This window comes from Zalophus californianus, chromosome 10 (assembly GCF_009762305.2).
Source record: "Zalophus californianus isolate mZalCal1 chromosome 10, mZalCal1.pri.v2, whole genome shotgun sequence".
Lineage (NCBI taxonomy): Eukaryota > Metazoa > Chordata > Mammalia > Carnivora > Otariidae > Zalophus > Zalophus californianus.
In genome coordinates this window covers 104,143,706-104,265,601 of record NC_045604.1, presented here as the reverse complement: position 1 = coordinate 104,265,601, position 121,896 = coordinate 104,143,706, and the positions used below count along the sequence as shown (strand labels likewise).

Sequence of the window (121,896 nt, the reverse complement as noted above, 5' to 3'; positions counted from 1 at the left end):
ATAACCTACTATCACTGATGACTCATCACGACAGTATGTGTTTCCTACTCACCACCTGTCATCTCCAATTACAGGACAATCTTGAATAGGAGGTTACTTTGATGGAAATTGACCAAGACTATCAATAGGGCTTTAAATGTGCACTTTTGTGGTTTAAGTATTGTGTTCTATTTTTGATGACTGATGAAAATAGGCTATATACCACCATTGAAAATATATTCCCGGCTTTTTATTTTGGAAAACTGCAAACTCACAGAAGTTGAGATAGCAATACTAAAATGTTAATGCTGCCTTCACAACCCACAGAGTTTTAATCAAAAACACGCGGCGGCCTCTGCGCTAGGTTAATATCCAGATACCTTCTCCATGCTGACAAGTGAAGCAGCCTCGACATCAGTGAGAGGAGCGAGCGGTGTCCTCAGGAAGTCTGTGACGACTTTTTTGTAGGGCTTCACTCGTCTCATTAGACACTCACGGCCCTATAAGGCCCCCAGAACAGGATTTATTCCCATTTTACAGAGGAGGAAACAAACTCAGACGCCCAGTGATCTATCTGCTCAAGGTCTCAAGTCAGTTAAGTGACCCAGCCAAACCTGAAGCCAAAGACTTCTGACTTCAGTAACTCAACATACTACGGTCACTTGCCTCCCGGATACACAGTGAGAGGAAAGCCAGAGCCAAACAGATATGCAAAGAAGTGTTTTAGCCTCATTCTTCTGACAACCTGAAAGCAACTGTTCACCGGGACCCACGTGCATAGCGTTATTAACCAGAAGTCTGTTATCAAGAGCATAAAACCACAATGGAAATTGAGTGGGACGATGCACACAGAGGGTACCAAAATGTCTGCTAACTGCCCCCCCGATTTGACTTCAGTATTTATTGAGTGCTTACTCTGTCCCTGGTATTGTGCTTGGGAATACAGAGCAAATAAGACAAAGATTCTGCCCTTGTGGAACTCACATTTCTGTAGCTTAATGAACAATCCAGAAGCTGCCAATGAGAGATTGGTGAGCGGCATCTGGCCCACGTTAGTGTTCTGTTTGGTCCACCCAGTGTTTAATTTCTGTTTTTATAATAAATCACCAACTTCTAGCTTCTCTCAAACAAGCAACTTCTGCTGGATTCCTGAATAACAAGTAGCAGCCACCCCTACCCCTCACCCCGGACACCTGCCCTCTAGAGATCACTTCAGTTTCCCATTTTCCACCGTCTTACACCCAGGCCACTGTGGCCCCATGCACGCATTTGCATTTTCCCCTTGACATCCATAAGCGTTTCAGCCGAAACCCCTGGAGCAAACATGTATCCAAACAAGATGATTTCAGATAGCATTAGGTAACTACAAAATAAATAAAGTAAGCTAATGTGACAAGTGTGGTATGATTGGTGGAAAGGGCTACTTCAGACTGGGTGGTCAGGGAGGGTCTCTTTGAAGTGTAATTGAAAGGGAGACCTGAATAAACGACAAGCACAAGTCGGCCAACAGAAAAGAAAACGGCTTCCAAGCAGAGGGAAAGGCACAGCACAGCTTCTGCCTGAGGCGGGACAGAACTTGGCTTGGTCAAATCTGTAACAGCAAGGCTGGGGTGGTTGGGAGAGTGGTAACGAGATCACAGAGGAAGGAAGAAGCCAGATTACACAGGACCTTGTGGGCCATGATGAGAATTTTGGATTTTATTCCAAGTGCGATGGGAAGCCTCTGGAAGGTTTTTGCTTGGGAACAATGTGATCTGGTTTACATTTTCAAAAATCCCTCTGCTATGTGGAGAGCGACTTAACGAGGCGAGAGAGGAAGCAGGGGGATCAGCGAGGAAGCTACCTTATCACAGTCCAGTAGGTGACAGTGGCTCGGACCAGGATGGTAACAGAAAAGATGGAGAGAAGCAGATTCAGGATATAATCTGGAGTCTAACCAAATGAATTTTCTGATGGAGTGGATGGCAGGAGTAGGAGCAGGCTGGAGGGATTAATGAAAAAGGGAATCATTAGGGGTAACTTCAAGGTTGTGCCTTGTTCAAACACTTAGGAGTTGGGGATGTTTAGGGGAGGCCCCGATTTTAGGGAGAGAGACAGCAAGAATGTGATTTCAGAGGAATACATTTTGCCAAGATTCAAGTCTCCCTGGATCCTCACTTCCCTTCTCCCACATCAAAGCAGTCTCAAATCCAAAACATTTGAACTTCGAAATGCCATCTCTTACCAACTCCACCCCTTCAACTTCATATCCATTGCCCACGTCCTGATTCAATCCTCTCTCTTGCCTTGACTTTTACAGCAGCCGTCTATGGCTATGAATTACCTAGCAAAAAGCACTTAACAGCCACATGTCCCTCTCGCCCACTACCCATCTTTGATTGGCAGCGATCATGTCTTGTTCATATTTATCTCCAGTGCCTAGTGCTGCGCTGGGCACAGAGCAGGCACTGAAATATCTGACCAACCGAAAAGAGATCGCCTCAAAGAGGATATAACCTTGAGGACAGGAGTCCAATCTTGGAATGCTATGACTCCTCTACCCAACTGAAAGCAGAGCCAGATACAACATGTATGATCAAGTTCCAGAAACTTCGCCTTCCCAAGGGACGTGTTTCTTTCCTTTTCATTTAGTTTCAAACTACACTGAGTCCCACTTTTACCCGGTAGTTAGTTAATAAGTGAGATTGGCTGACAGACAACATATATTACTACTCTTTTCCACTTTTCTTCCAAATCTAGGGACTTTATACGTGCATACCTTCACAATACCTTTGTAATAAATAGATCAAGAGAAAATCATTCTCCATTTTACAAATAAAAAAACTGAGGCACAGAATGGAATCCCTTAATTCCTTTTCGATGGAGTTAGGAGCTTCACCTGGATTAAGACTAGCCCTTCCCTGACACCCCACCACAGTTCTGTCACCGGATGGTATCCCAGGCTCCCAACCCTGCCAAGACTGCTGGTTAGTACTCAGGTGTCCCCTAGGTTTTGCCTCCACAATTACAAACTCCGTTGGGTACAGGGTGTGTTGCCACAAGGTCAAGGCCATGTCCTCTCTCTCTTCAATTTACTCTTTCCCTCCGTGCCTGGTGAAGACAGATTCCATCCCTTGGGCCCAGGAGAAAGAGAAGCACCTTGGTTATTAGACTGGGAGGTCAAGTAAGGCCAGGAGTCACAACCGGCAAGAAGAGAGAGAGAGAGATCAAAGTAGGCAAGAACAGTTTCAATGGGGAAAAGGGAAAGAGGAGCCACCACTGAGAAAATCAGAATACTCCTTTCAAAAGGATTCCAGCTGGGGAGTACCTGGGAAGAAAAGTGGCAGCCGTGGTGGCAGCAGCATGCCAGACCCTTCCTGCCAGACCCTCCCAGAGTCATTTCTTCAAGGCACCCAGGCTTCTCAGCGCCTCCTGGGCCTGGGTCAGCTGCTGCTGCAGCCTCTGCCGGGTGCTCTCGTTGGAGGCCCGCTTCAGGAGGCCCTGCATTTCCTCCACCACTGCCCGGTGGCCAGGGGTGTTGTGGAAAAGCCGCACTGCCCGGTCCCCACAGGAGGCCAGAAGCCGACCGGTGATGTCAAAGGACAAGTCAGCGATACACTCCCCATGGACCTGCTCAAAGCACTCTTCCTTCTCACCCCGCCGGGTGTTGTAGAGATGAATACTGCTGCCACTGGCCAAGGCCAAGGCCTGGGCGTCAGGGGAGAGCGCCAGGCGGCACGGCATGGTGCTCGCCTCTTCAAAGCAGCCTGTCCTCAGCACGTAGGGATCCTGCTGCTTCTTGTATTCCACATCTGTGTCCCACAGTTTCCACGTACCATCCTTGGAGACCGAGGCCATCCTGCAGCATGGAAAATCACGGCTCTAGCCTCAACACACCCTGGGCGGGGAGGGCACTGGGACGGCGTGAGGGGCTCCAGCTAGGAAGCCAACTGCACTGCCGGGCCTACTTCCTGCCGAAGGCCAGGCACTCTACCCACTTCAGAGCTGCTACAGAGATAGGCAAAAGGGCCTTGGTTGCCAAGAGGGGCTGAGAGCCACCATAAGCCATCAGAGGATGCACTCACCTGCGGGAGTCATTGGAGAAAGCGAAGAAGTGGACGGCTGCAGAGTGCCCCTTCAGTTCGAAGGCTCGCACAACCTCCTGGAAGTCGCTTTTTTTCCCAAAGCAGACTTCCCAAACTTTTACATCTGGGGTGAAGCCACACGAGGCCACAAACCTGCCACACAACCAGGTTCCTTTTCAACTTAATTTTAAGGGCATCTCATTTCCGCCAACCCACTAAACCTCATTCCTGAGAAAGTTAATAATCGTACGTGTAAATAACGCTGTGCCTTTTAAAACCACTCTTATACAGAGGACCTCAGTTCATCCTCATGACAATACTATGAGATACATAATACGCCCACCCCAGCCGTTTAAAAACTATAGATGAAGAGAGACTAAGGACTTGGATCTAGGCGTCCTGATTCCACATTGTATGCTCTTTCCACTATTTGAAGCTGGCTCTCTGCTCTGTCCCTGGTCACAACTTCTGCCCATCCCAGATGCCAAGCCCCTCCTTCCTCACCTGCTACAGGGGGAGATAGCAGCATGGGTATTGTTCATCTGGTTGGTGTTGATGGTAGACAGCACACGACCTTTCAGATTCCAGATGAGGATAGTCGTGTCACTGGAAGCAGTCATGATGAACTTCCCTGAGAGGGGAGGGGAGGGTGACATGAACTGAGGTCAATAATCTGACCAAGTGTCATTCTCTAAGGAGACACTTACAATGGCCTCTGCTGCCTCAAATATCCATGCTCCCCTCCTAAGCCGAGGGTCCCCACAGATAAGGATTTTGCTCAAGACTGCGGCTCTTACCTGCCTCCCTTGGGGACCTGCTGTGGCTCTGGGACTCCAGGGGAGCCCAGAGCCAGAGCCCCTTTGTCACACTAGGGCTAGCATAACTCTCAGGCAGCATTAACTCATTCAGCAAATAACTGGTGCTACTTCTTCTAGTCTTAGGGTAAGCTCCACCCTCTGAATGCCTCTTACCTGTGTCCGCAATGCCAATGTTGATGATGGGTGCCTTATGCTTTTTAGGAAAGTCCTCTGGGTTGGCTGTGAAGGTATAGCCCCCATCCTCTCGCTTGGTCATCTTGAAGACACGAAGGGTGTCTCCATTGGCCAGCCAGACGATGAAGGCTCTAGAGACAGGTAGCAGACAAGGTACTCGTTCGTTTGAAAGCCTATGCGTGCCAGTTCCTATGCTAGGCTCTGAGGAAAATCATGGTCTTCCTTCATGCCCCAGTCCAGCCCTGCAACTTAACCCCTTGGTTCAAAACCTCTTAATACACTTCAGAAGATATGACTCTCATAGCTTTGGCTCCTCCTCTGTCTCTATAGAGTTTAGAAAACCATTATAATAGCTTCCAAGATGAATCTGGAGCCAGACTTTGTTTGGTACTTCCCAAGTAGGAACACATCTTCCCCTCTCTGCTTCCCTGCTGTGCAAAATGCAGAGACCTCCAGGGAGCCCCCAGGCAGTGCTCAAGCTGTCCAGATAGTCTTTCTGCCACCCCCACGGAGATCCAGGGACCCCCCCCTCGCTATTCCAAGTCAGGTATGGGAAGGACATAAGCCTGGGGTTGGGCTTCTGCAGGCAAAGCTGAGTCCCACCTGCAGTCAGGGCTGAAGCGCACCAGGGTGGCATGGTCCAGCTCCACATTGGCTCTCATGCTGCGATGTTCCCGCTGCAGGAAGTCCTTGGTACTCCAGATGCGGACGGTGCGATCATCTGCACAGGTGGCCAGGTACTTGCCATTGCTGCTAAAGTCCATGCAAGATATGTTCCCACTGTGGCTCTAAGGGAAGGGTTGCAGGAAGTGTGAACAGGGACCCCTTGGGCAGATGGGGTCTGTTGCCTGGATTAACGGCAAGCTGCTGATGGGGTGTGATGAGGAGGGTTAGGAAGAGGCATCCCCACTGATTCTGGTCAGAGGCAGAAGAGTCTGTCATGTGCACAGAATACTAAAAAGGAAAGTCTGCGGGGGGCTGGGGGGTGAGTCTCTGTATATGTGTGCTGAGTATGGGTACCCATGTACCTTCAGTGCCCCAGCCAGGAGGCGGTGAGTGAAGTTGTGCTGTTGAGGCTTCTCCTTGCGATTTCGTTGATGCTGTTTCTGCTTCTTGGATCTCAAGGACTTGTCAAGTGGCAATCCATTTGCTTTTTGGCCTATGAGGAGGGGCCGTGTCATCTACCCATTCACTCACTAAGCATTTCTGACCATCTATGATTGGCCAGGCATTGAGCAGAGCAGCAAGAGAGGACCAGATAGGGTCCCAAGCTCGAGAAGAGACAGTGATGTGGGCAAAAACAGGGGCTTTGGAATCAGACTGGGTTTGGATTGTGTCTCTCTACCACTGAGTGATCTTGAGGAGACTGCTTGCTGTTAGTCCATACAGCACCTCAATGCAAACTAGAAAAGGCGTCGGCGCAGCTCAGTGGGTACACAGCACAGCCAGCCAAGTGCAGGGTGTTGGCCAGACATCCCTAGGTAGGGAAGAACGTACACAACCAATTCTGGTGGCCCTGGCCTTGGGCAAGTTACTTCATTGCTCTGGGCCTTGGTTTCCTTAAAGAGAAGCTATGATTACCCAACACAAGCATTAAAGGCTCAGAAGACTCCCAGAGAGAACTCAGGGATGAGAGGTATGTAGTCAACACCTGTTGAGCACCAACCCTGTGCCGGGAATGGTGCCAGTCACTTTTGCATAAAATAGCTGTTTTCATTGAGAATCAGGCCAGGTGCAAAGCTGGCATGTGTTAGATTACTGCAGATGCCCCTCAATTCCTACAGGAAATAAACTCCTGAGGCCCATGTACAGAGACCACCACAATCTGCCCTCTCCAACCTTGTCCCGACAGCGCTCTCCAACCCCTCACATCAGAGTCCCATCAAATGCCCTTTGAGAACTGCCTGCTTTCATGCACGTTGCCTTTGCCAGCGGAGCTTCTTCCTCCCTCCTTGGCCAAACTGACACATCCATCCTTCAAGACCCCACGCCACGTGTTTCCTGCTCAGTGAAGATTTCCTTGACCACCCCCCCCAAAATAAAGCAGGGCTGACCACTCCCGGCCTTGGGTTTCCGGTTGCTAGTACCGGCCTCCTCCCTGAAACCCATTACACTCTATTTTTCACTTACATTTTCGGATGTTCTTCTCCCTTACGCGACAGCGTGCTCCCTAAAGGAAAAATCCACCCCACCCCCCACCTATTGAGAACCAGGGGGAGTGCTTACAAATGCGTGTCCGTCTCCCCTCACCCCTCCCCGCTTTCCTAAAATAACGAGCAAGTAGCGCGCTCGAGAGTTTGCAAGCGCTCTCGCAGCAACCCCAGGGAGACGCGGAGGCTGAGCGGGACAGCTCCTTGGCCTCGGCCACCGAGAAAGCGGCAGCGCGGGACCCAGCTTGTAACTACGGGCGCGACCAGCACGGCGAGCCGGAACCTCGTCTCCGGAAGCGAAGTTCATTTCACAGAAGGAGAAACTGAGGCCCCGGGGTCCGCGGCACCCCTGCCGGCCCAAACCGCACGTCGGACCACGGGGAGGCCGGGAGCGAGGTCTCCGCGGGTCGTCCCTACCCTCCCCGTGCCCGCTCCACTAACCGGCGGACCGGCTGCACGTCTCCTCCTCCGCGCGCAGCCACCCCCGCGCTACCGCCGCCGTCGCCATCAGGGCCAGCAGCCCGAGCAACAGCGACAGGCCCATCAGCTCCGGCATCTGCGGCAGCTCCATATCGGCAGGGCGCTGCCACCTCAGCCTCCGACTACGCGGGCGCCGGCACGCCTCCGCGGGGCCGCGCACGCACGCGGGGCGGGGTCTGGCCGTTGGCGCGCCCCAAGGGGCGGGATCTGGCCGTTGGGCACCCTGGGGGCGGGGCCTGACCGTTGGGGCGTCCTGGGGGGCGGGGCTTGGCCGTTGGCGCGTCTCGCGGGGCGGGGCCTGATCGTTGGAGCGTTCCGAGGGGCGGAGCTCGGCTCTTCCTGTGTTTGGCTGCGAAGCTCGAGGACAAGGTCTGCAGCCTCTGCCGAGTTCTCCTCTTGAGTAATTTACTGATGATCGTTTATTAAAGGCGCTGTTCCAGCCAACTCCACAGTGGATCCTTTCGAGGAGGCAAGGCGGGGATGAGACCGTCTGGATGGACCAGTGTGTGCCAAGATCAAAGACAGAAGGAAAATCAGGAGGCGGTTGCTAGGATCCAAGAGGGAGGTGATAAGGGCTTAGACTTAGGGGTGGCCTGGAGAGTGGAGAGGAACTTGAAAAGATTTTTAACGAGATATTTTTATTTTGAAATTATAGATTCACAAGGGGTTTGGGAAAACCAACAGGAAGGTTCCCCGTACCTTCACCCGGTTTCCTCCAGTGGTAACATCTCACGTAGCAATAGTGCGATATCAAAACCGGGAAATTGGCATTGATACGGTCTATGGAGATAATTGATAGGGTTTGAAATAGACCTGCTTGGCTGGAAAGGGAATGTGCTCGGAAGAGGGAGCAGTGCCCCGTGGGCCTCCCAGCCCTGCAAAGCAGAGTGAATTGAAATACCAGGGTCAAGGGATTCCAGATTCAAAGGTTTCCATGCTCACCAGGAAACCTCTCCTGAGAGTGCAGGCCCTCGGGCCTTTAGAATGACCCTCTAAAGAGAAGGGCCGCTGCAGAGACCAGGTGAGACAGATCACCCATAAGCTCGGTTGAGGACATAGATCCAGTCAGGGAGCAGATAGAGTGTGGCCTCATTTCCTTCCCTTTTGTTCTTGGGGGGAGGGGGGTTGGCATTGACTCAGCTGTGGGCAGTGGGGTAGGGACGGCTGGGAGGGGGTGTCCAGAACATCCTGGGTCTTTTCCTCCTTAATTTGCTATTTAGAACTGTAGGACCAGCCATGAACCACTATATCACCTAGAGACAAAGCTATACTTTTTTTTTTTTTTTTAGTTTATTTAAGCAATCTCTACACCCAACGTGGGGCTCAAACTCACGACCCTAAGATCAAGAGTCAAATGCTCCTCTGACTGAGCCAGCCAGGTGTCCCGACAAAGCTGTACTTTTAAGAACTTCATTCACTGAGCATTTTGCATGTGACATTTATTGATCCGGGAGCTTTGTATTTAATTTAATCTCCCATTCCCATCCCACAGATTAGGAAACTGATGCTCTAGGAGGTGCTCATTAATTGACTTTCCAGATCACACAGGAGAAGAGTGAACGTGGCAACACATGCAGGTCTGTCTGCGACTCCAATCTTTTGATGTGGGTGACAAGGAGAAGAAAGAGTAGGGCTCTGTGGACAGCTCAGTCAAGGCTACAGAATTCTTCCACATCAGGAGTTTAGTTGATTTTTCTACCGGCCTCTAAGGCCAGTGATGCTATGAAATTAAACAAATGAAAAAAAAATTAGGCTCAGGTCAAGTGACTCACCCAAGGTCAACAAGGAAGCAAGAGATACAACTCGTTGGGGTGGGTGGTAAACTGGGGTCCACTACACTCCAGGACCCATGCTCCTCCCACCTCCTCACTCGGTGGTGATAAGGCCTGGCTCTTACCCTCAAGTGTCACAGTTAGAAGCCAAGGTTAGCTTGTGGAAGGACAACCAATGACACAAAGCAGGATTTGGGAAAGCTGGGCAGACCAGGGAAGGAGCTCTACTGATGGGTTTTCAGGGGCAGTGAGACTTGGCTGTATGGGCCGCGGCCCAGCATCAGTAAATGTAAATTCTTAGACTCCATCCCAGACCTGTTGACTCAGAAACCTGGAGGTTGGGTCCCCCGGCAATCTGTATTTTAAAAAGTCCCGCTAGCTAAGTGATTCTGATGCATAGTACGGTTTAAGATCCACCAATTTAGGGGTGCCTGGGTGGCTCAGTCGTTAAGCGTCTGCCCTCAGTTCAGGTCACAATCCCGGGGTTCTGGGATCGAGCCCCGCATCGATCAGGGAGCCTGCTCCACGGGAAGCCTGTTTCTCCCTCTGTCTGCTGCTCCCCCTGCTTGTGCGCTCTCTCTTTCTCACTGTCAAATAAAATCTTTAAAAAAAAAAAATGATGAGTTCTGTTTTGGTTCTTTCGAGGTAAAGGGAGCTGTGAAACATCCAGAAGGGAGGGGTTAGGGTGGCAGTTGGATATGTGCTTTTGTAGCTCCAGGGGCAAAGCAGGGCAGATACAGAAGAGTGGCTCCTCGGCAGAGAGGCCAAAGGGAATGCTGTTACCCGGGGCTTGCCACAAAGTGAGAAGGAAGTGGGCCAGGAAGGGCCAGGCGGAAGAAGAGGCTCCCACAGCAGGCCCTGGGAAGGCACTGTCAGGGAGGAGGGAGAGCCTTGAGAGAATTCTGGATTCATGAAGAAAGGGTGGTTCTAGAATGAGGTCCAAGCTGGGGCGCCTGGGTGGCTCAGTCGGTTAGGCATCTGCCTTCGGCTCAGGTCATGATGCCAGGGTCCTGGGACTGAGCCCCTAGCCAGGCTCCCTGCTCAGTGGGGGGTGGGGGGGAGGGGTCTGCTGCTCCCTCTCCTGCTGTCCCTCCGCTCTTGCTCTCTCTCTCAGAAAAAAATCTTAAAAAAAAAATGAGATCCGGGGCACCTGGGTGGCTCAGAAGGTTAAGCGTCTGCCTTCGGCTCAGGTCATGATCCCAGGGTCCTGGGATCGAGCCCCACATCGGGCTCCTGGCTCAGCAGGGAGCCTGCTTCTCCCTCTGCCTCTCTCCCTGCTCATGCTCTCTCTCTCTCTCTCTCTCTCTCTGTATCTCTGTGTCTCAAATGAATAAAAAAAAAAATCTTAAAAAAAAAATGAGATCCAAGGGTCCAGGGGAAGGCAGGAAGAGCACTGCAAACTTGGATTTGGCAATGAGGGAGTCAAGTGACCTTAGTAACAGCGAATCAGTGTAGGGGTGAGGCTGGGGTGGAAGTGGGGAGGAGGAGACCAAAGACGGGGTGAGTGGGAGGGGAGGAGAGAGGGAGAGCAAGTGTAGATAGCCCTCTCAAGGGAAAGTAGCATCTAGTGGGGGGACACAGGGTCAAGGGGGGTCTAGGGGATGTCTTATGGGGACTTTCCTGGGAGGGTGTGTGTGGGGAAAAACAGCACAGCACACCGTTCGGATTTTACCTCTCAGCCACTTCAAACCTTTGTCTGCAGCAACCGATAGCCCTCCAGGCCTGGGTGCACCTGTTCCCTGCACCGTAGGGAGAGCTGGGTAAAAGCAGAGACTAGAGTCAGACAGTAACCAAGCAGCCCTGGGCTAGTTAACCTCTCCGTGCCTCAACTTTTCATCTGTGAAATGGGGATTATAAATAATTACGCTAACTTTTTTTTTTAATATTTTATTTATTTGATGGATAGCACAAGCAGGCAGAGAGGCAGGCAGAGGGAGACGGAGAGGCAGGCTCTCCACGGAGCAGGGAGCCCGATGTGGGGCTCGATCCCAGGACCCTGGGATCATGACCTGAGCTGAAGGCAGACGCTTAACCGACTGAGCCACTCAGGTGCCCCGTGATGACACTTATATAGTGCTATAAGCCAGTCACTGTTGTAAGTACTTTATATATATTTACCCTGAAATCCTCACAACCGGCCCTTAGAGGTGGATGTTAATATATAATAAGTGAGTTCACATACATACATAAAGTGCTTAAAATAGTGCTTGGCACAGAGTAAACATTAGATGAGTGTGTAGTTAGTATTGTTATCTGCGTTGTGATTCCACACAAATGAGGGGAAGTCAGTGGCCACGGAAGCATCTGCAGAAGTCCTGAGATGTGAGAGGCTTGACTCAGCCCAATGAGGAGAGGGATCCAGCAGCGAACAGAATCCCCAGCACCAAGACCATCGCCTGGTCCCCGGCGGGCCCTCAGAAAAGATTTGTTCAATGGCTCAATAAAAGAATCAATGAAATACTGGGGCCACTCACCCCAATTCCCCATCTGAAGTAATAGTTCCTTCTAAGACATCCCGACCAAGTGGCCACCCCCCTCCCGCTTGCACATCTCGCCTAATGGGGAGGTCACCACCCCCAGTGGCAGCCTGTTCTCCTTCTGGATGGTTCCAATGGAGGGCCCTGTCCCTTCTACTCCTTGGCTCGGCTCTGCCCTCTTCCAGCTTGGAAGATGGTAAGCCTTTCTGAACCTTTTCCTGGCCATGGAGAGAGGAATTCCAGGACGAGTGTCTGTCCTCTCTGACCAGGATGATAGCAACAGCTTAAAACTTGCTTCTATCCTTGCCCTCCTGTGGCCTATTCTCGGCTCGGCACCCGGAGGGATCCTGTTAAGAACTTAACATCTGACCTTGTCCCACCACTACTCAAAACCTTCCAGTGGCTTCCAGCTCAGAGGAAAAGCTAAGGTCCTTTCAAGGCCACCTCCCACGGCCAACTGGCTCTCTTTCCATCCCAGAGTGAGACACACTGACAGTCCCCAACAGTTTTTGGTTTTATTGGCAAGAATTCTTTACAAAATCCACACACACGCATCCACACGCACACAAGATGCCTGCCCCTGGTTTGGCCACCCCTCTGCCCTGCTCTCTCCTGGGATCAGACCTTCCTGGCCTCACCCAGGGATGCCATCCTGCAGCACCCCACCCCACATGGACGACCAGCGAAGGAGCAGAGAGTGGGAACCTCCTTTTCTGCCTGTGTCCTACCCGGGGGAGGCAGGAAGCAGGTGGGGGAGGCAAGAAAACAGGATCATCCCCCTTCCTCCTCCAAGCTCCCTGAGTTGCCAGCTTCAGCTCCAAGTGGCACAGCTGCTAAGTTAGCCTTGGGATCATCATCTGGTTGAAGCTTCTCCAGCCCCATTTTGCAGACTGGAAAATGGAGGTCCCAACAGTGAACACGAGTCCCCCAGGTCACAGTGTTCGTCACTGGTGGGGCAGCGACTAGAACGTAGCTCTTTCTGGCTTTCAGGAGGTGGAAGAGATTTGGGCCCTGCTAGACCCTCAGGCAAGGGGACAGCCAGGGCCTGGGGCAGGAAGGGAGTGCCCAGAAGTTGTCCCTGGAGCCCACGCCCAGGGAAAGCAGCCCCGGGGCCGCTGAGTGAGCTGCAGTGTCTGGCCAGCACTATAAAGGTTTGCCAAGGGTGCCCTCTGTGACCGCCCGTGTGGCCTGCTCAGGTATACAGCCTGGATCTGTCAGGATACTGGTAGATGTGCTCAGCTGGCGGAGAGAGTTCAAGACAGCTGGGGAAAGAGAATGAGAGAATGAGAATGAGAGAGAGAGAGAGAGAGAGAGAGAGAGAGAGGCAGAGATACCTCCTGGGGTCTAAGCCCTTCCTCCGGCTGCTGAAGATGAAGGGATGAGGGAGAGACACTAGCTGGCAGGACCGTCAGCCCTTCTCAGGACTCTGTCTGCAGGTGTCCTGGAGGCCCGAGGACCATCCAAGGTGCGTGGTGGGATGGACAAAACTTTAGGCTATTCTGAAGGCAGGCTGGACCTGCGGTCTGAGCAGAGTGGACCTTCCTGGACGTTCCTGGACATTCTGGCGGGCAGGGGGGCGGCTCACGTACTTGGCCGGAGAGCGGGCAGGGAGCAGTACTGGTCCAGCCAAGCCAGGGAGGTCTGGCGGAGGCTCTGCAAGCTTGCAGTGGACACCATCCCGTTGAAGGACTCGAACAGAGGCCGAATGAGGACGCTGAACTGGGCCCAGGTCAAGGAGCAGGACTGTTGATCAGCCAGTACCCTCACCCAGCTCATGTGTAGCCCCGACATCTGGCCTAAACCCGGGGAAGGTCCTGGCCACGGTGGCACCTTGGACTTGGAGGTCTCCCACTGCAGCCACCCTCCCATCCTGCCACGGCCTGTCCGGCTCCTCTATGCCATCTTCTGGGCTGCGCTATCCCCTGTCCAGCTCAGCCAAGAGCTTGACCAGGTAAGGGAGTGAGAGACTCCACGTCTTCTTCAGGAGCCACCCGGCTCACGCCACTCAGACGTGAGGTTCTCCCAAACTCCCCTTGGGACATTCTGTGGGCAGGGCTGTGGTCCCCTCACTCAGGGGCTCCTCCCTCAGTTTCCCTCTGCTCCCAGCGAATCACTGGGCACTCCTGCTGGCCTGGAAGGAGGGGGCAGAACCTATGTCCCTTCCCCTGGGCACAGCTCAGAGCCCCTGCCTGGCCTGTCGGGCACAGCGGGGTCTGGCCGCCGCGCTCCCCCCACCCCCACCCGCCACCGGCCGAGGGAGGATACCACCCAGAACTTCCAGTTGTGCAGCGTCCGGGTACGGACATAGTTGTCAAACATGTCTCGCATCTGGTCGAAACGCTGGTGTGTGATGGGCACCCCAGTAGCGGGCAGCTGTTGCTGGCACAGGCTGGGGGCAGGGGGCCGGTCAGGGCTGGGGAGTCGCGCGGCATGCCCCCTGGCCCCAGCGCCCGCAAGCCCCCCGCCTACTTAATGGCAGCGTTGAGCTCCTCGATCTGGTCCCGTAGCTGCTGGGCCTCCTCCTGCAAGGCCGCACGCTCCTGCTGCAGCATGGCGATGTACTCGGCTGTCTTCTGCAGCGTGGTTGCTTTGCTCACCTGCAGGCACCACCAGGGTGGGCTCAGGTGCTGGAGGTGGCCCCACTCTGGGGCCCACTGAGGCACTGGGTGGGAGGAGGAAACTGGGTGTCCAGAGGGTCCTGGGATTTGGTCTTGGGCGGAGTGGGGGGGGGTGCGGGTGGGCCGACGAAGGAGCCCTGCGGTTCTGGGGGTGCCGGCCTGGGCTGGGGGCTCACCTTGAGGCTGGGCTGGGCACTGAGTGTGCTCACCAGCCCGTGCAGGGTGTCAAACCCCAGCTTGATGTTGAAGCGCCGCTTCTGCTCTGCAGAGATGTGGGTGATGCGCCGGTTCTCAGTCTTGGGGGGCAGACAGTGGGGTGAGCCTAGGAAGGAGCATGGAAGGGCCTAGGGGTAGCAAACAGATCTCGGGGTGAGGGAAACGTGCCACCTTGTTGTTGTCTGGACGGCCCCGGCTTAGGATGGGTTGAGGGGGAGAGACGCAGACACTCAGAATCCCCGGGCCCCGCATGGAGCTGAGCTCCCCAGACAGCCGCCGCTCACCACCTGTGGCAGGGACAGACAGACCCACAGACAGACCGACACAGGGGAGAGGGCCCCATTGCCCTATCCCTCTCATCCTGGCCTCAGATGTAGTCCCCCCTTCTTCCTTCCCCTCTACCCCCTGGAGTCTCCCAAGCCCTGCAAGCCTCTTTACCGCTGTGCGCTGGGGGCGAGAGCCGCTCCACTTTGGGGACAATCAGGGGCCTGGGAGGGGCCAGTGTGGCCGGGCCTGGAGGTGGCCGGGGCGGTGTGGGGGCCGGGGTCGGGGGTAGAAAGGTGCAGGGGAATTCAGGGGCCGTCTCCTGCTGGGGTGGAGAAGGGCGGAGAGTTGGGGTGAAGCCCTGGGTCCTCCCCTCACCTCCCAGTGCCCGCCATCTTACCGGGGACCCTGAGGGCCGGAGGAGGGTGCTGGACACAAGTGCTGGTTCCAGGGTCTGCTCGGGCTTCGCTGTGCACGGGCAGAAGTGTGAGGGCCACCGGGGCCAGCCTCAACCCCGTCATCTCCAAAGACCCCCTCCCTCCCCTCCAAAAAAAGCCCACTCCCCTTTTGGGTTCAGGGCCCTTGTCCCTAATTCCTCCCCACTTCTCCATCCTCCCCCCAGCTGAGCCTGAGCCCGCCCCTTAAACCTTCACCCTCTGCTCCCATAGGCTCCCCACTTCCATATTTGGTCCCCACCTTCCCCTCGGGGGACCCGGTTCTCCCCATCTCACCTGCTGTGAGCAGCTGTGTGAGGCAGGGGTTGCTGCCCCCAGCAGTGACAGTGGGGTTGGCAGTGGCAGGGGCCAAGGTCGGGGGGCTGGGCTTCCGCCCTCTAGGGGATGGGGTGGGGGGCCTGCCTCTGGGCCGCATGCCTTGGGGCACTGTGAAGTGGGGCCCAAATGAGGGCTCCAGATACCCTGAGGGCAGAAGGTCTATGGGGAAGGGGCCAGGGGCCGGGCCTGGACCCGGCTGTGGGGTGGGTGGGAAGGCAGTAGGAGCAGGCAGTGGGGATACTCCTGGGCCCAGGGGGACAGTGGAGAAGGGGAATCTGGGAGAGAAGAGAGGCTCTTCCTGCAGCAAAGCAGGGGGAGGAGCCATGGGGGGGTAGGTGGGTGGGGGACAGGGCTCTAGGCCAGGCCCCTTGGCAAGGGCCGGGTATTGGAGGAGGGGTGGGGGCACTGGCGGAGGTGGGAGCTTGGGCTTGGGGTCTTCAGGAAGGAGGAAATCAGAGTTCAGGAAGGCACTGGAGTCCAGGGGGCCAGGGCAGCTGCTCCGGGCCTGGTTGGGGGACAGACAGAGCAGGGGAGAAAGCTGGTCTTGGCAGCCACCCCGGCAGCCTCTTGCCCTGGCTGAGCTCTGGACTGGGCACTGGGAGAGACAGGAGAAATGATCCCTGCTGTCCCTACCCGCCCCCCCCACACACACACCAAGGGAAACTGCAGTCTAATGAGGGGAGGGATTGGAACACATGTATGCACAAATTAGGAGTGAGAAAGAGTATCAATCTTCCTGCCCGTCTTTTCATTTGCCAGATAATTATTCCATCCAGCCATCAATCCACCCACTAACCCATCCGTCCATTTGTCCTCTCACCTGTGAGCTAACTCATCTACCCATCTCTCCACCAGCCCACCAGTTATTAGCCCGTTCACCAATCTGTCTGACTGTCTCTACTTCATTCATCCATCAACCCATCCATAGTCCTCTACTTATCCACCTTCTGTTCACTGACCAGCCACTTCTTCAGCCACCGGCCTATTCATTGACCCACCGAACTATCCATCTACAAATCCATCTACAGCCCATCCATCCAACCGACCACTCACCTACCCATATGGACACCAACCCATGTAAGCATCCACCTTCAACTACAACCCATCTATCCATTCAACAACACACCCATCCATCTACACACTCACTCACTGGCTCACTAGCTCAGTCACTGGGCAACCATTTACCCAGTGCTGCTCATGTGCTTGAACTGTGCTAGGTAAGCCTGAGCAAGGCTTAGTTAGCTCTTTCAGCGAGGAGCTCGCTGTCTAGTTGAAGAGACCTCTCAACAATGAACTACAAGAGTGCCTGAACAGTCTGACGACAGAAGGAAAAGGCGTCTGACAGAGCAGCAGGGAGGCGACCTCCGAATTGAGCCTGCGGGTTCCTGATCCAAAATGGAAGCTTCACCGTGTCCGAAACACTCGCACTGAGCTTTCTGTCTCTGTGTGCTCCTTTGTGCTTCTCCCATCTGGCTTGCCCTCTACCAGTCTCTTCTTCTGTCCAAACCCAACCCATTCACTAAGCCCAGAACCTCCCCTCTTCCAGGAAGCCTTCCATAAGCAACCCAGTCCTCGGTGGTGTCCTGCTTCCATGCCCTCCTCTCTCCGCTGCCCCCCCGCCGCGCCCCCCCCCCCCCGCCCCGCTGCCCTCAGCTTCCCCTCTATAACTGCCTGGTCCTGGTTCTGCTTCACGGGGGTTCTGCTTCATGGGGTCCTTCCTCCTGAGCTGAACTGCTCCCTCTCAGAGGGCAGAGATGGGGTCTCTCTCCCCCTTCAGTCCCTCTCATTCGACCAAGCACAGGACTGGGCACTCGGGAAGTACCCTAGCTCGCGGACAGGGGCAGGTGAGCTAGGCATGGCTGAGTGGGGTGGGGGTGGGAGCTCACCTGCAGGCGGTTATGCCCTGAGAGGTGGGTCAAGCCCGACGAGGCAGGGGGCACCTCTGAGCCCAAGATCCCACTGCTGAAGAAAGGGTCAGCCATGGGGCCAAAGCTGGGGGGCTCCGGGAAGTGTGAGGGCGTGGGCGTCGGTGGGGGGCGGTAGCTGGTGAAGAAATCTGTAATTCAGACATATAAGGCGGTGGCAGTTAGGGATAAGGCCAGGCGTGGCTGGAAGCAGGGGGAGGAGAGTGGGCCTCGTGCCCTGGCCCCAGGCTGGGCTGGCCTGGCTGGCAATGAGATCGGGGGGAGGCGGGGCGGGGGGGCTTCTACAGGAGATTGTGAAATTGGGAGAGTTTCTGTCTCACTCAGGGGAAGCAGCAACAGAGGTTCGGGTGGGATGGGCCTGCACGCTGGACAGCAGAGGCTGGGTCGGGGTGTGAGTAGAACCCCGGGAAAGAGTCCTCCCACGAGCCTCACACTGGGCTCACGGGGTCCCCTTCCCCATCCCAGGCCCAGGCCCTCCCCGCTCCCCCTCCCGTTACCAACTCTGCTGGGGCCACAGAAAGGGGCAGGGTAATAGAGAGTGCCAGCCAGGGAAAGGGGTGGGGTGCACGGGGCCGAGGTCTGGGATAGGGAAGAGCCCCAGGGAGATGGGAGTTCAAGGGATGAGCTAGAGGTGAGATGGGTCAGGAGGTCAGTGGGTCTGGGACAAGTTGGTTTGTTGGAAGGTCAAGTGGGGCCTCAAAAGCAGAGCCCGGGAGTGGGGTGAAGGACTAAGGGGGTCATAGCAGGGGTCAGAGGGTGGGCTCAGAGTGGGGACAGGAGCGGAGGCAGGGCTGGAAAGCCTCGAAGAACTGGCCGGGAGGGGGCAGCCAGATTGTCTGAGGTGCAGGTTGTGTAAGCCCCAGGCTATTCTGGTTTTGGGAAGCAGCTGCCTGTGCCCTAACCACATCCCGGGCCTGGGCGCCACCCGCCCACCCGCTCCCTTCCGGGCACCTTTCTCTGACCCTGACCAGCCTTTGCTCTGAACCAGCTCCCAGGGCCTCCTGGTCTGGCCCGACCCAGCCCCACAAGGCCCATCCAAGGCCCTGGCTCCCCAGCCAGGGGAGCTGGTCAGGCCTCTCTCCCAAAGGCCACCTTGAAGGAGGCCCCGGGAGTGGGACAGATAAGCCCACACCCAACCCGGAGCCTGATGGGGTTAAACTTTGTATGTGCATCTTATGTGAGTCTGGCGCCCATGTGTCGCTGGAAGGCTGTCGCTCTGTGGGTGTCAGCGTGGGGTCTCATGCAGGATCCATCTCTGCTGTGTGTGTCCCCATGTCTGTAGCTCTGTCTGAGTCCGTGTGTGCCTGCCTTGATGTGAGGCCCTCTGCAGGCGCATGTCGGCTCTGTGCCCGGGTGTGTGCGCGTGCGTGTGCGTGTGCATGCGTGTGCGTGTGAGCTTGCACGCGTGTGTGAGCTTGCATGCGCTCATGTGGTTAAAGTCCCTTTAACCGAGGGACTGGGTGGCAGAGGGTGAGTAGTCACTGATCCTCTATCCCCCCAGCCCCCAGAGACCGTGGGCCTCATCACCAGGCCCCTTGAGGCCTAGGCTCTAGAACCATCCACGTAGGGGGCCTGTTCCCCGCTCACTGCTGCTGCCTCCTCCCCAGCGCTCTGCAGGGCTCATGTGGCACCGAGCCCAGTCACCACCATCCCCCTGCCATAGTTTGCCCTCAACTGTCCCTTCCCCCTTGAGAGCCGGCCACCCACGGAGCCCTAGTCCCCCCCAGCTTCTGTCCCCCCATTGATCTATATCCCCTCCCTGAGACCCTCTCCTACTCCAAGCCCCCTCCCCTTCCTTGAACACTCCTCCCCAAGCCCCGGCCTCCTCACTGGGTTTCCTCTCAAGTGAGGAGCTCTGGGGGACAATCGAGGCAGTAGCCGTGGTGGCCTTGGTGCTCCTGGCCCTCCGTGTGTGTGCAGCGCCAAGGGGGCCACACTAGCCAACTTCTCTGCATCACCCACATCCCCTACCTTTGGTTGCCCATGCTCACCGCCCCCCAGCAGCCACCCCGGATTGAGAGAAGTGGCTTCCTAGCCCCAGTTTGGCCGAGTCCGGGCAAGAGGCGGTTTCCTACCTGTGGCGGGAGTACGTGTGCCCAGACAGGACCGCTGCCCTCCCAGACTGGTCTGCTCCCTGGGCTCTGCCATCACCACTTCTGCCCCCACGGCCCCCACCCTGCCCAGGGCTGAGGCAGGGGTGGGGGTGGTTCCTCATTCCCTAGTGCCCGCCCCACCTCTTGACTGACAGGCCCAGGACCCTGTGCAGAAGAAGTGGAGGGGTCATGGGAACTAAGCCTTTATCCCAGAAACCCCCTTCCTACCCCCTGGGCCTGGGCTGAGACAGGCCAAGCCTCTATGGCTACCTGACCCCTAGCAGGGCTCCAGAGTCCCCTGTTTGTATGATTGTCGGGGACAGTTTCCAGGATCTAAGATAAGTAAAGGAAGCAATGTCGGGCAGAGTCTATTGTGAAAACAAAAAGACATTTGTCCACAGGTGCTCATGCAGACATGGGTATCTCCGAGAGGACACAAGAAACCAGTGACCTAGCAGCCCTGGGGTCAGGGAGAGGGAGGCACAGAAACACATTACTAAAAAAAAAAGCTTTACAAGATATAATTCCTGAGATTTTCTTAAAAACAACTAAGGAAGGAGAAGTGGGGGAGGCCTCCATGAAACCAGACCGGTCAAGGGTTGATACATACTGAAGTCGGTGATGGTTACAGGAGGGTTCAGTGAACCACTCTCTCTCTATGTTTGGAATGTTCTTTTTTATTTATTTGAAGATTTTATTTGTTTATTTATTTGAGAGAGAGAGAGAGCGCGCGCACAAGTGGGGGGAGGGGCAGAGGGAGAGGGAGAAGCAGACTCTCTGCGCTGAGCAGGGAGCCCCATGCGGGGCTCCATCCAGGACCCCGGGATCATGACCTGAGCCCAACGCAGATGCTTAACCGACTGAGCCACCCAGGCACCCCTGGACTGTTCTTTACTAGTTTTTTAAAGGAAATTATGTAAATAATAAACGAGCCCAGACAAATCAAAGTCCCTTTCTCTCCTGAGATTCCCAACATCCCCTACTTTCCTGGGAGCTGGCAGAGCCTGTAGCATCCATGCCCCTGGGCCCCGGCGCCTGCCCAGGTGCCCAGTCTGGCCCTGCTCTCACCTGAGGCCACGTCAACTGCATCCCAAGTCCGGACAAAGGGAGACCAGGAAGGGCCCTCAGAAATCACTTAGACCATCCGTCCTCCCGGAGGGGCCTGGAACCGGCCTGAGGGCCGGTGGTCATCCGGGGACTTTCCTCATACTGGCCTGGCCCACAACCCCACCCAGCAAGGGGCGCTGCCTCACCTGAGATCTCCATGAAGTCGTCCAGGCTGGGCTGCAGGGGCGTCAGGTCCGGCTGGATCATGTCAGCATTGCCCACGTAGGCTGGAGGGGGCAGGGGTGCCGTCAGGAGCGGCAGGCGGGGTGGAGTGGGGGCCGCCCATCCCCTGGCCACCCTCCCTTGGCCGCCCGGATTCTCGCAGGCCTCCCTTTCCAGGTGCAGGCGCTTACCGTCCTCAGGGGGCAGCTGCAGGGGCGCGGAGCTGGGCTGCGTCATGGTGAAGAGCGTGTCGGAGATGTCGGACAAAAAGCAATCGAGGTCCAGCAGCTGCCGCCCGCTGGGCTCCTCCTCCGGGCCCCCGAGCAGCACGGGCACCACGCTCGAGAAGAGCTGCTCGCACCATCGCTCTGGTGGGTGCCAACCCCCTTCCGCCTAGGGAGACAGAGCCTTCAGCAGCCACGAGAGGGACACAGGGGCCCCCCACTGCCCCTTGCCCTTCCGTATGGCCCGCGCCTGGGGGATGAGGTGGTCAGCAGGTCGGGAGCCTCCGTGTGCACGGCCCTCCTCACCTCTCTCTGGAGGACCCAGTTTGCTGCCTGGAAGGCCTATGGCCGCCCCAATTGGCCTCTGACAACTGCCCCCAGCAGAGAGAGCTGGATGGCCTGCTGAACAGATAAGGGTCCCCTTCCTGCCCCCTATACTTTTTTCTTGCCCGGAACCCCAGTTCTTGGGGACTTCTGTTCCCCCCATGCCTCCCACCACTTGCTGGGCTAACCAGAAGGCTTGGGGTCTTCCCACCACTGCGCTCAAAGGCTCCCCCTCCTCCGGGGAGACGGGCTCGATCAACTAGAGGACGGCGGCCACACCCACTGCCTTCGTGACCCACCGTCGCCGGGCCACCGCCTTACCCACCTAGAGGGAAGCTGTCAGTTCTCTGGGACCTGGGAGCACCCACCTGCTTTGGGGTCAGGAGGTCCCCTTCCCTGCTGGATTTACGGAGCTGCAGGAACACACAGAGGTGGACACTGGATCGCTTGTCCCTCTTCCGTCAGTGCCCGCCAAGGCCTCCCTTACTCACAAGCTCCCCCGGACGAAAGGGCTCCCCATTTCCCCTCAGGAGCTCCTCCGCGCTGGGAGGTAAGGAGGCGGCGAGGAGACTCTGGGCCACACGGTGGCGCTGTCAGCCCGGATCTTAATGGGAGGCGGGGTCGGGGCGGGGGTTCGAGGGGAGTCCCGCCCGGGCTCTTCCAAGAGAGGCAGTGGTCCGCAGCCCCCCGGAGCCCCCTCCCTCCCACCACTGACCCGTTTCTTGTAGTAGATGCGCCACTTGTGGTACTCGCGCATCACCACCTCAATGCGCCGCTTCCAGTAATTGCCCTCCAGGACCACGGCCTGGGGAGGGCCAGGAGGGGGCTCAGTGAGAGAGCTGGCACTGACCCCCCACCCCTCACCCAATCCGCACCTGGGCCAGCCCCTCCTGCCCCGCGCCGGGAGAGAGACCCGACGGAGGGGCCGGGCTCGGCAGGGAGGCAGGCAGGCCAGGAGGTCCCGCGGCTCAGCTACCTCTGGTCTCCGGTGCTCATCAGCCTCAGGCCCCTGCAGGGGGGTCACGAAGCCACACACGGGGCTCTTCCTCCGCTCCACATCTGAGAGAAGGGGGCCAGGTCAGGGGGGTACCCGGCATCTTCACCTCCCACCCCAAGGGGCCCGGGACTCAAGCGCCACACTATGAAATCCTGTCTGGCTTCTGATGCTTAGATAAGTGCCACCTCCTCCAGGAAGGCTTCCTGCCTGCTCTAGCACCCCCAGAGCCCCCTCTTTTATGGGACCCTGTGAAAGGAACCTCCCACACCTCCTCTGCTTCCCTTGGGAGCCCAGTAGGTGTTCAGGCAACACTCGCTGAATGGGATTGTGGGACCACAGGAAGTGAGCTGCTCCAAGAAGGTCAGACTGGCAGGCCAGGGCCTGGAGCCCTTGGTCTCCTGCCTCAGGCTCCTCCGCACTGCCCAATCTGATGCCAGAGAACCACCCCTTGTCCTCTCAGGCCACCTAGCTGAGCCCTTTCTCCACCTCCTCCACTCCCTTCCCTATCTCCAATCCAATCTCTCTCTCCCCGGGCTCCTTCTTCGGGGCCCATAAACACATTTCAGGCTCCCCTTTACCTCCCAAACTTTCCCTTCCTTTGCTACCCCAACAAGCTAATCTCTTCCCTTTCACCCCTTTGCTTAGCCCCCAGTTCTAGAATAGTTGTCATCAGCACCTCCACTCCGTGCCTCCTGGTCTCCTCTTCACTTCCTGTGACCCAGCACCTGCCCCCACTGCCCAGCCAAGGCCCTTACCCTCCCTGGACCCAACCTCCTGGACCTCAACGCAGAGCACCCCCTCCTCCCTCGGCCAGGGAACCTTCCCTTACTTCTCCTGCCTCCTTGACTATTTTCACTGGCCCTTCTGCGAGGCGTGCCTCCAAACCCCTCTCATCTTGCCCCTTTCCAGCTGCAGACATTTTTCAGCTGCCCATAGAATCTCTGTCAGGATGTCCCAAAACTTGACACTCTCAGATGTTTGGAAACGTCCTTCCCAAGCCTGTGCCTCCTCTGGACAGCCAACACTTGCCCCACAGAAACTGCCCATCGACCCCCAGCATTCCTATCTAACCGTGAGCTAATCATCTCACTCCTGTCTCTCTCCCGAGGATATGTGGCATTTCTGCCACTGTCCCCTCCCCAGCCAAACAGCTACAAAGGGGATGAGCCAGGCAGCCCTCCAGCTGTCCCCACCCCTCTCCCTTTCCCGAAGCCCACCTTCAAACCCTCAGTGCTCGGGGAGAAGGGGCGTGCCATGTGCTGTCGCTATTATCACGATAATATTATCACTTTCGGGGAGCCCTAGTGTGTGTCAGGCCCTGTGCTGAGATATGAATAATCTCACTGAAAACTCACAGCAAGCCTGTGAGTTTATTTTATTCTCTCTATACTGTTATTCTCTCTCTACAGATGAGTGATCCTTATTAGGGAGGCTAGGGACTTTCCCAAGGTCACACAGCTTGGTGGGAAGGGGCATCATCCTAGAACTTGACCCAACCCCCCTCTCTGTCTGACACAGAACCCAGGTGCTTCCAGCAACTCGGGCAATAGCCGGAGACCAGGGTCTGCCTGTCTGGGTGAGGACCCTGGGTGGCATCAGCAATTTCTTCTGCAGAGAAGGGTTTGCATCCCATCCCGCTGTGTGGGGGAAGGGTAGGGAGTGCAGGGCGGTGGGGAAAGTGGCAGTGATTCCCTCTGGCCTATCAGCTTCCTGGTTAGGATAGGGCCTGGTCCTGCGTGTTCTCAGTTGAGCCATCCTGCGTGTTCTCAGGTGAGGACTGGAAGCCAGCCCTGCTGGGAGCAGCGAAAGGAGCTCTGGGCTCAGAGTAGGAAAGCCCTGGACTTCCAGCCAGTCACAGCTCTGTTCCTTTTATGCTCCATGACCCTGAACAAGTTACTGGCCTTTTGGGCCTTCCTTGCTCATCCGTAAAATGCGGGTAATAATACCTATCTGCCAGGGTTGCCAGGAAGCCTCGATTAAGATGGCTTATGAAGTACTGGGTGCCAGAGATAAATGGAAACCAGAAAACCCTCCCTCTCTCTGCTTGGATGGAATCCAGGGAAACCAGGACAGAGAACACTGAATATGTTCCCTCCTGGGCTGTGTGTTCCCAGCTCAGGGTAGCTTTTGATCCTGTAGCAGGACTTGGCTGCACTGGATAAGGTCCCAACCCAGGGTGGACTGGTCTGAGGCTGCTCAGCCTCAGCTGCTTTGCCACGGAGGGTGGGTGGGTCTCGAATCCCAAAATGAATGACCGTGACCTTCTCAAGGGCATATCAGATTCACCCATCATGGGGGCTCCTGGGTGGCTCAGATGGTTAAGCGTCTGCCTTCGGCTCGCGTCCTGGGATCGAGCCCCACATCGGGCTCCTGGCTCGGCGGGGAGCCTGCTTCTCCCTCTCCCTCTGCCTCTCTCCCTGCTCATGCTCTCTCTCTCTCTCTCTCTTTGTATCTCTGTGTCTCAAATGAATAAGTAAAATCTTAAAAAAAAAAAAGATTCACCCGGGCGCCTGAGTGGCTCAGATGGTTAAGCGTCTGCCTTCGGCTCAGGTCATGATCCCAGGGTCCTGGGATCGAGTCCCGCATCGGGCTCCCTGCTCGGCGGGGAGCCTGCTTCTCCCTCTGCCTCTGCCTCTCTCTCTCTCTGTCTTTCATGCCTCTTTCTCTCTCTCTCTCTTTCTCTCTCTGTCTCTCATGAATAAATAAAAATCTTAAAAAAAAAAAGATTCACCCATCATTTATTCAGCACCAACTTTGTGCCAGGCCCATTCATACTTGTTATGCCCAGGCCAACCAGGAAAAGTAGGACTGTTGGCCTTATTAGGAAACAGAATCAGAGAGGTTAGTCACACAGCCTGCAGTTACACAGCCAGCAAGGGCAAAGACTGAGTAGATAAGCAGCTCTGGGCAACTCCCAAGTCTGCAGCCCCCTCCACTCTACCGCACGGCCTCTCTGGGTGCCGCACCCCCGACCCCCCAGGCTCCATGCGGTCACCTGCTGGTGGTTCACTAAGGACTTCAGAAAGGCTTGGGGAGACCCAGGCAAGATCCTTATTTTCTCCCCTTTGCGATGTGATGCCACTGGCCCGGACAGCATCTAGCACCTCTTTCCACCCTGCCATTTGAGGCACTGACTAGGCTGATGGAATGCAGAAAGGGTCTTGAACTGCCCTCCAAACCTCTGCCCACCTTAGGACTTCCAAGGGGTGACCCTTGCTGTGCCTAGCAGTCCCATTGGAGAGCACCATTTGGAACACGTTCCCCAAGACTCTTGGGGATCAGATGCTGGTCCTGGCCCCTAAGGGCCATGGGGGTTTCCTGGGCGCCCCCCACTTACAGCCCCCCTGCTGGTGAGGCCCATGGTGCCCACTCACACTGGATGTACCAGGCCCTCCAGATGGCGTTGTTAAGGCGGATCTTGTCTCGGCAAAGCAGCTTGAGGCCTTTGAAATTCTTCCACTTGGGAGACACCAGCTTGCCACTGTCAGAGGGAGAGGGCTGGGTCAGGGGGGGTGGGCAAGGGGAAGCTGGCGGGGGAGTTGCTCCTGCAGGGCTGGCTCCCCACTCTTGCCATGCACTGGGTGTTCATCCATGCTGGGCCATCTGAGGGTCTCCTCCCCAACCCCGAAAATCCTGCTCCTCGCTCTGACCTGCCTGAAATTCCTACCCTGAGAGTCAGACCTTCAGAATAGGTCCTTGCTAGGGGCCCCTGCGTTCTCTGGCTGGAGCTGCTCATTCACACTGCCAGAACTAAAGCCAGGGCTGAAACCTGTTTGTCAGCTCCATCCTAAAGACAATAATGCTGGTGGCCCCACAGACATCTGTCTGTAGGTCCGCTAGGGCTGGTTCTCCGACGCATTTCTTACAGAAGGAAACTGAGCGTCGGGAAGGTAAAAACATTCCCAAGGCCACATGGTGGAGATTCATTCAGGCCCTATGGCTTTCTCTCCACCAGTCTCACTGGCCCCCTTTGGCCCCTAGGGGATGGGGAAGGTGTGCCTGGGTGGGGAGAAGTGGCCTCCAAGCAACCAGCCTCTGTCTTTTTACTGCTCTTCTGGGAGCAGCCCACTCCAGAATCCCAGGATGGCGATCTGGGCTGAGCTGGAGAGGTGTGCCCCTTCTCAGGGGTGTGTGCAAGACAACAGCCATCGGGCTCCAAAGGAAGGCAGCTGGGGTGGTGGAGTGGTGGGCAGTGGGGAAGCAGCACCCTGATCCCGACCCCTAACCCCGACCCTAATCCTAGCCGTCAATCAAATCCACGAGATGGAAGGCCCTTACACAGGTGAGGGGCTCGACTCTCAAGGTCAAGATGTGCCAAGTCAGTGAGGACTTCAGAAAGGCTGAGGGAGACCCAGGCAAGATCCTTATTTTCTCCCCTTTGCGATGTGATGCCACTGGCCCGGACAGCATCTAGCCCCTCTTACAGGCCAAGTCAGCCACCCCTAAGGAGCTGACCCATGAGGTCAAGATGCTCAGGGTCTAGACCCCCACTGGTTCCCCCGTTCTCCCTCCATCCTCATGGTCCACAAGCCAGGGCTGTATACCAGCCCCTTCTGGCCCACCTTCTCCAACCCTTGCTCACATGGGAAGCTGAGGCCCCAAGGCTTAGTTTTTCAGAACCCCAGCCCCACTATCTTCCAAGGCTTCTCCCTCATCTTGGGGGTAAGAGGTGGGTGGGTGGCAATCTGACTACTACAGCCCCTTGGGTGCATGGGTCACTGGCTCCCCTCTCTTCTCTGGTCTCCAAGCTCCTGTGTTTGTTTTGGGATAGGGAGTGGGGAGGACAGCCTCCCCCCCCCGCCAGAGTACCATAGGCCTCATTACCCAAATAGAGTACATAGCCCAGGCTTGCTGGCTAGGCCCCTCCCTCCTAAGTTAGATAAACACCATCTGTCCAGTAGGGAGACAGGGATGAGGTACACTGATACGTCCCGGGCCAGCTTCTTCTGTGGCACCTGGGGGGGACTCCTGAGTTTGTTGCCCCTGCCGGTATCCCAGCAACCTCCCGGCCCGCTCTGGTCGCCCAGGGCCCCATGCCCAGCCCACCTGCCCTCCCTCCGTTTCCCAGCTGAGGCTATGATGTGTGTGGCCGAGGCGGTGCTCAGGGAGATGAGACAGTGACAACATCCAAGCCTAGGAGGAAAGCATTTTGTCTGTGTCGGGCTTATTGGCTGGGAGGGGAGGCGAGGGGCCCAGCCTGGAGGAAAAAGCCTGGCACTAGGGTTCAAGGGCTTCTTATGACCAATAGAAAGTCTGGGAATCTTGGGGATGGGTTGGAGAAAACCTAGGACTCTTGGTTCAGCCTGACCGACCCCCCACCCCCTCTCCAGTCCCCAATCTACCTTGTAGGAATTCCGAGAGTCTCTCTGACAGAGTCCCCCTTGCTGTCTCCCGGAGGCCATGCTTTCCATAGCTAGCCAGCTCTGACCTTGAACGAGTGTTTTCTTGGAACCTTCAGCACCTGTCTCCCTGGGGCTTCCACCTACAGAAGCGTGGACTGTGGGTCTCCTCCTAGAAGGGAAGTCCTCCCTCTTTCCACACTGCCCTGCTGAGGATGAAAGCCAGCCAGGCAGCCACAGGCTGTCCTCCCGGTCAAGCACCTCTGGACCCCTTACCTTGCTGTCCTTTCCCATCCAGTCACTCTCTCGGGTCGGCCTGGCTTCCCCAATACTCTCCCTTCCAGGGGACCCCTATAAGCAGGGGTATTCAAGGGCTAAAACACTGTTCCAGTCTGAACCTCAGATTTTTCCTCTACTGAAGAGGGGGAAGCCAAAGTCTCTAGTACTGAGCCACCTCCATCCCTGGCACTTGGGCCCCCACAGAGACGGAATATTCTGGGTATTTAGGGAGAAAGCACAGCCCAGCTCGCCTGGGTCACATCAGATTCTAGTCAGCCTCTTAGTGGGGGCAGTTCTTGGGGTGTGCTCTAGCCCCAACCTTGCCCCTTCCCCCGAACCCCTCCCTTTGGCCACCCATGGTTTGAGGTTGGATGGGATGTGGTATAGAGCAGGAAGGTAAAGTTGGGAGCAGGTGAGAAATGGGGTGCCCTGGGAGAGTCTGGGGAGGAGGGGTGCCCACATCCGGTGTACCAAGACCTTAAATGCCCTCTCCCAGTCGGTCCCATGATGTCCCAGGAGGGGGAGGGGCGGGGAGGGAAGAAAGGGACGGGAATTTGAACTTTCCACATCGGTCCAGCGCCCTGGACGATCAGGTTGCAACATGACCTGGGCCCGGGGCCAGAGCATGTGGGCCAAGGTTACATCGCCTCCAGCCAATAGGGTCTCGGCTAGGCTGCCGCGGTTGGGGGTGGGCAACACCCCCGCAATCCCCACCCCAGCTCCGGCTCCTGGTCCTCAAGGGCCTTTCTGTATCCAGCGGTTCTCAGAAGGGGAGGAGGCGCCGCAGAGGAAGAGGAATATTTGCACAGAGAAAAGATCAAGGCCGGCCGATCCCCCTTTCACCTCTACGGTTTTCGGTTGTTACTTTATCCTGGCCCTTCCGCTCCTGGGAACTTTGCTCCAGGGCACTGGGCCAGAACCCGGGTTCGCGCCCTCCCTTAGGACACAGGCGTGGAGCTAGGGCCGGGCGCGGTCCGTGCGCTCTGCAACGCGCCGAGCAGGGGTCCCAGGCAGCGTTGGGCGCTCAGCCTCGGGTGGCGACCGGGGTAGGCGAACCCAGGCCTCCCGGGCACCAACCCCCACGCGGCGTGCTGCACCCCCTGCCCGGCGACCGCTGGAAAACTCTGCCAGCTCCCCACCCCCCGTCCGCCCGGGGCACCCTTCTCTCGCCACCCTCGATCTAGCAGGTCAAGAACAGGTGTCCCGGCAATTGGGGAGTGCAGGGTGGAGGAGAGACTGGGTTTCGAACGACGTTGGCTATGAGTCCGGACAATCATGGGAGTGAGGAGTGTCGCCAGGGTGCAGGAATGGCGTGGGTCTGGGCCGGGGATGCTGGGGAGGGAGCGGAGGGCTAAAGTGGTCTGGTGGATTGGCCCCCAGAGTGGAGGATGGGAATAGTTTAGGGTCCTGGGAGCGCGAAGGATGCCCTGGCATTTCTCTGGGGGCAGAGGAGTCGGGACGGGGAGAGGGGCCCGCGGTGGGCCTATGGCGGTCAAGGTGGAGGGCAGGCGGTCCGCGCCCCAAGGAGGGAGTGAAGGTGGCGAGCAACGGGAACCTGGAGGTGTGCACTCCAGGCGGAGGCCGGTGGGCTGGCCCCGGGCCGGAGGACGCTCGGGGCCGGGGCAGAGGGGTGTCCAGGATGTGGTCGGAGTCTCCGAGAGCAGCCGGGGACCAAAGTTTGGGGCCGGGTCGGGTGTCCGGGGCCCCAGCGCGTGGGCCCGCCAGGGAGGGCCTAGGCTGTCGGGCCCCGGAGCCGCCCTCACCTGTAGGCCAGGCTCATGCACTCGAAGAGGCGGGTGAGGGTGGGGTCGATGCTGCGAGGCCCGAAGTCTGCGGGCCCCATGGGCCCCTCCTGGTCGCGCCGCCGGGTCAGCGAGTCGCTGTGCGGCGACGACACCATGAAGTGACCGCTGTGGATGACCTGCGAGCGGAGCAGCCCGCCCGCGCTGCGCCGGGTACTCGGGTCCTCCGAGTCTGTGTCTGAGTCCGAGTCTTGGCTGGGGACGACCCGCGGGCCGTGCAAGCCCGCGGCCAGACCCTCCAACGCCCCGGCCATGGCTTTAGTCGCCGCCGCCTCGCCCCGGCTCGGTGGAGCCGCCAGCACGCCTCGCTAGGCTCGACTGGTCTCATTAGCATGACCCCGCCCCTCCGCCGTAATAGGCCGTTCGAGGGGCGGGGCCTCTGGGGGCGGGGCGGTCTTAAATTAGCATAATCAAGGAGCTAAGTGTGAGCGTCGGCGTCCGCGAGCTACTTGCGGGTCTGGAGTTTGGAAGAGGAAGGGGTTCTTATCTGCCCTCCCGCCTTTCCTTTTGTGGTGTCCCTACTTCGCCCGAAAGGGGTCTCAAGAAGAGTTGACTATCAGTCGTTCACACCTGAGCCTGAAAGCGCCTCAGTGCCTGGGATTCCTTGCTTCGAGGGACGCCCTCCTGTGAAGCCCCTCACCTAACTACACCCCTCCCTCCCCGCCCTCTTTGATCTCTCGGCTCACATTCACCCCCTCTCAGTCCTGCACACAGCTGGAAGCACCCACCTCTCAGAAGTCTTGTGTGGCCTGGCCCACAGGTAAGTCTCAGCACCCCCAGTTGCCATAATGGTCATCACTACACCTGCACAGAGGCCCCAGAGGGTTAATGAGTGTGAATCCAGTGGTGATGGCTGACAGCTGGCAAGGTGGAGCCTTGGTCACCCTCCCCTGGACATCCCCCAGGCAGGCCATCTGCTCAGGAGCTCTGGGCACCCCCTCTTCCCCGCCCTGAGGTCCAGCTCCTGTTCCTGATTCCCCTCTTCTCACCCTGAGAACATGAACCAGGATGTTTGGTCTGAGGCACTCACAGGGTCACCTCGCTGGCACCTGTAACAATCCTCCGAGGTGGGATTCTTGCCCCACGTCCGGCGGTGTCACCAGAGTCCACAGGAGTGGAAACACGCTTGAGTATCTACAGAGGGCCAGCCACGGAACCTGGTCTGGAATTCCAGACTTCCCATCCAGGGCCGTCTCTGGTGGGGGAGGGGAGGGCTAGAGGCCAATGGTGGAGGGTGTGGCCTAGGTGTGGTCACAGGAGGGAAAGGGGGGGTAGTCAGCTGGGGGCAGGAAGCTGGGGAAAGTTTCCCTCAGAGTGCTTTCCTCCTGCCCAGGATCCCGAAATCAAATGGCAGTGCTTCCAGGGTCCCTGTGACCATCTGAGAAGCTGTAATGATGAGCCCAGGCAGCTCACAGGCTCACTTTTCCACCCACCCAACCACCCACGTCCCTTGTCCAGGTACCCTCTGTCCCTGGCAAACAGTCACCTCTCAATGCCCGGAGCCTTGGGTGCTCTCCTCCCTTGTCCCCTGCTGTTCTCTGCAGGAGGTGCATTCTCTCTGCTCATCTCAGCCAAACTGGGGGGCCTCAGGGTCCCACCTCAGCCTGCCTCCTCTGGAGAGAGAGCCATTCCTAAGTGGCTCTTTTGGGATCCTTGGCACAGAGACCGACCAAAACAGTCGTTACTTATCCCTGATGTGCCTGACTGGCTTTGCCCCTGGCCTGTGGCAGGACTGTTCCTCTGGTGTCTGAACCCCCAAGCTGAGCATGCAGGGACTTGGGGGAACCCATGACACTTAACAGAGCTGGTGGCCACTGTGGGGGACGGTGGGAAGCAGGGCCTCCTCTCCTTTGGAGACTTCTAGCTTTAGGGACCCAGGCACCCCAACAAATCTCTGTCTTATTGGGGTTCTGTCTCTCTACCTGTAAAACGAGGCAGTTGAATTCAGTGATTTCTTAGGAATCTGTAACTGTTAACACCCTTGGTTCTGAGTCTGCTCTCAGTGTCCCACCTCAGCCCACCATGCTCCCCTTGGCCTCCTGTCCCCAGGATAAAAATCTTAGAATTGTCTCCTGTGGTTCAAGAGACTTTCCTGAGAGTTGGGTCTCAGGGTGGATTATATGTGTCACCCCATTTCCCTTCCTTTCCCCAGACATCAGTTGGCTCTCTCTCAACAAGCATCTGCACCCTGTTCTTGCTCTCCTCAGGGCCTGATAATACCCTTGGAGGACTAGTCCTGAAAAGATGATCCCTCTGTGTGTAATTCAAAACAAAACACTGCGACACTGTATAATAAATGCAAGGAAGTTCACAAATTCTGATCCTCCATGACAACACCTTCAATTAGAATATCTATTACCAAATTTTTTTTCAAAAAAGAAAAGTTTAAATGCTCCAAGCTTGGGGCGCCTGGGTGGCTCAGTGGGTTAAGCATCTACCTTTGGCTCAGGTCATGATCTCAGGGTCCTGGAATCAAGCCCCAGGATCAGGGTCATCATCAGGCTTCCTGTTCAGCAGGGAGTCTGCTTCTCCCTCTCCTTCTCCCCCCACCCCCCCCCCCCCAGCTCGCACATGTGTGCACGCGCGCTTGCTCTCTCTCAAATAAATAAATAAAATATTTTATAAATAAATAAATACTCCAAGCCTGCTGGCACCTTGAATACATGCTTCATCCGCCTTGTCCAGCCTCCCCCAATCATCGTTCCTTAACCATACTGAAGTAAGTAATATTACCGCCATTTTACAGTTGAAGAAACGGGCTCAGGGAGGTGAGGCACTTGCTCAAGTTCCCACGGTGAGAAAGGGCAGAGCCAGGTCTGACTCTGAAGTCCAGGCTCCTTCACTTATGAGGCTGCCACTCTCCCTTTTAAATACGATTCTAGCCACAGCCAACTGGAGAAGTCAAACCAGCTGGCAGCATGGGGGCCCTGCCTGGCATGCCCGGACATGGGCACAGTCTGTTCAGGGTGCCCTTGCCCAGATGACAGTGCAGGCTTGTGTGAGCTGGCCTTGCTCACCCTCGTGCCCCCTTTCGCCTCTGGCCTCTGTCACCCACTGCCCAGCGTTCACAGCCTCTCTCTACAGCCAAGTCTTGTTCACAACCCACAGAGACCCCAGTACCAGGTCCGGATTGGTGTGGGAAGCCCTGACTGGCCAGCAATCCTGCTTGACATCACACCTGCCCTGTGTCCCGGCCTTAGTTCTCGGGATCCCTCCCCTGGGCTGCCCCTCCTCATCGGGAAAGTTCGCCCAAACTGGAAGTGCCGCCTTCACATCCAGCATCTTCCCGGAGTTCCCACAACCCTATTCCAACACAACTTTTAATTGCATCTGGCTCTGCCTTCTCAGGGAGGGGTGCACATTCCTCCCTGTCCCACTAGATGGCGAATGGCCTGAACGGGAGAATCATAGTTTATTTCTCTCTATAGACCATTTTCCTCCAAGTGCAAATGTGCAAATGGGTTTTTGTCGAATGAATGAGTTTATATCTGTCTACCATGTGTGCTCGCTCTATCCATCCATCCATCCGTCCATCCATCCGTCCATCCATCCGCGCGCGCGCGCGCACGCGCACACGCACACGCACACACACACACACACACAGATGACATTTACTAAGTGTATACTATGTGCCTGTTCCAGTGCTAGGTATTTCACTTTTGCAAGAGTTCAAAAATACAGAAAAGCAAAGATTTGGCACTTGTAATACCCAAAGAGATGGAAAGTAGCTTAGCAGCTGCCAGGGGCTGGAAATGGGAAGATGATTGCCAATGGGTATGGGGTTTCTCTTTGGGGTGTTGAAAATGTTCTAGAATGAGATAGTGGTGATATTTGCATAATTCTGTGACTATACTAAAAGCCACCGAAAAAGGGTGAACTGTATAATAACTGTATTATATCTCAGTAAAATTAGGCACTTTTATTTTTTTTTTAAAGATTTTATTTATTTATTCAGGAGAGACAGAGAGAGAGAGAGAGGCAGAGGGAGAAGCAGGCTCCCAAGGAGCAGGGATCCCGATGTGGGACTCGATCCCAGGACTCTGGGATCATGACCTGAGCCGAAGGCAGACACTTAACCATCTGAGCCACCCAGGCACCCTAAAATTAGGCACTTTTAGACATCATTCCATTTCCTGGTTGTGCCCTCAATTGTGTGCGTATGTGGATGTGTTAGGATGGTCATGGCCATTTTACAGAAGGGGAGACTGAGGATCTGCGGGCGATTCAGAGTGCTATTGTGATACCTGACTCTAAATGGCTAATGTTGGGGGAACCTAACCTAACCCATCCATGGAATCTTTGTAACAGCTCCGTGAGCTGTTTCAACTCATTTCAACTCATCTTGTAGACAAGGAAACAGCCTTTGCCGAAGGTCACAAGGGGAGGAAGAGAGCTGAGATTCACACACAGTCGATCCGATGCCAGCCTGCCCACAAGAACCTACGTTCTCAAATTAGAAGGACTAGCGATCATGCGGGAGGACATGGTGTCAGCAGAATCTCATCCAGGCTGTTGCCAGAGTAACTTGGCACAATCACTTTGGAAAACTATTTGTCAGTACCTGCTAGAGCCGAACATCTGCATCCCTTATAACCCAGCAGGTGTTTATGTGCACCAAAGGACGTGCACACAACTATTCATACAGCATTATTCTTATCAGCTCAGTACTGGAAACAACCCAAATGTCTATCACCGGCGAATGGTTACATGCATGGTGGGACAGCCACGCTACGGAATATTAACGCAGCAGTGGGAATGAACCCCCTACAACCGAATGCAAGCATATGGATGCATCTCACTGATCATACGTTGGCCAAAGAAACCTGACATGGAAGTGTATGCACTGTAAGGCTTCATTTTTTTTTATTTTTTATTTTTAAAAGATTTGTATTTTATTTATTTGTCAGAGAGAGAGAGAGCGCGGGCACAAGCAGGGGGAGTGGTAGGCAGAGGGAGAAGCAGACTCCCTGCTGACCAAGGAGCCTGATGCAGAACTCCATCCCAGGACCCCGGGATCATGACCTGAGCTGAAGGCAGACACTTAACCGACTGAACCACCCAGGTGCCCCTGTAAAGCTTCATTTATATAAAGCTCCAAAACAAGCTAATCTGTGGTTTATGAATCAGGGGAGTGTTTAGCTTAGAGGTGACAGGAGGGATCAAGAAGGGGCTTCCTGGGGTGCTGCTAACATTTTCTTTCTGTATCTGTGTCCAGGTTACATGGGTGCGTTTTTGGTGAATATTCATCAAGCTGGATACTTATGATGTGTGCACTTTTTATTTTTATTTTTTAAAAAGATTTTATTTATTGGGCGCCTGGGTGGCTCAGTTGGTTAAGCGACTGCCTTCGGCTCAGGTCATGATCCTGGAGTCCCGGGATCGAGTCCCGCGTCGGGCTCCCTGCTCAGCGGGGAGTCTGCTTCTCCCTCTGACCCTCTTCCCTCTCGTGCTCTCTATCTCTCATTCTCTCTCTCTCAAATAAATAAATAAAATCTTTTAAAAAAAAGATTTTATTTATTTATTTGAGGAGAGAGTGAGGGAGAAAGAGAGAGAGCATGAGCTGGGGAGGGGCAGAGGGAGAGGGAAAAGCAGACTTCCCGCTGAGCAGGGAGCCTGACTTGGGGCTCGATCCTAGGACCCCAGGATCATGACCTGAGCCAAAAGCAGATACTTAACCAACTGAGCCACCCAGGCGCCCCTGATGTGTGCACATTTTTTAGGTATGTTAGATTTAAAAGTTTTTGAAAAGAGAAACCAAGTTTGCATGCGTACACACCATATACACACACACACACACACAGTATCAGCCACTTCGCCTCCTGAGTCACCTCCAACGCTATTACCTGAAGCCTGCCCCAGCTGGGGGTAAATTGGGCATCCAGGTGTAGGGAGGAGCGAGGTGGGGCATCAGGTCCAGAAGAGGATGAGGCAGGGGATCACTGAGTGAGCTGAAGAAGTAGGGGATGGAGGGATGGACGAGAATGAGAAAGAGGAGTAGAAACGTTTTTGGTGTAACAGATTTTACCAAATGGTCATCCAAAAATATAATCCCCAACCTTAACTGTTTACCAACAGAGTAGGGAAAAGATGGGTTGCCCCGCCCATATCATTTCGGCCTTTTCCTGGCCTGCGATGGGGTTTCAAGACTGCCTGGAAACAGCCAAAGTGCTGGAGAAGGGGAAGTTTCCAGACAGACACCCCCACTGGTCACATCACTGATTTCTTCCTTCCCAGCTCTCCCTGCACATCACCCACTCCAACCCCCAGCCCCGCCATCCGCTGCACCCCAGGGCCCTATGGAAATAGCTTCCCTTTCCGGTCCACTACTCAACTGTACTAGTCAAAAAGTATAGCGTCAGGAATTAGAGCCTACCCCCTCCCCCCCACCCCCAGCTGCCCTGCCGGCCATCTGTGAGAACCTTAGCCGGTCTTGCCATAAAAGGGAGACGAAAGTTCTTGCCCTGCCCCACTCTCAGGGAAATGAGAAAATGACCATGAAGCCATGCTGCAAGTCAGCCCTCCCTCCACTGAACTTCCACGGTCCTGGGCACTATTTCTGCCCTTCTCTGAGTCTCTGGTGGGCATGCCTCAGTCTCCGATGCTGAGTTGCTTGGAGGCAGGAATCATGGTACAAGTGTCTGAGCATCACCCCACTCCTGCACCCCTGGTTTAACTGAGGGCGTGAAAACAGCAGGCAGTTAATATGCGTGCTGGATGGGCAGCTGAGGGGGCCTTTGGGTGGGAAACAGATGAAGAGATGGAAGTTTAGGTAGATGTGTGGGTGGAAGGAAGGATGGACAGATGGACAGATGGTAAATGCTAGCTATTGTTATCATGGTAAGTGTAGAAATAGTAAAAGGTAGCTAGGAAGCAATGCTGACAACTAGTAATAGTGAGCACTCACTATATGGAAAGAGAAGAAAAGCCGGGGCATATAAGCACCAAACTATGACATTGGTGGTCTGTATGGGAGGCGGGAAACAGACATTGCTTGTAAATTTCCATAAATGTTAAGGTTGCATAAGCCCTGTGTATTACTTTTGGAAACGAGAAAAAAAAATTCTCCAAAAAAGTAAAGAAAATAAGAGAGAGCATAGTAGATGATGGCATGGGAACCCTCTCCTTTCTTCTTGAAGACCCCAAAGTCCACAGATCAAAGCTGTCTAAACAAAAGAAAAAGGGTTCCTGACTGGCTGACTAAGCACTGGGGAAAAGGGGAAGGTGCAGCCTCCCGCCCCAGCAACTCTGGACACTCTTTCTCATCTATGGAGCCCAAAGACGCCGTGGGGGACATTTTCTCTTTAGGGCACGAGGCGGGCTCAGCAGGTACCTGTGGGTCATCTCAGGCAAACCATTCACCCTCTCTGGGCTTTAGCTGCCCCACCCCTACCCCCCGTAACACGGGCAGAAGCACTCTAGCCCCCTAGGTATGTTGTGAACAGCCAGGGTGGAGAATCTGGTACACGGCAGTGGAGGAATGGGAGGCAGCCAGGAGATGAGGTTTTGCCAAGAAGGATGTCATGCCAAGAGTCTGTCAGCCTACAAAAACGTCACTGGCCAGGGCGCCTGGGTGGCGCAGTCGGTTAAGCGTTAAGCGACTGCCTTCGGCTCAGGTCATGATCTCAGGCTCCTTGCTGAGCGGGGAGTATGCTTCTCCCTCTCCCTCTGCCTGCCACTTCCCCTGCTTGTGCTCTCGATTTCTATCTGTCAAATAAATAAATAAAATCTTTTTTGTTTTTAAAGATTTTATTTATTTGACAGAGAGAGACACAGCGAGAGAGGGAACACAAGCAGGGGGAGTGGGAGAGGGAGAAGCAGGCCTCCCGCGGAGCAGGGAGCCCGGTGCGGGGCTCGATCCCAGGACCCTGGGATCACGACCTGAGCTCAAGGCAGACGCTTAACGACTGAGCCACCCAGGCGCCCCTAAATAAAATCTTTTTTAAAAAGTGTCACTGGCCACCATTTTTACCCCCATAGAACACTATGTTTCAATTCCATTCTGACGCTATCTACCGGGAGTTAGCATCCAATCCCATAAGTCAAGGGCTCAGTCCCACAAAACTGGCTCCATTTCAGACACCAACCACAACTCCAGGTTATTATGTGTACTTCTAGCCAACCGCCTATAAATTAGGGGATCCCAGCACCCCTTCTTCAGGTACTCCAATTTGCTAGAGAGGCTCACAGAACTCAAGAAAGCATTTTGCTTACGTTTGCCATTTTATCGTAAAGGATAGAACCCGGAAAAGCCAAATGGAAGGGAGGCACAGGGAAAGGTATGGAGGGTGGGGTGGGGGTGCATGGAGCTTCCGTGCCCCCACCAGGTACCCCACCCTCCCAGCACCCACCCAGAAGCTGTCCGAACGCCTTCATTTAGGAGTTTTTCTGGAGGTTTCATTAGGTAGGCATGATTAAGTCATTGGTTATTGGTGATTGAATTCAATCTCCAGCCCCATTCCCCTCTGGAGAGATGGAGGGTGGGGCTGAAGGTTGTGACCTTCTAATCCCACCCTGATCCCCTGGGTGACCAACTTCCACCCTGAAACTATCAGGGGCTGTCAGCCACCAACCATCTCATTAGCATACAAAAGAAACTCAGGGCTCTGGAATTTCCGAGGTTTTTCGGAGCCGGGTGCCAGAAGCTAAGAAGGATGGAACCATACACTGTTCAGGATTCACACACGCTACTTGGAAGTCTGGCGCGTCAGAACTGGACTAAGCTGTGGAAGTCAGCAAGGGCAACAGGCTCATGTTATTTGGCGGGGCTCAGTTTGGAGCAGCGGCTCACATCAGGCTACCTGGCGTGTCACATCAGTGACCAAGCTAGGTCTCCTGCCTCCGAGCTCTGGCCCCTCCACGCTGCACTGTTGGAGCCTCACGAGAGAAACCCAGAAGTAGAACAGGTTATCACTGCGTTAGTCTACCCATTCTACAGATGAGAATACAGAGGGCTGGAGAGCAGGTGTGCCTTGCAGTACAGTCTCCTTTGTACCTGGATGGCATTTCTGGCCCCCTCAGTGTGCCAGGGTGGGTCTGTGCCTGGTTGTTCAGAGTCAGCCCTGGGACAGTGGACTGGGGAGTGCCTTGGAGAGTGCGGAATGATCGTCAAGGCTATCGTCAAGGCCCCCTGGCCCCCCCAGACCACTGCTTGCTTGGGGAGCATCTGAGTCAGACGATGCCCCTGCCATCCAGAGCTCCGTGGCACCGAGGCATGGGGACAGGGTGTGGACTGTGGTGCTCAAACCTGTCCCTGTGTGTGACCTTGGGCTCCTCTCTGAGTGTGTGACTCCTACACATGGGAAGATCGGTACAGTGGGCTTTGAGCACTGGTTTCTCACCTTTAACATGGGTGTGGGGATACGGTGTTAAATTTACCTTATGCGGTTGTTGGCAGAATCAGCTGAAATGTGTGAGAGCCAGTGGTAGGCCCATGAGTATGGATTTCCTTTCTCCTTCCCTCCTTCCTCTGCCACCCCTGCCCTTTCTCTTTTTTCCTTCCTGCCTAGCCAACACTTCGGAGCACGGTGTTAGAGAAAGAACCAGGTGCTGTGGGACAGATGATGTGGGACCACCTCCCCCAGGGGACTTGGGGATGGAAAGAGGCCTTTCAAACCCAGCTGTGGGTAGCTGTGGGAATCACACCAGGCCCATCAGGGCTTCGGGTCCCTGGACTGACACGGAAAGGGGTCCCAGGGAGGCATATCTCTCATCCAGAGTCACATGGCTGATGGGGCTGTGTGGGCCAAGGGCTGGTATGACTGCCAGGGCTACCCAGCATTAGGGAGGCCTGGGGGTTCTGGGCAAGACCTAGCTGGCTATCACAGACCCACTCCCATGCTGGCCAGCCTGCCCCATATCTCAGGGCCTGTCAGAGGGATGCATCACCTACAGAGCTATCGGAGCCTGGCCCTGCCCCGTTGGGGGCCCCCTACCCAAGGTCAGCTTGGCCTCCCTCAAAGCGGAGAGGCAAATGTGAGCAGTCTTGCTCCCAAAGCTCAAAGCTCAGGAGCAGGGAAGGCCAGTGGGGAGGTGGTTGAGGGGGAGACGGGGACAGACCCTGTGGATACCCATGGGCATCCATGAGTACACCCCCTCTTGTGTGCTGCTCCCGGATGCAGAGCGCACACTTTCCCACAGCTGCTGCCCACAGCCCCGACAAGCCCATTTAGCCCCAAGTGACAGATGAGCAGAGTGAGGCCCGGAAGGCAACAGGGGACGCCTCAGAGGCAGCAGTGAGAGCAGAAATCGGAGCTTTGGAATCAGGGTGCCTTGTTCTGAATCGCAGCCCTGTCATTTCCAGGCTGTGTGACCTTGAGCCTGTGCCTTGACTTCTCTGAGTCTCTGTTTCCTCTGTCTCCTCATCTATAAAGTGGAGACAATATCCCTTCTCTCTCAGGTTATCAGGAAGAAGGAAACAGTGACAGCAAATCACAGTGGCCGGCACACAGTAGGTGCCCAGCAAATTCCAGTCCCTCCTCCCCCCTTGCCAGCTACCCTGGGCCTCAGGGAGCCTCTTTCCTTCCTCCCCTGCCTCACATCTGAGCCCCAACCCCTTCGTCAGTACCAATCAGGGCGTGAGAATCGGGCTGATGAGGGCCTCTCCCACCTGCCTTTGACCCCCACAGAGCCGGCAGCAGGGCCAAGGGCGGCCTCAGAGGGAGGCCCCAGGCAGGGCTTCTGCCCAAAGGGAAGAAGTGGGCTTTTGGGCAGGTGTGGTCAACGGGAGCCTCGAAAGCACGGCCTCTCCTGCCTCCATTCTACTCTGCGGTTTGTCAAAGTTCATTGCGCCCTCCACCTCCATTTACCAGTGTCGTCTCCCCTGGTGCCACGTACACACAGGCCAGGGGATGTCGTTGACAGCATTCCAAGACCCCAGGTGGGTCCCTGACCCTGGCCCCCTCACCTGGGCCCAGGTCGAGTCCTGATCCCCCAGTCTGAGCCCTGGGCGTGATCCCAAACTGAGTCCTGACCTGGGGTAGATCATGTCCTTAGTGGGGAATAGTGGTGCAGCCAGAAGGATCCCCCCTCTCAAGAGAGGGGAAATCCTGGTTGCCACAGTACAGAGCTCCTTAGTGGGAATCCCCCCCACCCCCCCACCCCCCCCACCCCCCCCCCCCGGCCTCCAGGAGCTGCCTCTGCCCTGAGGCTGAGGCGCTGAGCCTCCCTGGGGTGAGCATGAGCCCACTGCTCAGGTTCCTGGGCTTGAGATCCCCAGGCCCCAGATCTCCTCCCTCTCGATCTGGGGGTGGTGGTGGGTGGGGGGGGTAGTGTCTGGGCAGAAGATGGGCAGGCCGGATACAGAGAACAGAAGGAGACACACCTGGACAAGATGGAGGCCTGGGCCACACCCCCGGCCCCATCCAATACCTGATTGGGCTGATCCTGGGGTATCATCCCCCTTTCGACGACGGACCACAGGGCCCTTGCTTGGGGTGGGCTGCCTTGTCCTCCAAAGCATCCCGGTGTCCCATTCAATCCTGTCCCTATCTCCACTCCAAGTGGCCCGGAAACGAGTTTCCCCATGTCACAGAGGGAGAGCCGGGCCCAGAGGAAGGAAGTAATGTGCCCAAGGTCACACAGCCAAAGACAAGAACTCAAAGCTCCTAAACCCAGGGCAGACCTGACCACAGCTTCTTTGGCCACCAGGGTGACCTCAGGAGACACTGAGGTGGGGGTAGGGGGGCTGGGAGGCAGAAGGAAGGCCTGGCCTTCCTGGGCCAGACCAGTGGGAGGGCCCTTTGCCACTTCTCTAGCCCCTACCTGCTGGCTGGACGTCTGGTGGCCATGAATCCACAAAGCTTCCCTGCCAGGCGGTAACACCTGGCTTCCCCGTGCCCAGTTGGGGGGAGCTCTGAGGCCTTGCTCCTGATCCCAGGGCCCACCTGGAACCACCTTCTCTGCTGGCACCCACACCTGTCCAGGGCAGAGGGTGCAACCAGGAGGAAGGCCCTCCCTCCTGCCTCCCTCAGCCCATTCTCAGCTCCATGGAGAGTCCCCAGACCACCATTCAATCCTTGCCCAGCCCATGGGACCCCACGAGGCAGTGGGAACCTGTGTGCACCTCACCCTCTGCTCCTGGAAGAGATGAACTGCTGGATTCTCAATCCTGAGCCCTCCATGCGGAATGAGCTAGCTTCCTTCTCCTCGCAGCTGAGCCAGGACAGGTACCCACCAGAGCCTTAACCCCGGCAGCCGCGCAGAGCCCAAGTGTCCCTCCCCGTTTGACAAGTGCAGAGACTGAGGTCCAGCCTAGGGGAGGATCTGACTCCCCTTGGGCCGGGAACTTGCACCCACCTGATGCCCTCCACGCCCCTCACCTGGATTCCGCGCGATCCGCGGGCGGGGTGGGTCCCAGGCAGCGCCACAGGGTCCCCGGGGGGAGGGGCGGAGGGGGGGCCCGGGCCGCGGGGCGCAAGCGGGATGCTCCCGGGGCGGCAGCCGACAGCGGCCGCGTCTTCCCTGCGCCGGCGGCAGAGGGCTCTGTGTGTGGCGCCCTGGGCCCGGCTTTTAGCAGCGGGTGTGGACGTGGGCACTGCCCGGCCCCCGCCCGCTCGAGATGTCCTTTGCCCCTTGATCCGGTGCCTCTTTCTCTCCTTAGCACGTGGGTGGCAGCCGCTCACCCGTCTGGCGGCCTGTGGCACAGCCATGGCTCGGGCCGCGGGCCCCCGGCGCCTGCCAATCCCCGTCGGGGACCGGCTCGTGCCGGCTCACATTTAACCCCCCTCTCCCAGGGGGCTCGGTGCCCGGCTCCCAAACCGCGGGCTGGGTTTGAGAAGGGAGGAGCCACAGGAATGGGGCCCTGGCCCAGGTGGGCAGGGGCAGAGGCTGGGGTGCTGCGGCCAGCTAGCTCCCTGAGCCCCAGCCTCTCTGGGAACGTCTGGTGCCCGGGTTCCCTCTCCGTCTGAGCTCCCAACCGACTCACTGAACCCCATTCATCGCCCTGGCGCCAGCTCCATCCCGGGCCCCATCCGGAGCCCACTGGGCCTCTAAGCCCCCTCCCTCTCCGTGATTTCGCAGGGCTCTCAAGAGCACCCCTTCCCCTCCCTGGGCTCTCTGCCCCTCCCTGAGCAGCCCGCCACCCTCTCCCATGCGAGCACACACACACCCTTCTCCACCCTTAGGAGCCCTCCCCCTCCACAACCCTCTGCCCTTCCAGAGTTCCCATTCCCTCCTGACCTCCTTCTTCTTAAGCCTCCTCCCTGTGCCTGTTTCCTCAAGTGTAAGATGGAAAGCAGGGTGGAGGGGATGGCAGTGGTCTTGGGCCTTCACATCAGAGAAAGGCAGAAGAAAGAAGTTCCTCAAAGGAATCCAATCTGGGAAGGCTTCCTGGAGGAGGAAGATATTCATGGTTCCTTTGATGCTAAGAAAGAAAGGAGATGGCTTTGATGGCTTCTGGTGACTGGCTCCCCTCCCTTGATGGAAGCTGGGGAGGCATGGGGGGGGGGTCTCCTCATTTAAGAAAGTCTCCTGGGCGCCTGGGTGGCTCAGATGGTTAAGCGTCTGCCTTCGGCTCAGGTCATGATCCCAGGGTCCTGGGATCGAGTCCCGCATCGGGCTCCCTGCTCCTTGGGAGCGTGCTTCTCCCTCTGCTTCTCTCTCTCTCTGTCTCTCATGAATAAATAAATAAAATCTTAAAAAAAAAAAAAAGAAAGTCTCCTGAAGATCAACAGAACATATCTCCCCCTTCATATGAAGATTCTCTAAAGCGAGGGCAGGGTCTCATTTCAACTCGATAAATCATTACCACTTCCAGCTAATGTTTGCCAAGCATTGACTACTTGCCAGGGTCCTGCCTACACCTCTTAAGCCCTTTATGTGGGTTAATTCATTGACTCCCTTCAGGGACCAGATGGGCCGGGTTCTCCCCATTTTACAGATGAGGAAACAGAGGCACAGGGAGGTTCATATAGGTGGTAGGTGGCCGAGCTGGAGTTTGAGCCCGGGTGTCCTGGCTTTGCACCTGCTGTGTAATAGATCCTTTGCTGGGGACTAGGGACTGGAAAGACGACATAAATGCTGTCCCTGCTCTCAGGGGACCTCTAGTTTAACAAGGAGGAATGGATGAGACTTTAATGACTCTGGTACGGGTCCGGTTGCCATCAGGGCTGCGACAGAGAGTGCCAGAAAGGAAGGACTGATTCTGCCTTTGGAGGAGTAGGTATGTGCCAGGCCAAGCAGGCTGGGTCAGTTTTTCAAGAGCTTTAGGACAAGGCATGGGGAGGAAGGGCATTTGAGGTGGAGGGACATCTTGGGCAAAAGCAGGGGAGGTGTGGAAATGCAGCATAAGGTTGAGGGATAGTCAGGCATCTGGCTTGACTGGGAAAGGGTCTCTGGGTCGAATACAAGACCAGGGAAAAGAAAGGGAGAGAATCATGGAGGAACATAGATGCAGACAAAGAAATGACCAGCTGAGAGAGGACAGGGAGCCATGGAAGAATGTTGAGCAAAGGCAGACCCGGTGGCTTTGCTGAGGTTGCAGCAAGAGGGAAGCAGGGCCTACATGGGGGTGGGTGCCTCAGCCCAGGAGTGGCAGGGCTGCCTGAGCTGGGTCTGAACATGTGACTGACGGGGCAGGGGGTGGGGGGGTGGGGTGGTGGTGGTGGTGAACGGAGGACTTGCAGAGCTGAAGGGACAGTTTGTCACCGTGATTTCTGTGGGTGCTTCACCAAAGGGCTTGGGTCTCCTTCAACTCTGGATGCAGCCCCAGAGCAGGACCTGAAGCAAAATAGCATGCTTGTAAATGTCATCAGAATGGCGCAAAGAAGATTTGGGGATAGACGGAAGATTCGGGACTCAGAAAGTCTTTCCTGGTTTGAGCCTAACTCCCCGCAGGATGCTGACCCCGCCCCCTAAACCAAATAAGGGGGTGCCCTAGAGACCGACTGGGCAGAGTTGGAAGATACCCCACGGGGTGATGACCATCAGGCTGTTGTCTTCAGGATGGCAGGTAATAATCTGTTCCTTCAAGGACAAGGCAGGTGGGGAGCTTGGAGGCAGCTGCCTGTTTCTTCCGCCTGCCCTCGCTTCCTCCTGCATGCCTTACCCCGTGCACGTGGGAACATGATCCTAATGCAGGACGGTGTCCCTCTCCACAGTAAGACGAGATGGCTGAAGTCAGGGCCTTCACTTTCAAAACACCTACCAATAGCATATTGTTTAGATGCACGGGTCTATACCATAAGTATCCTTTTTTTGGTAAGACAAAGGAACGACACACTTGTTAGAATGGCTAAAATGAAAAAGACTGACCATATAAAGCATTGGTAAGCATGTGGAGTGATTGGAACTCATTCCCTGCGCTGGTGGGGGTGGGGGGGAAGGAATATTAACACAGTTTGGAAAATTGGAGTTTTCTTAAAATGTTAAACACACGCACCTACCATCTGACCCCATCATTTCACTCCTACGTATTCAACCAAGAGAAATAAAGGAATATGTCCATACAGAGACTTGTACACAAACGTTCAGAGCAGCTTTACTTGTAAAAGCCTCAAACTGGAAACAACCTAAATGCCCATCAGCGGAAGAATAGATAAACAAATTGTGGTATGTCCACACAGGGAAACCCCGAACTGCAATAAAAAGAAACAAAACTGTTGATAAAGGCAACAGAATCTATTAGTATGAAAATAACTATTATGAGTGGAAGAAGCCACACACACACAAAATAGTGTACGCCATACGATTCCATTTATATAAGATTCTGGAAAACACAGACTAATCTGTAGTGTCAGAGAGTAGATTAGGGGTTATCTGGGGATGGGGCTGAGGGAAGGGAGAAATCACAAAAGAGCATAAATGAACTTTTGGGGGTGTTAGATATGTTCATTGCCTCGATTTTGATAATGTTTTTGCAAACCCAAACTCATCAAATTGTACACTTTAAATTTTTCTAAATTTATAGATTTATTTGAGAGAGAGAGCACAAGCAGGAGGGGCAGAGGGAGTGGGAGAGAGAATCCGAAGCAGACACCCCGCTGAGCGTGGCGCCTGACTCAGGGTTCAATCTCATGACCCTGAGATCATGACCTGAGCCGAAACCAAGAGTTGGACGCTTAACCAACTGCGCCACCCAGGCACCCCCAAATTGTACACTTGAAATATGTACAGCTTACTGGGGTGCCAGGGTGGCTCAGTCGTTGGGCGTCTGTCTTCGGCTCGGGTCATGGTCCCGGGGTCCTGGGATCGAGCCCGACATCCGGCTCCTTGCTCAACGGAGGAGGCCTGCTTCTCCCTCTCCCACTCCCTCTGCTTGTGTTCCCTCTCTCGCTGTGTCTTTCTCTGTCAAATGAATAAATAAAATCTAAAAAAAAAAAAAATACGTACAGCTTATTGTGCAGGAGTTACACCTCAATAAAGTTATTTTCTAAAAAAGCGAGGGAGTGAGAAATCCCAAATTCAGCAGTGAGGTTCCTTTGGGTACGGGCAGGCAAGGTAGGAGCACCCAGATGTAGAATATTGGTGAGGTCCTAGTTCTGGGGTTGGGTGGTAGATTCACTGGTGTTCGCATTAATAAATCCACAAATGAAATAAAAGCAGGCCACATATGGATCAAAGATGAGAGTGTGTATATGTGTAAAGAATTAGAGTTAGTCTATTTCTGTTTCCCTGAGGTCCGGATTTTAAAAGTGGGGTGTATGTATGTGCTGGGACAACTGGATATCCTCATGCAAAAGCATGGCGATGGATCCCTACCTCACACCATGTACAAAAATTAACTCAAAATGGATCATTACCTAAATGGAAGATCTAAAATTATAAAACTCTTAGAAGAAAACATAAGGGTAAATCTTCATGGGGCACCTGGGTGGCTCATTCGGTTAAGCATCTGCCTCTGGCTCAGGTCATGATCTCAAGGTCCTGGGATAAAGCCCCATGTCCAGCTCCCTGTTCAGTTGGGAATCTGCTCCCTCTCCCTACACCCCTCCGCCTTGCTCGTGCTCTCTCTCTCAAATAAATAAATAAAATCTTTTTTAAAAAAAGGGTAAATCTTGGGCGCCTGGGTGGCTCAGTTGGTTCAGCGACTGCCTTCGGCTCAGGTCATGATCCCGGAGTCCGGGGATCGAATCCCACATCGAGCTCCCTGCTCAGCAGGGAGTCTACTTCTCCCTCTGACCCTCCCCCTTCTCATGCTCTTTCTCTCTCTCAAATAAATAAATAAATAAATAAAATCTTAAAAAAAAAAGAAACCATATTAAAAAAAAGGGTAAATCTTCATGATCTTGAATTAGGAAATGGTTTCTTAAATATGATGCCAAAGCATACGCAACAAAAGAAAAAACAGATACACTGGATGTCATCAAAATAACAACTTTTGTGCTCCAAAGGACATCATCAAAAGTGGGAAAAGACAACCTACAGAATGGGAGAAAAGTACAACTGTATATCTGATAAAAGACCAGTTTCCAGAATGTATAAAGAACTCTTGCAACTCAACAATAAAAAGGCAAATACCCAATTAAAAAATGGGCAAAGGATTTGAATAGACATTTCTCCAAAGAAGATATAAAAATGACCAATAGTGGGGCACCAGGCTGGCTTTGTCGGTGGAAAATGTGACTCTTGATCTTGGGGTCATAAGTTCGAGCCCCATGATGGGTGTAGAGATTACTTAAATAAACTTTAAAAAAATGACCAACAGTACATGAAAAGATGTTCAACATCATTAGTCATCAGACAAATGCAAATCAAAATCACGAGATCCCACTTCATATCCACTAGGATAGCTATACTAAGAAAGATAGACAATACAGTGTTGGTGAAGAAGTTGGAATCCTCATCCATTGTTGGTGTAAGTGTAGGATGGTGAGGCTGCTTTGGCAAATGGTCTGGCCTTTCCTCAACAAGGTGAAACATGAAGTTATCATACACTCACTCATTGGTATATAACCAAGAGAAAAAACACAGGTCACCTAAAAACTTGTGTGTGAATGTTTGTAGCGGCATTATTCATAATAGCCAAAAAGTGCAAACAGCCCCCGTGTTCATCAACGATGGATGGATAAATAAATCGTGGTATACACAGACAACGGAAAATTATTTTAGCCTTAAGAAGGATGAAAATCCTGTCACCTGCTACAACATGGATGAATCTTGAAGATCTTATGCTCAGTGAAATAAACTAGTCACAAAAGGACAAATACTGCATGATTCCACTTATACAAGGTCCCTAGAGGAGTCAGATTCACGGAGACAGAGGATAGAATGGTGGATGTCAAGGGCTAGGCGGAGGGGGAAATGGGGAGTTAGTATTTAATGTATATAGAGTTTCTGTTTGGGAAGATTAACAAATTCTGGAGATGGATGGTTGTGATGGTCAATGAGCAATGTGAATGTGCTTAGTGTCACAAGGTGTATACTTAAAAATGATTAAAATGGTAAATTTTATGTTATGTATATTTTACCCTCCCCGCAAAATCAGAAGGACTCGTGTAGTAATAAATGCTACAATGTGAATGAATTTTTTTAAAAAGGTTTTATTTATTCATTTGAGAGAGAGAGAGAGAGTGTGTAAGTGTGAGAGAGAGCACAAACGAGGGTTAGAGAGAGAAGCAGACCCCCACTGATGAGCCGGGAGCCAGAAGTGGGGCTCGATCCCAGAACCCCGGGATCATGCCTTGAGCTGAAGGCAGAGGCTTAACTGTCTGAGCCACCCAGGCGTCCTCAGTGTGAATGAATCTTGAAAACATTATGTTAAATGAAAGAAGCCAGGGGCGCCTGGGTGGCCCGGTTGGTTGAGCGACTGACTCTTGCTTTTGGCTTGGGTTGTGATCTCGATTGGGGCAGGAATGGGGAGTGATTGCTAATGGGTACAGAGTTTCTTTCTGGGGTGATGGAAATGTACTAAAATTGACTGTGCTGATGTACCCCAAATCACCGAATCATACAATTTAAATTGTTGAATTGTATGGCATGTGAATTATAACTCAATAGAGCTGTTTTTTGTTTTGTTTTGTTGTTTTGTGTTGTTGTTTTTTTAAAGAGGGTAGCAAGTGGGTTTTTGGAGAAGAATGAATTTAAACACTGAACCAGGGAGCAGAACCATGAAGATGAAGTGTCCCCTTAGTATGGTCAGCCCCTGGAAGTCCCTGACAGATAGTAGGTACTCCATAAATTAAAACCGAGGGAGCGTTTCCAGAGAGAGAAACACATCACAGCTGTTGTTTTTGGAGCACCGAGTAGATGTCAGGCATCATGCAAGACACATATCAGCTCACATCCTTCAACTACTCAATTTACAGATAATATAATTGAGGCTCAAGGAATTAAGGAATTTACTCTTGGTCACACAAGGAGTGGCGGAGCTCAGAAAGGGATCCAGGTCTGTCTGACTCCAAGTCTAAAAATAGACCCTAAAAATTATTAATTTTATATGAAAGTTTTCAGACTTTACTAAAAATATAAAGAATAATACTGTGTAGCCCCACTGGCTTAAGAAATCAAACTGTCACTCAATGCTATTGAACTTCCTTTGGTCTCCTCCCTGATTCCATCCTCCCTCCTTTTTCCTTTTTTTTTTTTAGGATTTTTTTTTTATTTACTTAAGAGAGAGAGAGCATGAGCGGGCATGAGCGGGCGTGAGTTGGGGGAAGGGCAGAGGGAGAAGCAGACTCCCCAGTGAGCAGGGAGCCCGATGCGGAGCTCGATCCCAGGACCCTGGGATCACGACCTGAGTTGAAGGCAGATGTTCAACCGACTGAGCCACCCAGGCGCCTCCCCTCCATCCTCTTTTTGCCAGACAGCCATGCTCCTGAATTTGGTATTTCTTGTCCCCACTTTTACTTTGTACATATCTCCAAGCAATAGGAACTATAGTTTTGCATGTTTCTAAACTTTGTATAAACAGCACTACACTGAGGCTGCCTCTTCTCGTTCAGTGTTGTTTGTGAGATTCATCCAAATAGACATGTGTAGCTATAATTTGCTCATGTCTGTTGGTGTTTAGTACAAAGGACTGACTGTGTGTGTGAAGGTTCCTCGGCTCCTTTGCCACTCTCCGGGGGTTGGACATTTGGGTTGTTTCCAGTTTTCTATTATTACAAGTAGAGCCACTATGAACACTCCCGTTCTTGGCTCCTAGTCTAAGAGACCAAAAATTCCTGCGAGTTTGTATTAGTTTCCTATCGCTGCTATAACAAATGACCAAATCCGTGCCTTGAAACCCTGCAAATTTGTTACCTTACAGGTCTGGACGTCACAAGTTCAAGATGGGTTTCCCTGGGCTGAAGTCAAGGTGTCGGCAGGGTCACACTCCCTCCAGAGTCTTGAGGGGAGGGTGCATTTCCTTCCCTTTTCTGGCTTCTAGAGGCTGCCTCTGTTCTTTATCTTGAGGCTCCTTTCTTCCTCTTCAAAACCACCAACACAGTGTCTTCAAGCTTCTCTCTGACTCTAGCCCTCTACTTCACTGCCACAACTCTTTTGATTCTGACCCTGCTGCCTCCCTTTAATCAGGACCTTTGTGATTACATTGGCTCACTCGGATGATCCAGGACAACCCCCCCACCCCCATCTCAAGACCCTTAATTTAATCACGTCTGCAAAGTTCCTTTTGCCTTGTAAGGTAACATAGTCACAGTTTTCTAGGGTTTAGGCTGTGGACAGAGGGGAAGAGCTGGGTGATGTGGCGGGGGGGGGTCTTTGAATGGCGAGCTTGTCAAATCACTCTCTGGAGTGAAGAATCGCTTCTCTCTCCCACCTTCAGGGCATAAGCATTCCTGTTGCTTCCCATCCTCACCAATATTTGATGTTATCTGACTTTTTAATTTTCACCAACCTGATGGCAATGAAATGTCTGGGCTCTGACCGCAGTGTGGTCAAGAACGAGATGGTGGTCACTGGCGGGGAATATGAAAAAGAGCAGCCCTGGCAGTCAGGAAGTGGCCAATGACCTTGGCTTTGAGCAGTGCCCTCGAAGTGGTGAGAGAGGGGGTGAAGTCAGACTGAGCCAAGGAGTAAGGAGGGTGAGGAAATGGGCAGGGCAGGGTACAGGGGATGTCTTCATCCGCCCGGGCCGCCGAAACAAAATACCGCAGACCGAGTGGCTTAAACAAGAGACTTTTCTTTCTCATAATTCTGGAGGCTGGGAAGTCCAAGAGCAAAGTCCCAGCAGATGGGGCTTCTGGTGAGAGCCCTCTTCCTGGTTTGCAGAGAGCCACCCTCTCATTGTGTCCTCACACGATGGAGAGAGAAAGAACTCTCGTCTCTCCTCCCCTCCTTGTTAAGGACACTAATCCCATCATGGGGCCCCAGTCTCATGACCTTATCGAAAACCACTCACCTCCTAAAGGCCCACCTCTAAATAACCATCACACTGGGGGTTAGGACCTTGACATAGGAATTGGCGGGGGGGAGGGGGGGACACAAGTATTCAGTCCATCACAAGTTACTTGAAAATATTGGGGGTGGTGACGAAAGGAAGGTGCCAGTCTAAAGGTAGAGATTAAAGGCAAAAGAGCCAGAGAAAGAGAGACATAACTACTAGATTGGGTCAAGGCATCTCGGGGGAGGCAGGTGAGGGTGAGACCCATAGCAAAGGTACCTGGGTTTGGCTCTGGAACGAGGGGCACAGGGGGGAAGGAAGGGCACCAGGGCAGATGCAGAAAAAAACCCAAAGAGGTGAGGCAGAAAGTTGGCAGAAGCTTCTCCATGGGATGGGCAGCAGAGTTCTCTCTTGAGAGGGGCAGGAGTGGGTGCGAGGGTCTGGCGTGGGAAGGTTTACGGGATGCGTTGTTGTGCGGCATTCAACAGAGGGTCCACTGAACAAGGGGGGGGGGCGGCAAGACAGAGGGGATGAGCTGAGACAGGCGTCTCCCATCAGATCTAACCGGCGCCTTCCCAGAGTGAAGAAGTCCTGAAGCCCAGAGTAGGAAGGGGCCAAAGGAGGGCCAGGTAGCAGGGAGTGTCTAGGAGAACTCTGGAAGCTTAGTGGAAATGGTGGGTCCTGAGGAGGCAGAGCAGAACCAGGGAGATCGTAGCCAGGAAATTGGGAAGTGCAGAGGTGCTCTTGATAATGGTCAGGACCAGGGTGGAGGGACAGCAGGCACTGTAGGAACCCAGAAGAGACGGGCACACAACCCAGCCTGGGGAGGGAGAGAGGGCTTCCTGGAGGTGGTGGTCTTCCAGCTGAGTCTTAAAGGGGAAAACCAAATTTCAGTTATCATAAAAATGTGGAAGGAAAATTGTCGTCACTGTCTGTCAATAAGCCTGTCCTGCTCGACTCCATCGGGCAACTCTCCAACGGACAGCCCGTTTCGTTTCTCCTTCTCACATATCTCTACCATGCCCGGTGTGATCTGGCTGGATTGGGAGAATCCTTGGCTGATGAACTTCTCTCTGGGTTCATTATTTTTCTCTACAGCTTCAGAACTCCTATTCATCCCTCAAAACCCAGCTCAAATATCACCTCTTCTGGGGTCTCCTCCCCAGCCCCACCCCCATGAGGCTTTCTGATTGTCCTGGTCCCACCCCTGTGCTTTCTCAGTGCAGTGAGGTGGAGCAAGCTGTCACCACCGCTTGATTTTAGACAAGGGACTTATCTCTCAGTGTCTTTCCTGACAAGGGCACTGGCCAAGCCTGTTCTTGAAGATAAGGTACACGACATCCTCTGGCATCACGTGGGAATCACAAAGGAAGACACCATGTGGTGACACCTGCCGTTCTCTCTCGTACTAAAGGAAGCTGAGAATGTGACTCGGCCTCAATCCCCGAGCTCTCTGAGGGCAGAGACCATGCCCTCACAGAGCCTAGCCCAGGGCCCGGCACAGAGAGGCACCACGTGCTCTGTGCACACTGCACAGACAGGAAGAGCTGAGACTGTCTCTCATTCACCTGTAATGTGACTTTGGGGAGATGACATCATCTGTGTGCATCTGTTTCCCCATCTCTAATACGACAATCACTCACATTAGGTATTCACTTGCTACAGGTAAGACACTCCGCATTCACCAGCTCGAAACCTCAGCTGGTGCGTCATCGCCCCATTTTACAGAAGAGAACACTGAGTCTTGGGGAGGTAAATGACTTGCCCGAGTTAGCAACAGGGCAGAAGCTCCTGGCGCCCAGCCAGACTCGGGAAATTGTTGTGCGAATCCAAGGGAGGAATGTGAAATAGCCCTGCGAACTGTAAACGCCTGGGGTGGGAGCTTCCGCGCCTGGGGGTGGGGGGCGTGGTGAATGACGGCCGGAGAAGGGGTGCGGAGAGAGACCGCCTCCGGTACCCGCCTGGCGGCAGGAGGACGGCTTTGCCGCGAGCTCGCGGGTGCGGGAGGCGCGGCTCCGCCGGGGCGGCCACGGGTGCGGCCCGCCCCCTCCCGCCCCACCCCCAGCCTCAGCGCCGCGGCCCCTTTAAGAGCGGGCGGGGCGCCCTCTGGCGGCGGAGCGCCGCGCGCGGCGGGAGCCAGAGCCGGATCCCGGAGCCGGAGCGGAGCGGAGCGGAGCCGGGGCGGAGCGGGCCGAGCGGGCCGAGCCAGCAGCCGAGCTGGGGGCGCGGGCGGGCGGCATGTACCGGGCCCGGGCGGCGCGGGCGGGGCCGGAGCCCGGCAGCCCGGGGCGCTTTGGGATCCTCAGCACCGGGCAGCTCCGGGACCTGCTTCAGGACGAGCCCAAGCTGGACCGGATCGTGCGGCTCAGCAGGAAGGTAGCGCGGGGGGCGCGGGCGGGGGGCGCGGGGGACGGGCCGCGGCCTGCCGGACCTGCTGACCGACCGAAGGGCCGCGCGGGCCGGGCCGCGGGGCCGCGGGAACCTGGCACGTCCGAGTGGGCCTCGCGGAGCCGCCCCCGGGGGAGGGGGCGCCCGGAGCCGGCCTGGGGCGGGTGGGGCGCCGGAGACCCAGGGAGGCGCCCGTGCACCCCCGGGATGGCCGCGAGGCGTGTCCTCCAGCGGATGCTCCGGGGAGGTGTGTTCCGGGGACAGGGGGTGGCTGTGTTGTGGGGGGCCCTGTCTCGCACACCCACGTTCTGTAGGGCCAGAAAGGGGAGGCGCCTTCCATAGGGGAGAGCTAGGGGCCTGTTTGACACCTGGGGGGGGACCTCTGGGGGGACGACCGCATTCTAGGGGTGCCGGAGGGGGCTTTGGGGCTTCCGTTGGGGAGGCGTACTGGAAGCTGAGGCGGGTTTTCCGTAGGCCACCATAAGAGAAAGTTGTATATTTCACCGGAGATAGGCCCGGGCTGCTTGTCTGTGGGGGGCAGAAAGGGAAAGTGTCTGTTGGAGGGAGGCAGACAGGAGGGGCATGTGCATCCTATAGGGGACAGATGGAGGGTAGTGCGTTCTCCAGGGGCAGGGAGGGGGGCTTGGCCCTCCGACAAACAGAAGGAAGAAGCATTCTCCGGGAGCTGGGAGAGAAAGGGGGTCTGCTTTCTGCAAGAGAAGGAAAAGCTGGGAGCAGGTGCTGGGGATCAGGGAGGAGAAGGGGGTGTGTATTCCCTGGGGTGTGGGGATTCCACTGGAGGGCAGGAGGAGGGGTGCAAAAGGAAGAGAGGGTGTCTTGAGGGGGGTACCACGCGGGGACAGGGTGAAGACATCACTCTGGAGAGTAAGAGCAGGGGGGAGTGTTTTCGGCACACACACCTGAAGAGGAAGCAGACAAAGGCCTGGAATGAGAGGGAAGCTGCCCATGCATGGAAAATGGGACAGAGGAGGGCGGGGGACTCCTTAGGGACCTGAGCAGACATATTAATTGAAAAATTAAAAATTAACTAACATTTGTGGAGGCGGTCATCGTTTTCCTCACTTGGGCTCACAACAACCCCATAAGGTAGATATTTTCCGCTCACTTTGTATAAAAGGAAACTGAGGCCCAGAGAGGGAGCTCAAGGCAAAGCCCCGACTAGGCCTCTTGCAGTCCCTCCACCTGTTAGCCCGACATCCTGAAGACAGAGGTGCCTAGGGCTTGGCCCTTGGGCCCTGTTGCCCTGGGCGGGGGTGGGGCAGTAGGGGGACCTGGGCAGATGCGCTGAGTGGGCCTCTGGGCTCTTCTGTCTGTTCTGGCAGTTCCAGGGTCTGCAGCTGGAGCGCGAGGCATGCCTGGCCTCCAACTACGCGCTAGCCAAGGAGAACCTGGCACTGCGGCCCCGCCTGGAGATGGGCCGGGCTGCCCTGGCCATCAAGTACCAGGAGCTTCGAGAGGTGGCCGAGAGCTGTGCGGACAAGCTACAGCGACTGGGTGAGGGACACCTGGGAGAAGTGCCTGCGGTGGGCGCAGTCGGCCTTCTGGCCGGCTGGCCTTGGGAAGGGCGAGGCTCTGAAGGGCAGGACTGGGGCAGACCTCTTCCCTGGGCAAGTCTTCGGGGTGCTGCTCCTGGAAAACTGAGTTGGGGAAGTGAGCAGTCCCTGAGTAGAACTGGGTTGGAAAGGCCAGAAGGGGGCTCTGAGTAGGGGAAGAAAAGTGGCCCCGGGTGCTCTAGGGGGCAAAGCCTCTGTTTCCTCTTTTGCACTAGGACTGGGGCAGAGCCCCGGGGTGGGGGGGGGCGCGGTTCACAAACTGACCCCATGGGCGGGACCCTGAGGCTCCAAAGAGAAGCAGAGAGTCACACAAGGGGTCTGTGCAGGATTGGGCCCTGGGGCTCTGGCCTGTCTGTCCGGGGCGATGGGCCCTGAAGGCAGGAGCTATTTACTCTGTCCCTCTGTGGCCTTCAGAGGAGAGCATGCATCGCTGGAGCCCCCACTGTGCGCTGGGCTGGCTGCAGGCTGAGCTGGAAGAGGCTGAGCAGGAGGCTGAGGTGAGGGGAGGGGCAGCGGGGCCCGGGGACAGCAGGGAAGGAGACCCATCCTATCATCATCCCCCCCGCCATTCTTAGACTGCGGGGTTGAGAGCCCCTCCTCCAGGAAGCCCACCCTGAGTGCCTGGCCCCAGGAGAGCCCGCTACGCAGGTGTCCAGCTGTCCTCATTGGACAGCAAGGCTCTTCCTCCCCACCTGTGAATGTCTCAGCGTAGGACAGTGGAGAGCGGGTGGGCAGAGGAGCTGGGACTAACTTCTCAGGGCTGGGTTGGGAGCACCGTGCTCCCTGGGTCCAAGGAGGCAGCGGAGGAGGGGCCTTGATGAGAGACACCTAAGTTTACTCCAAACGTGTCCCCATCTCTGGTTCTGCTTCATCTTCCACCCAGCAGAGGACATGTGTCCCTAATCACTCGGCAAGCCCCAGGCGGGGCCCAGGCTAGAACTCGGGGCCCCATCTCCCAGCATGGGGTGGTCACCCCTGGAAGAGATTCAGGGGTGGGAGGGGGAGAGGTATGGGGGGAGGGGCTCTTCTCAAACCGTCCCCACCCCCCCTCCCCCCCATCCCAGGAGCAGATGGAGCAGCTGCTGCTGGGGGAGCAGAGCCTGGAGGCCTTCCTGCCGGCCTTCCAGCGCGGCCGCGCCCTGGCCCACCTGAGGCGGACCCAGGCGGAGAAGCTGCAGGAGCTGCTGCGGCGCCGGGAGCGGTCTGCCCAGCCGGCCCCCACTGCTGCTGCAGAGCCCCCCAAACCCTTCCCCGCCGCAGCCGTCCTGCCCACCGGGGCCACCCGGGGGCCGCCGGCAGTGCCCCGGAGCCTGCCTCCCTTGGACTCCCGCCCAGTGCCCCCTCTGAAGGGCTCCCCCGGGTGCCCCCTTGGCCCGGCCCCGCTGCTGAGCCCTCGGCCCTCGCAGCCAGAGCCTCCCCACCGGTAGGATCCAGGGAATGGCCCCCCAGTGGGGGGGCCCAGACAAACTTGATCTGTGGCTCCTCCTCCTCCTCCCCCCCACTGTCCGGGTGGGGGGAGGGGCAGGCCCCTCCCCCTGGCCTCACGCACGCCCTGGCCCTGGAGGCGGAGCTGGGGAGGAGGGCCACCTGGACGATGCCCAGAGAGAGGGCCGGAGGTGGGGTGGGCAGGGTGCCTCTGGCGCTGGGGAAACTCTGCCTTTTTTGTTTTTCCTTCCCGGCTGGGGCCTCCCCAATGAAAGAACTTTCCTCCTGGGGGCCCGGGAAGGGGGCCTGCTGGCACCCTACCACTCCACTGGGCTGGCCCGACGCCAAGGCCGACAGCAGCGCTTTCCATCAGGTCCTGCTCCGACCTTTCCCCAGTTCTGGGGCCTACCGCCTAGGAGCCGGGTGGTCAGGCCCCAGCCGCGGGGCCGGGGACACCATGGCCCTGGGGCTACTCTGTGCCCCACTCGCGCTCCGGACCCTGGGGCGAGGTAGGCCAGGGGCTCCTGACCTGCGCAGATGCGAGTGGGCCATCCCCAGGAAAGACCATTCTGTATTTTTCTGTCCCCGTCTCCTTAGAATGGAAGCTTTTTGAGGGCAGGTCCTTGTCTTTGTATGTTCTGTCCCCAGCCCCACCTCCCAGGGGCCGTCAATAAATGTGATGATGAGGAAGACGATGCTCCCCGACTCGTCTCTCCGCTCCCTCAGCCAGCCACTCTGCTGTTGCAGCCTCCACACCCGAGCTCCTGCGCGTCCTCCTCTGGAGACGCCCTCTCTTCCTCTCCGCCCACCCAAAGCCCAGCTGTCCTTCAGGTCCTGCAGTGCTGCTGCCTCTTCCATGAAGCCTCCTCTGATTACCAACCCGTGGGAGTCTTTCCTAAGTCTTAACTTGTGGCCAGAAGCACACTCTGCTCCATCACTGTTCTCCAGCTGCCTCACCTGTATGCACCTTCTCCTCCTCCTGCGTTGCCCGTAAGCCCAGTCGGGATGGTACCTGCTCCTGCTCTGGCCTGCCAAATGACCACCTCCCGAGGGCTGGAGGGGCTTCTATGAGGCTGAAGGTCATGTTTTCAACTACGGTGAATACTAGATAGCCAGCTTGGCCGATGAGGGTGGGACAAGAAGTTGGGAGAGCAGGAACAGGCCCTTGGGTCAGCTTAGGTCAAGTCTAATGAGATGCAGTTTGGCCGGGAGGCCTGGAAGGTCCTGCAAACAGGAGGGGGCAGGCAGGGTGCCATAGAAGCGAATGTGATCTTGGTCCATGTTAATAGGAACAGAACCATCTAGAAAGAGGAAAGTATTGGGTTGGCTCTACTCTTCACTGAAGTTTTAAACTGTAAGAGTGACCCCCCCCCCCCCCCCGCCACCACCACCTTTGGTCTCCTTCGCATGTCCCTAATGTGCACGATGAGAAAGCGGACTGGGACTAAACCCCACAATGAATAGTTGAGGGATCTGTCTGAGATACCTGTGATGGTTAGCCTCTGAACCGGCAAGGGCTAGAGATGTCGAGCCAGAGGTCAGAGTCAAGACCACTGGATGGAAACCATAGGAAGGATGGGGGTCTCTCCATAAAGATGTGTGCGCAGGGCCCGAGTGACTGCTTGATGGGAGCTGTCGAGGTTTCAGCAGTGGTTGGAGGGACTGGCCCATTTGAGCTTTCCAGAGCCCTTCAAGTCCAGACAGTCAGACTGCACCCTGCCAGGGGTGCAATCAAAGCATGCGTGGACAGTGCCCACTTGAGCAGCTCTACCCCACACTGGCCTTGGTTCTCCCACTGTCCTCACGCTAGCGCTTGAGCTGCTGGAGGCTGAGGGACACCAGAACCACAGGGTACCTGCCTAAGATGAGAGAAGACTGCACAGCTTTGGAAGAAGACCCCCCACATTCTCAGCACAGCCTCGGGCAGGCTGGGCCCCTCTTGCCCTGGCTTTCCATTCCTGCTCCCGGCTTCCAGGGCCGGGGGTTTGTAACCAGAAGGAGAAAAGGGAGTTGAGATTGGGCATGTCTGAACCCTCCTCCGCTATCGTGAGTTGGGGAGCAGGCTCTGGAAGGCAAGAGGCTAATGTCCATAGCCTAGTAATTCAGCACGCCCTCCCCAGGGCAGGTAAGAAGAAAAAGGAGTGACAGACCCCAAGGGCAGGGGCTGGGAGGGGAGAAAAGTGTTATCAAGGGAACCAGATGATATCCTTCCACGGGTCTGACACACCACTCACCTTCCTTTAAGAGCTCAAACTCAGTTTTACAAGGGGTAGGGAACAAGGCCCTTTATTGTTCAGCGCTGGCATAAAAAAGACTTGAGGCAGGTAGGTAGAGATACCGACAGAGGAGCGGGCTCAGTTCGGGCCATGGAAAAGCCTTTGAGTTGGATGGTTAATAAACTTCATTAACCCTCATGCTTGAAGGTACACGGAAAGTTCTGAAAGGCTCTGGAAGGTTCCAGGCAGTCTGGGCTCTCTGCCGCCTGACAACTTCTGGAATTTTTCTGTTTCCAGGTTCCAGGACCCCAGGGAATGTCCCTGACTGCAATCCTCTGTGAGAGAGAACAAACTTGAGAGTCTACATCAAGGGGCCCCCTGAGAAAGGTCCCATCTATTATAGACCACCAGGGCTTTTACAGACCAAACCAAAAAGTTGTCCAAATAACAAAACTTCTATCCCTTCCTGATAAAAACAAAGAGTTCCTGCCCTTTAAGAAAGTCTGTTATGTACACATCCTTGTTCAGGAATCACTATCTTGAGTATTTTCCTAAGCTTATTTCCCTTATTTCTCAAATATAAAACAATTTTGGGGGGGGGCAATTAAGGCTTACTGAACCAAGCAGGCCTGAACCAGCGTGGGCTCAAATCTTTACTACTGAATTGTGGTGTGGTCACTGCAAAGCTAGGGCTGACAACTTGCCCCTGACTTCCAAGGCTAGAGAGAATCAAATGGTGTAAGAGACGGAGCTGGACTAGCTGTTGGTTTCTCCCAATATATACAAGGATTTTACACAAAAGATTGAGTGCAGGAATTGAGATTACTGTATGTACTAAAGGACCTCTTGCTTTGTCCAGTAGACCTTGCCACTGCTGTAGACTTCTCAAAAGATCTTTCTTGTCCCACAATGAAAATAAGGTTTACACTCTGCCTCCCTGCTTAAAGTGTGAGCTCTTGTAACAACATACGACGTAGCCTAGGGGGGTCTGCAAACTCAAATGTCTGCTGGGGCTAGGAAGGTCACAGAGGTGCAAAGCAGTCCATTTCCACAAAGAAATACACCCTCTCCCATTTTCTGGAAAATGCATGGTCCCTTTTTTTCCCTTCTTGGTAGACACGGAGCATAGGAGACTTTTCTCTATTATGAGCAAAACGGCCAAGTGTGTAGATCAAGGCCTTTTACACTTCCCTGCTGTCGGTGGGAATGCAGCAAAAGGGGGAGCCATGTCCTCTCTAAAAGGCAGATGTTACAGCTTTTCCCAAGTGCTAGTACGAGTGTGTGAGTGAGCACAATGGCAGCACGTTTTCTCTCTCTCTCTCTCTCTCTTAAATATTTTATTTATTTGACAGAGAGTTAGCAAGAGCAGGAACACAAGCAGGGGGAGTGGGAGAGGGAGAAGCAGGCCTCCCGCGGAGCAGGGAGCCCGACGTGGGGCTCGATCCCAGGACCCTGGGATCATGACCTGAGCCGAAGGCAGACACTTAACGACTGAGCCACCCAGGTGCCCGTGTTTTCTCATTTTTTGAGAGAAGTCAGAAATCTCGATTTTTATGCAGTCTCCCAAGTTTTGAAAGTTGGCTAAAGCTTTTGAAGCCGCTGGGCCAGCCACAGCCAGACACGGTGTGCAGGTTGGCTGTGTGGCCTGTGGGACCAGATCTCAGCCCATTCTTGGTCCTCCTGAAACAGCCCTCTTGTGTACCAGCAGCCCCCTCCCAGAACTGAGGGTGTGAACGCCGAAGGGGCACAAAGCAGGATGGGAGGACGAACGCACTTGAAGTCTAGTTAGAGGACCCCAGCCTTAAGAGAGAGATTGAGAGGGACACCATGACCTCATAGCAAGTGAAGAGGAGCTCTCTGCACCTGCTTCTTGGGGATGATGGCACTGAGCGTTCTCAGTACATGCAAGTTCACCACGAGGACCTAGATTCAGGTCTCGTGGTCACGCTCACAAAGTAACAGGACCCTCAACTGCTTTGCACAAACCCTATGGCCACCAGGCCCACAAGCTGGGCCTGAGAACCAAGGTACTGAAGGTAGGCAAGGCAGGCCTCCTCCTATGATCCTGATCATTGGCAGGGGGCAGTGTGTGATCTTGTCACAAGGCTGAGGAATTAAGAGGAGGCAAAGACCAGGATAGAGCCCACTTTTCCAGGGCACTGAATCCAAGACGGTAGATTGAAGGAACGCTACCACTTCCCAGCCTCTCTTCCTGGGATCTGGTGACCTTCCCACGAACGTCTGAGGTACGCCACCTACACCCCGCTGCCATTTCCTCAAAAAGGAGTACGGTGGCAACTTACTTGGGCTCCATCCTTGGGGTCTAGGCTTGTGACCATAAGGACTCTGTGTGTGTGTGCGTGTGTGCGCGTGTGCACGTGCGTTATATATATAATGACCAAATGGACAACTCATTGGTCTAAGGTAGGCTATTCTTATTCATCTTGGCTCATGCGAGGATCACTATGGAAGGGGCGGTGCACCGAGTGAACAAAATGCCAGAACCTCAGAAGGGAAGCAAGAAATCCTACTCCCTCAGCGCTGGGATCTGCAAAGGATCACTGCACCCAGCAATAAACAAAAGGCAACAAAGGGCAAAGTTTGGCTCAGGAGAAATAAAGTCCTGATCAAGTCCAAAAACAGTATCAGGATTGCCTATACAAGTACACCTCTGACCACTGTCTTGTCCGTGTCTCCCCGCTCAGGACTTGTGTGTGCTGCTCATTCAGCCTCACGCTGTACTTGCAACCCCATTGCCACCCCAGTGAAGAGTCTGAGGCAGGCTGGGCTGCTGTTATCTTCTCCTGTCCTAGGCCCAACTTTCAGGGAGTTTTGTTTTAGTTTGTGATCAAAAGGAGAACAGGGACTAAAACTGAACATGTCTGAGCCTTCCTCCACTATCAGGAATTGGGAAGCAGCCCCTAGAAGGCAGGGTATAATGTTCATGGCCTGGTTCAGCCTCTCCTCCTCAGGGCAGGTAAGAAACTGAGAAAGGAACGACTTAGGGCAATCTTACGGGATAAGGGATAGGTGGGAAGGGGGAAATATGATGGGAACCAGTCTGGGTATCCTTCAAAAAGCCTCCCACACGTCTCCCCTTCCATAAAGGGCCCCGACTCCGTTTTAGGGAGAGTATTGAGGGGGACCTTCGAGTTCAGCTCTGGGCTAAAAAACAACAAAACCACCCACAAACCTGAGGCAGGCAGGATGGCACTGTAATAGCGTGAGCCTGGTTCTAGGGCCTAAGGAGAGGTTTACAGTTGGGATGATTAATGAACTTTATCGACTATCCTGCTTGGAGTTGCATGGAATGTTACAGAAGTTTCACAGGGTCTGCCCCCCTCCCCCAACCTTCTGGAACCTTCTATATACCTCTGCGTTCTGGGCCCCCAGGGAATGTTCTTGGCTTTGATATTTACTGACAGAAAACAAACTCGGGGGGGTCTATATCAAGGAGCCCATGAGAAAGGTCCCAGCTATCACAGACCACTAGTGCTTTTACCCCCCAAAAGAACCCCAATCCTTTTTGACAGAAACTCTGATAGAATCTTGCCCCAAGGACACGCGGTTATGCGTCCAGCTGCTTGGTTGAGAACCACTAGTTCCTGGCACATTTTACTGAGCCGAACACTTCCTGTTGTTTGTATTTCAAAAAGGACTTGTTTTCCAAATATGAAACATAATAACATTAAATGTTCTTTCTAAAAGTACATGTGCCCCTCCTCCCCAAAACCAAGGCTAGCAGAGCCTACCGGGTTTGAATCCAAAGCAGGCTCAAATCTTTACCACTGAATCGTGTGCTCACTGCAAAGTCCTAAGAGCTTGCCCCTGACTTCCAAGGCTAGAATCAAAATCGTTTCCGAGATACCAATTTGAACTAGCTGTGGCCTTATCCTAATTACAAGGATTTCCCAAGAGCAGTTCTTATTAATTTACCAATGCGCCTCTGGCTCTGTTTAGAACCTACACTTCTGTCCTCACTCTTGTGGTAGATCTCTTGCAAAGGTTTTCCTATCCCACAGTTTTACACTTAACCCCAGTGCATAAATACCTGAGCAGCTGAAATCTCACAGCCCACACACATACACCATGTGCAGGGACACATAATCGAGAGCCTGACTACTACAGCTCCAGCCAAGTGATGACCAACTGCTTAGCTCGACTTAGAAACCCAGAGAGAAAAAAGCCTCAGCCAGCTCTGAATGAAGACCCAAGTTTCCACCACATGCCTCCTCTCCCTTAGAAGTACCGTCTACTCCACACTCAAGCAGCCAAGTTTCAAGGACTTGTCTTGTGGGGTTAAACAAGAGGACAGGCCACATTCCCAGTTTGCTGGACTCAAAACTCCCAGTCACTCTACTTCAGGGAGGGGATGGGGCTGCACAGTTAGTAATGGGGTGGCTGGACAAGGAATGACCAGGAGACAGGCACACTGTCCCAAGGATAAATCTGACTCTACTAACATCATGTTTTAATCACTGAGCCCATTAGAACTGTGGATAATAAAGTGTGACAGAGCTCAAGAGAGCAAATGATTTGTTCCTCTGCTGTCATGTCACAGAGTAATTTCTCTGAGGTCATACATTAGATAAGTACGGGTACAGGAACACTCGATTCTTTATGCTCCACGACCTTGCTTTCCCACTCCCACATGCCACGGACAGAAGGGGGAGCGGGGCCTGGGGCTGATCATACAAAAACGGCAAAGTTTCCAAAGATCCCATTCTTACCCTACATCGGGTCTCACCTTGTGGCTGGGGAACTCACAGAAAGACAAGGTTTGGACAACCCCAGAATTTTTCTTTTGGCAGCCAACAACTGGTCACATGGCACGGTTCAAGGTTACACAGGACCCCCACGGTACAAACGTGGGGCAGGAGCAGACAACGCTTGCTTAGAGCTTTACAATAAAGCCAGAGCAAGTGTTCCAGAAGTTGACAACATCAGGAAGGCAACCTCTGGAATTGGCACCCAAGGGACTCCAGAAAACCCTTCACTCTCGGGCTTTCGGGATTCTTCTCACTGGGCATCGAAAGCCTTCTTGTCTGGACCGTAGGGGAGGGACGTGCAGGTGAAGGGCTAAGCTGGGCGGGCGGGGAAGAGGAGGGGGAGGGCAGTTCCTTCGGACCCCAGCAGAGGTAGACTAGGGAAGGCAAGGGTTCAAGAAGACAGGAAAGGCCGTTTTCTTGGGGCTGGCTGGGGGGCTGCTCCCCTTTCCTCCTCTCTCCGATTAAAAACGAAAGCCCACGATGACGAAGGCTATGAAGAGAAGGAACACAAAAGTCGTGTCTCGGGTCTCGTCCCAGCGGAAGCCCTTCTTGGCCCGGTCCTCCTGCTGCTTGCGCAGGGCCTCTCGCCGGGCCCTCTGGCGCCGTTCGCGCTCCAGCTGTTCTCCGTAGTGCGCTTGGTAGAAGGCGTCGAAGTCGAACATGGTGCGGTTGGCGCCCGCCGCGGCCTGAGCACGACTGTGGGCCCGAGAGGCCGGTGGCGGGGCGTGGGGCGAGCCGGCACTGCCGGCGGGCCCCTTGGAGGGCCGGACACCAGGCCCGCGCAGGTCCTCGTCGCTGAGCAGGCCGCGGTCATACTTGCGACGCAAAGTGGCACTGCCCAGCACCAAGTAGGCCTGGGAGATGCGCGTGAAGCGCTCGGCAGCCTCCGCGCTCCCCGAGTTGCGGTCTGGGTGGTAGAGAAAGCTCTGCCGGTAGTAGGCCGCCTTGATTTGCGCCTGCGTGGCCGTGCTGGGGACGCCGAGCAGCTCATAGAGCGCGGTGCGCGAGTATGGGCCGTCGCCCTGAGAATAAGTCCTCGCTCCTAGGCCCAGGCCGGATCCCGGGTTCTGTGGAGCGTTCGGGACCAGCCACAACCTCCACAGTAACCGCCGCGACCCCCTCAGATCGCGCTTGGCTGCCATCTTGGATGGACAGTGCGGGCGGTGCAAGATGAACTGGCCAATGGGAGGCGTGCGTTGTTCGCAGCGCGTCGGCACTGTAGCCAATCGAGTAAAACAGGAGGCGGGGAGAGGGGCGGAGCATGCGTATTAAGAGGCGGGCGTGGGGCCGATGACATAAAAGCCGGGTTTCCTGACCGTCAGTACCAGTCTCGAGGCTGAGGCGGGGAGATGGCGTTCCGCAGCAAGAGACCGGAGCATGGCGGGCCTCCCGAGCTGGTGAGAGTTTTGCCCCGCGCGCGCCCCTTTCCCTGCCTGTGCGGATTCCTCATCTTGATTCCTCCTCTACTGCTCTTTTCTTTTTTTTTTTCTCCGCAGTTTTACGATAAGAATGAAGCCCGGAAATACGTGCGCAAGTAAGGGGAGCCTGCATATTGCCCGGCGTCGGGGGTCGGGAACCACCGGCAGGTTGACCCAACAGCGGGCATTGCTGGGAAAGCACGCGGAATTGGGGGGGGGGGCGGGGGAGGAAAGGAAGAGACAAGGACTGATTCCGGTTCTTAGAGTGGGAAAGTCAGCGATGAGGAAACCTCGGAACCCTCCGGGCCTCCGTAAACTAGCGTTAAAATGGGGGTGGATCATACCTATTCTCTCCAGGTGGTTTTCGAAGTTTTAAATGACAACTTGTTTGAAACATGTCGTAAATTCGGCGGGGGGCCGTGGATCCCTGTAAGGGGTCGGTGGTGTTGAGGGGAAGGAAAGCGTGTTCGCGGAATGCTGTATGTTTTAAGTTCTCATGAGAATTGCTGGTGTAGGATCTGCATTTTGGAGGGTGGTTGTGTAACTCTAAAGCTACTCAACAGTTGAAGGCTAGAACAGGGACTTCAAACCTTCTCTTTCTGATACGCTAGTCTATAGATAACTGTTCTCTTTCTTTCCATTCAAATTAGAGTCCAAGACCAAGAAAGCAGAAATCTCTGGTCCAATTGTCATTATGTAGCAATATAAACTTCTCGCCAGCTGCAGAGCTCTGTGGGATTCTTTCTCTTGGTCCTGGGATAGATCTACTATAGACCTGTTTTTATTAGCTGTAGTCATCGATTGAAATAATAATAATAGATAAATAATAGTTTGATTCACTTAATAGGAAAATGTTAACATTTTTTAAGCTTTTTTATGTTGGTGATGTGTTGAAATGATTAAATTTAGAGCATATTGGGTTAAGTAAGATATGTTCTCAGGTATATTGGGTTGAGTAAACTATTACAGTTAATTTTATGTGTTTCATTTTAATCGTGGTACTAAGAAAGTCTTACGTGGCTCGCGTTATATTTCTTACGGACAATACTGCTATGGATTTTATTGTGCGTTGTTGAGCTTTATACGTGAGAGTAACTATGGTGGGTAATTCTTCCAGAAAATGTGTTTTTAAGTAATAACATGAGAGCCTTACTGAGTTGAAAATCCCCAATGATTAGTTATTTAGGTAAGTGGTTTGTTCCCTTCACGTTAGCATTGCAACTGGTAGAGTTGTAATTTGTGTCCCAAAGTAACTTGTTGCTGTATTACATGGGGTCACTTTTAAGTAGTTGAGTATGGTGACTAGGAGAGTACCTCAGGGTGATTGTTCCTTTTCCTCTCTTTTTTTTTTCTTTTTTCCTCTGGGTGATGTTTTAGCTCAGAATTCTTTTATCACTTGCTTGTGTTTTCTGCCTTCCCAGCTCACGGATTATTGACATCCAGACCAAGATGGCTGGGCGAGCTTTGGAGCTTCTCTGTCTGCCTGAGGGTCAGCCCTGTTACCTTTTGGATATTGGGTGAGATCCTGGGGCCCAGTTCAGGTTGTCCAGGTGGTGGGGGAGTGTCTTTGCTGCTCACACTGTTGAGTTCCTGTTGGTGTCTTCCAGCTGTGGTTCTGGGCTGAGTGGAGATTATCTCTCGGATGAAGGGCACTATTGGGTGGGCATCGACATCAGCCCCGCCATGCTGGGTATGTATGTTCTACTTAGCATGGGAGCAGACTACTCTTTTTGAGTGTGGAGCAGTATGGGTCGTCTCTTTCCCTGATGTACCTTCTCCAATGTAGATGCGGCCTTGGACCGGGAAACTGAGGGAGACCTGCTTCTGGGGGACATGGGCCAGGGCATCCCCTTCAAACCAGGCTCCTTTGATGGTTGTATCAGGTGAGAAGAGTCTTCGCTTCCTGCTTGTAGTCCTGCAGGTCAGTGCTTCCCAAACTGGCCGTGCAGCAGAGTTACACAGGGTACTTAAAAATACACATCCCCAGGTTAGAGCAATGCCCCCAGTTATGTGTTTTTTCTACTTTGAAACGGTCTACTCCTTTGATTATCTTGTGTTGCCAGGTTCAGGTACTGCTGGCATAGATTCTGTCTCTGGAGGGGAGGGGGAAGGGGTGGTCTTCTCACAACTCCAGGAGCCATTTTGTGGGTGCCAGCAGCCATCTTGTTGGCCCCAGCAGCCATCTTGTTGGCTCCTTTTTGAATAGCTCTGCAGTGGAGAGTGGCCCAGAATTTTCCAGTCTCTTCAGTGGTGCTGCCCATTCTGGGTCGTCAAGGTCAACTTTTGGGCATTTACATAGTACTTTGGTAACAGATCTTAGAACGTTGAAATGACCGTTGAAGCGTGAAGTTGTTTTCTGTGGTAAAGTTCTGTTGAATGTTTGGTGTAGTGTGTTGTTGTTGGGGTGGAAGGTAGGGGATAGGGAGGAAGTCATAACTTTAATCCTTACCTGGGGTGGGGGGGGGGGTACCTCCTCCTGTGATTGCGGCCTGAGCAGTGGGGATCTGGGTGAGCAGTAAAATTTGGATTTGAAGATTTTCTTCTAGGGTAAGGGATTAGTTTATACCTGGGAACAAGATTAGGGGGAAACCGCATTTCACGGATAGCAATTGCTTTTTAGTAATGATTGGGTGAGATGTTCTAAGCCGCAGAAAACTGAAGGCCAGCGATATGGTTTGTATATTTTAGGAGTAAGTCGTCAATTTTTTTGTTTTTTAAGAGAGAGAGTACGGCAAGCTTATTATTTTATTTATTTGTTTGAGCGTTCCTTATGTGTAGGACGTGGTACCAGGTGTGGTGGAGTTTGTGGAAATACAACACAATCCCTGCTTTAAGACTCTCCATGGTGTATTAGGTGCTATAAATACGGGCCATACAATTAAACACGAAGTTGAGTGTGGAGTGTGACTGGGGAGTCACGGGGCCCACCACAGCGGTGAAGAGAAGCCAGAGAGCACAGGAAAGCCTTGAAGAGAAGGAGGGTCTGGGGTTGGGCCTTGAAGGCTCCAAGGAGTTTGGATAGTCACGGGGAGGGTTTCTGAGTGAAGGAACAGTGGGAACAAAGGCACAGAAGTAGCCAGGGGAAGGAGCTGAGAAGTTTGGGCTTTATTGAGTAGTCAGTGGGAAGCTAGGGAGCGACAAGATCGGAGCTGTATTTTGGGAAGATTATTTAAAAGAAAAGCAAGATGAAGCAATGGAGGCGGTGAGTAGTGCTGACCCAGGAGAAGTGGTAGAGAGAAATAAAAGCTGGGAGAGGCATTTGGACAGACCGTCACGGTTTGGGGTTCTGTGGTTAACGTGTGCACAGCAGTGAACGGGGACATACCTGAGAGGAGTATATAATAGCTTCTTGAGGTTTTTAAATCTGGGGTTGAAGACATTGAAAATAAGTACAGTTAAAGGAACTGATTTGAGGGTGCCTGGGTGGCTCAGTTGGTTAAGCGACTGCCTTCGGCTCTGGTTATGATCCTGAAGTCCCCGGATCGAGTCCCACATCGGGCTCCCTGCTCAGCAGGGAGTCGGCTTCTCCCTCTGACCCTCTTCCCTCTCGTGCTCTTTATCTCTCATTCTTTCTCTCAAATAAATAAAATCTTTAAAAAAAAAAAGGAACTGATTTGAGGAGGATAGTGAATGGTTTGTGTTTACTATAAAGGGGTTTTCCCTTGATTAGAGGAAGGGAATGAAGGGGGGGGTAGGTGGCAGAGAGCCTTGACATGCTGTGTAATTTTAAATCTGAGACGCAGAAACAAGGTTGAGAAAATACTTGTTTGGACTGGCTGCAAGGAAGTTAATGCTGACCTTCTATTTACCCTTTTCTGTCCAGTTGTAGGATGGTAAGCTGGAGTGGGTCTGCACGTGCCCAGAAAGAGAATTATGAGCAGGAGGGTTTTACCTGGGGCTCAAGGATGTGCATGGTGTTCAAGTCTCAAAGAGGCTGGGGGGAGCAGTGTGTGTTGCTCTCTCTCCTGACCGGGTCCCTTCCTTTCTCAGCATTTCTGCTGTACAGTGGCTCTGTAACGCAAACAAGAAGTCTGACATCCCTGCCAAGCGCCTGTACTGCTTCTTTTCTTCTCTCTACTCTGTGCTGGTGAGTATGAGATCTCCCAGTCTGGGCTGGCTGCTTATCCCTCCTGCAGGTAGTGACGGAGTAGGAAGCGGCCCATGAGAAGGCCATTCAAATGGGACCTCAGGACCCAAAAGGGAGGGGGGGGTGGCAGGACCTTATTGCGGTTACTTCTGTCTTGGTGTTCAGTCTAAAGAGAAAGCTCGGTGGTCTGACATCCCTAACGAGATGCAGAAGATGTTGATGAGACCGATCACAATTCCTGTGTCCCCACTGCACTGAATTTTAATTGGAAGTTAGTTTGGGGGCATGGACTCCACAGAGCGAGGACAGAGACATCATGTCCAGGGCTCACAGAGTGCCCACATCCTCTTGACTCCCACCCCTCTCTCCCCCCTTCTGCTGACGCTCTGATGGGGAGCAGGGTGGTTATTTATCACAGAACCTTTATTAAGCTCTATCTTGTTTCCATAACTGATGGTGTTGATTTCGGTTGTGTTACAGGATTAGAGGATTTGAGATTTTAAGTCCCAAAAATGAGCTCTTTTACTTTTTTGAGTGGATCCAGGTATTTCTTGGTTTTCTTAATCTCCCCACCTCATCCCCGGTTTTCCTAGGATGGGTGGTTTTTGCATATGGCTGGCTGGTCTCGCGCGTCATGTGGTTTCTGTCACACATGCACTGGAGTTAATCCGAGGTTCTGATGGCCTGTGTTTGCCTTTCTCTCAGCTGAAGTGGTTTTCTCTATGTTTAGCCATCTCCCCATTACATTTGGGACTCTGCTCAAGTGTCCCTCAGAGAGAGGCCTTCCTTGAACCAAAAGTAAAGCCAACGGTCTTCTTGTCACTCACCATTCTTTTGTCCTAATATATTTTTCTTTTCGGCACTAAATCGATACTGTAAGTTAGCAGTCTTTCTCACTAAAACATGTGCTCCAAAAGTTCTGGGGCTCTCTCTGCTCACAGCTGTATCCCAAGCCCTGTGAACAGTGTCATGTAGCTAGTGGGGTTTCAGATACTGAGTGAACAAGGAATGGAGAAGTGTTGGGCCCTGAGCGCAGGGTATATTTGTAGGAGAGTGATGTTTCTGTTGCTTGCAGGTCCGTGGAGCCCGTGCCATCCTGCAGCTGTACCCTGAGAACTCAGAGCAGGTGAGCCCCTCAGGCTCCTCGAGGTGCAGGGAAGCGGGGGAGGGACCCAGAACAGGTAAGCTGTCCTGCTCCTCACTCATCTGCCCTCCCGCTGTTGGGAGGTGACAGAATGAGGAACTTGTTGCTGACTGGTGGGAAAAGTAGGGAGCGAGCCTCCGAGAGAGGTTCCTGTGGCCACTGATGGCAGGTGTTGTGACCTGTCCATTCTAGGGAAGGGTAGTGGTATCTGCGGGGGTTAGGATAAAGACGTTCAGTCTTCTAACGACAGACGTGTGGTATTATAATTAATAGGATAATTCTGGTTTCCATAGTCAAATGAATAGAAGTTGGGGAGGATTTGAGAGAAGAGCAGAGCCGTCTGCCCTGTGGAGGGTCAACCATGGGGATGAGGAACAGAGGTACAGATTCTGAAAGTGGGGAGCTGTCTCCAGCCCCTCATGTAACAAATTTGCCTCCTGATTGGTGGCCGTTCATTCCTGAGATGGGTCCCTGGGCTATAAAGAGAATTGGCGGGAATTGTTGGTTCCAGCTTGCATTTTCCTCTGTGTGGCTTTTGGGGACTCAGAATGGGGAACGGTCTGATGAACACCTTCAGTTCCCCCTGGGCAGGGTGCATCCTAGGGGCAGACTGGCTCCTGGAAGGGAGTGGAGAGGAAGCTGTCTGCTCTCCCAGCCTCCCTGCCTGACTTGCCGCCGTTCTCTCCTCAGTTGGAGCTGATCACAGCCCAGGCCACCAAGGCTGGCTTCACGGGTGGCGTGGTGGTGGACTTCCCCAACAGCGCCAAGGCCAAGAAGTGAGTGCCGGGGGCTAGCATGCTGCCCGCACTGAGCAGAGAGGGTGTTGGGGTGATGAGCCGGCCAGAGGCGTGCGGGGCTGGGTCCCCGGGGCCCTCAAGGTTCTGCACCTGTGTGTGGGAGGGAGTGTGCGTGAGGACTCATCCCCCCCCCGCCCCCACAAGGCTTTATGAGCTCAACCGTCACTCTGCTTTCTGGTTTCAGGTTCTACCTCTGCTTGTTTTCTGGGCCGTCAACCTTTCTGCCTAGGGTAAGGATCCCAGAGTTTGCAGGCTTGTGGCCTTTGGATTCCCTGCTTGTGGGGCTGAGCCTAGTACCTGTTGGAAGGGCTCAGGCCTAGGTGGCCTGGCCTCCTGGGGTGGGGCAGGCGGCTGGGGAGACCGCCGGGACGATCTAAGAGCACTCTGGTCCCCGCAGGCCCTGAACGAGAGTAAGGACGACGAGGAGGTCCAGGAGTCCGAGTTCACGAGCGAGAGGTAAAGCTGTTGCTTGGGCTGCTTCGGGTTTGGGGGCTCGCTGCTGCCAGGGCTGGCAGACAGGGTGGCTCTCCGCTTTCACGAGGTCTCTCAGGTCCAGGTGTGGCAGTAGCACCACGGTGGTGACAGCGGGAGCTCTCGGGGACTGTCCCTGCCTCAGGCTGGGCAGCTGGGACCCTTCTGGATGTGTCCGGGCAGCCGTGCGGCCTTCTGTCTTTCCTCTGTCTGCCGTCCCTCCCCACCTGTGTTGTGGACCCCCGCAACCCCCTCCGTCTCCCCGTCCACTCCCCTGCGTGCTCTTGTCCTCTCCGGGCTCCTTCCCTCCCGCTCGCAGACGCGCTGCACAGCCTCCCCCGTCCTCTCCAGTAGCCCCCAATGCCAGCTGGCCAGCGCCGCGCCTGGATCCCCTCTGGATCAGATCCACACCTGCCTCTTGCTCTGCCGCCCCATTCCCTTACCCCTGCTCCTGCTTCCGTCTCCTCACCAGTCACTCTTGCCAAGGCCACAGCAGCCTCGATCCTGCCAAATCTGGCCACTTCTCAGTCTTCTCTGCTGTCCTCTCAACCTGCCTGCTCCGTCGGCGCCAAAGCGGCCGATTGCTCCCTTTGGTGCTTTCCTTGCCCGGCCTCCCACCCGCTGTCCCGGTTTGCTCCTTGCCTCGCTGGCTGTTCCTTCTCCGAGCACCCTGGGGCCCAGCCTGGACCCCTTCTCCCTCTGCCGCCTTAGCCACCAACCCTAGGTGCACTGCTCCGGATTTATGCCCGTGGCCTCAACCCCACCTCCAGCTTGTGAACCCCCGTAGAAATCCGTACCAGACTTCCCGCAGGTATTTGGGACCAAGCCAAGCTTTTGCTGTTCACCCCGAGGCTCCCTTCCTCTGCTCTTTCCCCTCCTCATTCCTGTCTTTCTGATCTCCTCTCCAGCCAGTCCTTCACGTTCTGCCCGTGTCTGTCCACACAGCAGCCCCCTCCCCTGCCCAGCCTGAGGCCCCACTGCTCCCCTTGCTTGATGCCGACACTGCTGGGCTGGCCTCCCTCTGCACTCTGGGTCTTTGACCCTTTGAATTTCTCTTCCACGTGGCAGCAGGACGAGTCCTTTTCCTTTTCCCTTAATTTCTTAAAAAGGGAGGTTCTGTCTTCCAGTGTCCTTGGTTGAGTTCTCCTTACCCTTGTTTCCCTCCACCTTCCACCGCTCTGAAACCCGCACGTGTGGTTCCTGGGTGGTCTGGTGTCTCCCCGGCCGGAAGGAGAACTTGGGGACCGCTGACGTATCCCTGATGTCAGAGTAGGGTCCTGTTGGTGAACGGTATCCAGTGTTCGCTGACTGGATAATTGATGGTAAGGCAGCAGAGGTTACTTTTTCATTCTGGTTGATGGGAGTGCAAAAGCCCCAAGGTTTTTAAGACATTGAAGAGGAAAAACGGGCAGAGCGTGAATGAGTTTGGAAGGCCACAAGTGGTGAAGATGACGAGTGTGGTCCTGATGTCCACCGCAGATTGGAGCCCCCTGAAGCCCCCCCCCCCCCCCCCGTGGTCATCTGCCTTAGTTCCTCAGCCCATTCCCCATGGGGATTTGGGGGGGGGGGGCTCTTCAAGATGTGTTCTCCTCTAAGGTGCCCACCACTTGCTCCCAGCGAGTGGCGCCCTCTCCTCTCCCACCTCACAGAGGATCCACACGTGGTTCAGCCCCCTCCACCCACAGTACAGTCCCTCTTGTGCTCACACTGGTGTCTACAGACGACACACGCTAGCTGTAAACTTAGGTAAGCAGCCGTTTCTCATCTACTTGAGGGGTCAAAGCCCACACTCGGGCAGTGTGTCGAGGAATAGAGCACATCTGTGCTTGGGCTCGGCAGTGTCCGGCCCGGGCCTGTCTGCCCAGCTCTGCAGGCCCTCAGCTGGGGGCAGGGGGCAGAAGGCTGTTGTCCGTTGGAAGGATAATCGGGGCTTCTCTCGTTCTTGTCATTTCTAATCATTCTGTCTCTCTGACTCTGTCTCTCTGAGGACTCCGTCCACCTGTGGCGTTTGCAGCTTCTGACCAACTTCCCTCTTGGCACCTCTGGTCTGGGGCACTCACTGCCTCCCCCTGCTCCCTTCATCTGCCCTGATGGCTCTCCCCCATCATTCCTTCTTCTGTGGCTCAACAGCTGGCCGCCCAGCTCGTCCCTCCTGCTGATTGGTCCTGCACTTCCAGTCCCCGGTTGGCAGCTCCCTCCTGTTTTGCACTTGGTGCCTCAGACTCCTGCCCCTCTGGTTGTGGGCATTCTCCATTTCTTTCGTGCAACTCTGCCTGTACACGCCGAAGGGTCTAGATCACATGTCATTGTCTCTGACTGATCCCTGCTTACTGAAGGGACAGCATGCTCACTCCTTGCCTGTAAGCCAAGTGAGATTCTGAAATTTTTTTTTTTAAAAAATAGATTATTATTTATTTAGAGTTGGGGGGGAGGTGCAGAGAGAGAGAGAGAATCCCTAGCAGACTCTACACTGAGTGTGGAGCTTGAAGTGGGGCTCAGTGTCAGGACCCTAAGATCATGACCTGAGCCAAAATGGAGTTAGATGCTCAACTGAGCCATCCAGGCACCCCTGAGTTGTTTTGTTTTGAACAGTTCTGACTTTTGTTACTACGTCAGAACAGGTGAGTAGTAGTAGCCAGGGTCTGTGATGAACTGGCCCTCAGGCAAGGAGGGAACGTGTGTTTCCAACCCTCAAGATCCCACTGCCCTTCTCGTCCCAGGCACACAGGACTCTTCTGTCCCCAAACCTTCTGCTTGGTCCTTTCAGTGCCTCCGCCCTGTGGTGCTCTGGTCTTGGTGCTGCCTCACCTTCTGCCTGCAGAATTACCCGTTTGTCTCAGCAGCCCTCTAGTTTTTCCCAGACTCTGCTTTTCCTTTCTGCGTCAGTCGCTTAGCAGCTGCTGGGCCTCTGTGCACTTGCTTTGCCTGGCGTGGCTGGTCCCTGCCATGGCCCGGTCGCGGGCTCTTCAGGGGCAAGTCTGGTTCCTATCCACCGTAGGACATCCTTGGGTCGTGCACTCAGGTGCTCAGGAAATGGCTGTTACTCAAATGGTGAGCAGCCCTCCATGGCCGGAATTATGCTGGAAGCTGTTTGATCCCAGGTGGGGATGTGGTTTGCGGGGGCAGAGGCTCTCCCTGTTCTCAGGGCCTCTCTCCCACGGGGCTGTGTGAGGGGGTCCCTCTCCTCAGCCAGGGCCGGAGGCCAAGATCAGCCCTTGAGGATCATTGTCGGGGCTGCCATGAGCTGGCAGCCTTGTTTTCCTGCCTCAGACATGTGGAGTTGCTGGGAGCCCCCACGTGGTCTAGCCCAGGCCTGCCAACCCCACAGTCAGACGAGGGGCTAACGTGGCAGCACTGGGCACGGGGCCTCCAGCTCTCCTCGGATGGTGCCAGGCTCTCATGAGCTGATCCTGCCTGTGTTGCCCCAAAAGTAGCGCGGCTCTTCCTGCCTGCCCCGCGGGCAGCACCTAACGAAGACACCGAAACGATGCATGTGGGGGGCGAGTAGGGGACCTCTCCCCTCCTGCTCTCCTCCTACGCAACAGCTTTGGCCCGGGGGGAGGGGGGTGTGTGTGTGGGGGGGATCACTGAGAGGAGGGGAGGAGAGGGTGTCTAAAGGCGGGGACACTTCGGTGGCCACAGGGGCATGGGAGGATCGCTGTTGTGCCCCGTGCGTGAGAGCTGGGCTGCCGGCCGGGCCGCGCCCTCCGCCCCCTCAGAGCAGTGTCTCCCGCGCAGGATCCTGTACGGGATGGCGAAGCGCAGGATCATGAGGAAGAGTCGCGAGTGGGTGCTAGCAAAGAAGGCGCGCTACAGGCGGCAGGGCGAGTGAGTGCTGGGGCCGGGCTGCCGGGGAGGGCGGGCTCTGGGGTCCCGGGGGGTTCTCGGTTCTTTTCTCTGAGACTGGCCCCTGACTTCTTGGCCACAGGGCGGTCAGACCGGACACCCGCTACACCGGCCGCAAGCGCAGACCCCGCTTCTGAGCGGCGAGCCGGACGTGTTTGGAGGCCCAGCGATGCGCCGCGCCTCGCCACCCACCTTGTCGCCTGCCGGGGTTCTCTCTGTTGAAGTGCCTACTTCCATTAGCTGACAAGATACTGTTTCAGAAAAGTTCTCAAGTTCTAACCATTTCTCTTCACTAACAAAAGTTCTTGTTCTAAAAGCAATAAACCACTTTTTGTGGAACTGGGGCTCTGGCATTTTTCAGCTCTGATCCTGAACACATTTCTTGGGTTTCTCTACTGGTGGGGGCCGCTGCCTGGTTCCCCAGGTCCAGATGAGTGAGGCTCGCAGAACTTAAATGTGTGAAAAGTACCCTTTTAACATACAAGGAACATAGATAGGTTTGATTTCAGGCTGCTTATCTATTCCAGCACGAGGCCGATTTAAGAAGGATGGGCAGGATGAAATTATCTGTGGGACCCACTGACCCGAGACCATCACCCAGCCTCCTCTGGTTGCCCTCCCGCTAAAGGTGTCACCCAGCCTGTGGCCTGGGCTGACCTTTGGCCGTGAGCTGCACCACTTGATCAGCCCAGCACTTGCTTGCCTGTCTTTGGAGACATGTCTCTTGTCTGATTTCTAGCGGTCAGAGGGGCAGGTTAAGTCCTGCCCTTGGGGTGTGGAGGGGATCTGGGGGTTGCTTGTGACTCCTGCAAAAGCAGGAGAGGGGGTAGCTATGGGCCCACAGTACAGAACGGGCATCAGGCTTCAAGCAGGAGTGGAGACGTCCGGGCTGCGGTGGAGAGGCTGTAGGCCGGAGGCTGTGGGAGAGTCTGACCCCCAAGTTCTAAGGCTGTGACACTGTGACCGTAAGAAATCCAGATACAAATGTTTATTCTACATAAAAATCTCACAAAATGGGCAGCTGGTTGTACCAAGACCTTTGGTGAAGGGGTGAAGGAGGGGAGGGAAGTCGCTGTTGAAGGCAACACGGACAGTGGTCACAGTCACTGGGCAGGAGCAGAGCTGAGGGAAGGCGGGGCACAGACGTGGCCCCATCCCCTACTGCATGCACTCGCATGCACACTCCTAGCCTATCGATGAAGAGGGGTCTCGGGTGGGGGCGTGTTTCTGACTTGAGAAGCCCCGAGATGGGGAGGAGGGAGGTACTCCTTCCTGGCTGGCTGCTGAATACTGCGTCCCAGACACCAGACACCCCCGTGGCACGTCAGTGGGAGACAGCACGGGCAGGACGTGATTGCAGGCCCGAAGTGATGCCTGACTTCCCAGAGCACAAGAGAGCAGGGACCGCTGTCCCAAACATGCAACACACGATGGCTTGAGAACCGGACTGAGGCCCGCCGGGGAGGGGGGCTGGCCCAGGGTGTGGGCTTCGGCTATGGCAGAGGCCCGCCAAGCCCGGTCTGCCTCCCGAGCTCGAAGGGTGGCTGGAAACCAGGCACCAGACAGCCTCTCGTAGAATGTTACCTGGGGTCAGGCCTAGCCCAGAGGGGTTGCTCCTGGGGCTGCAGGAATGTGGGAAGGGGATATGAGGCAGCCAAGACCTGCTGGACTCTGCCCCTACACGGGGAGGGAGCCTGGTCTTGACAAAGCCAGAAGCCACCTGGCCACGGCACCCTGAGCCTCCCTGGCAGTGATCAGCTGTTAGAGGCTTAGAGCTGGGCTGTCTCTCAGGGCCACCCCTTCCTTAACCTGAAAAGCAGCACCATGTGGCCAGCTGGTCCCCACCCCTTAGGGGGCGTGGCTTTGGGGCACAGCTGGAGAGGCCAAAGGTCAGAGCAGACCCCAGGCTGGAGTGGAATTAACGGGAGGCGGGGGAAGGGGAGCATGGCTGCCCCAGGCAGCGCTCCCTGGAGGGGTGAGGCGGCCTGGGCCAGGGCCTGAGTCTGTCCCTTGCTGCGGACCTGCCCCACCCCGCTGGCTCCCCGGTACAGACACACACTGTCACAGAGATCATGCACACGACGGCTCAGGGCACGGTGGGTATGGAGGGCCCTACGGCAGAGAAAGGGGCGGTATGGGGTGGGAAGGAAGGGGCTCCGAGCCAAAAGGCGGCAGCAGCCAGGGGGCCTCCTGAGGGCAGACCGTCCCGAGTGGGGTGGCGGGTGGGGTGCTTTCTAGCCGAAGATGCCTCCAAACGTGGAGGCGATGACAATGCCCAGGACCACACAGCAGATGATGATCATGATCTTCTTCTGCACCGGGGAGGCAGGAAGGAGCGGCCTCAGACCCGGGAGGGAGGCTGAGGGCTGGGTCAGAGCTTAGAGGGGCGGGGCACGCAAGGAGAGTGGTCCCTGAGCTGGGCTGGGGGTTGGGGGTCTGGGGGTCGGAACCAGAGTTGGAACTGGGGAAGGTGCTGCCTGGAATGTACGGGTGTGTGTGTGTGTGTGTGTGTGTGTGTGTGTGTGTGTGTGAATGTACGGGTGTGTGTGTGAATGTACGTGTGTGTGTGTGTGTGAGAATGTACGGGTGTGTGTGTGAATGTACGGGTGTGTGTGGGGGGGGGTGTGTGTGGGTGTGAGAGAGAGAGAGACAGCTGGGAGCTGAAGGCCTCGGGGTGAGGGCTTGGGTCAGAGCCCAGAGATGGAGTCAAGGCCGAGTGGGGAGGGATCTGTGGTGGTCCCCGGGAGCTCTAATGGGCAGAGGGGGGCTACTGACCCGGCGTGCCTTGCTCTGGTACTTGACGGCCTTCTTGGTGTCAGACACGGCCCTCTCCACATAGTCCACCGAATGTTCCACGTTGTACTCAATCCTGTCAATCATCTCCCCCTGCAGGGCCGGTGCCCATCAGCTCCAGTGGGCCCCCCTCAGGGCAGGACTCTGGGGAAGCACCCTGAGGGCAGAGAAAGAAAAGTGGGGGTGTGAGGATGGGGGGGGTACAGCCTCTCCCTGTGCCCCCTCAGGCCAGGCCCCCAGGGCAGCACCCTCTCTCCCCTGCAGAGCAGCCATCCTGGGAGGGGACCTGGCCGTGCAGTCTCAGCCAAGGGGGTGGAGACCATGCAGGGGGCGCTCAGCCGGGCCGGGTGCGAGGCAGAGGGAGGCAGGGGCAGCAGAGGGTGCTCTGGACAGGGTCCCACTCCTTCCTCGCTGGCGTGGTGGTTCCACCCAGCTCCGACTGTCTTCGGTCTTCAACACTTAAGACCCCCTGCCTACTCCCGTAGCCCTCCTGGGCCCCATAATGTGGCCCCAGCAGCCCCCGGAGGCCGCTCCCACCATGACACTGCCCGAGACCCGTGGTGACAGATGACTACTCTCTCCAAGTTCGCTGCTCCCGCTGGTGTCCAGGCGTCCGCAGTCTTTCAGCCACAGCGGCAGCAGCCTCCTCGTGGCCACCTGGCTTCCTAACTCGGCTCACACCACACCCACACTTCAGACCCTCTGGTCTAGGAGAGAATCCAGAAGCCCAGCACCACCGCCTGCCTCATCTTCACTACCCACCCCCGCCCCCCGCCCCGGCCCGCCGAGCTCCAGTCGCAGGAGCTCCTCAGTGAGCCGGGCTCTTGCCAGTCTCAGGACCAGGCTCTGCTGCTCCTGCTCTTCACTCACCCTGGGACCCTGGGAAGCTTTCCGAGCTCACATGCCACCTCCTAGAGAGGCCTTCCCTGACCAACCCCGTCCAAGGTGGCCACCGCAGGGACGCTATTACGGTGTTACCCCAAGTGTGGCCCTGGGACTAGCAGCATCAGCGTCCCCCTCGAACCTGTTAGAAATGCAGATTCACGGGCCCCCACTCTGACCTACCCATCTCTGGGACCGGGGACCAGGAAACCTCCAAGCCCCCCACCCCCCCGCCCCGTGATTCCTGGGTCTTTTAGAGCTGGAGAACCACGGCTCTATCTCACTGCCTCCTGCTAACGTCTCCTGAGCACCCGGCACAACTGGAGAACATTCCATTTGTCATTTCCTTATGCTGCCCTTCCACCCCACAGACATGAGCTCCAGGAAGCAGGCCCTCTGCTTCCAGCTCCTAGAAGAGCGGCCGTCCACAGTGCCCCCGTGACAGACGGCTGGTGAATAAGACAGGCCAAGGCTGGGTGGAGGGCCATGCAGGGCCTGGGGTCCTGGTAGGCCAAGCAGAGCCATGCAGCACCTGGAGCCCGGGAGCAGAGCCATGCAGAGGATGGGGTCCTCCAGGTGGGCCTGGCCCTGGAGGCGGTGTTGACAGCGGGTGGTTAGTTACCTGGAGACTTGGTCCCTCCCGGGCAGGGCAGCGTGTCAGGCAAAAAGGGGAGGGGTTAGTGCAGCCCTGGGTGCTGCTGCGGGCTGGGTGGGCAGAGGGCAGTGGGGCCCTAGGCTCTCACCTGGCTCTCCACGAGCATGGCCATGTCCATGAACATGTCGTGCAGTTCACGGATGCTGTTCTCCAGCTTGATGATCTCACTGTGCCGCGTCTCAATCTCACTCAGAGCCTGCTTGGAGATGCTGGAGTCCATGATGATCTAGGGAGCGGGAGCAGTGCGCTGGGACCCTGGAGCCTGCCGCAGGGGGCAGGGAGGGCCGGCCAAGGGCAAAGGCAGCTGGGATGGGCAGTGGCTCCCTCCTCAGCCACAGCGCTCCCCCACTTCCTGCCTGGTTCTTACTAGCTGTTACCTTTCTCGGGGACGGACTTCTCGGTGTTGAAGTGGGGCCACCTGTGCCCACCACATGGTCACTGCTCACCAGCCTTGTATAGAGGCCAAGTTGACTAACCCTCAAGGACCCAGGCCTTGAACCGCCTTTCTCCCTTTCCCCCTGCCCCTCCTGTCAGTCTCCCGGAGAGGGTAACTACCCCTTCCCTTCTCTCCTGGAACCCACAGCCCCTACCTGCCTTCCACCCTGTGGGCCGCCTCCTTCAGGAAGCCCCCCTGCTCAAGTGTCACCTGAATGTAGAGGCGGCCAATGGCACCGTGTCTCCCAGGAGAGGAACAAGGCCCTGAGGATGGCGGAAGGAGCCCCTGGCTGGTGGCAAATGGACAGGAGAAGCAAGGAAGTGGATCCAATTGAGAGGAACCAGGAGACGGGGGTCTTAATTCTACCTGGGCCACTAGTATTTAAGTGGCCTCAGTCCCTTTTCCTCTGGGACTCAGCCTTCTCTGAAACCAGCCTCGCAAGGTGGTTATATCCAAAGACTGCCCCCAGCCTCAGCACTTGGCACATACACCAAGGGTCCGTGCCAGGGGTGAGGGTGGGGTGGGGTGGGGTGGTTCACACTCACCCCAGAAGCAAAGATGGCAGGGTTTCCACTCTCCAGCATGTCCTCCAGCTCCTCACTGGTCGTGGTCCGGCCAGCTGTGAGCAGGGGTTGCACTGAGCCCTGCCCCGGCCCCGCCCCGGCCCCGCCCCTCACTCTTCCTCCCCCAGCCCCCCAAAGCTTACTGATCTCCAGTTGCCTCTGGATGCGGCCCTTGCAGCGCTCACGGTAGTCAGACTGCGTGGCATTGTACTCGGACATGACCTCCACAAACTTGCGGGACAGCGTGGAGTGCTGGGGGTGCAAGATGGGGGTGCAAGTGTCAGGCCCAGCTCCACAGAGCCCCAGGGCCTCGAGCGCCCGCCAGCCCACCCTGGAGGCCCGCCGGCGGCACCTGTGTCTTTCGGATCCTCAGGTCCGCAGATGAGCGGTTGAGGCCTTCCTCCTGCTCGATGCTCTGCTCGATGCCTGTGGGAGAGGGGGGCTGCTGAGCCATAACCTGTCCCCCTCACCACTGTCCCCTCCCTCTTGGACCCACACACCCAGGATCTGGCTCCGGACCTCTTCTGGGGAGGGTCTAGTGTGGACTATGGCTGGGGGGGGGGGGGGGGAAGGGAAGCAGAGGAGGAAGGCGCGCCAGGCACTGCGGGAGGGGCCACCAGGGGCCCATCTGGGCACGATGCGGGTTTCGGGGGGTGCACATATGCACACCCATCTGCGAGGCCTCGGGCACACACCAAGCTGTGTGTGTGTGAGTGCCTACTGTGTACTAGGCCCGGCGGCTTGGGCCCACCCGGCCTTCTGCTCAGGAAGCCTGTGCGCCCAACAAGGGGCCATGGCCAGAGCGGAGAGGGCCGCCAGGGGCGGCCCCTGGGCCTGTGCACCTCTGCGCTCCCACAAGCGCATGGGGCTTGTGTGTGGGACCAGGCGGTGCTGGCCACCCCTTGAGCCCTCTTTAGCTGAAGTGGGGGACAATTCCCAGAGCAGAGCACTCCCTCACTGAAGCCTCAAGCATCTGTCGCGAGGCCCGGCCCCAAGCCTGGCCCAAACAAGCCTTGCCAAGTAGCAGCTGAGAGAATGGGCATGTGATGGCACCCTCATAAAGGAAAGCAAGACCCAGTGTACCCCTCCAAGTTCGTGAGACCCATGGAACACAGAGGAAGCGGGCCCAGAGTGCCCCCTCCCGGCCCCCAAGACAAGGCCTGGATGGAGCCCAGACTCACTCTTTAACTTGGAGCGAACTTTGTTTGCGGTCTTCTTTATGTCAGACATGAGCTCCTCCAGCTCCTCCTTCGTCTCTGGGGAGGTAGAAGGGGGAGAGCGTAGACGCCCAGGGTTCCCCCACTGCCTGACGTTCAGGCTTAGCCCCTGGCGCAGGGGGCCCAGTCGCGGGGCTCCGGGCAGAGCCTGGGTCCCGGGTCTGCCCGATTCCGCTGGCTAAGGCTCCGCCTGCCCCTCCAACCCTGGGCCAGGACCACACCAGCTGCAGCCTCACCCCCTCTTGTGCTGCCTTCCAAGGAGCCTCCCTTCCTCCTTCGCTGGCTCTCCCACCCCCTGCACGTAACAGATGGGTCTAAATTTAAGGCAGAAATAATTGTGGAGCAGCTAGTGATGCTGGAGTCGGCACTGGGGAACACTGACTTGATGCTTCCTGAGTCGAAGGTGGGGGTGCAGGCTCACCTAGAGTTACCTGGTAGCTGGGGGGGGAGGGGGGCGGACAGACATCCAGCCAATAGGGTGACAGCTGAGGCCAGGGAGGCTGAAGCAAGCCCCCCTCCACTGAGCACCTTGGGCGGGGGAGACCCTGTTCTACTGAGCTCTGCTTCCCAGGTGCTGAGCTCAGTGGGGGCCAACCGCTGAGTGCCCAGTGGGTGCATGGGGGCATGAGGCACCTGGCCTGGATGGGAGCTGATGGAGAAGAGGCTCAGACAGGTGCGCTCCCTGGCACACAGTTGGCCCTGGAGCACCAGCTGGCTGGTCCTGTGACGGCGAAGTGGGGGGAATCTGGCCCTTGTTCCAACTGGAACCATCTCTCTAAAGCTGGCAGAGGCCATGGGGGTACCCAGCTTGCCCCACCCCCGGTGGGGGGGGGGTGGCTGGCCAAGTTGGGCAGGGTGACTGCTTCCCTCTGGGGTGCTGGCTGGAGCAATGGCTCATGACAGCGCCCCAGCCACAGGGCAACCCCAGGACTCTATTTCCTGGAGAAACCAGGACAGAGCTCCTGGCTGAGCCCTTCCTATCCAGTCTGCTTTCCTCTGGGGCTGGGTCTCTCCTAGAAGGGGTTGGGAGGGGGGCATTTACAGCAGTTGATGGGGGGGGCACCTACTAAGTGGATCGTGAGGTGGGGGCTTTGAGGAGCGGAGGAGGGTGCCTCATTCGTACAAACAAAGGAAACTTGGTTACCAGCTGCTTTGCCGTCTCTGCCTCTCTTGCTCAGACCCAAAATAGCCCAGCCCGGATGGCGGCCCTCAGGGGAGGCAGGGCAGCCCTTGGCCCAGGAAAGCGCCTCCCCCCGCACCCCAACTCGCCGCTGTCCTTCCCGGTGCCTCCTCGGTAACTGCTCCCTCCGCTCTAGAACCCTCACCGGGGAGCCCCCTCCCCACATCAGTGACATCAGGGCTGTCCTGACTGCTTGGCTCGAGGTGGCAATTCTGAACGGGTCGCTACTGACTCTATGACGCAGGGAGACCTGGTGCAAAAGGTGGGACAAGGGAGCCGAGATAAAGGAACTGGCGTCTCCGTCACCCCACGCTCGCCCCATCTGCCAGCAGATTAAAGTACCCAGCTCTTAAAGTACCCTGTTCCCACAGCTGGCCCCCTCTGACCCTCAGCAGGAGGGACCCATGGGGACACACGCGGACTCAGACGCACATGCGCGGGAAGACGTATGACGTCACATGCTGCTACCCGAGACAAATCGCTGGGGAGAGGGGTGATGTATGGTGGCCACACTGAACGTGGGCCCTGCCTTGGGTGGCCCTTCTCTCCTTCCCACCCATTCCTGGCACGGGCTCCTGGCAGACTCATTTTGCTTTCCAAGGGCCCGGCACTGGGCCCGCTCGGCTTGGCCCTGGCCTCGGGTTCCAGCGCCCTTTGGGGGCTGTGGAGAGATTTCTCCCGGGGGCTTGAGGATGGCCGGCGGACCAGGGGCCGAGGGGCCAGGGACAGGGAGACACAGCTGCAGGCCACACGCAAACCCAGCCCTGAGTGCTTCACCCAGCCTGTGCAGCACCAGAACCCTTCACCTTGCATTCTTGGGGCCCCCGGGGCTCGTGCTTGAGGCGAGCCAGCAGGAGCAGTGTGCGCGTGCCCAGGTCCCAGGCCTGGGCCCAGCGCTGTCACTGCCTCGCCGGGGGCCAAGGGGAAGGAATCTTGGGCCTGTGTGCAGTCTGTCTGGCACAGGGCAGGGCAGTCATCAACACCTCGCCAGGAGCTGTGACAGGAGGGTCAGGGGGGCCTGTCTGGGGTCAGGGTGGAATGCAGACACATAGAGGCTCCCTGTGCATAGGGAGAAAGGTGACTTTCTGGAGCCCTGAGAAGGCCCGGCTCTGGGGTACTGGTGGCCAGGTGCCGGGGCCGCTAGCTCTTTCAGGAAGCTCCTCCTGCTTGGCCGGCTTGCCCTCCCACGGCGCTGAGCCATCTGCTGCCCGGGGAGGCTTGGGAAAGGGAGGGGCTGGGCAGACAGGCCTCCTTTTGCGCCTTCCCACCCAGCTTACCTGGAGGGGGCGGGGCTGGCCGGAGGCCCCCCACCCCAGGCCTGGGCCAGCCGTGTTCCCTGAAGCTTTCCACGGGGCCCTCCCCACCCTGGCCAGGCCCAGGTACCCCTCAGCCGCCCAACAGTGAGGCTGCTGAGGATCCAGGAGCCCCTCCCCAGCAGCAGCGCCTTCCAGGAGGCCTGGAAGCCGCCCCTCAGTCTCCTCCACACTCACTCTCATCAGGGTTGGGGGAGGCCAGGATGGCGCTGTGCTTCCGTTTCACCTCCTCCACGTTCTCTGAGATCTTGTCAATGAAGCCACGGATCTCCTCCACCTGCACACCAAGGCCACCGGTCAGGAGGAGACCTGGGGAGGGCGCTCGTGGGCACTGGGGCTGGACCAGACTGGGGCTGGCGGCCAGGCTCAGAGAGAGGCTGGACCAGGCTTCGGGTGGGGGTGTGACGTGGGCCCCCCGCCTCCAAGGTCTGCCAGTGTATTCGCGGACGCGGGGTGTGCTGGCTCCCACCTGTTCAAAGAACTCATCCATGAAGCCGTCCCGGTCCACGGTGACAGTGACATCATCATCATCATCGCTGTCCTTGGCCTGCACAGGGGTGTGTACACGTGAGCGGACCTGTGGTAGGCCCACTGGGACCCACTGGACCCGGGACCGCGAACTGCCCAGCGTCCATATACAGCAGGCTCACAGGCTCAGCTCCGCGGCCCCAACCACTGCCCTCTGTCCTCTTAGCAGGGACAAGGTCTGGCTGCGTCCTCAGCTCCCAGCCACAGCGAGACGTGGAGGGCCCCTGGGGCCCCAGCATAGGGAAAGAGGCCTTGCTTGTCAAGATGGTGAGAGGGCCAAGTCTCTACCTCTAGGCCAAGGACTCCTCCCCTTGCCCAGCTGCCTGCCCCTTCCCCACAGGACCGCGGTCCTCCTGGCACACCCCTTACCCTAGAGGGCAGCTGGAAAGGCTTGGCCCCCTGGCCAGCGGCCCCCAACTCACAGGCCTTGCCTGGGACAGGCTGCCTGGAAACCAACCTTCTCTACTTTCCAGTACCGATGGTTTTAATTAGGATGGGGCCCAAAGTTCCCAAGCTCCTTTTCTGGGCGGGGGGTAGTGGGAGGCCTGGGCGCCACCCACACCTGTCTCCGAGAAGGCAGGCTGGCTCAGACACAGGGCTGTCCCATAGCGCCTCAAGCAGGCCTGAGAGATACTGGCTGAACGCAGCCCTGCAAGCTCAGCTGACCCCTTGTCATTCTCGACATCAAACCTCGATTCTCTTCCCCTCCAGGCCCAGAGCTGGGCCCGACCAGCCTGAGAGGCCAGTCATGTCACTTGGCTCGGGGCCTGCCCTAGGCCCCACCCCGCCACCCGAGGAGCAGGCGGACAAAAGCCACCCCCATCACGGGGCGGAGTAATTACGCCTCTGACTTCCCAGTGTGCGGGGCCTGCTCATTACTGTCCGCCTTACACGCTTCGAGTCGCCAGGGGCCGCCCACTCCGCTGGCAAGGGCAAGCCCCTCTCCACGGCCAAGGCCAGGATACGGAGGGTGGGACCGGCCCCCTCAGACTGGGGTTATCAGGCTTGGCCACACCCCTTCAGGTCTCAGCACCCCACAGGAGGAGGGGTGAGCAGGCTCGGCACTGGCCTTCACCTTGATCTCTCTTAACCGAGGACAGGGGCAGGTGGCCGTCGCGGGATGGTGAAGCTGGAGGACCCAGGAGGCTGGGCCCAGCTAGCCTGCTGGGGGAGGGACCCAGGTTCCGTGCCCAGCACAGACAGTGGCTGGCTGAGGGACGTGCCCTCTGGGTCTGTTTGCTCCTGTGTGCAGTGGGGACAGGGACGCCTGGCTGCAGGGACAGAAGGCTGAGAAAGGGTGGGAGGCACAGCATGTTCTGAAAGGGCTGTGCCCCTGGGGCTCTCGGGGTCCCACTGCCCCACCAGAGTGGGACCAGACAGCAGAGGGGGTTGGTTGGGAACTTTATGGAGGCGGCTCTGACAGGCCCCTCTCATCAAGAGATCACACCTCCTCCCCCAGCAGCTAAAATAAATCCTCGCTCCCACAAGTGCCTGTGGCTGCTACCAGGTGGCCCCCTCCCCCCAACCAAGCCCACCTATTGACAATGAGAATCTAGGAGCCATTTCCACACTTCTGAACCTTCCCGGGCGCAGGAGCTAAGCTAGAGGAGCACTCCTTAGGGAAACTGAGGCAGAGTGCAGTCTGGAGGAGCCCAGCTCCCGCTCCGGGGCAGCCTGCCAGGTTGGGAGGTGGTCCCAGGAGCTCCTGCCCTTCAGCGGCCTGCCCTCTCTGTCTTTTTGGCATCTAGACAAAGAGGAGGATGGACAGGAAAGGACACGAGAATTTTCCAGCTCCCCTCCCGGGAAGAGTAATGAGCAGCTAGGGCCAAAGCAAGGGCGTCAGGGTTTCCAGAGACCAGAGCCGTTGCCAGAGGCCCCTGGGGTCTGGGCTGCTGCTCTCCCCGGGCCTCGGCTTGCCTGCCTATAAAACAAGGACGGACCTTCTCGAGCACCCAGCAGCTCCGACCTGCTTCCTCCACAGCCTCCCCAGGACACTGACAGCTAGAGTCAGGGAGTTTCTCCAACACAGGGTTGGCAGGAAGGATGTCCACGCTCTCCTCCCGGCCCGCCGGCCATGAGTGCAGAGCTGAGGAAGGGGACACCTGGGGCCAGGGCCTGACTGGGGCTCCCAGGCGGGGGTCCACCCCAAAGGTGGCATTCAGCTTGGCCCCAAAGCCAATCGGAGGGTTGAGGGCCTGACTTCAGAGCCTTGGTCACACCAGTGGTGACTCCAAGCAAAACCTTGAGGGGTCTCTCCGTGGGGACCCCTTCCTTACCACGTCCTGGCTCTTCTTCCTCCTCAGGACTTTTCACCCACTGCCCCTCATTACCCCACTGCCGTAGCCTGAAACTGGACCCCGGCATACCCCACCTAAACCATCTCCCTGCCTCCACAGCCCACCCGCTGTCTTCCCTTGCCCCATGCAATCCCCTCTGCCTGGAATGCTGATTCCATGAAGCTGACATTCCCCTCATCCTGAGATGCCACCTCCTTTCAGAAGCCTTCCCCGGGTATCTTGCTCCTCGGGTCCCCCACACACTACTCACATCTCTGCTGGAACCACAGCCACACGCTCTCAGGCCCTAAGGGACCTGAAAAGTCACCTTGGCCTCAGCTGCTGGCCTCAGCTGCTGGCCTCAGCTTGCACACCTCCTGTGATGGCGAGCTCACTAGCTTTCCTAGGCAGCTCTGCCTACCTTGGGCTGCCCCAGTGCCCCTTTCCTGAGGCCCTAAGCCATAAAAAACCTGTTGGTGCCCTCTCCCTGGGCTGGCCTTGCCAGAGACCTAAAGGCAGCGTCCACACCTCCCCTGGGTTTTCCCCTCAAGCTGACCATTCCCTTCCCCTCATATCCGCCCCCCCCGCCCCCGGGCCCTAAATTGCAACCCCTGCCCCAGACTTCTTTGGTCCAGTCTCTGTCTTCTTCTGCAGTACATGATACAAACTGAATCTGCTGTTGATTGTTGTCTAAGTGGTACCAAAGAGCTGATCCATCCCTCCCTCTTTTTACATGGTCTATCTTTGTTAATACAACCAGAGATCAGTATAAGTGATCATATAGCACTTCCTGCCCAGAAAAGCCCCAAGCCCTTCCCCACCACTGTCTACTTGGTTGGATTTTAGGCTCAAGTGAAGGACTTTTGCTTCATTTCTTCATTTGTTCTGATCCTTGTTCCACTTTGTGAGAATCTAATGGCTCATGACTCTGGGGCCCCCAGCAACCTCATCCACATCTAGGCCGGAGCCCTGTGGCACCTTTCTAGAGACATCCTCCAGGTTAACTAAGACCCCAATCAGGTTTCACTGGCACTAAATAAATGACAAGCCCCAAACCTAGACACACTCCTGACCCAAAAGGAAGTAAGAACTAGGCTGGCGTCTCCTGGTGTCCTGGAATGGTCAAGGTGGGCATCACCGACATGCACAAAGGGAGCACCCAGATGGTTTAGAATCCTGAGGGCCCCTTGGACATCTGCCAGCCCTCTGTGAGTGACAGTCACAGCTCCAGAAAGAGGGCTGGACTGGACTGGGGACTTGAGGTGGCGGCTGGAGCCTGGGGGCGGTCACAAGCTCGGAGCTGCAAACATCTTCAGGATAAACCCACCCAGGCATCATGTGAGCACCCTACCTGCCACCTGGCCCAAACTACGTTCTGCCTTGTTCTCCTGAGCCCCTCCTCTGAAACCCCCCATTCCCAAGGGTCCCCCCAAATCAGAAAGCGGGGTACATCTACTTTCTTCCTCTTCCTCTCACATCCATCCAATATTTGACTTGTCACGATGTTTTTTTCAGTGGTTCTTAATCCTGTTCCAGCACCATGATCCCTTGAAAGGCTTAAAAAAAAAAAACAAAAACAAACCCCAAAACCAGCTTCCAGGGTTCTACCCCAGAGACACCAAATCAGAATTTAGGGGTTTGGGGCTGGTAAGGCCAAGTTTTTAAAAAGTCCCCCCACCCCGGGGTTGAGAACCAGTGGTCTGATCTTACTCCCTCTGACAGACTCTGGCCTCATGAGGCCTCTGGGCCAAGCCATCCGGAACGAAGGCCACCCTGGCCAGAAGCCCTAAACTTCCAGAGGAGGCCAGACAGCCCTGGTGGTCTCTCCTGGCAGAGGCTCCAGGATGCCAGGATACCTTCCTGGAAACAAAGGTGTGATTCCTCCAAGAGGCTCGGAGTCCGGGCAGCCTCCAGGCCCGTCCCTGGAGACAGATGGCGGGAGGCCAGCCAGCAGGGTTGATTCATTCCTCCTGAGCAGGAGTTGGCTGTTGTCTGCCTTGAGGGCTATTTTTTTTCCCCCTTCTTGTTTTTAATGACGAATCAAAGTCAATATGACTAGAGCAGAGAGACCCAGAGCTGAATCAGGGGTATCTGAGGCCAAGCTGGGTCTCCAGGCAAGAGGGGCTCCCCGCCTTCCCTTGTCTGACCCCTTCACCCTCTCCCCATCTGGTGTACGCCCTTCACCTCCAGATCCCTGTCCCTGACCAGGGCCCCAGGGCGGCTCCAGAAGGCAGCCTCAGCCCACGGAGAGGAGGTGGCTTCAGCCCCGCACTCCCCCTGCCCCCCGCAACCGCCCCTGTCCCAATATACCATGTGACCTTAGATAAACCCCTGGCCCTTTCCAGACCTTAGTTTTCCAATTTGTGAAAGAGGGGGTTGGACCAGATCGTCCCTGAAGGTCATTCCGGCGGCACCCCAGGGCACAATGTGTCCAAACCCGCTGTTTCTTCTGGGAAACCCCAAGGAGGTAAGGGGCGGGAAGGAGGCCTACTATTACGTCCCCAATCTTCCACTCTGCAAGGTGGGCCCGGCCGGCTGCACTGTACGGATGAAAGGGGCACAGAGAGGTTAAGGCAAGAACCTGCCTGGTGTTGTCCAGGACCCCCAGTCTCTTCCCAGCAATGAGAGGGAAAGGGGGAATGGGTGGGCAAAGGGGCGCACGGGCTTCCCGAGCCAGGCATCAGACCACCCACCATTCTCTCCTGCTTGGGCATTGCAACCTCTCTGCCTTTACTACCGCAGGCCCCTCCTTTTGGACCACCTTCCCTCCTCCCATGCCTACCCGACCCCTTCTGGGTCACCCCAGCTTCCCTTCTTCCAGGAGCTGGCAGCCCCAACGCTCCCTCTTCTCTGTCTTCTGGCTCCCGCAGCAGGCCCCATATTCTGCATGTGGCTCAGCACAGAGATAAACACCCTCCTGGGCCCAGGGAAGGGTGGGTCAGCTCCAAGAAGATCTCAGAAAGAAAACCAGGGAGGCCTCCGAATGGGGGTGGGGGGGAAGGAGGCAGTGGTACGCCAGGTGGGGCTGCCCAGGGGCACCTTGCCCTAAGTCTCTCCGGTTCTGTGACCCTGGGCTTGTCTTTGACCCTCTTAGGCCCCTGGGCTGCCCTTCCGACCTCTGAGGGCCCCCGATGATCCCTTCACTCAGTCTATACAACTGCAGGATCAGCTGCCTAAGAAGTGGGAGCTGGGGAAGGCTGGAGGGCTGGGCCTGGCCTGCAGAGCGCTGAGGAAATGCACCAGCTCCTTCCCCAAGTGTGACTTTTATAAATAAGCTCCCCTTGCCTTCCTTCCAAATGTGGTGGCGTTGGGTGGGGAAGGAGGGGGGAGGAGGCAGGGAGGGCTGGCTATGGTGCAAGTCACTGGCCCAAGCGCCACCTCTGTCCAGCCCAGCCAGTGCTGGCCTCTTGGTTCCTGGGGACTCTGATCTGAGAATTCTGACTCCTGGGGCTCAAGGTCTCCCCTAAATATGGAGTCGAACTCAGGTGACCACCCCCTGCCCTGAGAAACTGGGCTCTAGGTTTTCTTATCTCTACTTTTATAGGTGGGAACCCAAGGCCCAGAGGGAGACTTGTGGGAATGACAGCCCCCCAGACAAACTGTCCCACCCCACCCAGTGTGGGCTCCTGCAGCCTGCAAGAAAGCCCCAGTGGGCAGGGCTCCCCGGCAATGAGTACAGCAGCCTCCATGGGTTCTGAATGCCTGCAGGGTGGGGTCTTAGAGAGGAAGCCACAGCGAATCCACAGAGAAGCCAGGCCTCACCATCTAAGGGGCCACTATGGCTAGTGTTTATGTACGTATGTTGGGGGTGGGCGTGAGGGGTCACAGAGACACACACCAGAGCAAAAGACCTGGGTTCAAGCTCCCTGCAACCCAAGCCTTCTGCGTGGTCCCCCAGTCCCAGCGAGGCCTCAGTCTGACTGTCTATGGGACAAAGCCCCTTTCTACCATCCCTTTTGAGCTACCAGGCATGCCATTTGCTCTCTTGTGCCTCAGTTTCCCCTTTAGCAGAGAGGATGAAGGCTGATGCGTCAGAGACCCTGTCACATGTAAAGGACTGTGTTCCCCTGACCACTTGGTTCCCACATACACTCTCACCTGACCCACCGGGCGCCCAAACATCAGCAAATGCACCACGCGGCCGTTCATCGCCAAGATAACATTCTTTCTGACTCAACATAGCACAGGAAGCTTGAGGGCAACCGCAAGGGCTGGCGGGGGAAGTGTTTAGACATCATATATGACATGAGGGACCATCTTCTTCCTTTGAAACCTCCTGAGGTTTACCCTGGGGGCTGGGCATTTGGCCAGGAATAAAAGGTCTGTCGGAAGGGTGGGGGCTGGTAGCCAGAGCCAGGGGGGAAACGGAGGCAGGAGAGTACAGGACCAGCTCCAGACTACCCAGGATATAAGACTGGTATAATGGGGGAGACAGGGCACAGATGCAGGGAGCCTCTGGACAGACAGGTCAAGCCAGGGGGTCAAAAGCCCAAAGGACACCTAAAACTTTTCATATAAGAGAACCTCGGTCTCTGGCTCCAAAAGGGATAGCAGGGGGAGGGCTCAGAGGAGCCAGTGAGCTAGCTGCGCCTCCACCCCAGATCAGCACTGCGGGCAGGGCACCTGCCAGACAGCAAGGTGGTCAGCTAGGAGATCAGACAAGAGTCAGCCTGGTCTAGATGCCCCCCTGATGCCCCCTCCCCACAGGCAGGCTTCATTTCCTTCACTGCCCCCATACGCCCCCAGGCTTGCCACCTCTAAGGGCAGAGGTGAGAATGCCCTGGGAAATGTCTGAGTGCAGGGGAGATGAGGGCGAGGGGGTAGGGGTGAATGAGGAGCAAGCGGCAGGGGTCTCAGTCAGGGCTAGGAGAGGGTGGGCTCTGGTCAGAGCCTTTGTGCATCCTCCTACTTCCCCCAAACCCCGCCCCAGGAGCCACACCCCGGGGGCCTCCGAGACACACAGGTGGAGAAATAGGTTCAGGCTGGAATCAGACCAGGAACCCCGGAAGGGTCTGAAAAACGCCGCCGGCCGGCCGCGGCTGCCCGGAAGCCAGGAAGGTGGACCGGGGGCGAATATCTGACCTCTCTGGGACCGGGGCGGGCAGCAAACCCCGAGCGCGACGGGGGTGGGGAGCCACAGGTGATGGGAGCTACAGGTGACGGAGGCGGCGGGGCGCCCCGCGGGACAGCGCCCGCCCGAGGAGCCCGGCCCCACCCGGCGGCCCGGTTTCCGCAGCGCGCCCTGCAGCTGGGCTCTGGGCAGGGGACCGCCCCCGGCCCCTTCCCACTGCGGTCCCGCCGTCTGTCCTCACCCGTGCGGGGGGACAGGAGGCTCGGTGATGAGGCACAGTGAGGGGACAGAGACAGGACCTGCTCCGCGGGCCGCGGGAGAGGTCAGCCTTCCGTCCCGCCACCGGTATCTGGTAATAGCCCTCCGACCCCCCAAACAAGGGGGCGCCGAAAAGTTTATCCAGGACCCCGGGCTCCGGCCGCCAGCCCGCGGGCCCACGGCGCCGAGCTCACGCGAGCCCGTGACCCCGAGTGGGTCCGAGGGGCGGGACCCGGAGGGGCGTCGGGGTCCCGGGCTCCGCACCGCTCCCTCCTGCCCGGCCGGGGACGCAGGGGCTGTCGTCGGGTGGCCGCCGAGGCCGGGAAGGGAGTGGCCGGCGCGCAGGGCGCGGGGCGCGGGCGACGAGCGGCGGCGCGCGGGGGCCGGACTCACCGTGCGGAGCTCCTGGGTTCGGTCCTTCATGCTCCCGGGAGTGGCAGCGGCGCCGGCTGCAGCCGTGTGAGCCCCGCATGCGCGGCGGCCGCCCCGCGGCTGCGCAGCGCCAGCCCGGCCCCGCCCCGGCCCCCGGGACCCCGGCCCAGCCCCCAGCCCGGCCCCGCCCCGCCCGGCCCCGCCCAGCCGCCGGCCCCGCCCCCGCCCCACCGGCCTCGGGCGGGCTCAGTGGGGTCGGAGCCGTGGGACCCCGTGCCCCCGCGTGCCCCACGCCGCGTGATCCCTGCCTGGGGTGGGGCCCCAGAGCCCCCGCTCCCTCTCCCAGCGGTTCCGCCCTCGTTCTGGACCTTGGATTTTCAACCCCAGAGCTCCTCACATCCCTGGGGATTTGCTGGAGGTCGGAAACCCCTCGATTTTATGGCCTTGGAACATCTGGCACTCCCCTCCAAAAACCTCCTCCAGAGTAACAGCCGCTGAGCCCCTACCTTCCCACTTTCCCCCAACACCTCATCCAGACTCAGGCTCTCACCCCTCCTTCCCAGGGATTTCTCAGTTCACTGGTCTGATGCTGGGTGACCACCCCTTTTCCTTTAGTTTCCACTCCCAGCGGGATGCAGGAACCCTTCTATCTCTGGAAGGGAGATTTAAGCTAAAGCCTGCTCTCCTGCCCCTTTGCCTACAATCCCAACCCTGAGCCCCAGCCCCAGGCCCGAGATCCTATTTCTCTATATGGCTGGGGGCAGCTAAGCCTGGAGCCCCGCTCACTGTGGCACTAATGGAAAGATCTTAGCAGCGTGTAGAGGGGTGGTGGGTGGGGGCTAGTCAGTAGCAGATGCTCTTTTCTGATCCCTGCCAGCGTCTTGTTGAGACAGTAGCCATATAACTCACCCCTCACCCCCCCAGCTCCCCCTCTGTGCCCTGGCCTAGACCCTCTTGACCTCAAGCCAAACACTCCCTCTTCCCTTGCCCAGGGCTGCCAAGGTGTTGTTCTGGAGCTGGGCCAGCCCCCTGCTGCCCAGTGTGTCTGAGCTTGGCGCTTCTCCCAGACTGTGGGCACAGGTTTGCTGGCTGGCAGACGGGCTAGAGACACTGTTCCAGCCATCTCTCCTTCCCTGGAAATCCGGCCAGAGACTGACTAGCTTAGAACATCCCACAGAGCAAGCACTGGTGGTGCAAAAGCAGGACTCACCTGCAGGAGGGACTTGCTCAGGGTTACAGGGAGCAGGTGGTAGCAAGGTGCTGCCTGACTCGTGGTCCAGAGTGCTTTCCTGTGTGCAGGGTGAATGGTGGGGTGGGTCATGGGTGCACCCCCAGAGCCCAGTGTCTGGCCTTGAGGAAAGAGGGCAGGAGGGGGAGACACAGCTCATGCGCTCAGAGGGCCCCAGAGTCACACCAAGCATCACTTATTAATGTACATATTAAATGGTAGCGTGAAGAATGAATAAAGACTCTGCTTTTCTGTTAGAGGTCTTACCCTCATTCGATTACTCGTTCATTTATCAAACATTACTTAGGAAACCATGCTCAAGCCGCTGTTTTGCACTCAAGATGTGTGATGTAATGGGAGAGACAGACATGGTTTCAGTAGGTGAAGGGATCCTGGGTGGCTTCCCAGAGGCCGGGATTGCAGCAGGGAGTGGTGGAGGTGTTCGGGACAGAAGGAGGGTGCCCAGACCCTGGGGTGAGGCTGGGAGTGTTTGGAGAACCTCAGAGCTTGGGTAAGAGATGAAGCCAGTGAGGGAAGCCTTCCTGGAATGTTGAGCTTTATTGTGCAGACAAGGAGGAGGGAATCAAGGATCGACTTTCATTCCATGACTCAAAAATTAACTGAGCTGGGATGCCTGGGTGGCTCGGTCGGTTAAGCGTCCAACTCTTGGTCTCAGCTCAGGTCTTAATCTCAGGGTGGTGAGTTTAAGCCTGAGTGGGGCTCCATGCTGAGCATGGAGCCTACTTAGAAAAAAAAAAAAAAAAACAACAGTTAACTGAGCATCTACTGTGCACTGACTATTCTAGATCTTGGAGACATGGCAGAAAACAAGAGAGACAAAAGTCCTTGCCCCCATGGAGTCTATGTCTAGGAGAGGAAAGAGATGATAAATGAATAATATCCATGTTGGTGATAATATGCTATGGAAAAGACAAAGTAGGGAAGTAGGGGTAGGGGGTGCTGGGTTCGAGGTGGGTTTCCATTTTTATTTTATTTTATTTTTAAAGATTTATTTATTTATTTGAGAGAGACAGGGTGAGCTTGCGTGAGCTGGGGGTGGGACAGAGAGAGAGGGAGAGAGAGAATCCTCAAGCAGTCTGCCCACTGAGCAGGGAGCCCGACCCAGGGCTCCATCCCAGGACCCTGAGATCATGACCTGAGCTGAAATCAAGAGTTGGCACTCAAACGCCTGAGCCACCCAGGCACCCATGGGTTTCCAATTTTATTTTATTTTTTTTAAGGATTTTGTTTATTTATTTGAGAGAGAGAATGAGAGATAGAGAGCACGAGAGGGAAGAGGGTCAGAGGGAGAAGCAGACTCCCTGCTGAGCAGGGAGCCCGATGCGGGACTCGATCCCGGGACTCCAGGATCATGACCTGAGCCGAAGGCAGTCACCTAACCAACTGAGCCAGCCAGGCTCCCTGGGTTTCCAATTTTAAATTTGATGGTCAAGGATGGCCTTGCTGAGAAGGTGGCATTCTTTTTAAGGGTTTTTGTTTGTTTGTTTTAGTAATCTCTATACCCAACGTGGGGCTCAAATTCACAACCTGGAGATCAAGAGCCGCACACCCCACTGACTGGGCCAGCCAGGCACCACAAGAAGGTGGCATTTGAACAAGTATCTGAAGGAGGGGAGAGAGCGAGTCATGTAGGTCTCTGGGGGGAGAGCATTCTGGGAAGAGGGAACATCATGTGCAAGACCATGAGCAGGGAGCGTGACTAGCCTGTCGGAGAAACAGCAAGGAGGCGTGGATGCCTTGAGCCTAGTGGGTAATGGAAGACCTTAAAGGAGGTGAAGTCAGAGAAGTCGAGGGGCAGAGCCTTGTAAGTGACCAATTCCTTTGGCTTTTACTCTGACTGGGATGCAGGCCACAGAAGAAAGGGACTCAAGGAGAGCCAAGATCCATCTTGGGCTCTAACAGAATTGCTCTGTTTGCTGGGTGGAGAATACAGATCTTCCTCAGCTTGCAGTGGGGGTAACGTCCCGATAAACCCATTGTAAATTGAAAATCTCCTAAGTGGAAAATGCATGTCATACACCTAACCTACTGGACGTCATAGCTTAGCCTAGCTGTCCGTAAATGTGCTCAGAACGCTTATATTAGCCTGCAGTTGGGCAAAATCATCTAACATGGAGCCTATGTTATAATAAAGTGTTGACTCATGTGATGTACTGAATGCTAGCCAGAAAGTGAGACGCAGAATGGCTGTCTGGGCACAGGAGGGTTGTCGGCGCAGGGGTCCCTCACTCTCGTGATTGCTGCTGGTGCCATGAGCCAGCATCACGAGAGAGGATCACGCTTCACATCACTAGCCTGGGAAGAGATCCAAATTCAGAATTCAGAGTATAGTTTCTACTGAATGAATATCACTTTCACACCGTTGAAATGTCAAAAAATCATCAATTGGGGGCGCCTGGGTGGCTCAGTCGTTAAGCATCTGCCTTCGGCTCAAGTCATGGTCCCAGGGTCCTGGGATCGAGCCCCGCATCGGGCTCCCTGCTCGGCGGGAAGCCTGCTTCTCCCTCTCCCACTCCCCCACTTGTGTTCCCTCTCTCGCTGTGTCTCTCTCTGCCAAATAAATAAATAAAATCTTAAAAAAAAAAATCATCAATTGAACCATCCCAAGTCTGTGTCTGGAGACTGTGAGGGCTCTGGGGGAGGAAGCAGGGATGCCATTTAAGAAGTGATCGCAATCGTGCCCGTGGCTGGGACAAAGGTGACGGCAGTGATGTGGTAACAAGTGGTCATATTCTGCATACATTTTTTTTTTAAGATTTTATTTTTTTGACAGAGAAAGACATAGCAAGAGAGGGAACACAAGCAGGGGGAGTGGAAGAGGGAGAAGCAGGCTTCCCGCCGAGCAGGGAGCCCGATGCGGGGCTCCACCCCAGGACCCTGGGATCATGACCTGAGCTGAGGGCAGACGCTTAACGACTGAGCCACCCAGGCGCCCCTCTGCATACCTTTTAAAGGTAGAGCCAACTGAAGGAAAGAGAGAAATCCAGGGTGAGTGGAGTCCAGGTAGGGGAAGAACTGGAGGAGGGGTAGGCTGGGGGTGGGAGTAGATCAGGATTTGGGGTTTGGATCTATTTGATTTTGAGTTGCCCATTAGACACCCCAATGCTGAGGGACAGTAGGCCATTGCCCATGTGATCTCGATCTCATGGGAACAGCCCGGGCCAAAAGCGGCCAGCGCAGGTAGTTCTTGGAACATGGGAAGAGCTCGTAGCGGCGTGGAGGACAGCAGGAAGTGGTGTCTAGGAGAGAGACCTTGACCGTCTGAACAACAGCAGGACCTGGCAGCCTGGAGAGAAGGGTCAAAGGCATTCAAGAGACTTATTTAATATTACTATACTGTATTTCAATTATGAAAAGAATGTTTGTTGTAAAACATTAAAACAATTAGGGGAGCCTGGCTGGCTGAGTCGATAGAGCATGTGACTTTTTTTTTTTTTTAAGATTTATTTATTTATTTGAAGAGAGAAAAAGGGCTGGGGGAGGAGCAGAGAAAGGGGGGAGAGAATCCTCAAAGCAGACACCCCGCTAAGTCCAGAGCCCAACGTGGGGCTTGATCTCATGATCCCGAGATCATGACCTGAGCTGAAATGAAGAGTTGGATGCTTAAAGGACTGAGCCACCCAGGCACCCCGAGCATTTGATTCTTGATCATGACCTCGGGGTTGTGAGTTTGAGCCCCACGTTGGAAGTCAAGAGTACTTAAAAAAAAATTTAAAAAGACATTAAAACAATGAGAGCTATTATGAACTAGACCAGACACCTGAGAGCATTTAAAGTGCCTGCCCGGATATCCGGGGAGACATGCAGATGGTCAATGAGGAGTTCATGTGCAACACCAGCTGGAGACTAAGGAGGCAGCAGTAGTCTGGCTTGGGGTGGAGATGGAGTTGTGGGCCACAATCGCGGGAGTGTGTGTGTGTGTGTGTGTGTATGTGTGTGTGTGTGTGTGTGTGTGTGTGTAATAAGAAACAAGGGCTGAGTTTGGAATGGAATACTCCATGGCAGGGGCTAAAAGAGAAACTGCTGCACAAGATGCCATGGGTCCCCAGAGCGGCCAACTCCCTGGGTTCAGGGACCACTTCCCAGAGGCGGGGCATTTGAATTGGGACTTAAGGGATGTGTAGGAGGTAGCCAGGTGGAGAATGGGGGAAAGGCATTCTGGGCCAAGGGTGTGAACAAGGACAGGGATAGTGAGAGAGCAGGTCTTATTCCCCGTGGGAACAAGGCAGTCCCCATAACACACATCATTCCTAGCCCATTTTTTTTTTTTTTTTTAAGTAGTCTCTACTACCAGCGTGGAGCCCAGTGCAGGGCTTGAACTCACAACGCTGAGATCAAGAGTAGGACGCTTAACCGACTGAGCCCCCCAGGTGCCCCACCCCATTCTTTAATGTTAATAATTGACGGATATTCTGTCCAGACCAATGCCCTGTAAAGCCCTGTCCCCACTTTAGTCAAAGGAGCATCTCTGTGGTATCCTGTACTCCGCTTGTTCTGGGCAGTGAGGTTTCCCTACTGCCCCAGGGGGAGAATCCTGATACCCTAATAGAGATTTCTATTTCCTTTGTGGTCCAGCCTTGTGTCACCTCCTGGAGGCCACCTTCCCTTGACGCAGCCACGATGCCCGATGCCCACTGGGCACCCTCCTCTGAGGATTTGGCACTTGCTTAGTTCCCCAGGCCGGGGACATTCTCCTCCCCTGCATCATTCCTCCTGCCTAGGGACCTGGCCCTTGACTTTCACTCCTTCCCTAGTGGACATCACCTCCTCCCAGAATTCATCCCTGACCGCCCAACCATGAGGGCTGGGCTCCTGTGTGGTCCCACAAAGACCTGTATTTATCCAGATTGTAGCACTTATTCGTCCTGTGTGGCTACGGTCTGCGTTAAGTGTCTGTCCCCTCACTGGATGGGGACATCTGAAGGGAAGGAACCAGGTCACGTTCTTGTGTCTTTCCCAAGGCTGGCACAGAAAGCAGGTTTGTGGAATGAGTGATAAATCATTGCACATTTGAATGAGCACGGTTCCTATAAGGGAGCACTGAGGGAAACGCTGGGCATTTGGGGGGCTCCCAAAGCCCCTGGGGACAGTTTGGGGTTTCCATCCCGCAGGCTGGGAGGGCGGGGCGTGGGCCCCTTGCCCACCGGATCCTTGAGGTTAGGAACTGCTGCCACCTGCTGGTCATGGCCGGTGCTGCTTCGCTGGCACCATTACCGCTGAGCACCTGCGTGCCCAGGTTGGGATGATGAGTCACCACCTGTCCTCCAGAAGCCCTCAGGCTGGTGGGAGAGACACCTGGACAGTGACAAGACAATGACGGGGAAGTGCAGAGGCTGTAGGGGTCTGCAGGAGGATGAGGAGGCAGCTTGTGTAGAATTTAGGAACAGAAGTGTCCCTGGGGCGGAGTCCATGGGGGTTGCAGAGCAGGAAGGGGCTGCTGACATAAAGGGAGTGTGTGTGTGTGTGTGTGTGTGTGTGTGTGTGTGTGTGTGTGTGTGTGTATGTTGTTGTTGTTGTTGTTGTTGTTGTTGTTGTTGTTGACGACGTTCTCCCGTTTTTCTTTTCTGTTGCTTTCTAGCAGGCTTTCTCTCCTTTCCTGGCATGTCTGGCCCTGGTCCATTATTATGCAAAGCACTGGTCATTGTGTGATGTACCTTACTTAACTTTCCTGTGACCCTACTGGGGAGATGCCCCATTAGTTCCATTTAACAGATGAGGACAATAAGGTTCAGGGACGTAAGCACAAACAAGATCACATAGTTAGAAGTCCCCAGCCCTGCACATCCCAGCTCTTTTGACCACAAAACCCTGCCCCCTGCCCAGCCGGCAGCTCTCTTTCCCACTTCCAGCCTCACCACCCCAGCACACCATCAACTTTGTCCATCTTCCAGCTCAGCCCTGAGGCCTGAGCTCAGCCATCCTGGAGAAGCAGGGGAGGAGCGAGATTGGACGGTGGGCAGCTGGGGCATGAGCCCCACTGCTCAGTGTGTGATGTTTGAGGTAGGGCTTTGATGGAATTGGCTGTACACCTGAATCTAAGGTGATTCCCTCCTTTTCCCAATGAGAAAATTTAAAAGAAATTTGGCCCAATATTCCAGTTTAAACATTTAGGGATGCAGGTGAAATTAGTGACTTCCTGGTTATACTGAGTTAAAATATTTAACAGTTAAGTATCTTAAATCACGTGTTTTTAAGAATAAGTTTATTTCAAAACAATTATTTTCTACTCTCGGGGTTTGTGAGCATTCATTCAAACCCTTCACTTGCATCCCTGCCTTTGTCATGCCGCGTGTCACCCGGAGCATCTCCTTTGAGTTCCCTACCATGGTTTTCTCGAACACATCTTCGCTTGTGCTGGGACTTACAGAACTTGTCGAATGCATGAATGATGCAGTCACTGAAAACGTTATTCCAAGTCATGAGAGAGTGGGTGTTTTTCATCTAAGTGGTAGGTTAACATTTGGGATCTCCGTAAGGTAGTGCAGAATAATATAAAATAGCAATCTCCCGGTCCCCCTTGTCTTTCCCCGCTTTCTTTTTCTCCACAGCATTTCTTACTGCCTGGTATACTCACTCCTTTGTTTATGGTCTATCCGCTTTCACTAGAATGTGAGCTCAGTGAGGTCAGGGAATTTTGTCTTCCTGTTTTATGTCCACCACCTGGAAACATGCCTAGAACATAGGAGGTGCTCAGTAAATATTTGTGGAATGAATGAATCATTTAATGACTGTAAAGCTCTTAGACATTTGACAGCCCAGTGGCAGCCAGGGCCACGCATGAGGATGGTATTGGAGTTGAGGGTGTGGGGAGACGGTCCCCACAGGAGCCAAGCCCCCATAAGAGCATCTGCGTCAGGGGGAGCCCCATTGTTTTAGGGGGTTAGCTACACACAGGAAGACTGAACTAACTATGAAATGCACTGAAGACAATTGGAAAAAGGGAGTAAAATATGAAACGGGGAAAAGCTAGGATGAGCCTGTGCTGGTGGATAGGAATTCAGGTCTAATAGTGAACTTTTTCTTAATATATGTAAATTCTATTAGTTAGGGTTCCCTAGAGAACCACAACCACTAGGATGAACACTGGGAAAGAGGCTTTTATTTTTTTCTCAAGATTTATTTTGAGAGAGAGAGCATGGAGTGTGGCGGGGGGGTGGGAAGGGCAGAGGGAGAGTCTTTCAAGCAGATGCCCCGCTGAGCACAGAGCCTGACAACGTGGGACTCAATCCCAAAACCCATGAAATCAGGACCTGAGCCAAAAGCAAGAGAGGTGGCTTAACAGACTAAGCCACCCAGGCACCCCCTGGGAAAGAGGTTCCCATGATCTCCTGTCTGCAAGCTGGAGGGTCAGAAAGCTGGTGTAGCTAGGAGCACCGACGGTGTCAGTAGGGCAGAAGACCCATATTCCAGCCCGAGCAGTCAGGAAGAGAGGATTCAACCTTTCTTCTGCCTTTTGTTTTATTCAAGCCCTCCACGGATTGGATGATGCCCACCCACATCCGGGGGCACTATCTGCTTTACTCTCTGCACCGAGTCAAATGCTAACCTCTTCCAGAGACAATACTGAGAAATAACGTTTAACCAGATAGCTGAGCATCCCATGGCCCAGTTGACACAAATTTAATGATCACACAAAGAAATAAACATAAATATATGTTAACCTAATTGCAATGAACATGCCTAACACACAGGTCTTTTTATTTTACAGGATTTTTATTTTATTTGGTTTTTTGAGAGTGAACGAGCGAGAATGGGGTGGGGGAGGAGGGGGAGAGGGAGAGAGAATTTTTTTTTTTTAAGATTTTATTTATTTGACAGAGAGAGAGATCATGAGCAGGGGGGAAGGGCAGAGGGAGAAGCAGGCTTCCTGCTGAACAGGGAGCCCGACGTGGGACTCGATCCCAGGACTCTGGGATCATGACCTGGGCCGAAGGCAGACGTTTAACCAACTGAGCCACCCTGGTGCCCAGGAGAGAGAGAATCTTAAGCAGGCTCCGTACTCAGCCCAAGCCCAACACGGGGCTCGATCCCAGGACCCTGAGATCATGAACTGAGCTGAAATCAAGAGTCAGACGCTTAACTGACTGAGCCACCCAGGAGCCCCCATTTGCGAATCATTGTAGTAGTAATTAATCTGGGCAAGAAACATCGATGGATGCTGAACCCTATGGGTGAAAGTGGGGTAAAGGAAAGGATGTGTCATAGTCTCAAAATACTTCCCTTCCCCGGTGCTTATTAATCATGGTCAGGTGATCAGCACTGATCCCACCAGTCATGGTTCCAAATATCAGATAGGAGAACATAACATCCTTTCTGTGATGTCTCTGCCCAAAATGGGTAACAGTGGTCTAATCACAAAGGAAGGCGTGGACAAGCCCAAATTGGAGGATGGTCTACAAAATAACTTCCCTGTAATCTTCAAAATGTCAAGGCCATGAAATCCAAAGAAAGGCTGCAAATTGTTCCAGACCGAGGGGGACCAGGGAGATGTGACGACTGGGTACGTTTGATACCATATTCGATTTTTTTTTTTTACCCTAAAAGGATATTTTTTTGGACACTGAAGAGCAGTTTTGAAATTGTTTCGAAATAAAAAGCTAAAAGAAATGACTTTCTCCTGACTCCTGCTGGCCTGCAGGGTTCATTTTGGACATGGTCCTAGGGAACTTCCTATGACAGACGGGGTGTGACCTCCTGTGACTTCCTTTGTGCTCCCGCTGTTCCTGGACCCCCCGCCACTCTTTTCTGATTAGATCTATGCTTCATTCCTCCTGGCCTCAGAGGTCCCTGAGACCACGTCCCTGGGCCCTGTCAGGATCATGGCACAGATCAGCCTCTCAAAACACAATCAATCTCCTCGACAAAAGGGTGTATTTGGGGGTACGGTTCAACTCCACCTCTTCACCGGGGGCTCAACCAAAGAAATTGTTGGTCTGGCTCTTGGAGGTACCCGTGCCTCAGAGGTACCCGTGCCTCAGTGGCACCCATGGGCAAACAGGAGGCATGTCTGCCAGGGTTTCCTGGGAGAAATATTTACAGTTTAGGGCAGAGTTGAAGATCTAATCCCCCAGACATGACCTTGCCAAAGAGGCTTCTCAATGGGGAAAATTCTCTTTTATACCTTTGATGTCACTGGTGTGCTCAATGAACGCACTGGGGGGGGGGGGGCGGGGAGGAGGCGTGAGCTACCTAGACTACCTGTCCAGCATTGACGATGGTCCTGGCTCTGTCCCTCCCTTCTCATCTCTTGACGTGGTTAGAGCGCCCCCTTGGGGTGAGGGACAGGTGTGACGGTGCAGGAATGGGGCTGAGGAAGCTCTGGGCGCGGCAGGAGGGTTCCAGGATCCAGGAGGGGAGGCAGGGGCCTGGCCAGCCAGTCAGGGGCGGAGCCTGACAGGGAGTGCCTAGTCCGGAAGGGAGGGCAAAGGGCTATGCTGTCTGCCTGCCCCACCCCACGGACAAGAGTCCCAGTCACCAGGCCACCCTCTCTGTCTGGGGCCCTAGAGGGGTAAGTGTCCTTGTGAAACCCACCTTGTCTCTTTCCTGTGGCTTAGCTGAGAACTTCTTTCCTCCTTGAGGGTCCACACGCCCTGTCCCCTCTGTTTACCCTTGTCCCAGGCAGAGGCCACACCTGCCAACCCCTCAGCATGGCACAGTGCCCCTGCTCTACTTTCAGAGGTCCAGGAGATGGGTACTGGGGGGCGGGAACAGAACTTTCCAGACCCCTCCCCTGCTGACATTAGCATCAGAGCCAAAAGGGAAGAGCAGAAGGGCCCAGAAGAGGGACACCTCATCTAGACAAGCTCTAATCCCTGCTCCCTTCTCTGTCACCCTACAACAGGCCCAGAATCCCAAGTGGCTGGAGCACTGGGGGACGCCCAGACAGAGCCCTCGCTGGACCAAGTCCTCCAGGAGCGGGATGAAGCCATTGCCAAGTGAGAGGCAGATGCTGGTGGGGGCTGGGAGGGCAGTGGGTGGCTCACCCTCAGGGCTCTGTCCTGCTAGAGGAGAAGAGGTGAGAAGTCAAGTATTCCTGTAGGGAAAGCAGCATAAACTCTCACCCTGTCACAAGGCGGGGGCTGTGGCCAGACAGCAGATGTGCGGGGTCCAAGCTGCTCTCCCCACCACCTGCAGGAAGCAAGCATTGGAGGCCGAGCTGGACACATGCAAAGCCAAGTTGCGTGCTGTGGAGGCCCAGCTACTGGAGGTCCTGGAGGAGAAACTGAGGCTGAGGCAGGAGGTGGAGGCCTGGGAGGTAGCGTGGGAATGCCAGCTGGGCCGGGGAGGCATGGGGAGAAGGAGAAGGGCACAGGGTTGGCCCTGAACCTGCTCTCCTGCCCCCAGGAGGACATGCAGCAGCTGGTGAGGCAGCGGGTCGAGAGGCAGCTGCAGAGAGAGGCCAGGGGCTCTCTGGGCGCCCCCGTGGACCCCCGAACAGCCAGGGCCCCCTGGGTCCGATTCCCCCTGGGTCGGTGGGGACGCTGGTGGTGACAGAGCTCAGCCCAGGACCTTGGGAGCAGTGTCTTTATTCATTAAAGCTTGAGGTCTGACCATCTCTGCACCCTCATGCTCTCTCATGCCCGCCTGAGTCCTTTTGTGCAGAAACATGGAGTGGGCTGCAGGGCCTGGAGGCCTGGGGTTTCCTGCCCCCTCTTGCCAGCAACTCTTAGGCCAGGAAGCCTCGGATGGCAGCCACAAAGTCCTGGGGGCAGTCGGCGTGGATCCAGTGGCCAGCATTGGGCACGGTCTGCATCTGGGCTCGAGGGAAGAGCCGCCTAATCTCCATGTGGTGGCTGGGGCTGTCCGTCGAAGAGAAGACCGCGCAGAAGGGGTCCGCAGAGGGGGTCAGTGTGGGAGGATGGGGAGAGAGAGAGAAGTGGAAGCAGAGCAGGGAGAAGAGAGCTACATGAGCCCAGATGTGCCCCGTGGTGTTTCTGCATTCTCAGGCAAAACCCGCCCACACCCAAGCCCTCCCCAAAGTGGGATCCCCAGGCTGGGGCCCCTCCCACCACCACCAGTAAAACTGGCTTACCGCACATATTGAGAGTTTCCACCTAGGAGGAAGAGGGTTGGCCCAGGGTAAGATTCTTGTCGTGGTGGGAAAGCCAAGATCTTGTCCATGTGCTGGGCCAGTGCTTCCAAGTTCACCCTCCACACGAAGCGCCCATCCACCTCTACCAGGTTAGTGAGCAAGAACTGACGCTCGGCCATGTCCTGTGTGGGGGGGTGCAGTAGTTGGGGGAGGGAAGCCTCTGTGTGAGGTCTGGGGCTGCCGCTCTTCCCTTGACAGGTTCCAGCCCACAACACCATCCGAGCATGGGTATGTTACTTGGATAACGGTGCTGAGCTGCTCGTCAGCCAGTTTTCGGGCAGAGGAGCGGGGCATCTCATCTGGGATGTCTACAGCCCTCATGGCCGCCATGTAGGATGGGAAGTTCGAGCTTGGGGTGGTCTCCACTGGGCTGATGTCCACAGCAATCAGGCGTTCTACCATCTCTGGCTGTGTGAGAGAACCAGGCTTGGGACCGGGCCTTACGGCAGGCATACTGGGTCTCAGGCAGAGTTCCCAGATCCTGAATTTGGCCATCCAAGGCTTGACTGAGTCCCAGGTCGACTGCTGGGTACTCAGGGTCCACACTGGATGGGAGGAAGCCCCGTATAGGGAAGGCTCACCCTCTGGAGCGCCAGCAGCATGGCTGTCTTGCCTCCCATGCTGTGGCCAATGAGGACGCAGGGCATGAGGCCCAGCTGGGGCAGGAGGTCCTGCAGGTCCTGGCTCATGGCCTCGTAGCTCATGTCTGGGCTGTGGGGGCTGTCACCATGGTTCCGAGCATCCACCGTAAGCACCTGCAGAGTGGAGAGAGGGCCGGCAGAGCTGGCATCCACATTCAGGGCATAGACAGCCTAAGGCATGGCATTCCTGCAGGCTGAAGGGGGGTAGAGAGCCTGGGGAAAGATCCTGAAGTGGAAAAAGGGCCCCGATGGTGACAGGGCCCAGTTCTCAGACCTTAACGGGGAAAGGGTGTTGGCGCTTAGGCCTTGGACAGCCGAGCCTAAGTTCAGTGTGGAGCACGCACATGGGCATCTGTAACACGAATGAAGGACTGGATGGATGCAAGCACGAGAGAATGAATGGGGTCCACCGAGGGCCACGGTGTGCCACGTGGCCTCCATCCTTAGAGGGTCAACCTCTTCCTCATTTCCGCTTAGAGAGACCGGCCACTCCCCGGCAGGTGTCGTGTCGTGAGGGCCGAGAAAGCGGGCCCCGCCTCGGCCTCCTCCTAGTCCCGCCCAGCTAGGCCCCACCTCCGGCCGGACCCCGCCTCTCCCGGAAGCTCACCCTTCGGCCAGTCTGCTGGGCCAGGGCCTTGGCGATGGAGTTAAAGTTGGTTTTGGAGCCGAAGAGCCCGTGCAGGAACACTAGGGCCGGGCGGGTCGCCTCTCCGTCCAGAAGCTTGTAGGAAAGCAGTACCGACCTGGAGGGAGGCGCAAGAATGGAGGAGGGGTCTAAGCCGGCTTGGGGAGGGGTTCAGGGGAGTGGCCTGGGCGGGGGCGGGCGCAAGCGGAGGAGGCGGGGCCATCGCGGCCCGACTGAACGGGGAGGAGCGCTGGACGGCCTCCCACATGGCGCCCTTGACTGACCTCGGCTCGGCGCCGCTTCGGCCACTGCTGCTGGGTGCGACGGGCACTCTGGAGGAGCTGAGACAGCAGGGGCCGAGTCCCCTAAAGGGGAGCCTCCAGGCGCGGGTCCAGCGGAGCATGCCCGGGAACAGCTACCCGGCGCGCACCACGTCCTGTCCCTTCGCTCCGCCCCCGCGCCTTCTCTCAGTACCCCGCCCAGTTCCGATTGCAGCTCCGCCCTCTGCCCCGCCCACTAGCGCGGACTTCCCCGCCCTCGCCTTCGTTTCCTTACGTAATCCCAGAGTGCGGTCTGTTTCCCCCCCCCCCGTTCCGCCCCTTGCGTCATTACGCAACCCCCCCAGCCTCCGCGCCGTGAGGCGGGAGAGCCACCCCTGGCCACGCCCCAGGCGGAGCCGCGGAATGTCCCTTGTTACGCCCCTCGCGAAGCTCCGCCCAGCCCCTTCCGGCGTCGAATCCTCGTGGAGAGTCAGGGTCTTGTGGCTTGGGAGTCCTCGCGGCTCGGAACGTCCTGGATGTGAGGCGCTAGCTTTGGGCGGCCCGCGGGACACGTCCTTGGCAAAGCGAGGAGGCCCTGCCTTGATCAGCGCCCGCCCCGCACCTGGCCTGCCCCTCTGCCCCCACGCACCGCCTTGGGTGGGTGCCATACTTTCAGTGCCGCGGGCGGGCGCGGAGAGACGCCAGGAGTGGCTCCCGTCGTCGGGGCGCCAGCATGGAGGCGCCGTGCTCCACAGCCGGGGGCCCAGGCAGGCAGGGTGGTGCCCCTCTTGCCCGTCCTGAAGTCCTCGACTCTAGAGAGCTCATCTCCAACCACCCTCCACGCCCGCCCTTTACAGATGGGGAAACTGAGGCAAATGGCTTGTACAAGAAGCAGAACCAGAATCGCTGTCTGATCTGACCTTTTTTTTTTTTTTTGGTTGCCATTCTTGATTCGAGTCAAGATGGGAGGCCAGATGTTTGTCCGGGAAGGTGTTTGCTGCTTTGAGCTGAAATGGATCAGATGTGCTCACTCTTCTTTATCAGCAGAGAAATAAAGGATCCTCCCACCCTCAGAACTCAGCACATCCTGCTGAGAAAGAGCCTCCGTCTGGAAGCCTGACCGGCTGCCAGTTTCTGTCCCCAGCCTGGGTTAGTGGTGGCAGTGGCATTGTCTCAGGTCTCAGCCGGCTTCCACTACAGTCCATCCTTCAGCAGTTACAAGAGTAGCTGCTCCTTTTACAGCATTTAGCTCAGAGCCCTTAAGGGATTCCCCATTTCTAAAGCTGGGAGTTGCCTCCGTGGTCGGTACCCACCTCCCCACCTTACCTGCTTTCCACCCATGCTACCCATTCTCTTACTTCCCAACCAGAGAACTACCTTTGCACACCTCCCTTTTGGTTTTTACCCCCAGGACTCCCTCTGCTGGCGCCTTCCATATAGCCCGTGGCCCAACGCCTGTGCAACTTTAAAGGTCCAGGAGAACTGCCACCTCCTCAAAAGCCTTCCCGGATTTCCCCAGGTGAAACTAATCTCTTCTACCCCATGTTCTCAAAGCATTTGTCAGGAGCCTACTGTCTAGTATTAATAGAGCTGGCTTTCTCTGTGTCCACCATAGTCTGGGAGCTCCTGGCGGACTGGAGACATGTTTTATTTATCTGGTGCAAAGGGCAATAATAATCATTTTACTGAATGATTGTGAAGAGATTCAGGGCACTAGCTGAGGCTTAGGTGAAGGTTCACCTAGTGGCTGGGTCAGTGCCCCTTCCAGGAGATGACATCTGGACCAGCCAGGCCTCTCCCCCTTCAGGGCAAGCCTGATGGAGTCAAGACCAGTAGGATGCATCTGAGCTTCAAGGTGTAATAAATACCTTGCCCAATAAAATGGCTCCCACCTTGAGTCAGCCTGGGGAATGGCAGTTGTTTTGTTCTAATTCGAGGGCTTTGAAGTCACTGGGGACGCTAAGCACACCAGGTGGTGTGATGATTTGTTGCCAGCATAGTCATTTGGGGAGTGATGAGAACATCTGAGTCCTGGATGGGGGCTGGTCCAAGGCATGGGAGGGGTCCTTGGAGGAGACATCAAGCAGGGTGTTTTTCTAGAATTGGTGGATGGAGGGGCAGGGGGTTGACATAATGTTGGTGATTCAGAAGGGTAGTATTTCAAATGTGGTTTCAAACCACCCCCCCACATCCGCCCCAGCCTCCTGTCTAGCCAGGGAACCTGAGCCTGGCCCACGACCCTGGACCATGTGCTCAGAGCCCTGGGTCTGTGGCAGAAGCAGTCTGGAGACATTCCTGAGACCTGGGCCAAAGCCCCATCACGTGGCTGGTTATGGGAGCAAGCGGAAAAACCAGTTGGCTTGAGGTTTCCACTTGAGCACCCCGGAGCAAGCGGTGGGGCCATGGGGCCACAAGAGGGGTTGTTGCCACCTGGGAAGGACTCTGGTGATGGTGTGTTGGGAATGGGTCAACCTGGGGGCTGCCCACCCTTCTCCAGCTTGTTAGGAACTGGCCAACTCCTAACTGGTTGGTCGGTGAGCGTCTCTCTCCTGGGGGGTTATCCAGCCGTTGGCGGGGAGGCCTTCTGGAGCCCCTGATATGCTGAGGTCATGTGGCGGGGGAGCAAAGGGGTGCAGAATGAGACCGCACTGGGAGTCTGTTCCCAGCATCCCTGTTCCCAGCAGTCCCCAAGGCCCGGTGAAGTGGGAGGGTGTTGTCATCCTCATTTTACTGCTGAGAAAATGGAGACTCGGGAGGGGAATAACCCAGCTCCAATCACTCAGCACGTGCATGGCCCAACCCAAATTCCTTCCTGGGAATGTTGACTCCTAGGGTAGTGCTCTTGGTAATCACCACCCTTCTGGCTGGGAACCCGGGGCCCCGAAGGGGTGTGGCCCTCGACAGCAGGGACACTGCGCCCTGGGGGCGGGAGCACGAAGGGGTTAAGGCAGGGAGGCGGCGGGTGGCCCATCAGTGCACCTGGCTCAGTATCGATCACGTGGCCAGGGTTTCACCTGCCCCGCTGAGCAGGGACAATCGGGCCGCTTATTTCCAGGTTGGTCGCCATGGTGACAGGAGTGTGCCAGGGGAGGTCAGCAGGGCAAATTCCTGCCTGCTGGCCGGGTGGGGCCAGGGTGTCAGTCGTGCTGGGGCGGGGCTCCCAGGAGACCCCTGGAGGTTTCCCGAGGGGGGCGCTGCTAGGTGATTCCCCGCCCAGCCTCCTCCTGTCTGGCTACTCAGTCTTCTCAGATTTGGATCCTATGTTTTTTAAGCTGCTGGGACTTCTATATGCATTATCTTGTTTAATCCTCACTGCAGCCTTTCCCACAGGGGCATGGTAATCCCCGTGCCTCCCCCAGACTCCCCGAGCACTTCCAGAACATTCCCTCCTTCCTTCATTCCTTCAAAAATAACAGATACTTTGGAGCCTCTACTATGGACCTTTCTAGACACAGACGCCTTCTAGACACAGCCGTGAACAAAACGAGAAACTCAGGAACCACGTAGCCGTGGACTGTGTGGAGTATTTATTTTCTTTCTGAGCAGTTCGGGGAGGTCCCTGGGGCCATCGATAGAAGGTGGGGAGTGCACAGGGTTATCTTGTAGCTCTGGTGTCCAGAACATCGCTGGGGCCCCTCTCTGCCACCTCCAGGGCCCCTCCCCACATTCTCTCCCCTCTGAGCTTCCCACCAGGCCACACACATTCATGTCCTGCTTTGCTCCACTCCTCTGCTCCAGAAACGCCCACAGGTCCTGCTAACTGCAGCCTGGTCAACATTTTTCCTACCTCCAGACCCACGTGCACACTGTACCCCCAGTCACAGCCTCCTCACAAGCACAGATCTTAAAGTAGGGGAGGGGTGAGGAGTCGAGATGGCGGAGGGGGTCTATGTATTTTGAAACCCAGCCAGCTCCAGTCCCCGGGAAAAAACCACCAGCCTGCGGATTACACTCCAGCCTCCCCTGCCTGCATTTTGAAGCCTTTATTTATTGAGCACCTACTATGTGCTAGGCACTGGGGGTGCAAGGATGAGCCCAGATCCACACACAGACCTGACAGTCTGGTGGGGAGGATACTAATGGATGTGTAATTGCACACCCAGTAAACATGCAAAGGAAGGTGGGCAGAGAAAGGAAGAATCCAGCTGGCCCTGGGGTCAGGTAAGGTGGCTACGCAGAAGTGATGCTTGAATGGAGGTCGAAAAGGTGAGTAGGAGTGGGAGCAAGCGAAGGGCTTACAGTGGAGGAGGGCGTTCCAGAAGTGGGAACCCCATGTGCAATGGCAGAGCCATTCCCTCTCCCAAGGCAGAATCTTAGGAATCCTTCTAGATGCGTCTCCCTTACCTCCCCCGCCCCCACCCAATCCCTCACCTAGTTGCTACTGATTTTTATCTTCCAAATAACTCTGATATCCATTCTCTCCTGTCCAAATCCACGACCCTGTCCCTCCCTGCAGTGGCCACCTCTCAGTGGACTTGTCCATTTTGGCCCTTCTAGTCACTTCCCCACATGGTGGTCCATGACCTTTTCCAAACATGTAATGTATTTCTAGGTTAATCTAGTTGGTTCCTTCCTATGTTTCCCTACTTTTCTGTGCTCGTTGCCCCTGGGGATGCATATGGCTGACCCAAGAGTAGAAAAGCTGGTTTGTGTGTTTCAAGAGGTGAGGCCCTTAGGGGAAGGGAATTCCTCCAAAGAGACCAGAGCTTGGCCCAGAATGGGAGGGGCGTCTGCCACCTGGTCCTCAGCAGGCTCCCCAGAAGGGAAACAGCTCAGGGGTCTACTAGGCTGGCAGGACCATAGGCAGCTTGCAACATTTCCCCTGGTCCCAAGCCCAAAGCAGACACAGCACCAGGACCGAAGAGGCCATTGAATCAAGATGACCATGTCTCAGCAACGAGCACTGTTGCCTGAGTGCTGGATATTGTCCAACCTGTCCCTCTTTCAACCCCCCACCCCCCCATCCCAAGCAAATTTGGCCCTGCTGAATATCCTGGAATTGTGGCGCACACCCAGGGGGACTGAAGTTCAACTTGTCTCCCACTGCCAGGGCAGAACGGGGCATCACAGAAATCATGGCATTGTATGTCTAAGTTTAGAGACTGACTTTCATAATTGCGATAATACCATGCACATCCATCCACAACTGGCTTTCTTTTTAAATCAATAATCCAATAATCTATTCAACAAATATTTATCGAGCATGTGCTTATGCCAAGTATGAATTTAAAAAAAAAAAGATTTTATTTATTTATTTGTCAGAGAGACAGAGCGAGAGAGAGCACAAGCAGGGGAAGCAGCAGGCAGAGGGAGAAACAGGCTCCCCGCTGAGAAAGGAGCCCCATGGGGGACTCAATCCCAGGACCCTGGGATCATGACCCAGACAGAAGGCAGATGCTTAACTGGCTGAGCCACCCAGGCATCCCACAATCTAGAGTTCTACTTGACGCATGTTAAGGTCAAGTTGCCCAGGAGATAAAATAGTCAACATTTGTTGAGTGCTTAACATGGTGTTTAGCACAACACTGTTCTAAGTGCTTTATATCTATTTACTGATTTCATCCTCATAAGAGCTGTATTATTTATTGATCCTTCTTTAGAGCTAAGCGCATTGAGCCACAGAGAGGCTAATTAACTGCCCACCATCACGAAGCTTGGATGCTGCGGGGCCAGGATCCAATCCCAAGTGGTTGGGCTCCAGGGGCCATGCTCTTGTTAACCACTGCGCCCCACCACCTCCACGGCATCCAACGGCACAGCTGGACTCCTGGGTGGGGAGCTCGGAGGAGAGATCTGGGAGCTAGAGGGTGTTAAAGCCGTGGGAGTGGGTGAGATGATCAAAGGGTTCAGCAGTGCATCAGAGGAAGAGAAGAGGGCCTAGGAAGAAAGAGCAGTGGCAGGAGGAAGGCTAGGGGAGAGACGTGTCAGAAAGGGCAGGGGAATTGAGGTTCTGAGGAAAAGGGAGCAATCACCTACGTCACAAAGTTGCTGAGAGTGAGTAAGCTCCAGATGGAAAAAGAGACTGTTAGTCATGGCAACCTGGAGGCCACTGGGGTCCTTGCCAGGAGCGGCTTGGAGTGCTGAAGGAGTGGGGGCAGGAGCGGACAGGAGAGGCTGATTGGCATGTGGGAGGGGAGGAAGCAAAATCAGGGGTGGCAGAGAAATGGGGTGGCCTTTGGAGATGTGAAGTCAAGAAAACTTTTTTTTTTAACAAGAGAAAGAAGGTATTTCTGAAGGCTGTTTTTCTATGTCAATGCAGATCTACTTTTTTTTAAAAAACCACCTTTTTATTATGAAAAATTTTAAACATATGTGAAGGGGGATAAAATGGGGACCCCCTATACCTATTACCCAGCTTCAACAATGATCAACTCAGGATTGTTTCATCTATAGCCCATATATATCTTTTCCCACCTGCACGATTTTGAAGTAAATCTCACACATCATACCATTTGCATCTGTAAATATTTCAGTATGTTTCTCTAAAGGCTAAGAGCTTTTTTCATTTGTTTTTTTAAACATAAAACCACCGTATCATTTACACACTTTAAGAAGTCATTAATTCCTGGGACGCCTGGGTGGCTCAGTCGTTAAGCATCTGCCTTCGGCTCAGGTCGTGATCCCGGGGTCCTGCGATCGAGCCCCTCATCGGGCTCCCTGCTTGGCGGGAACCCTGCTTCTCCCACTCCCCCTGCTTGTGTTCCCTCCCTCACTGTCTTTCTGTCAAATAAATAAAAAAATCTTTAAAAAAAGTCATTAATTCCTTAAGATTATCAATTACCTACTCAGTGTTCCAATGTCGAACTGTCTCATAAATGCCATCAACTTTAAGAGTCTGAATCAGGAACCAATGAATGGCCACAACTGTGATTGGTTGATATATCTTTTAAGTCTCTTTTGATCTATAGATTCCCCTACATCTCCATTTCTTTCCTTGAAAACGAAATGTATTTTTTTTTTTTTTTTTTGGTCATTGAAGCACCCAGTTGCTGTTTTGCTGACTATGTCCTGTGTTACTGTGTTCCTCCCTCCTTTGCATATCCTGTAAATTGATAGCGGATCTAGAAAACTGATTGGATTCAGATTTTGTTTGTTCATTTTTCTGCAAAACTACTTCACAAGAGCCATTGTACTTGTTTTTTGTTTTGTTTTTTTTTTTAACGGCAGCCCAGTTGTACTGGTTAGGACATCTTTGGTTGGAAACCCCAAGTCAAACTGGCTTAAGCAATTAAGAAAAGCTGCATCTCCCACAACCCGAGATCTAAGGAGGGTGAGGACCCAGGGAGCAGACAGTTACTACTGGGTAGAAAATGTTTCCGGGGCTCCCGGTTCCACCTCTCCAGATTGATGTCCTCATCACTGGCCTCATCCTCTGGCTCATTCTCTTTGGGGTTCAAGTTGGCGATAGAATGCCAGATACCATCACCCGTCCAAGGAAAGACCAAGAAAATGTAGAAGCCTCTCCCTGTTGTCCACCCCGCAAGATCTTCCCTCCTGTCTCATTGGCTGCAACTGTCACATGCCCACTGTCAACCAATCACCGCAGAGTGAAAGAGATCAAGCCCCCCACCCCACCCCCGCCCCCTATGATTGGCTTAGTCTAGTTGGGAATTGTCCCCAGGGCTGGGGGTGGGGTGTATTCCGTTTAACCTGTGGCTGCATAAAACGAATATCACATATCCTTGCACGTTCTGTATTTCAGAACAAAGTTATCTGGAAGTGGAATTGCTGGGTCTCAGAGTATCTTTATAAGGGACTTTTATTTATTTTATAGAAATGGTCAAATTGCCCTTTAAAACTGTTGTATCAATATATGCTTCCCCAGGGGAGAGGGCAAACCAGAGGCAGGGCGTGCAACCTGGGCTCTAGCGGGCCAGACTGCCTGGGTTCAAATCCCAGATCCCCCGTGTGAACTTTGGGCAAACAGTATAACACTTCTCTGCCTCGGTTTTCCTATCTATAAAATGGAGATGATGATGATAATACCACTATTCCGTCAACACCTGCGCTTAAAAGTTATTAGCTATTATTCCTTTCTCTCAGATGGAATATCCTCAAAGTGCTGGTTATTGTTCCTAGTTCCCTTCTCTGGTCTTCTCTGTGCCTCCTGGAGGCTGACTTTTACAGACTATCGTTCTTGCCTTCAAGAGGGAGATGCTGAGCTGTTTGTGTCTCCTAGCTCCTGGTTTGTTAGTTTCTTGATACCTCAATATCCTTTACCGAATCCTGTAACTCCATGCATGCCTGTACATAGTCCCGCCAGTAAAATCTCTTTCAAGTCCTGCTTCCTGCCAGGCCCTCGATGATACAATTTGTCTTTAAACTTTGCCAACAGTATTAAAAGAAATACTGTTCAATAGGGAAGTTATGCATCTTTTCATATGTTTATTAACATAATTGTTCTTTTTGTAATTACTTCTCCTTTGCCAATTATTCTATTCAATTATCATACTCTCTTCTATTGATTTGTAGGAACTCTTTTTATATTAGGTATAGTAACCATTTTTCTGTTATATAGGATACAAATATTTTTCATGCTTAAGTTTGAAATTTATTTTTCCCCTCTACATAAAAATTTTAAATTGTGGTAAAAAACAAACACACAGCAGGGGCGCCTGGGTGGCTCAGTTCGTTAAGCGACTGCCTTCGGCTCAGGTCACGATCCTGGAGTCCCGGGATCTCGGGCTCCCTGCTCGGCAGGGAGTCTGCTTCTCCCTCATACCCTCCCCCCTCTCATGCTCATTCTATCTCATTCTCTCTCTCAAATAAATAAATAAAATCTTAAAAACACACACACACACAACATAAACTTTACCACCTTAACCATTTTTAAGCCTACAATTCCATAGTGGTAAATATATTCACATTGTTGTGAAACATATATCCAGAACTTTTTCATCTTGTAAATCTGAAACTCTATACTCCTTAGATAATAACTCCTATCTCCTTCTTCTCCCCTTCTCCCTGCCTTTGGTAATCACCATTCTACTTTCTGTTTTTAATCTATTTGACTATTCTAGATGCCTCATGTAGGTAGAATGATACAGTATTTTTGCCTTTTTGTGACTGGTTTATTTCACTGAGCATAATGTCCTCAAGGTTCGTCCGTGGTGTAACAGGTATCAGAATTTCTTTCTTTTTTAAGGCTGAATCACATTCCATTGCATGAATAGACCACATTTTGCTCTCCATTTACCCATAGATGGACATTTGCCTTGCTTTCACTCCTTGGCTATTGTGAACAGTGCCATGAACATGGGTATGCAAATATGTCTTTGAGAGCCTGTTTTCAATTCTTTTAGGCATATACCCAGAAGTGGAATTGTTTGATCACACGATAGTTCTATTTTTAATTTTTAATTAAAAAAAAATTTTTTTTTAAAGATTTTATTTATTTATTTGACAGAGACAGTGAGAGAGGGAACACAAGCAGGGGGAGTGGGAGAGGGAGAAGCAGGCTTCCCGCCAAGCAAGAAGCCCGATGCAGGACTTGATCCCGGGACCCTGGGATCATGACCTAAGCCGAAGGCAGACGCCCAGCGACTGAGCCACCCAGGCGTCCCTCTATTTTTAATGTTTTAATAACATTTTTAATTTATCTTATTATTATTTCTTTAATTTTTCTTCCTTCCTTCTTCTCTTTCTGTAGTAGCCATTTTTTTTTTTTTTTTTTTTTTAAATCTCATGACCCTGAGATCAAGACCTGAGCTGAGATCTGAAGTCAGATGCTTAACGTACTGAGCCACTCAGGTGCCCCTATGGTAGCCATCTTAATGGGGGTGAAGTGGTATCTCATTGTGGTCTTGATCTGCATTTCCCTAATGATTAGTGATGGTAAGCATCTTTTCGTATGTGCTTATTGGCCATTCTTTTTTTTTTTTTAAAGATTTTATTTATTTATCTGAGAGAGAGTGAGAGAGAGAGAGAGCACATGAGAGGGGGGAGGGTCAGAGGGAGAAGCAGACTCCCCGCTGAGCAGGGAGCCCAATGCGGGACTTGATCCCGGGACTCCAGGATCATGACCCGAGCTGAAGGTGGTCGCCCAACCAACTGAGCCACCCAGGCGCCCTTTATTGGCCATTCTTATATCTTCTTTGGAGAAACATCTATCGCAATCCTTTGCCTGTTTTTGAGTTGGTAATTGGTGTTGAGTTTTAGGAGTTCTCTATGTACTTTGGATATTAATCCCTTAGCAGCTATATGATTTGCAAATATCTTTTCCCATCCTTTGGGTTGTTTTTTCACTCTGTCCATAGTATCCTTTGCTGCACAAAGTTTTAAATTTTCATCAGGTCCAATTTGTCTATTTTTTTGTTTTTCTTTTGTTACCTGTGCCTTTGGTGTTATAGCCAAGATATTGGTGCCAAGTCCAATGTTATGAAGCTTTTGCAGTATGTTTTCTTCTAAGAGTTTTATAGGCTTAACTCTTTTTTTTAAAGATTTTATTTATTTGAGAGAGAGAGAGCATGAGCAGGGGGAGGGGCAGAGGGAGAGGGAGAAGCAGAGCAGAGAGCCCTACGTGGGGCTCAATCCCAGGACCCTGAGATCATGACCTGAGCAGAAGGCAGACGCTTAACTGACTGAGCCACAGAGGCGCCCTTCTTTTTTTTTTTTAAGATTTTATTTATTTTAGAGAGAGAGCAAGGGGGAAGGGTGGAGGGAGAGGGAGAGAGAGTCTTAAGCAGACTGTAGAGCCCAAGGAAGGGCTCGACCTCATGACCCTGAAATCATGACCTGAGCCAAAGCCAAGAGTCGGATGCTTAACTGACTGCGCCACGAAGGCGCCCCAAATAGGCCTAGCTCTTATGTATAGGTCTTTGATCTATTTTGTGTTAATTTTTGCATATGGCATTATATAAAGACTTAGCTTCATCTTCTGTGTGTGGATATCCAGTTTTCCTTGCACCTCTTGTGGAAGACTAGACTGTTCTTTCTCCATTAAGTGTTCTTGGCACCCTTGTGGAAATCATTTGACCACATATGTGACAGTTTATTTCTGAGTTCTCTAATTCTGTTTCATTGGTCTATTTGTTTGTCTTTATGCCAGTACCATGCTGTTTTGATGACTATAGCCCTTGTGATATGGTTTGAAATCTACAAGCGTGGGTCCTTCAACTTTGTTCTTTTGGCACCCTGGATGTGAACCTTGTCTCTCATTTACTGAGCATCAGCACCATGCTGGTGTTAGACAAAGCCTGGAGCATACAAAGGTGAACAGGGTGTTTGGGGCCCCTCCCTAGCAGAGCCGATGGTTTAGGGGCAGGAGAAAGACAAGCTAAGAGGTCATTCTGGGAGGTAGCACGTGGGTTAGCATGCTCTTTATGAGCTTCCACTATGGCATGCTGTGGCCAGTGCCCAAAGTGCAGAAGGTGCCGCTGTAGCTCATTTTCAGATCCTTGCAAACAGACCGCAGATTCAGCTGTGGCTTTATGAGCAAGTGAACATGTGCATGGAGGGCTGTATCACTGGTTTTGATGAGTCTCTGTACCTCATGCTAGATGATGCAGAAGAGAGTCATTCTAAAACAAAGTCGGGAACACAGTGGGTTGAATCAGGTTCAAGGGAGATCATATTACTCTGCTCCAAAGTGTCTTCAAGTAGAAATGGTCAGTAAAGTGAGAAATTGTTGAGAAGACAATGCAGTTGGTTTTTTTTTTCAGGTGTTCTTTGTTGGGAGTGTAATTCTGAAACATTTGTTCATATTGGGGTGTGTGTGTGTGTGTGTGTGTGTGTGTGTGTGTGTGTGTGTGTGTGTGTGTGTTTAAGTACGGAGCCCAACATGGGGCTTGAACTCGCAACCCTGAGATCAAGACCTGAACTGAGATCAAGAGTCGGATGCTTAACCAACTGAGCCACCCAGGCCCCCCTGGTCATACTGTTCTGATTATGCTTATGTTATGACCAGATGACAAGAAATGCTTGGGATTGTTTAAAAGGAGGAAGGGATTCTGGCCCAGACTGACAAATGCCATGGTGGCGTCCTGGATGGACAGCACTCTGTAGGAACAGGGATGTCAGGGAAGCTTCCTCAGTGAAGACATGAAATGACCTCTAAGCTTGCCAAGAGGGGTGAGGTAAGGGTGGGGAAATTGCCAAGAACAGAGAAGAGCTTGTGGTGAGGCCCAGGGTCCGGGGTGGGCAGGGTTATGCAGAACTGAAGGATGCCCAGATGAGTCGGGCCTTGGGGGTTGGGGTGGGGAGGAGAGGAGACAATATGGAGGCGATCACGGCTCTGCCCCTGGAGGGGCTCTTAAGGCATGCCATGGGGTCTGGGTGGGGTCCTAAGAGCCATATTGGGGGAGGGGAGTAAGGGAATGGAAGGATTTTCCAATGTGGTCAGATTCAGAACGTTGTCACATGAGTAGTCACTCGGCTATGCTGAGGTGAGTGGCCTGGAATGGGGCATAGCCGGGTTGGGGGTACGGAGAGGGAGCCTGGAGGCAGGAGACCCTCTTGAGGCTGTTCCTGAAAGATGGTGGTGGGGGCCTGGTTGGAGTGATGGCAGCAAGTGGGGAAGAAGACAGGTGGACACATCTAGAAAATGACCAGGTTGACAGGTGAGGGGCTGGTCCTTGGCAGGACGTGGCAGGGCCTGCAGCCTAGTCCCTTCAGCTTGTGAGCCTTGGTGGCCTCATTGTGCAATGCCTACCTTGCATGGTTCTTTGGGGGGGATCACGTGGAGCAGTGACCATATCACCTCTTGTGCAGATGAGAGTGAGATGTGGCCGGTGACTTGCCCAAGGTCGCTCAGCCAGCACCAGAGCAGGACTCTTGCTCTCTTCACCTGCTCTGCAGAGCATACTTGTCTTGGTACTGATGACCTTTATTGGAGCCCTGCTCAGGGAGGGAGAAGGAAGGTACTCTCTGTTCTTCAAGTCCTGCCCCAGACCTTGAGGGACTGACAATAAATGCTGTGTTTGTTTGATAAAGCACTTGGCTTTTGGTCTCAGGGAGAGGAAAAGCTGGAACAGGTGTGGCAAGAACAGGGCAGCCTGCAGCACAACCGTGGCAGGTGGAGTGAGACAGAGCCCCAGGGCCTGGCAGGGGGTGTCCAGGGCTGTGGATTTTGAAGAAGCCAAGAACTTTCTCACGACCCAGCCGTTGCCCTCATGTTTCCAGGCCCCTGCTTGGCTTTAGCAACCAAAACATGAACAGTACCAACTCACGGTAATTGAGGTCCTCTCATGTGCCTAGCCTTGGGCAGGCAGGCCTTCTTTCCACAAATGGGTGCTGGCCTGCGCTGGGTGCTGCAGACAGACAGAAGCTCAGGACTGATCCCCTGACCTTGGGAGATGACCTCCTGCTGGAGAGGTCTGACGAGAAACAAAGCAACATAGTGCGGTGATGGGGTGAGGACCCAGAGGATGGCTCAGCGAATCCTCCACACAGCCTGATGCTATTATCATACCCATTTTGTGGATGAGGAAGCCGAGGCTCAGAGGCTCAGAAGAGTGAACTGCCCTGCTCACCCGGGCGGTTTGGTTCTAATTTTCTTCAGCAGGGGGTGATAAGGATAAACATGGGGATGGAAAAGGCAAGTTAGAGGGAGCGCTCATGGTCATCTGGTTCAACCCCCTTGTTGAAATGGTGGAGACACTGAGACCCAGAAGAGAAAGGCAAGTGCTCAGAGGCACCCAGGAAAAGGAAGGGATCTAGAAACCACTGACTCCCAGGCTCTCCTCCGGCCTGCAGAAGCTTTCCTGGCTCCCTCCTGTGAGACTCCCTCAGCTTGTGGTCTGTACCCCGGTCTGTACCCCGCAAGTGCCACCACCCCCTTTAGACCCTAAACTCCCCAAAGCATAAGAACAGGTTGAGTTAGGACAGACCCCAAAGGCAGGCAAGGGTCCTCACTACACCCAGGAGGTCCCAGGGGAGCCCAGGCTTGGGAAGAGACCAGGGAGCCAGGGGAGGGGCTGAGGGCCCCCCACCCAAGGATCTGTCTCCCTTCTCTGCCACAGTCCTCCGGCTGGGGGGTCCTGCGGGTGGGCTGCAGTGGGCAGGCTGGCTGCGGGCCCCAGGCTGCAGCTCTGTCCTAGTTTGGCCGGGAGGCATTATGCTCAGGCGGCCTTCTGGAAGCTGGTGGTAAATGAATAACCCTGCTCCCACCTGCAGGGCTCTCTGGGACAAAGAAGCCACTCCGTGCCCCTCAGTTCTGACTTGGCCCAACCTGACACCCCCCTGGCACTCCCATGGCCAGAGACTGTGGAGGTTTAAGGCAGATGCACCCCCCTTAGCCCTTCTGACCCCCCTGGCCCCCAATCCCATCCCAGGCAGGCCTAGAGAAACACCTCTCAGTTCCCTCCCTCTCACCTCCTATTGCTGAACCTCCTCCCTCTCTGACCCCTCCCCCCACTGAGCCCCTCCCCTTCACTGAGCCCCCTCCCTCTCGTTGGGCCCCCTCCCCTCACTGAGGCCCCCACTGAGTCCTTCTGCTTTTCTGAGCCCACACCCCCTCTCTCCAGCTCTCCCTAGGAGGCGTCTCCATCACTCATCCCCTCCCCTTCATACTCAGTGTCACCCTCCCCTTTTCCTCCCCCCCCACCCCAGGCTAGAAGAGTGGCTCCCCAAAGACTAATCACAACCCCAACCCCAACCCCTCAGCCTTTCCTGGAATCTTACCGAGAATGACCAAAAGCCGTAACCTCCTTCTTTTCCTTGGGTCATAAAGGGTGACAACATGTCAGTATGCTTTAACTAGAGACTTTTGGGGGAGCCAAGAGGAGCATTCTACTGAACATTCTGGTGGCCACTGGGACCTTCTGCTTTAGCTTTGCTGCAAGCAAAGCAGTTTGAGATACGATAACTATTTGGAAATAATCCCAAGTCTCCCCAAGCCCAAATACCTGTCCCTTGACCCTCGATCCCTGTCAATTTGCTAACTCGGCTGAAAGTCCCTTTATAAGCAAAGCTCTTGGATGCATGGTCTACATGTTCTGATTTTAGTTCTCATCTCCTACTCGCCTGTCTGCTCCCACGCCTCTAGCCAAGGCCACCAGGGACTACCTTGCTGCTTTGAATCCCTGGGCTACTCCTTAGGCCTCGTCTGGCCTGACC

At 55.2% G+C, this 121,896-nt stretch overlaps 7 protein-coding genes, 1 long non-coding RNA gene and 1 other non-coding gene across 26 annotated transcripts; 4 read left to right on the top strand and 5 right to left on the bottom strand.

Moving 5' to 3' along the window:
- Positions 1–207: 207 nt before the first annotated feature.
- Positions 208–7,835, bottom strand: TBL2 (transducin beta like 2). Of its 3 annotated transcripts, XR_003523123.2 has the most exons (8): positions 7,627–7,834; positions 6,064–6,194; positions 5,639–5,823; positions 5,015–5,166; positions 4,548–4,674; positions 4,044–4,196; positions 3,287–3,817; positions 208–1,960 (listed from the first exon to the last, which is right to left on the bottom strand). XR_003523123.2 is itself a non-coding variant. In XM_027612124.2 (7 exons), exons 1-7 carry the CDS (start codon positions 7,754–7,756, stop codon positions 3,355–3,357), a joined length of 1,341 nt encoding a protein of 446 aa, XP_027467925.2. In that variant the 5' UTR covers positions 7,757–7,834; the 3' UTR covers positions 208–3,354. The 3 variants fall into 3 exon arrangements, 2 of the variants coding, with proteins under 2 accessions (XP_027467925.2, XP_027467926.2); XM_027612124.2 differs by having other exon boundaries at positions 208–3,817; XM_027612125.2 differs by lacking the exon at positions 4,044–4,196 and having other exon boundaries at positions 208–3,817; positions 7,627–7,835.
- A 3,716-nt stretch (positions 7,836–11,551) lies between these two features.
- On the bottom strand, positions 11,552–42,684 carry MLXIPL (MLX interacting protein like). 10 transcript variants are annotated; one of them, XM_027613530.2, is made up of 17 exons: positions 42,332–42,684; positions 25,992–26,098; positions 22,597–22,679; positions 22,336–22,425; positions 21,989–22,033; positions 21,264–21,465; positions 21,057–21,137; positions 17,672–17,841; positions 15,744–16,290; positions 15,413–15,480; positions 15,187–15,334; positions 14,920–15,035; positions 14,709–14,828; positions 14,384–14,511; positions 14,180–14,303; positions 13,504–13,633; positions 11,552–13,176 (listed from the first exon to the last, which is right to left on the bottom strand). In XM_027613530.2, the coding sequence occupies exons 1-17, from the start codon at positions 42,682–42,684 to the stop codon at positions 13,058–13,060; spliced, it is 2,631 nt and encodes an 876-aa protein (XP_027469331.2). In that variant the 3' UTR covers positions 11,552–13,057. The 10 variants fall into 10 exon arrangements, 7 of the variants coding, with proteins under 7 accessions (XP_027469331.2, XP_027469334.1, XP_027469330.2 ...); XM_027613533.2 differs by lacking the exon at positions 42,332–42,684 and adding an exon at positions 29,999–30,354 and having other exon boundaries at positions 15,187–15,337; XM_027613529.2 differs by having other exon boundaries at positions 15,187–15,480.
- Positions 42,685–53,477: 10,793 nt separating this feature from the next.
- On the top strand, positions 53,478–57,369 carry VPS37D (VPS37D subunit of ESCRT-I). Its single transcript, XM_027613540.1, has 4 exons — positions 53,478–53,672; positions 55,028–55,199; positions 55,673–55,755; positions 56,323–57,369. The coding sequence occupies exons 1-4, from the start codon at positions 53,535–53,537 to the stop codon at positions 56,683–56,685; spliced, it is 756 nt and encodes a 251-aa protein (XP_027469341.1). The 5' UTR covers positions 53,478–53,534; the 3' UTR covers positions 56,686–57,369.
- A 1,572-nt stretch (positions 57,370–58,941) lies between these two features.
- Positions 58,942–64,839, bottom strand: DNAJC30 (DnaJ heat shock protein family (Hsp40) member C30). The gene is made up of 2 exons (XM_027613541.2): positions 63,647–64,839; positions 58,942–59,234 (listed from the first exon to the last, which is right to left on the bottom strand). The coding sequence occupies exon 1, from the start codon at positions 64,808–64,810 to the stop codon at positions 64,130–64,132; it is 681 nt and encodes a 226-aa protein (XP_027469342.1). The 5' UTR covers positions 64,811–64,839; the 3' UTR covers positions 58,942–59,234; positions 63,647–64,129.
- A 106-nt stretch (positions 64,840–64,945) lies between these two features.
- On the top strand, positions 64,946–75,770 carry BUD23 (BUD23 rRNA methyltransferase and ribosome maturation factor). Of its 2 annotated transcripts, XR_003523346.2 has the most exons (13): positions 64,946–65,065; positions 65,165–65,202; positions 66,508–66,603; positions 66,694–66,776; positions 66,873–66,969; positions 69,077–69,173; positions 70,249–70,299; positions 71,008–71,093; positions 71,299–71,344; positions 71,512–71,570; positions 74,584–74,636; positions 75,324–75,413; positions 75,514–75,770. XR_003523346.2 is itself a non-coding variant. In XM_027613538.2 (12 exons), the coding sequence occupies exons 1-12, from the start codon at positions 65,018–65,020 to the stop codon at positions 75,566–75,568; spliced, it is 846 nt and encodes a 281-aa protein (XP_027469339.1). In that variant the 5' UTR covers positions 64,946–65,017; the 3' UTR covers positions 75,569–75,770. The 2 variants fall into 2 exon arrangements, 1 of the variants encoding a protein (XP_027469339.1); XM_027613538.2 differs by lacking the exon at positions 74,584–74,636.
- Positions 74,731–74,861, top strand: LOC113933794. Its single transcript, XR_003523500.1, has one exon.
- Positions 75,771–75,925: 155 nt separating the features above from the next.
- Positions 75,926–93,115, bottom strand: STX1A (syntaxin 1A). 2 transcript variants are annotated; one of them, XM_027613537.2, is made up of 10 exons: positions 92,997–93,111; positions 84,940–85,017; positions 84,648–84,747; positions 81,942–82,016; positions 81,113–81,186; positions 80,904–81,012; positions 80,743–80,816; positions 79,850–79,987; positions 78,207–78,317; positions 75,926–77,743 (listed from the first exon to the last, which is right to left on the bottom strand). In XM_027613537.2, the coding sequence occupies exons 1-10, from the start codon at positions 93,024–93,026 to the stop codon at positions 77,666–77,668; spliced, it is 867 nt and encodes a 288-aa protein (XP_027469338.1). In that variant the 5' UTR covers positions 93,027–93,111; the 3' UTR covers positions 75,926–77,665. The 2 variants fall into 2 exon arrangements, 1 of the variants encoding a protein (XP_027469338.1); XR_003523345.2 differs by having other exon boundaries at positions 75,927–77,743; positions 78,207–78,381; positions 92,997–93,115.
- A 3,926-nt stretch (positions 93,116–97,041) lies between these two features.
- On the top strand, positions 97,042–104,793 carry LOC113932726. 5 transcript variants are annotated; one of them, XR_003523115.2, is made up of 5 exons: positions 97,042–97,212; positions 102,569–102,724; positions 104,066–104,159; positions 104,359–104,479; positions 104,569–104,710. It is a non-coding gene; the product is annotated as an uncharacterized LOC113932726 (long non-coding RNA). The 5 variants fall into 5 exon arrangements; XR_003523112.2 differs by lacking the exon at positions 102,569–102,724 and having other exon boundaries at positions 104,569–104,793; XR_003523114.2 differs by lacking the exon at positions 102,569–102,724 and having other exon boundaries at positions 97,042–97,227.
- ABHD11 (abhydrolase domain containing 11) lies at positions 104,735–107,067 on the bottom strand. Its single transcript, XM_027612049.2, has 6 exons — positions 106,867–107,067; positions 106,565–106,700; positions 105,898–106,071; positions 105,554–105,724; positions 105,257–105,438; positions 104,735–105,023 (listed from the first exon to the last, which is right to left on the bottom strand). Exons 1-6 carry the CDS (start codon positions 106,983–106,985, stop codon positions 104,891–104,893), a joined length of 915 nt encoding a protein of 304 aa, XP_027467850.2. The 5' UTR covers positions 106,986–107,067; the 3' UTR covers positions 104,735–104,890.
- Between the last annotated feature and the right edge of the window lie 14,829 nt (positions 107,068–121,896).

Excerpts from the sequence above, each read along its gene's own strand:
- STX1A (XM_027613537.2), bottom strand. The coding sequence starts at position 93,026 with ATGAAGGACCGAACCCAGGAGCTCCGCACG. Across the intron at positions 84,748-84,939 it reads TGGATGAGTTCTTTGAACAG|GTGGAGGAGATCCGTGGCTT; the intron begins GTGGGAGCCAGC and ends CTTGGTGTGCAG. Across the intron at positions 82,017-84,647 it reads CTCCCCCAACCCTGATGAGA|AGACGAAGGAGGAGCTGGAG; the intron begins GTGAGTGTGGAG and ends CTACCTCCCCAG.
- ABHD11 (XM_027612049.2), bottom strand. The coding sequence starts at position 106,985 with ATGCTCCGCTGGACCCGCGCCTGGAGGCTCCCCTTTAGGGGACTCGGC. Across the intron at positions 105,725-105,897 it reads TGCTGCTGGCGCTCCAGAGG|CCAGAGATGGTAGAACGCCT; the intron begins GTGAGCCTTCCC and ends TCTCTCACACAG. Across the intron at positions 105,439-105,553 it reads AGCTCAGCACCGTTATCCAA|GACATGGCCGAGCGTCAGTT; the intron begins GTAACATACCCA and ends CCCCCCACACAG.
- TBL2 (XM_027612124.2), bottom strand. The coding sequence starts at position 7,756 with ATGGAGCTGCCGCAGATGCCGGAGCTGATGGGCCTGTCGCTGTTGCTC. Across the intron at positions 5,824-6,063 it reads TCCTGGCTGGGGCACTGAAG|AGCCACAGTGGGAACATATC; the intron begins GTACATGGGTAC and ends CCCTTCCCTTAG. Across the intron at positions 4,197-4,547 it reads GCTATCTCCCCCTGTAGCAG|GTTTGTGGCCTCGTGTGGCT; the intron begins GTGAGGAAGGAG and ends GTTGTGTGGCAG.
- MLXIPL (XM_027613529.2), bottom strand. The coding sequence starts at position 42,684 with ATGGCTGTGCCACAGGCCGCCAGACGGGTGAGCGGCTGCCACCCACGT. Across the intron at positions 14,304-14,383 it reads GAGCTCAACGCTGCCATTAA|CCTGTGCCAGCAACAGCTGC; the intron begins GTAGGCGGGGGG and ends CCCTGCCCCCAG. Across the intron at positions 13,177-13,503 it reads CCTGCCCGCTCTCCGGCCAA|CTGTCTTGAACTCTCTCCGC; the intron begins GTACGTGAGCCG and ends CTCTTTCCCCAG.
- DNAJC30 (XM_027613541.2), bottom strand. The coding sequence starts at position 64,810 with ATGGCAGCCAAGCGCGATCTGAGGGGGTCGCGGCGGTTACTGTGGAGG.
- BUD23 (XM_027613538.2), top strand. The coding sequence starts at position 65,018 with ATGGCGTTCCGCAGCAAGAGACCGGAGCATGGCGGGCCTCCCGAGCTG. Across the intron at positions 66,777-66,872 it reads CATCAGCCCCGCCATGCTGG|ATGCGGCCTTGGACCGGGAA; the intron begins GTATGTATGTTC and ends TCTCCAATGTAG. Across the intron at positions 71,094-71,298 it reads AACAGCGCCAAGGCCAAGAA|GTTCTACCTCTGCTTGTTTT; the intron begins GTGAGTGCCGGG and ends TTCTGGTTTCAG.
- VPS37D (XM_027613540.1), top strand. The coding sequence starts at position 53,535 with ATGTACCGGGCCCGGGCGGCGCGGGCGGGGCCGGAGCCCGGCAGCCCG. Across the intron at positions 53,673-55,027 it reads TCGTGCGGCTCAGCAGGAAG|TTCCAGGGTCTGCAGCTGGA; the intron begins GTAGCGCGGGGG and ends CTGTTCTGGCAG. Across the intron at positions 55,756-56,322 it reads AGGCTGAGCAGGAGGCTGAG|GAGCAGATGGAGCAGCTGCT; the intron begins GTGAGGGGAGGG and ends CCCCCATCCCAG.